This window comes from Muscardinus avellanarius, assembly GCF_963383645.1.
Source record: "Muscardinus avellanarius genome assembly, chromosome: 5".
Taxonomy (NCBI): Eukaryota; Metazoa; Chordata; class Mammalia; order Rodentia; family Gliridae; genus Muscardinus; species Muscardinus avellanarius.
Window position 1 is genome coordinate 78,772,724 of NC_137790.1, and position 126,835 is coordinate 78,899,558.

The following is a 126,835-nucleotide window of genomic DNA, read 5'->3' on the forward strand; positions in this document are numbered from 1 at the left end:
AGGAACAGATAAAGGAAGTCAGAGGGTGAGGACCTTGTAGGCAGGCCATAGGTCAGACCTGGACTTTTACCCTGAGTGAGATGGTAGAGAAGGATTTTATCTTTATTTTTATTATACTTTTATGGATGCATTGTCATTATACATCATAGTGAGAGTCAATATGATAAAACATATGCACACAGCACTTGGTGTACTTCCGTCTCCATCTCATCCGCTCCCCCTCCTCCATCCCCATACATGTTAGTGAGATTGGCAGTGCTGCCTTCACATAGAGACATAACATTCTTGGGGCATTCTATCTCCAAGCTACACCTCCAGTCCCATTTTATTTTAAAATATTTTTGCAGTATGGGGGATTGAAGCCAGGGACAGTCTACCTATGAGCTACACTCCTACTCTACCTATGAGCTACACTCCTACCCTACATTTTTTTTTTTCAGGTCTAGGGATGGAACCTCCAGGGCGGGGGCCTGGGAATCTGTCCACAGCCCACAGGTGACCTCAGTAACGCCTAAGCATCCCCACAGGTAACCTAGGGAAGAGTGTAGGTGGAGGGTGGGAAACCCATCTTGGAAGTCAGTCTCAGCAGAATCAGAAATATGGGCAAAGGCTTGTATGCTCCAAAAGATGCATGATAACTGGGCATGGTGGCATATGCCTGAAATCCCAGTACTTGGGAGGCTGAGACAGGAGGATCATGCAGGTTCGAAGCCAGCTTCGGCTACTTTAGTGAGGCTCTCAGCAACTTAGTGAGACCCTGTTTCCAAATAAAGTATAAAATAGGTCTGGAAGTATAGCCTGGGGGTAGAAAAGTCCCTGGGTTCCACCCCCATTACCACAAAAATAGATAAAGAAATAATAAATAAATAAATAAATAAATAAATAAATAAAAAGGGCTGGAGATGTAGCGCAGAGGTAGAATATTTGTCTAGAGTGTTTGAAGCCCTGAGTTCAATCCATGGCATAACACACACACACACACACACACACACACACACACACACACACACCTCAATAAAAAAACATTCACAATGTGTGCCAGGCATGATGGCACACGCTTGTAATCCCAGCATTTGGGAGGATCGCGGTTCACAAACAGCCTCAGCTACTTAGTGATGCCCTTTGCAACTCAGTTAGACCCAGTTTCAAAATAAAAAGAATAAAAAATAGATCGGGGGGTATAGCTCAGAGATCGAATGTCCCTGGGTTCCATCCCCAGACCTGCAAATAAAATAAAATAAATCAAAATAAAGAATAAAAAATAGGGCTGGGCTTGTAGCTCAAAGGTAGAATGCCCCTGGGATCTATCCTCAGTACTGCAAAAAACAAAAACAAAACAAAACAAAATAAATGACATACACAATAATATAAAGGGCAATAAGAAATGGGATGAGCAAACTGGGCCATATCCACGTGACTAAAGTGATGTTGACAGCCAGTTTTTAGTAATTTGGAGGAACGCCTAGGATTCTATATTACCTAAGGGGGGGGAGTTGTTTTAGTACTTAGTAGGTACCCACTTAGGGACCTTTAGCAGTCTACCTTCAATGCAAATTAGAATTATGCAAAATGTTTGTAGTGTAGTGGCTATTACCAGTGTTTTTCTTCATTCTTGTTTCCAATTTCTGTCCCTCCGGTGTTTCCTATTGAAAATCTTCCTTTCTGTGTCCAGGAAGTGTCAATAAAATTGTGTTCTTATCTCCTTTGTTACATTTTTCCTTCCAAATTTCCTTTTCCTTCTTTCTTTCTCTCTCTCTTTCTTTCTTTCTTCTTTCTTTCTTTCCTTCCTTCCTTCCTTCCCTCCCTCCCTCCCTCCCTCCTTTCTTTCTTTCTTTCTTTCTCTCTTCTTTCTTTATTTCATGGTACTGGGGATTAAACCCAGGGGGGCATCCTACCTCCGAGCTACAGCACCACCATGTTTTATTATTTTATTTTTATTATGAAACAGAGTCTCACTAGGTTGATAAGCATCTCACTACTTCCTGAGGCTAACCCTAAACTTGCAATCTTCCTGTCTCAGTCTCCCAAATACTGGGATTACAGGTGTGTGCCACCAAGCCTGACTCAAATTTCTGTTTTTTAAATTTTGATTCTTTCTTAGACTAGACTCTAAAATCCTTAATACAAGCCGGACGTGGTCGCGCAAGCTTGTAATCCCCGCGCTTGGGAGGCTGAGACAGGGAATCACACAGGTTTAAAGCCAGCCTGAGCTACTTAGTGAGGCTCTCGGCAACTTAATGAGACCCTGTTTCTAAATAAAATACAAAAAAGTTCTGGGAGTATAGCCTGGAGGTAGAAAGCCTCTGGGTTCCACTCCCAGTAACACACACACACACACACACACACACACACACACACACACACACACACAAATAAATAAAATAAAATCCTTAATACAGGACCAGGGTTTTTCTACTGTTGTTTCTCCAGTGTGTGGCACATTGTAAGACAGATTATTCATAAGTAATTCTTCAAGTAATGATAGAAACAACAAACCATCCGGGCATGGTGGTGCACACTAATAATCCCAGTACTTGGGAGGCTAAGACTGGAGGATCTCTGGAGGTAGAAGACCCCTAAATTCCATCCCCAGTATCACTCACACACACACACACACACACACACACACACACACACAAACACACACACACATACATAGGACTGAGGTGTGGCTCAGAGATAGAATAGAATGGCCCTGGGTACAACCCTCAGATAAAACAAAAAACAAAGCCGAGCATGGTGGCACACGCTTGTAATCCCAGGATTCGGGAGGCTGAGACCAGAGGAAACTTACAGCAAGGCACTCTGCAGCTTAGTGAGGACTTGTTTCAAAATAAAAATATAAAAAAAGGAATGAGCCGGGCGTAGTGGTGCACGCTTGTAATCCCAGCATTCCAGAGGCTGAGACTGGAGGATCGCAGTTCTCAGACAGCTTCAGCTACTTAGTGAGGCCCTTTGCAACTCAGTGAGACCTGGTTTCAAAATAAAGAATAAAAAATAGGGCAGGGGGTGTAGCTTGGAGGTCAGATGCCCCTGGGTTCCATCCCCAGACCTGCAAAAAACAAACAAACAAAAACAGAAAGGCAACTCAAGCTAGGCAAGATGGTGCATGCCTACAATTGTAATCCCAGTTCTTGGGGGACAAAGACTGGAAGATCACAGCTTCAAAACCAGCACCAGCAACCTAGTGAAGCCCTCAGCATCTTAGGTGTAATGCCACTGGTTTCTAACACCAGTACCAAAGACAGACAGACAGACAGACAGACAGAAAGAAAACTTTCCTCAAACCTCCTTTCCTCGGGTTGGTGACAATCCAGCCACTGGTGAGCAGAAGCAAAGGTTCACTGGCATGAGTGAAGGTCATTGAAGGTCGGGCGGCCTTGCAATGGGATGGGATGGGCCCGGGGGAATTTTTTGGTTTGGGAAAACTTTGTCAAAGGTTCAGATGTGCAGCATGCTGAACATGGGAAAGGAAACCTACCACATTTTGTCAGAACTTTCAAGATCCATTGCCAGTCAGTCCACTTGTTAATGTGCAACTTCAGGTCACAGTGAGACAATATATGCATGCTTACGATGAAAACTCACAGCAAAATACAGTGTGCAGTTGTCACAGGTGAGCACTTTTTTCTTTCTGAAGGTTAACCTTGATTTCTGGTGATATTTAGCAGTGAAAACCCACACCCTTACCTGTAGGTGGGAATAGACCATTCCCATCATGACCAGGTCAGGGTCTCCTCAAGCTTGAAAGCTGCAGTGAACCAGGCATGGTAGCACATGCTTTTAATTCCAGTACTTGGGACGCTGAGATAGGAGGATCGCAAGTTGGAGGACAGCCTCAGCAAGTAGGACTCTCATCAACCTAGTGAGACCCTGTTTCAAAATAAAAATTTAAAACATAGGGCTGGGAGTGTAGCTCAGAGGTACACTCAGAGGTGTGTGTAGTTCAATCCCCTGTACCGCGTGCGCGCACACACACACACACACACACACACGTTGCAGTGATTGTTTGAGGTCCAACAATCATGGACCCCCACAGTGGGCTCACCTGAGCTTCAGTCATTCACACTCAGAACAAGGATCTCTGGGCCTGAAGCAAAGGTGGAGATCTTAGAAATACATAGCTGCAAGCTCTAGCTTGTGTGTAAATGTTCTTCTCACAGTGCACTCAGCTCTGAAAGCTTAGCTTTTGGGCTTTAAACTTGATCCCAACAAACCTGAATTGATGCTCTTAATTATGCCTGTGATGTAGTAAATCAACACCCAATTAGAAAGTCATTCAGGTCTTAAATATTTAGGAATTTATTGCAAAAGAATTGCAACATGTAAGCCCTCAGGTGAGGAGAGAGACTGGTAATCTGTTACGTGAACAAACTGTGCTAGTTGACACTGCAAAACCCGGCTGAGCTACTGGTCATATGCTTGTGCATGTAAGTCATCAAATCCAGAGTCTGAGCCTGCCTTAAAATATATGCTGGGCGCGGTGGCGCACGCTTGTAAACCCCGCACTTGGGAGGCGGAGACAGGAGGATCGCGCAGGTTCAAAGCCATCTGCGCTGGCTTAAGAGATCCTGTTTCCAAATAAAAATATAAAAAATAGGTGTCTGAGAGTGTAGCCCAAAGGTAGAAGGGTTTTTCAGGAGCCCCAGTACCACCACACACACACACACACACACACACACACACACACTATATATATATATATATATATATATATATATCTGTAAGCCAGGTGTGGTCAATACCTGTAATCCCATTGCTTGGGAGGCTGAGACAAAAGGACCACAGTTTTAAAGCTAGCCTCAGCAAGGCTCACATCAATTTAGGGAGACACTGTCCAAATTAAAAAAAAAAAAAAAATAGGGCCAGGGGTGTAGTTCAGAATGCTCTTGGGTTTAATCTACAGCACCATACACACACACACACACACACACACACACACACACACACACACGCACACACGTAACTGTAAAAACACTCTTCCCAACTTTCCTACCTATTTTGCCTCTTTTGGTCCCCTTTATCAAGATTTTTTTCTTTTTTCGGTAGTGGGGATGGAACCCAGAGACATTCTACCTCTGAGCTACACTCCCAGCCCTATTTTTTATTCTTTATTTTGAAACAGGGTCTCACTGAGTAACAAAGGGCCTCATTAATTAGCTGAGGCTCGCTGCGAACTCGGATCCTCCTGTCTTAGCCTCCCAAATGTTGGGATTATAAGTGTGTGCCACCATGCCCAGCTTTATCAATATTTAAATTGAAACTATGTCCCGATTTGCAAAGAGAACATTCATTCATTTAGTAAAAATTTTAAGTATTGAGGACCTTCTTTATCCCCTTGGGCTGTATCAGCAGATAAAACAGGGATCTCAGCCGGGTGGCATGGTGGCGCACGCTTGTAATCCCAGCACTTGGGAGGCTGAGACATGAGGATCGCATAAATTTGAAGCCAGCCCCAGCTACTTAGTGAGGCTCTCAGCGACTTAGTGAGACCCTGTTTCCAAATAAAGTATAAAAAAATAGGTCCGGGAGTATAGTCCAGAGGTAGAAAAGCCCCTGGGTTCCACCTCCAGCACCACACACACACACACACACAAATAAATAAAATAAAATAAAACAGAGATCTCTGACCTTGTGAAGTTTATATTCAAATGGAGAAAATTTTCAATAAGTGAAAAGCATGATAAAGAAGAATATTGCCGGGCATGGTGGCGCACACTTGTAATCCCAGTATTCGGGAGGCTGAGACTGGAGGATCGCCGTTCGTGGACAGCCTCAGCTCCTTAGTGAGGCCCTCCACAACTTAATGAAACCCTGTTTCAAAATAAAGAATAAACTGGGCGTGGTGGCGCACCCTTGTAATCCCTGTGCTTGGGAGGCAGAGACAGGAGGATCGCGCAGGTTCAAAGCCAGCCGCACAGGTTCGAAGCCAGCCGCGCGCCCTGGCTTAGGAGACCCTGTTTCCAAATAAAAATGTAAAAATAGGTCTGGTAGTGTAGCCCGGAGGTAGAAGGGCTTCCAGAAACCCCAGTACCACCAAAAAAGAAAGAAAGAAAGAAAGAAAGAAAGAAAGAAAGAAAGAAAGAAAGAAAGAATTGGGCAAGGGGTGTAGCTTGGTGGTCAAATGCCTCTGGGTTCCATCCCCAGACCCGAAAGAAAAAAAAAAATATTGTGTAGAATGAAGGGGATGAAATGGGAAAAATAAGCAATCAGACCAGGTGTTGTTGGGGTGTGGTGGAGGGAGTGACTGGACTAAGCAGGGTGTTTGCAGATTTGAACAAAGTGGGGTAGTAGTAGCCAAATATTTGGAGGAAGAGCCCAGCAAGGATAAGGACCAGCCAGAGCAAAAGCCCCACATAGTGCTGTTAGAACCCCAAGGAGACTGAGTGAGCCTGGTTGGGCCTCCCTAGGGGCTGTCAGAGAAGAACGGAGGAGCAGGGAGGGGAAACAGACTGGGTGGCACGTTTTTCTGTTTGTTGGCTTTTCTGATTTACACAGAAACTGGAAGAGGGCAAGTGACTGAACAGGCAAAGCTGGTTTTTTTTTTTTTTTTTTTTTTTTTTTTTTTTTTTTTCCTTTCATACTGGGGATGGAACCCAGGGGCATTCTACCTCCAAGCTACATTCCCAGCCCGATTTTTTTATTCTTTATTTTTGAAACAGGGTCTCACTAAGTTGCAGAGGGCCTCACTAAGTAGCTGACGCTGGCTGCGAACCCAGATCCTCCTGTCTCAGCCTCCCAAGTACTGGGATTACAAGCATGTGCAACAATGCCTGGAGTCTTTTGGTGTTTTTGTTTGTTGCTTTTGTGGTGCTGAGCACGGGACCCAGGACATCTGGCATGCTACACCCATGCTCTAGCCAGAGCTAGACCCCAGTCCTAAAGCTAATTCTTTAAGCAGAGTGGACACCTGGGAATCAGGAAACCTGGATTTTATTTCTTCTGTCACTAAATTAATTTTGACCTTGGACAAGGCCTATTTCAGAGGTTCTCTTCAGAATTGAAATAAATCATTCTTTAGGCTCCTTTCAGTTTTAAGATCCTGTGAGCTATGCCCAACATGTGATTTGAATAGCAGGAAATGTCCTTTAAAAAAATATATATATATATATATATATGTGTGTGTGTGTGTGTGTGTGTGTGTGTGTGTGTGTGTATGTATAGAATGTATGTATTGCAGCCCCAAAACCTTACCCAGCTCTTTCCAACAGACCTACAATACCTAGAAAGCACCACAGCCTCGCTCAGGCTTCCTGGAGTCTTGGGACCTCTTTGAAAAAAGCCTAAAGTGAGCACAGTGGCACATACCTGTAATCCCATTCCTTGGGAGGCTGAGACCAGAGGATCAAGGCCAGGCTCAGCAATTTAAGAGACTCTCAGCAACCTAGCAAGACCCTGTTTAAAAAAAAAATTTAAAAGGGGGCTGTATCTCAGAGGTTGAATGCCCCCTAGTAACACACACACACACACACACACACACACACACACACACTATATATATATATATATATATATATATCTTTTATTATGCTATGAAACTATTATCATATCTGAGCAAACTAAAGCAGGTTCTAGGTTCTATGATCTTACATTTAATCATACTCTAATTTCCTTTGTGTGTGTCTGTGTGTGTTTGTGGTATTGGGGTTTGAACCACCCAAGGGCTTTTTTTTTTTTTTTTTTTTGGTGGTACTGGGGTTCCTGGAAGCCCTTCTACCTCCGGGCTACACTCCCAGACCTATTTTTACATTTTAATTTGGAAACAGGGTCTCCTAAGCCAGCGCGCGCGGCTGGCTTCAAACCTGCGCGATCCTCCTGTCTTCGCCTCCCAAGCGCGGGGATTACAAGCGTGCGCCACCACGCCCGGCCACCCAAGGGCTTTTTATCTCTGAGCTATACTCCCAGTCCTTCTTAATATTTATTTATTTTATTTATTTATTTTTTGGTCCTAGAGGTTGAACACAGAGGCATTCTACCTCCGAGCTACACCTAAGCCTTCTGTTTTCTTTTTTTTTTTCCCCCTGTACTGGCAGTGAAACCCTTTCTACCTCCAAGCTACATCCCAACCCTATTTTTTAGTCTTTATTTTGAAACAAGTTCTCATTGAGTTGCAAAGGGCCTCACTAAGTAGTAGCTGAGGCTGTTTGTAAACCAGAATCCTCTAGTCTCAGTCTCCCAAATGCTGGGATTACAAGCGTGTGTCACCATGCCCGGCTTATTTTTTTATTTTAAAACAGAGTCTTACTAAATTGTGGAAGGCCTTATAAGTTTCTGAGGCTGGCTGTGAACCTGTGATCTTGTCTCAGCCTCCTAAGTACTAGGATTACAAGGGTGCGCCATGACACCCAGCTAATTCTTTTCATTCCTTTTTTACTTGTCACAGAATTGAGTCAAGGTTCATGTGTGTCTGTGTGTGTTACTGGGAAACTGAACCCAGGATCATTCTACCTCCAAGCTACACCCCTCACTCCAAGTCCTTTTTTTTTTGTCCAATACTGGGGATGGCACCTAGGGGCATTCTACCTCAGCTAAACCTCCAGCCTTGATATATTTTGAAACAGGGTCTCACTGAGTTGCAAAGGGCCTCACTAAGTAGCTGAGGTTGTCCTCAAACCATGATCCTCCTGTTTTAGCCTCCCAAATGCTGGGATTACAAGTGTGTGCCAGTGCCACCACGCCCTGCTCCCTCATTTCTTTCTTTTTTTTTTTTTTTTGAGGGTCTGGAGTGATAAGTAAAATAAAAAATTAATGCGAGTAAAATAAAAATAAGTGAGTACGGCAGAGTGTGAAAAACACGAGAGAGGTCCGGTACACGTGGCATGTAAAGTTTTAATGGCACGGCTCTCCCGGGGATCAGGGCGAGGCACCGTGGGGCCCGCGCCTGTCCGAAGCTTGAGGACGGGCTCTCCTTTTCAAGGTATGCGTCTCGAGAGATGGGGGTTTACTCGTGGGAACGCCCAATTCTCGAGGGGGTTTCAGCCCCTCCCTTGCCCTGCAGAGGTCATGTGACCCAAAGTCACACGAGTGCAGGACCCAACTTATCATGGAGGTGGAACCCAGGGCCATTCGACCTCCGAGCTACACCCCCTGCCCTATTTTTTATTCTTTATTTTGAAACCAGGTCTCACTGACTTGCAGAGGGCCTCATTAAGTAGCTGAGGCTGTCTGAGAACCACGATCCTCCAGTCTCAGCCTCCGGAATGCTGGGATTACAAGCGTGCGCCACCACACCCGGCTCATTCCTTTTTTTATATTTTTATTTTGAAACAAGTCCTCACTAAGCTGCAGAGTGCCTTGCTATAAGTTTCTGAGGCTGGGTCTGAACCTGTGATCCTCTGATCTCAGTCTCCCAAGTACTGGGATTACAAGTATGGGCTACCACGCCCAGTTTATTTTTGTTTTGAAACAGGGTCTTGCCAGATTGATGAGAGTTTCACTAAATTGCTGCAGCTGTCCTTGAACCTGCATTCCTATCTCAGCCTCCCAAGTACTTGTGTTACCACACCCAGCTCACATATACATTTGAATTTTATTTTGCTGGTCCATTTTATTCTGAAATGGCCCCTCCAGAGTTCAGACCAGTGGCCTTATAATATGTTCCCACTTCGGGATTTGGTTGAGTTTTCCCAAATGGTGCCCTTTTACTGATTCCTCCATCCCCTGTATCCCTTTTAAATGGGGTGTTAGATCTAAATGAAATGTGTTTTAGTTAAAGTCACTGGGAAGGGGTAATCCATTTTCTAGGCATTGACTGGATTAAAATCCCTTTAGCTAGTTGGCCCTTTAGAAAATTATCTTGTAGGACCCAACCCAGGGGAGAAGCTACTAGGGAGGGACACATAGTTATTTGTAGGGGCTGGGGCAGGCTTGTTCTAGCTGTAAGGGGAGTAACTCTGCGTCCACTTCCCGCCCCATCATTTTCACTCTTTCCTTAGTTTTCTCATGTAAAGATTTCAATATTAAGCATTTTCTTCATAGTGAATTGTTGGGCTGTGAACTACATGCGAGCAACTCTGCTGTAGGAACTGATGTGAGGGCAGACAAGCCCGTGGCTCCTCAGGTATGTGAGCAATCTGTCCTCTTCCTCTTGCTCCCTCTTTCATATATTGGGATGAATTCTTGGTACTTCTCAAGAATTACTGAAAAGCCGGGCATGGCACGCATATGTAGTCCCAGTACTTGGAAGACTGAGACAGGAAGATTGCAGGTTTGAGACCAGCCTCTGCAACTTAGCGAGACTCAGCAACTTGGTGAGACTATTTCTTTTTCTTTTTTTTGTGGTACTAGAGATGGAGCCCAGGGGAATTCTACCTCCAAACTACGTCCCCAGACCTATTTAGTTTCTTATTTGAAAATAAGGTCTGACTAGGTTGATGAGAGTCTCACTATTTGCTGAGGCTGTCCTCAAACATGCCTGTTTCAGCCTCCCAAGTACTTGGAGTATAAGCATGCACCACTACACCCATTTTAACCTGTTTCAAAGTAAAAAAAAAAAAAAAAAAAAAAAAAAAGAAGGGGTCTGGGGACATAGCTCAGAAGTAGAATGCCTCTGGATTTAATCCAGAAAAACAAAACAACAAAGAAAGTAGAAAAACAAAACAAAAAAATGGAAATACAAATGTGTTTCTCATCTCAGTTAGTATAATTTCTATGGTTTCAACTGAGCTTCCTCCAAAGCTGAAAAAATATAATCAACTATATTTTTTGTTATTAGAAAAGATAATTTCTAAGGAGCATTGTTTTTCCTAAAGTAAATCATAACAAAATTTTCATAAAGTATTTTATCTTATTTTCTGGTACTGGGGATAGAACTCGGGTATTCTATCTCTGAGCTACACCCCCAGCCTGGTTTTATTTACTTATTTTTGTTTTGTTTCGTGGTACTGGGGATTGAAAGCAAAGGCATTCTACCTTCCAGCTACACCCTCAGCTGAATTTATTTTTTCTTTGGAAACAAGGTTTCTCTAGGTTGATGAGAGTCTCACTACTTGCAGAGGCTGTCCTTGAACCTGTGATCTTCCTGTCTCAGCCTTCCAGCAATTGCTGGGATTACAAGTGCATACCACCATGCCCAGATCGCAAAGTATTTTATTTATTTACTTATTTACAGTACCGGGGATGGAACCCAGGGGCATTCTACCTCTGAGCTATACCCCCAGCCCTATTTTTTATTTTTTCTTGAAACAGCATCTCACTGAGTTGCAAAGGGATCTCACTAAGTAGATGAGGCTGGCCAGGTTGGTGGCACACACTTGTAATCCTATCACTTGGGAGGCCGAGACAGGAGGATCAGGGTTTGTAGACAGCTTCAGCTATTTAGTGAGACCTTTTGCAACTCAGTAAGACCCTGTTTCAAAATAAAGACTAAAAAATAGGGCTGAGGGTGTAGCTCAGAGGTGGAATGCCCCTGGGTTCCAACCTCTGTACTAAAAAAAAAAAAAAAAAAAAAAAAAAGACGAGGCTGTCTGCAAACTACAATCCTCCTGTCTCAGCCTCCCAAATGCTGGGATTACAAGAGTGCGCCATCACACCTGGCTATGAAATATTTTATAATATAGAAGGCAATGAATATGATGATGATATGGACAATGTTATCAATATTTTTAAGAAATACAGAAGTAAGTTCCACATGGCTAGTGTGTGGGGGAGGGCAAGTACTGGGACTGAACTTGGGTGTTCTACTACTGAGCTATACCTCCAGCCATTTAAAAATTTTTTTTGTGTGTGTGGTACTGAGGATGGAACCCAGGGGCCTTCTACCTCCAGGCTATACTCCCAGACCTATTTTATATTTTATTTGGAAACAGGGTCACTTAAGTCAACTGAGGCTGCCTTTGAACCTGTGCGATCCTCCTGTCTCAGTCTCCCAAGCACGGGTGATTACAAGCGTGTGCCACCACGCCTGTCTTAATTTTATTTTTTTATATTGAGGCAGGGTCTCAATGAGTGACCCAGAGATGGGCTCAAATCTGCGATATTCCTGATTCAGCTTCTTGAGTTGCTGGTATTACAGGCATGCACACCATGCCATACCCAGTTTTGCATATCTGTTTATCATAGTAACTTTGATAAAGGCTATAGGGAAAATATTAATATGAAACTGTGTAAAGATGATTTGGTGAGGCACTATATTGGTATGACTTCAGATGGAGACTTTCAAGGGTCTAACTTGAGTGAAGAATTGTGTTACTCAGGGGAATATAAGATCTAAATAAATGAACGACAACTGAATCATGGCCTAGAGGCTTTCATGTTATTTTTAAACTCTTTGTAAATAAACTAATTTTACAACAAATGATAGCGTTATTGAGATATTCTCATACCATAATAATTTCTCTTTCAGAGTATACAGGTCAGTGATTTATAGATTACTCAGAGTTGTTCAACCATCACCACAATCTAATTTCAGAATATTTTCATCACCCTAAAAAGAAAGCCTGAACTCATCAGCAGTCACTTCCTGGCAACCACTAATCTACTTTCTGTCTCTATGGATTTACCTATTCTGGCCATTTTACATAAGTGGAATCATACAACATATGGCCTTTGTTGGACTAACTTATTTCACTTGGCATGTTCTCAAGGTTTATCTATGTTGTAACATGTATCAGAACCTCATTCTTTTTCTTGCCAAGTAATTTTTTTTTCATATCTGGGGATTGGACCCAGGAGCATTCTACCTCTGAGCTTCCCCAGCCCGATATTTTATTCTTTCTTTCTTTCTTTCTTTCTTTCTTTCTTTTTTTATTCTTTATTTTGAAACAGGTTTTCACTAAGTTGTGAAGGACCTCACTAAGTAGCTGAGGCTGGCCGCGAACCTGTGATCTTTCTGTCTTGGCTTCCCAAGTACGGGGATTACAAGCGTGCACCACCTGTGTACATATACCACGTTTTATTTATTCATCAGCTAATGGGCATTTGATTTTTTCCACTTATTGGTCACTATAAATAATGCTGCCATAATCATTGGTGTACAGGTTTTTGTGTGAACATGTTTACAATTTTCATGAATATATATGCCTTGAAATGGAATTACTGGATGGTAGGGTACTCTGTTTAACATTTTGGGGGAACTGTCAGGCTTTTCCAAAGTGGATGCACAGTTTTGCAATTCCACCAGCAATGTGCAAGGATTCTGATTCTTTCACGTTCTTGTGCACCTGTCATTCCTTCATTTTCTTTTCTTTCTCAGTGCTGGGGATCAAACTCCGGGCCTTGAGCATGTCAGGCTCTACCACTGAGCTATGGCTTGGTCCACTGTCTTTTTTCTTTCAGCCATGCTAGTGGGTATGAAGTAGTATATCATTGTAGCTTTGATGTGAACATCTCCTGTGCTTTTTTCCCACTAATATATTTTCTCTGGATAAATATTTATTCAGATACTCCATCCATTTTTTTTTTGGTGGTACTGGGGATTAGATCCAGGGGCATTCTATCTCTGAGTTATACCTTTAACCCTATTTTTTAAATTTTGAAACAGGGTCTGGCTAGGTTGGTGAGAGTCTCACTTCTTATTGAGGCTGTCCTCAAACCTGCGATCCTCCCAAATATTGGTATTACAAGCATGTCCTAACATGCCTGGCTCAATATTCATTTTTATTATTTATTTTTGAGGTATTAGGGATTGAAGTTAGGGCACTATGCACGTTGGGAAAGTGCTTTACCACTAAGCGACAACCATCCCTACCCTGTCCACTATGGATTTGCCTATTCTGTTGGATAAGTTCCTTTTATTGTCAAGCTGTAAGAGTTCTTTATATTTTCTAGATATAAGTCTCTTATCTGATGTGATTTGCAAATATTTTTCCTATTCAGTGGGATATGTTCACATTTTTTATTTCTAGTACTGGGGATTGAACTCAGGGGCATTCTACCTCCGAGCTACACCCCCAACACCATTTTTTTAATTCTTTATTTTGAAGCAGGGTCTCATTAAGTTGCAGAGGAACTCACTAAGTAGCTGAGGCTGGCCTTGAACCTGCATCCTCCTGTCTCAGCCTCCCAAGTCCTGGGATTTTAAACGTGAGTCACCATGCCTGGATTATGTTCATGTGTTTTTTTGTTTTGTTTTTTGGTACTGGGGATAGAACTCAGGGGCATCGTACCTCCGAGCTACCCCCCAGCCCTATTTTGTAGTCTTTTTAATTTATTTTTAATTTTTTAATTTTTTAATTTTTTGGTGGTCCTGGGGGTGGAAGCCAGAGGCTTTCTACCTCTGGGCTATACTCCCAGACCTTTTTTATATTTTATTTGAAAACAGGGTCTCACTAAGCTGCTGAGAACCTCACTAAGTAGCTGAGGCTGGCTTCGAACCTGTGCGATCCTCCTGTCTCAGCCTCCCAAGTGCGGGGATTACAAGCATGCACCACCACGCCCAGCTCAAATTAAAATTTTTAAAAAATAGAGCCAGGCATGGTGGCGCATGCTTGTAATCCCCTTGCCTGGGAGGCTGAGACAGGAGGATCGCACAGGTTCGAAGCCAGCTGCGTGCATTGGCTTAAGAGACCCTGTTTCCAAATAAAAAAGTATAAAAATAGGTCTGGGAGTGTAGCCCAGAAGTAGAAGGGTTTCCAGGAACCCCAGTACCACCAAAAAAAAAAAAAAATTTTTTTTTTAATTTGAAAACAGTCTTACTAGATTGATAAAAGTCTCACTTAAGTAGCTGAGACTGTCCTTGAACCTGCGATCCTTTTGTCTCAGACCCCCAAGCACTGGGATTGCAGGCAGGTGCCACCATGCCCAGATTTAGACAAAACTTTTACTAAATTGCTCAGACTGGCCTTAGACTTCTCATTTTCCTGCCTTAGCCTCTGTGGAGCTGGGATTACTGGCATGCACCACCATGCCTCGATAAAATGGTCTTTTTTTTTTTTTAATGTCAACTTGGCTAGGCTAATCAGGCAAGTACTAATCAAGCACCCAGTTATTCAATCAAGCACTAATGTAGACTTGCTGTATTTTATAGAAGCGATTAAATTCATAATTAACTTTAAGTCAGGTGGGGTTGATTCAATCATTTGAAAGGGTTTAAGAGCAGAGCTGAGGATTATTTGAAGAAGAAACTGCAGTCTGATGACCTGCCTGCAGATTTCTTTTTCTTTTTTTGGTACTAGGGATGGAACTGAAGGGCATTCTACCTCTGAGCTACACCCTTTTTATGTTTTTTTTTTTTTTAACATGGATTTGCCATGTTGTTGAGGCTGGCCTCAAACCTGCGAATCTATCTCAGCCTCCCAAATACTGGGATCATAGGCATGTGCCCCGTGCCCAGCTTGCCTTCGGTTTTCAGATTTGTCAAGCCAGCCCCCCATCCCATCATGTGGGCCACTTCCTTGGCATAAATCTCTCTCTCTTTATTTGTGGTACTAGGGGATTGAACCCAGAGGCATTCTACATTTGAACTACACCCCCAATCCTCTTTTATTTTTTATTTTGAAACAGAGTCTTAACAAGTTGCTAAAGGTCTCACTAAATTGCTGAGATTGGCCTCAAATCTTCAATCTTCCTGTCTCAGCTTCTCAAGTTCTAGGATTATAGGTGTGCACAGCCACACTTGGCTGAATCTTTTAATATCTAGCCCACACTTCTCTGGTTGAACCCTAGTTCTCACAAGGAGAGTCAAATTAACTAGAAAAGTTAGGAATTTAAAGTCTTTTCTTAAATTTATTTAGTCTATGGGCTAACTTAATTTTTTTTTTTCAATACTGGGGATGGAACCCAGGGACATTCTACCTCTGAGTGGCACCCCCAGCCGTATTTTTTATTCTTTATTTTGAAATCAGTCTCATTGAGTTGCCAGGGGCCTAAGTAGCTGAGGCTGGCCATGACCCATGATCCTTCTGTCTCAGCCTTCCAAATGTTGGGATTACAAGTGTGTACCACCACGCTGGCTACTCAAACTTTTTTTTTGTGTGTGTGTGTGATTGGAACCCAGGGGATGGAAGTGGGGATGGAAGCCAGGGGCATTCTACCTCCGAGATACACCCCTGGCTCTATTTTTTTTTTTTTTTTGGTGGTACTGGGGTTCCTGGAAGCCCTTCTACCTTAGGGCTACACTCCCAGACCTATTTTATACTTTTATATTTGGAAACAGGGTCTCTTAGGCCAGCGCGGCTGGCTTCGAACCTGCACGATCCTCCTGTCTCCGCCTCCCAAGCGCAGGGATTACAAGCGTGTGCCACCACGCCCGGCGCCTAACTCTATTTTTTATTCTTTACTTTTGAAACAGGGTCTCACTGAGTTGCAGCAGGCCCCACTAAGTAGCTGAGGTAGGCTGTGAACTGTAATCCTCCTATCTTAGCCTCCCAAATGCTGGGATTACAAGCATGTGCCACCAGGCCTGGCTCTTAAGATAGTTTTAACAAGATTTTTCGACCATATAATGATACAAAAGCAATATACATTCAAAAGGAATGATAACTTTTTTTTTTTTTTTTTTTTTTTGCAGTACCAGGGATGGAACCCAGGGGCATTATACCTCCTAGCTACAATCCCAGCCCTAGTTTTTAGTCTATTTATTTATTTATTTATTTATTTATTTATTTATGGTGGTATTGAGGGTGGAACCTAGGGACTTTTCTACCTCTGGGCTATACTCCCAGATCTATTTTTATACTTTATTTGAAAACAGGGTCTCACTAAGTTGCTGAGAGCCTCACTAAGTAGCTGAGGCTGGCTTCGAACCGTGTGATCCTCCTGTCTCAGCCTCTACAAGCGTGTGCCACCACGCCGGGCTTAGTCTTTTTATTTTTGAAACAGGGTCTGAGTTGCAAAGGGCATTGCTAAGTGGCTGAGGCTGTCTGTGAACTGCAATCCTCCAGTCTCCCGAATGCTGGGATTATAAGCAGGCGCCACCACGCCCAGCGGAACTGTACTTTGGATTTTGAATTTTGATCTTTTCCTGGGCTGGCAGTGTGCAGTACGATACTCTCCTGTGATGCCTAGCAGCAGCAGCAAACCACAGCTCCCAGTCAGTCCCACAATCACAATGGAAGCCACGTGGCTGTACTGTGCACCGCTGTGTTGCTAAGCTATGATGTTCTGAAAGTTAGGTGCCTTCAATGCATTTTCAGGACATTACTCCATCTTAAGAAGTGAGTGTACTTAAAAACTGTAACTGGGGTTATAATTTTATTTAAAGGTGCTCTTAAGAAATCACATTTGTTTAAATTATAAAAGGAATTTCAGTAAAGTCCCAAGGGGTTTCACTTGGGATGTCGTTCCTCGTGCTATGAGCTATGTGTCTATCAGGAGTGTCCTGACACGGAGCACATGCAGATAGCAAGGTGTGTTTGGTATTCTCCGCCCCAAAGCCCTGTTCACTTTCATTTTGTGGCAGCAGCTGTTGAGCAGCTTGCAGAACCCCGAGCTGTTTGGATTCTGCTTCCTAGAGTGGATTAGATTACAGGTAAAACCTTGGTGGTGGTGTGTTTTGGTCTGGCTCACTTTTGAAATACCCATGAAAGAAATTCTTTGGCAGCAGGGCTCCCACACTGCAGGTGGCCGTCAGTATTGCCTTCATTTACCAATTCTGGAGAGGCAACTTTGCTTTGGGGGTGCGGGGAGAAGAGCAAACGGGCTCTTTGTTTTCATTATTCTAAGGGAGCAACTGTCTTCAGCAAACCGAAGATTACAGCCTTCTGGCCATCTTGAGATACTTACTTGTGGTTTCTAGCACTGTGCGTGCTCACCTTCCCACCTGAGTGTGGCAGTAGCACCAGTCTGACCCACCATCCTTTTTCTGAGCATTTCTGTTTTGGTGGCAGCGGCCCAAAGGACACTCAGTCGACCACCTGTAGGCCGGGCTTGTTCTGCACTTGCTCGAGAAGCCAGAGCTGCCAGCTCTTGAAATAGGTCACAAGTGGCTGGCAGTCCCCGAGAGGCTCACAGGAAGTAGCTACAAAGGTCAGGGGAAGTTTTTAACGACTCTACAGGAGGCCAGTGAATGACAGGCTCTGAGCTGCTCCTCTGTTTGGCATCTGAAACGTACTTGGAGAAGCTGCCTCAGAGACAGAAGGACAGGTGTGGCGCTATGAGCCTGATGTCTCAGCCCAGGAAACAGCTGCCTTTGCTCCCCTGTGCAAAAAGCCCATCTCCGTATAGTAGAATCTTCTTGCAGGAATTACAGCATTGACTAGAAACCCAGTGCAGAGTTCCCAAGAGGAGAGTCAGGGCTGGGATGAACCATCTCTGAATTAATCTCAACCAGGAAATGAAGTCAGACATATGCTTTTATTAATGTACATTTTTATGGATCATTTGTTACCAAAGTTCACACCTTATGCTTCAGAATGCAATTTCACTGACACAATTGATAGAGTGCAAATCTTAGAGGACAGCGACAGTCTGGACATGTTTTTTACTTATTGGCTGGCAACACAATTCCGGAGCCAGCTGGACCCTAGGGACTATGAGGCTCTAAATAATAATTCATGCCTCACCACATACAAGCAGGCAGGATACCATACAACAGAGGCAAACAAAAATTCTCTGTAAAGGACCAGATAGTAAACTCTTTTGGCTTCGTGGGCCATCTGTTCAGTCACAACTCCTCTACTCTGCCACTGTAACACAAAAGCAGCTGTAGACAATATGGAAATGGGCGAGGCCGACTGTATTCCAGCAGAATTAGCTCTATTTAGGAAACTCATGAGTCGACCAGGGTGTGGCTCGAGTGGTATACCAGCCACTTGCTTTACATGCACAGGGCCTTGGGTTTAAAACCCTCCCCCAACAAACAAAAAGAAAAAAGCCAAGTAGGCAGCCAGCTTTGGCTTGGGGCCATAGAAGGTAAAAACAGGGGCTCTAGAGTGTGAAGCCTGGCTGTGCTGTTTACTAGCTCTGACTTTGAGTGGGTTATTTAACATATATTTCTCTTCTATAAAATGAGAGCTTAAGCTTTCTTCAGTTTCATACATGAACAGAGATAAAAATGGTATCTACTTCCTAGGTTTGTTGTAAATATTAAATGAAAGAATACAGAAAAATATTTAGTACCTTAGAAATAAAAACAATAGCCACAAGCTTGTATGGCGCATGCTTGTAATCCCAGCATTCGGGAGGCTGAGACAGGAGGACTGCAGGTTCCCTGCCAGCCTCAGCAATTTGTGAGGCCCTCTGCAACCTAGTGAGATCCTGTTAAAAAAAAAATAGGGCTGGGTATATAGTTTGGAGGTAAAATGCTTCTGGGTTCAACCCCCAGTACCTTAAAAATAAGAAAATGGTATGTGTTTAGGAGTACTGGGTGATAATTCAATACATCTATACTATGTATAATGATCAAATGAGAGTAGTTAGCATTTTTGTCTCTAAATATTTATCATGTCTGTGTTGGCAAACTTTGGACTCATAGTTATTTTGAAATATATCTTAAATTGTTGTAGGCGATAGTCATCCTGTGCCATACAGCATTGGAACTAAGTCTCCCACTTATTTTAGTGTTCCTTATCTAACTCTTCTCCCCCCTTCTGTTCCTGGTCTCTAGTGACCACCCTTCTACTCTCTTTGAAATTGACTTTTTTAGTTCCCATAAATGAAAATATGCAGGTATGTCTTTCTATTCCTGGCTTATTTCTTTTAATACGATGTCTTCCAGTCCCATCTGTGTTGCTTCAAGTGACAGGATTTTATTGTTCTTTTATGGCTGTGTGTGTATACTACTATCCATTGTATGTATAGGGGGGCTACTGGGGATGGAAAGAAAAATAATGAATGGGTGGCTTAGCAAGGCTTGTTTCAGAAACTGATGAGTGTACTGAAGCCAATACACTGATTCTGCACCTCTGATTCTACACCCCCAGCCTTTTATTTTGAAACAGACTCTTGCTAAGTTATTGAGGGTCTTGCTAGGTTGCTGAGACCTGGAATCTTTTCTCAGCCTCCCAAGTACTCCCAAGTACTAGAATTATAGGCATGCACCACGATGCCCAGCTTTTTGTCCATTTCTCTGTCAGTAGACACCTCAGTTGATTCTATATCTTGGCTCCTGTGAATACTGCCACAATACCTTTCACCCTTCTCCCTTCCGATGCATTCTCAGAAGCCAGAGAATTACCGTGACTTGGAGCATAGCTGCCAAGGGTAGCTTTCAGTTCCTTCCCCTCCCACTTAGAATAAAATGTGAACTTCTTTGGCCTACCAGGGCCAGTTAGGATGTGGGACCCACCTCTGCCTTTTGCTGGTCACCCCCAGCCTCACCCCGCCCCCTCCCCACCTTACCTCACGCCAACCATAGGCTTGCTTTCAGTTCCTCAAACACATCAAGCTCTTTCCTGCCTTAGAGTCTCTGCACAACCTGTTCTTTCTCCTCCTTCCCTTTTCTCCTCACCCAGCTAACTTGTACAAACTCAGTTCTTGGCTTCACTACACTCATCAGTTCTTGAGACAAGCCTTGCCAAGCCAGCCTGCCTTTCTTTTCTCTTTCTTTCTTTCTTTCTTTCTTTCTTTCTTTCTTTCTTTCTTTCTTTCTTTCTTTCTTTCTTTCTTTCTTTTCTTAGTACTGGAGATTAAAACCAAAGATGCTTTAAAACTGAACTACATCCCCAGCCCTATTTGTATTTTGATATAGGTTCTAAATTACTAAGGCTGACCTCAAACTTGAGATCTTCCTGCCTCAGTGTCCCAAATTGGTAAAATTATAGGTGTGCACCACCATGTCCATCCCTTTTTCTTATCATTTCCTTTTTTTGTTCTTTATAACTACTCTCACAATTTTAATTACCTCTGAGCTTGCTTGCTTGCTTATTTATTTATTTATTTCAAACTTAGGGCATAGCCGGACATGGTGGTGTACTCTTGTAATCCCCGCGCTTGGGAGGCTGAGACAGGAGGATCGCACAGGTTCGAAGCCAGCCTCAGCTACTTAGTGAGGCTCTCAGCAACTTAGTGAGACCCTGTTTCCAAATAAAATATAACATAGGTCTAGGAGTATAGCTTGGAGGTAGAAAGCCTCTGGGCTCCACCCCCAGTACCTCCAAAAAATAAAAAATAAAAATAAAAATAAAAAATAAAACCCAGGGCATTCTATCTTCAAGTTATAAACCCAGCCCTTTTTATTTTGAAACAGGACCTCACTAAGTTGCTGAGGCTGATCTTGAACTTGCAATCCTGTCTCAGCAGTACTCAAATTATAGGTGTGGACCCAGCTTCTATGTATTTATTTTATTTATTTAATTATTTTTTGCGGTCTGGGGATGGAACCCAGTGGCATTCGACCTTTGAGCTACACCCTCTGCCCTATTTTTTATTCTTAATTTGAAACAGGGTCTCACTAAGTTGCGGAGGGCTTTCCTAAGTAGCTGAGGCTGTCTGCGAACCGCGATCCTCCTGTCTCAGCCTCCAGAATGCTGGGATTACAAGCGTGCGCCACCACACCTGGCTCTCTATGTATTTATTTTAGGTCTGTCTCTCTCACCAAAATGAATTCAGTGAGAATGGGGTCAGTTTTCATTTTAGTAGTGAAAATGGGACTTGTCTTAGAGCTGTGTTTTCACAATACTTCATGTAATATTTAAAAAATATCAGTTCTCATGCCTGTAATCCCAGCTACTCAAGAGGCTGAGGCAGGAGGATTGTAAGTCTGAGGCCAGCCTGGCCAATTTAGTAAGCTCCTATCTCAGAAATAAAAAAGGCTAAGAATGTAGTTGATGGCAGAGTACTTGCCTCAAACCTGAGAAGTCCTGGGTTCAATTCCTAGTCATAAGAGAAGAAAAAAGTTTTGTGTATGTTTATGCAGGAAGAACTTGTAGAATTATGATAAGGAGGAACATAAGAAATCTCCCTCTCTCCAGGCATGGTGGGCACTCTTGTAATCCCAGCATTTGGAAGTCTGAGACCGGAGGATCACGGTTCGCGGACAGCCTCAGCTATTTAGTGAGGCCCTCCGCAACTCAGTGAGACCCGGTTTCAAAATAAAGAATAAAAAAACAGGGCAGGGGGTGTAGCTCGGAGGTCGAATGCCCCTGGGTTCCACCCCCAGACCCGCAAAAAGCAAGCAAGCAAGCAAGCAAGAAATCTCCCTCTCCAGATCATCTTTTGGTGCTATGACAGGCAGACAGGATCGCAGAGCATGGCTTATTACTAAACATCCAGCACTAGATGCTGTGTTTGTTGTCTGATGAATGAACTAGTTAATGAACACATGAATTAGTTTATAATCTCAAAGTCTCCGGCAAATGCCTTTCCTGACTCCTGGCTAAAAAATTCCTCCTTTTTTTTTTTTTGGTGGTACTGGGGCTGGTACCCAGGGGTATTCTACCCCTGAGCTACACCCCTAGCCCTATTTTATAGCATTTATTTATTTATTTATTTTTGGTGGTACTGGGGTTCCTGGAAACCCTTCTACCTCTGGGCTATACTCCAGATCTATTTTTTTTTAATATTTTTATTTGCAAACAGAGTCTCTTAAGCCAGTGAGGCTGGCTTCAAACTTGCACGATCCTCTTGTTTCCACCTCCCAAGCATGGGGATTACAAGGGTGCACCACCACACCTGGCTTAGTCTTTATTTTTGTAATCCCAGCATTCGGGAGGCTGAGACCTGAGGATCGCGGTTTGGGACAGCCTCAGCTACTTACTGAGGCCCTCTGCAACTCAGTGAGACCCGGTTTCAAAATAAAGAATAAGAAAAAATAGGGCAGGAGGTATAGCTCGGAGGCCGAATGCCCCTGGGTTCCACCCCCAGACCCGGAAAAAAAAAATTAAACAGGTTCTCACTGAGTTGCAAAGAGCCTCACTAAGTAGCTGAGGCTGTCCATGAACCAAGATAATCCTATCCTCAGCCTCCCAAGTACTGGGATTACAAGAGTGAACCACCAAAACTATCTAAGAATTCCTCTTCTGAGTATATACCTTTATCATTACATTTGCAACCTTAATTAAATATCTATTTAGTGTCTGTGGCTTCCATTAGTCTCCATCTTTTTGTTATTGTTCTTGATGTTCTGGGAATTGAGCCCAGGGGCATTCTACCTCTGAGCTATATTCTCAGACCTATTTTATTTTTACTTTGAAACAGGGTCTCCCTAGGTTGATGAGTCTCACTACTTGATGAGGTTGTCCTTGAACCTGGAATCCTCCTGTCTCAGCCTCCCAAGTACTGGGATTATAGGTGTGTATCACTGTGTTTGGCTCCACTATTCTATTTTATTCGTGTGTGTGTGTGTGTGTGTGTGTGTGTGTTGCTTGAGATTGAACCCAGGGGCATTCTACCTCCAAGCTATATTCCCAGCCCTATTTTTATTTCTTTTTTTTCTTTTTTTGTGGTACTGGGGGTGGAACCCAGAGGCTTTCTACCTCTGGGCTATACTCCCAGACCTATTTTATATTTTATATGGAAACAGAGTCTCACTAAGTTGCTGAGAGCCTCACTAAGTAGCTGAGGCTGGCTTCAAACCCGAGCAATCATCCTGTCTCAGCCTCCCAAGCGCGGGGATTAAAAGCGTGGGCCACCACGCCTGGCCTTATTTTTATTTCTTTTGAAACAGGATCTCACTAGGTTGCAGAGGGCCTCACAAGTTGCTAAGGCTGGCCAGGAATCTGCGATCCTCTTGTTTCAGCCTCCTAAGTACTAGGATTACAAGTGTGTGCCACCACGCCCCGCTTGTACAAAATTTTTAAATGAAATAATCTTTAAAAGAGAGTTGAAGCTGGGCGTCCCTCTTTTCAGCTCCTCTTCCCTCGGCCTATAAACATGTTCAAGCCTTTCCTGGTGACTCAGCATGTCCTTCATAGTCACTGTCCAAATTCTCTTCTCTACATACCCAAAACATCTGTAGAAGGAAATTTTTTTTTTTTTTTTTTAATATTCATCTACTCTTTCTCTTACAGTTTCATTACCCAATTGTGAATTGCCTTACTCTGGAAAGTTTTACTGCATTTTTAAGTCTGGGATCTTTGTGGTCATGTGTGTATTTTTTTTCTTCTACTAGAGATTGAACCCATGTGATCTATCATTGCATACTTCATGCCTAGCCTTTTTCAATTTTACTTTGAGACAGGGTCTCGCTAAGTTGCCCAGGTAGGCCTTGAACTTGCCATCCTCCTGTCTCAGCTTGCAGAGGAGCTGGGATCACAGGCATATGACACTAAAAGCCTAAGAGCTTTGCCATTTTCGTGCTGGGTATGTTGGGGGTACACACTATAATCAGAAGCCTAGGGAAAACCCCAGGAGTTTAAATAGGTGTGCATTTTAGGTGGCTCACACTGGAGCCAGATGGAAAATGAGTTTTTCTGAAGGCTGAGACTGTTAGGAAGCTGCTGAAAAGGTTCAGCCCAGAAGGGGCAGGCGCCAGTGGGAAAGGAGGTAGGAATTTGAAGCTTATTAAGGAGGTGAAATAGATAGAACTTGGTGATTAATCAGGGTGACTCATGCATTCCTAACTTTCTAAGTCTGATGACTGTGTGATGATGGTGCCAACAGCTGAGGGGGAGGGGCAGCTATGAAGGCAGAGGATGAGTTCAGGTTTGGACACACCAAGTTTGGGCTGTCCCTCTGAGCTCTAGGTAGAGATGCCTGGCAGGCAGTTGGATATTTGGTTAGAAATTTCATGGAAGAGGTCTGGATTGGAGATCGCTGATTTGGGCATTGGAAGCTTGCAGATGGAGGCGATCCCCTGACTAGTAGAGTAAGAAGAGCTCCAGGTTTACACCTGCATTTATGGTGAAAATTCGCAATTGGTGGCACCTAAGGATGCCACTGAGGGTGAAGGAGGCCTTGGTTATTGAGATGTGACAATTGGGAGAGTGCAATTTCTGGAAAGAAACCAAGGTAGTAGAGATTACAGAAGGTGAGAGCATCCAAGGTGTCACATGTAGCAGAGATGCAGAGAGAGAGGAGGGAGGGAGGGAGCGCAAGCTAGCGCGCGCACACAGGAGAGCACGAGCCTGAGAAATGCTTGCCAAGTTTGGGAACATGAAGGTTCGTCTGGGCAGTGTGAAGGTGTGAATTAGGGAGAAGCTAAATTGCCAAGTGCTGAGAAACGAGGCAGTGGAGGCAGCCGGGAAGCCCAGGTTTAAGAGGTCTACATGAGGGAGGACAGCTGAGGGGGAGGAGCAGAAGGGAGAGAAGCACTTGGCAGCTAATTGGAGAGGGCACTTTGAGTGGAGGGTTTGGCTTAATAGCTTTGTTTTTAGGGTTTGGACAGACTTGAAGGGGAAACAACCAGGAGCTAAGTGAGCCAGAAAAGGAGGGAGAAGGGGGTATTAGGGCTCAGCCCCACCCAGACTGCTTCTTTGCGGTTTGCCCAACACTACCACACCCCTTATCTCATTTTATTCATTTCAACACGGAGAGGTTTGAAACAAACGGTCAGGTTTGAAAGAAAATGGTGAGCTCAGGGGTTGGGAATACACAGCTCCAGGTCACCTAGGCGCAGAGCGCTGTCCTCTCCAAACTGAGAAAATGCCAGGCCAACCAACCTAAGGAAACCAGCGGCACCGTGCTGCTTCTTCCCAGCCAGGTGATACCTGGGGCATCGCGTGCGGTGGACGAGGGGTGGTACCCTCGATTAGTGTCCGGGGTGAATGCTCTGTACCCCATGCGGGATGTCTCCTGGTGTGGAAGACTGGGGCTGACTGGGTGTTTTTCCATTCTCTAAGACGCTCTAGCGGCTGAGAGTTCTTTTAGGGGTCAGGTGGAATAACAATTAACGGTGATGGCAGGCATCAGGGTGCAAACCAAGTAAGCCAGGACTGGAAGGTGGCTGGAGCTGAGGCAGCAGGCAGCTCAGCGCGCTCCCGCCTCCCGCTCGCGTGGCTGAGGGGACGCAGCGAAAACCAAACCCACGATTTGAATATCCGGCCTGCACCGAGATAAATCTGCGAGGGAAGCACCTAATTTTCATTTAGCACTGTCGGGAGAAACTCCTTTCCCCCGAGGGCGGAGGCGGTCGGAGGCGTTTGGTGGGTTTCTCTTGGGTGCCGGTACTCCCAATCCTCTGCCCGTGGTCTGAGTGCAAAGCGGGTGGTCAAATCCAATTTATCGCATTTTGTTTGCTGGGGGAACGGGGCTAAAGGAAAGGGACTTGGTCTTGGAGCTAGGGACTTGGTTTCCTTCCCATTATTCTACAGCAAGCTCTCTCTCCGGAGCGTGGCAAGTCTGGACAGGTCACTGGGCCTCAGTTTCTCAGTTCATAAAATGGGGATTTGGACTATGTACTCGCCTATGCACGGCAAAGGGCGGCAAAATCCACCTCCTTCGGCCGGACGGAGCTGTCCTCGGTTAGCGTCCCCGGCCCGACACCCGAGGCTTTCCGACGGCCTCTCCCCAGCCTTGCGCGGTCTCGGGCTCCGAGGCTGCAGTCAGGAGTGGGCGTGGCCGACTCGTGGCCCCGCCCCGACGTCCCCTCCGCCCTCGGCGCGGGGATGAGGCAGCCACGTGACCTCACATCCGGCGCGGGATTCCCGAGCTCGCGGCGCGCGCTCCCCGCCTGCCCGCCGGCTCTCCCCGCAGCGTGACCGGGCGCCGCGGCCGAGGGGAGGGGGGTTCGCTCGGTCGCCGCGGCGGGTGGCGGTTTCAGGGCGCAGACCGCCCCCCTCCCCTGCCGGTCCCCGCCGCCCTCCTTGTTCTCGTCCTGCCGCGCTGCACGCCGCCGCCGCGGGCGCGGAGGAACGGAGCGCGGACGGCCCTGCGCCCGGCCCGGCCCGGCCCCGCCGCGGCGCCTCCCGCCCCCTGCCCGAGCCGCGGCGCGCGGAGACGGCGGCGGCGCCTCCCGCCCGAGCGACCTGCGGCCGCCGGCGCCGGCCGGGGGCGATGGGGCTGGGGTGAGGCGCGGCGGTGGAGGCGGCGACAGCGGCGGCCCGGCCCCCGCGGCCTCGGGGCTGCTCCGGCCGAGGCGGCGGCGTGGCCGGTGAGTGGCCCCGCGAGCGCGCGGCGGGTGGCGGGGTGGGGAAGGGCGCGGGCGATGGTGTTGTCGGGGCTGCGGCGCCAGGTGAGTTCGCGGGCCGCCGCCTCGGCCGGAATCGGGTGTCGCTCGTCGGGGGCCGGCGTGCGTGTGTGCCGGGGAGGGGGCAGCCGGGGTGGGGGAGAGGGGTCCACGTGGTGGGCGTGAAGGCCCGGTGTGGACGCGCTGCTGCGGGGAAGGCGGGTGCGTGAGGACGGCGGGGCGCGGGACCGTGGGCCGGGCCTCCTAGAAAGTCTGGGAGGTGGTGTGGTCGAAGGTAGGGTGTTGGCACGGCCCTTGATTTTTTTGTTTTTTTGCGGGTGCTGACAGCAGGAATCCGATTTCTTCCTCAGCTACAGAGTAGAAAGCTCCTTGCCACTCACCGCATTTTACAGACACACTGAGGCCCAGAGAGGAAAAGCGACTTTTGATTTGTTTAAAGACCTCTCGCTCTCGCATTCTGTGTGTGAGGACTAGAACCCAGAGCCCTTTCCTATAGTACTTTCCCGACAATTCTGTGGCCTTTCTTTCTCGTTCTTTTCACACAAAAGGCAGATTCTAGTGGAAGTATGACCTTTTTGCGTTATATATTTGAGTGATGGAGTGAGTTGAGAGTGAGAGGGTAGGGTTGGGGATTGACAGTAACTCAGGGGCTTCCCAATTTGAAAAGCTTTTGTGACAGGTGTTTATTGTCTCCTCTTCTTATAGATCTGAGAGAACCATCCTAGGATCTTGGTGTCTGGACATAGGAGGTATGAATCACTCAACATAACTAACTAATCATCAGTGTCTTAGAGCTATATTTAGTGGTTATATTAATCCAAAATGAATGGATATGGAGTCGTAAAGCTAGAAACAGAAACCTCTGTTCCTCTACACATGACTGAACTAAATGAGTAGAACATGAGTGTGTAATGGCTATTTTAGATCTGTGAGGCAGGAAGTTAGAATTTGAGAAGTCTAAGAAATGCAGGGACTTTAAACATGAGCATTGTCTTCTAAAGGGTCTTGCTAAAATGAAGGTGCTCTGATGCGATTGAAGTGCCAGTACATAATTAAAAGTGGTTTCTCTTTGGTTAGAACTCAAGTCTCTTTTTTAAGGAATATACATTAATTTTTAGTGGAATATATGTGGCGTTTTTTGTCTCTTGAGGATTGTTGCTTTGTGAATAGGATACAGTTGCCAAAATAAAATGTGTGTGGGTATCCCATCTTAGTTAATCCCCCTCCCTTTTCAATTGGGAATTGAACCCAGGGCCATGCTAGCCAAGTGCTCTATTTACTGAACTACATTCCTGGCCATTAAAAAATTTTTTAGATGATGTCTTGCAAAATGGCCCAGGCTGGCCTCAAAGTTGAATCTTCTTTACTCAGTCTCTAACTGGAATTACAGGGGTGGTCTAAGGCACCAGCCTTTAAGAACCCCCCCCCCCTCCTTTTTTTTAAGGCTCATGGGTTCCTGGAAGTTATTTAAAATAGTAAACCTATTATTAGTGATTATTTTATTTTATTTTTATTTTTTTTTTTTTGTGGTACTGGGGGTGGATCCCAGAGGCTTTCTACCTCCGGGCAATACTCCCAGACCTTTTTTTAAATATATTTTTTGGAAACAGGGTCTCAGTTGCTGAAAGCCTCACTAAGTAGCTGAGGCTGGCTTAGAACCTGTGTAATCCTCCTGTCTCAGCCTCCCAAGCGCGGGGGATTACAAGTGTGCACCACCATGCTCGGCTTATTAGTGATTATTTTAGAAATAATTATTTTGCATTGCTCACCATTAGGTCAGGCCAAGGTGTGAAATAGTTAAGTGAGATTTTTTTGTTTATTTTGGCACTGGAGATTGAACCCAGGGGCATTCTATCTCTTAAGTCACACCTGCAGCTTTTTTTTAATTTTTATTTTGAAATGGTCTTGATAAATTGCTGATGTGGGCCTCAAAACTGGGAACCTCCTTCAACCTATCGAGTACTGGGGTTAGTCAACTTAAATGTCATTTTCAGATGAGGAAACTGAGGCTTGGTAGTGTTAAACCCAGTCTTATATAGCTAAGTCTTATATATTTTGTAAAACTAGAAAGATAAACTTTTTAGGTCACAGTAATATAGAGCTTGAATTCTGCCTGTCTTCAAAGTCTCTTATACTGTAAGTTGCTTAACTGCTCTGATTTTTTTTTCAATTAGTAAAAAAAAACTAATAGCTTAGAACACAGGTAAAGAAAGGAGTACTATTGTTAGCATATTGTAAGTAGTTCCTTTACCCTTTCCATTCTATATACTGAGCCAAACTATGGTTCTGTAGCAAGTTTTGTGATTACTGTGGATATGTTTAAAAAATATGAATGTTTTCTTTCTTTTTTTTCCCTTCTTTTTTGTGGGTCTGGGGATAGAACCCAAGGGCATTTGACCTCCGAGCTACACCCCCTGCCCTATTTTTTATTCTTTATTTTGAAACAGTGTCTTACTAAGTTGCAGAGGGCCTCACTAAGTAGCTGAGGCTGTCTGCAAACTTCTATCCTCTGGTCTCAGCCTCCAGAAGCTCGGATTACAAGCATGCACCACCATACCCAGTTTTTAATGTTTTGTTTCTAAAATAAATGTTAATCTTAGGTGATATTCCCTGGATCAAATTATGTTGATGCATAACTACTCAGTGGCCAAACTCAGAACCATCAGTGATATAAAAACACCATGTGGAACCTTGTTCGTTCTTTTTTTTTAATATGGTATTGGGATTCAACCCAGTGGCATCCTACCTCTGAGCTATACCGCCTCCAGCCTTATTTTTTATTTGGAAACAGGGCTTTGCTAAGTTGCAGAGACTGCTTCGAACCTGCAATCCTCCAGTCTCAGCCTCCCAAGTCTTGATTTTAATCTGTATTTTTTTCTCAGTGCTCTTAGTGATAGTGAAATAAGAACTTTATACTTGTGAATGATGACAAATTGATTGTAGTTTCTAAAACTGTAGAAGACAGAGTTTCAAAATAGTCTTGATAGTGTATACCTAAAATGGGTTCTGTTGATATATATATGTGACCTAAACTAACTATAAATAGTGTGAAACCTTGTATGTGAATGGACAATAAATTGAACTGGAGTTAGCAGCTTATCACTCATTAAAGAGAACACTCTTGAAGTTTTTTGTTTTGTTTTTGGTGGTGCTAGGGATTGAATCCAAGGGTGTACTACCTCTGAGCTATACCCCCAGCCTTTTTTATTTTGAAACAGGTCTTACTAAGTGCTTGCTGGCTTTGAATCTGTGTTGCTCCTATCTCAGCCTTCCAAACTTGGATTATACTATACCTTGCAACCAGCTTGAAATTCTTGAGTGTACAGTGGTATGCTAAAAGAAGTTAATCTAGTGACTGATTCTGTTAAAGTGACAAGCCTTATGTATGCATCACCAGCAGGATTCTGGTGATGGAATATATTCTATGTTCAAATCTCCCTTTATCTGAGGTTTTACTTTCTTCAGTTTTAGTTAACCTTCAGTATACTGATTTGAAAATATAAATGGTTGAAAAATATTAAATGGAAAATTCCAGAAATAAACAATTCAGAAGTTTTAAGTTTCCTGCTGTCCTGAGTAATGTGATGAAGTCTTGTGCTGTCCCACTCCTCTGGCCTGGAACGTAAATCATGTCTTTGTCCAGCATATCCTCCACACTGTGCATGCTACTCACCCATCAGTTGCTTAGTGTAGCTATGAGTTAACAGATTGACTATCATTGTATTTTAGTACTTGTGGTCAAGTGAACCTTATTTTACTTAATAATGGCCCTACAATACAAGAGTAGTAATCCTGGCTGTGTGTGTGTGTGTGTGTGTGTGTGTTGCTGAGGATGGAACCCAGGGTCCTTCACCTCTGGGCTACACTCCCAGACCTATTTTATATTTTATTTGGAAACAGGGTCTCACTAAGTTGCTGAGAACCTCACTAAGTAGCTGAGGCTGGCTTTGAACCTGCGCAATTCTCCTGTCTCAGCCTCCCAAGTACTGGGATTAGAAGGTGCAGCACCATGCCTGACTGATGCTGGCAATTTGTGCTTTTTTTTTTTTTTGGTGGCACTGGGGGTGGAACCCAGGGGGTCCCAGACCTACTTTAGACTTTATTTGGAAATACAGTCTCACTAAGTAGCTGAGGCTGGCCTGGAACCTGTGTGATCCTCCTGTCTCAGCCTCCCAAGTGCTGGCATTATTACAAGTGTGTGCCACCACACCCGGCTAATCCTGGCAATTTGGATATGCCTAAAAGTAGTTAGAAAATGCTTTTTTAAAGTGAAATTTGAAAGTACAGTAATTATTTTGAGAGAGGGAGAAATGAATGGAGAAACCATATCCATTTAATAATGTATTACAGTACATTGTTATAATTGTTCTATTATTGTTGCTATTCTTATACTGTGCCTAATTTATAGATTAAACTATCATAGAAATGTGTGTATATATAGCAATAAGAGTATAGGGCTTGGTACTGTTCACTGCTTCGGGTATTCACTGGGAATCTTGGAATGCATTCTCTGTGGTTAAATAGATGAATAGATGAAGTAGATGACAGGGTTTAGCTTTTTTTTCTTTTTTTTTTTTTTTTCCGGGTCTGGGGATGGAACCCAGGGGCATTCGACCTCTGAGCTACACCCCCTGCCCTATTTTTTATTCTTTATTTCGAAACCGGGTCTCATTGAGTTGCAGAGGGCCTCACTAAATATCTGAGGCTGTCCGTGAACTGGGATCCTCCGGTCTCAAGGGTTTAGCTTTTGGTTTTGGAACTTTGTATGAAGTAAAGCAAACTGGCATATGTTTATAGAAGGAGTTAATCTATAGTCCCAAGTCCAAATAACATTAAAAAAGCGACAAGATAGCTTTTAGATATTTAAATTGATCTTCGATTATGAAAATGGAAAAATAAGTTTCAGAACTAGCACATTTTAGTTAAGATTAAGTAAAAAAAATTAAGAATTCTGGGCTTTTTAAATCTTTTTTTTTTTTTTTTTTCTTGCGGGTCTAGGGATGGAACCCAGGGGCATTCTACCTCCAAGCTACAGCCCCTGCCCTATTCTTTATTCTGAAACTGGGTCTCACTGAGTTGCAGAGGGCCTCATTAAGTAGCTGAGGCTGTCTGCAAACCACGATCCTCCGGTCTTAGCCTCCTGAATGCTGGGATTACAAGCGTGCGCTACGATGCCTGGCTTGGGCTTTTTAAATCTTAAGTAGGCATTTCTAAGGTAGAATGTCCTAAAGTTAATGATAGCTGCTGGTGGTGAGGTAAATACATTTAGCCAGTAGGGCATGATGGTACGCATCTGTAATTCCAGTATTTGGGAGGCTAACACAGGAGGATCACAGATTTGAAGCTAGTCAGCTTCAGCAATTTAGTGAGACTCTCAGCAATTTAGACCCTGTTTTAAAAAAATAAAAATGAAAAAATAGAGCTGGGATTGTGGCTCAGAGGTAGAGTGCCCTTAGATTCAATCCTCAGTACCAAACAAATGTTAAGCCAGGTATGGTGGTACATGGTTATAATCCCAGGGTTTTGGAGGCTGAGGCAGGAGAATTGAAGGTGTTATGCTAACCTCAGCAACTTAGACCTTGTTTCAAAATAAAAATAAAAAAGAGTTGAGAGTGTAGTTAGGAGGCAAAAGCCCTTATGTTCAATTTCCAGGGCATCCCTTCTTGCCAAAAAAAACCCCTCCTGCTTTAATAAGATTAAAAATAGAGATATGTTGCCGAGCTCAGTGTTGTGTGTCCATAGTACCCAGTTACGGAGGCTGAGGCAGGAGGATCACTTGAGCCCAGGAGTTCAAGTCCAACTTGGGTATTAATAGCAAGACCTCCTTTTCAAACAAAACAAAATAGAAAACAAGCTTGGTGCATGCCTATAATCCCTAATACTTTGTAGGCTGAGGTGACTGAGGCAGGAGGATTGAAAGTTTAAGGCCAATCTTAGCAGTTTATCAAGAACCTATCTCAAAAAATGAAAAGGACTACGGGTATAGCAAAGTGGGTAGGGTACTCCCGGGTCACTTCCCACTTCTTTGGGTTGGGGGAGGAAGAAAGAAAAAAGAACCCAAAATAGAGATACACAAAATGCCATGGAGCTGGGTGTGGTGGCACACACTTGAAATCCCAGTACTTGGGAGGCTGAGACAGGAGGATCAGGGTTTGTAGCTAACCTCAGCTACTCAGTGAAGCCCTCCACAACTGAGACTGTTTCCAAATAAAGAATAAATAATAGGAGGGGGGGGGAGGTTGGCTTAGAGGTAGAATGCCCCTGGGTTCATTTCCCATCACCACCAAAAACAAAACAAAAAGTCATATAAAATGTCATGAATAAATGGTAGTTGGCAAAAAAAGTCACTATTAGCAGAGTTAATTAAAAAAAATTTTATTGGTGCATTGTAGTCATACATCTTAATGGGGTACAAGATGGTAGAGTAATGCATATACACATCACTCATTTAGCCCTTCCCCATTTCCCACCCCATTCCCTTCCCCCATTAGAGTTTAAAAATGATTTTTAATTTTTTTTGTGGCCTGGGGATGGAACCTAGGGGCCTTCTACCTCAGGGCTACACCCCAAGCTTATTTTATATTTTCATTTGGAAACAGGGTCTCACTAAGTAGCTGAGGCTGGCTTTGAACCTGCGGTATCCTCCTGTCTCAGCCTTCCAAGTACTGGGATTATAAGTATGTGCCACCATGCCCAGCTATTAATTATTTTTGTTGTTAATAAGAAGGGGAAAAGGTAGAATGAAGGGAAGAATTGTTCAAATAATCATATGTCTGAGATGGAGGAAAGTTAGAGGATGGGGATTGCTAGATAGTTCTGTAGAACAATTCTCCAGAGAAAAATACTCCAGCACTGTATCTGTAAATATATTAGATTCACAGGTCACATTGGGACCTTTTTTAGAATTGGAGATGGTAAAACATTAACTCAAGTAGCAAACTTTAAGACTGCCAAATTACTCTGTTAATCAGAAATTTGTCTCTTACACTCTGTGGGATTTGCATTGAAATGATCAGGTGGTCACTTAGAGAATACTTAGGAAGAAAATTAAGTTCCCAGAAAAAGTGAGTTGGCTATGTAAAGTAGAATTTTCTGATTACATAGTATGGAATTAGTTGATGTCTATAAAATCTCAAATTTCAAATAAAAGTACTTTTAACCGTTGGTAGTAAGGTGAAAGACAGTTTTGCCTTAGGTTTTTTTTTTTGTTGTTGTTGTTGTTGTTGTTGCACTGAGAATTGAAGCCAGGGGCATTCTACCTCAAGCTACATGCCCAGCCCAATTTTTTATTCTTTATTTGGAAACAGGGTTGCACTGTGTTGCAGAGGGCCTTACTAAGTACCTGAGACTGGCCATGAATCTGTCTCAGCCTCCAAAGTACTGGGATAACAAGCATGTGTCACGACACCAGGATGGAATTGGGGCCTGTGTGTGTGTGGAGTGGGGGGATACTGGGGGTGGAACCCAGGGGCTTTTTACCTCTGGGCTATGCTCCCAGACCTATTTTATACTTTATTAGGAAACAGGGTCTTACTAAATTGCTGAGAGCCTCACGAAGTAGCTAAGGCTGGCTTTGAACCTCTGTGATCCTTCTGTCTCAGCCTCCCAAGTGCTGGTGTTACAAGCATGCACCACCACACCCGGCTTGAAATTGGGGCCTTTTAAAATGACTTTTTCGAGGGTAATTTTCTTTCTTTTGCTATACTGGGATGGAACCCAGGGGCATTCTAACTCCAAGCTGCACCCCCATCCCTATTTTTCTTATTCTTTATTTTGAAACAGGGTCTCACTGAGTTGTAAAGTGCCTTACTAAGTAGCTGAGGCTGGCCACAAACCACGATCCTGATCCTCCTGTCTCAGCCACCACATTCTGGTATTATAAGCATGTGTTACCACTCTCTGCTTCTTTTTTTTTTTTTTTTTTTTGGTGGTACTGGGGTTCCTGGAAGCCCTTCTACCTCTGGGCTACACTCCCAGACCTATTTTATATTTTTGAAACAGGGTCTCTTATGCCAGCGCGGCTGGCTTCGAACCTGCGCGATCCTCCTGTTTCCGCCTCCCAAGCGCGGGGATTACAAGCGTGCGCCACCACGCCCTGCTGTCCACTCTCTGCTTCTTTAGCGTAATTTTCAATACATGGAGTTTTTATCTTTGTGAGAATGTAGGGCCAAAAGCCACATGTAAAACTTGACTTTACTGTTTCAATCAGAAAGGAAGAACTGGAATATTTGTCTTATATCAAAATAAGTTAGGTATTTTTCATTTATTTCACAAATGAGAAAAAATAGAGCATCTGAGGTGCTGTAAAACCACCTTACACACATATGTGGGAGCAATTCAATAACTCATTTTAAACTATAGTTTAGGAAGTCTGTCAAGCAATCAAAGGCAATTCTTAAAAGTTGGATCTTTATAGAAAAATACAATGAATTTTTAGATGTGCCATTACTACAGAGTACATAATAATGGCACAGATAAACTGGGTGGGGTGGTGCCCCATTTGTAATCCCAGTATTTGGGAGGCTGAGACAGGAAGATCACAGATTCGAACCCAGCTTAGGCCCATTTTTCAAAAAGAAATAAAATTGGGCTGGGGGTGTTGCCCAGAGGTAGCCTGTCCCAGGTTTTAGTTCAGTGCCCTCCTTTCCCCAAAAGGCAACAGCCGTGCATGGTGGCACCCTTGTAATCCCAGCTTTTGGGAGGCTAAGGCAGGAGGGTTGTGGTTCAAGGACACAGCCTAGGCTACTTACTGTGACCCTTTGAAACTCAGGCTTTGTTTCAAAATAGGGTGTGGTGGCGCACCATTGTAATCCCAGCATTTGGGAGACTGAGACTGGAGGATTGCTGTTCATGCCAGAGGATTGCTGTTCATGGCCAGCCTCAGCTACTTAGTGAGGCCCTTTGCAACTCAGTGAGACCCTGTTTCAAAAGTAAAGAATACAAATAGGGCTGGGAGTGTAGCTCGGAGGTAGAATGCCCCTGGGTTCTATCTCCAATATTGCAAAAAATAAAAAAATAAAAAAATAGGGCTAGGGTAGAATGCCCTTGGGTTTCATTCCCAATACTAGGGGGAAAAAAAGACACCAGTTTGAAAACCTATTGGAAATTAATGAACTGCATTTAAGTTCTAGCAACAAGTTTTCCTTCTGGAAAGCTTAAGAACAGGTTACTTTTTTGGTGAGATGGAATCCTAATCAGCTGTGTGTTTTGACAGGTAAATGGAACTTTAGGTTGATGAATAGCACACTTATATTGTCCATTTCATGTTCACTCTGGGATAGGGCTGTAAAGGCAGGCATCCTTTCACCGTTTAAATGATTTTTTCTTTCTATTCTCTCTTGTCTTTCTCTGCCCTCATAGATAACGGAATTGGTTTAATTAGATGTGTTATATAACTTCACAATATGGAATAATGGAGAAATAGGCATTTATGAAAGTATCTAAGAATCTAGCATAAATAAAAGGCCAAGTAATAAAGTTGAATAATGGGAGACTGTTCTAACTTGCTGTTGCTGGACTTGAACCTGCAATCCTCCTGTCTTAGCCTCCCAAATACTAAGATTACAGATATGCATCACCGTGCCTGTATGCATTAAAAAAAAAACTATGTAAACTGTTAATGCTTTCCATGAAATTTGAAAGTGTCTGAATGTAAACATTACTTTGTGGACAGCACAATAAGAACATCAAGTCGGGTGTGGTGGTGCACACTTGTAATCATAGTACTTGGGAGGCTGAGACAGGAGGGTCTCGCAGGTTTGAAGTCAGCCTCAGCTACTTAAACTCTCAGTAGTTTTGTGAGACCCTGTTTCCAAATAAAATGTAAAATAGGTCTGGGAGTATATCTTAGAGGTAAAAACTCCCTGGGTTCCATCCCCAGTACCACAAAAAACATCAGTCTTAGAAGAAGAAATTATGGTGGCTAAGATTTAAATCATGCTTTGGAAAAGAACATAGTTTATTGAATAAAAATGTGGGCTTCTAGCCAGGCATGGTGGTGCATGCTTGTAATCCCCGTGTTTGGGAGTCTGAGACAGGGGGAATCCCACAGGTTCGAAACCAGCCTTCTCTACTTAGGCTCTCAGCAACTTAGTGAGACCCTGTTTCCAAATAAAGTATAAAATACGTCTGGGAGTATAGCCCGGAGGTAGAAAGCCTCTTGGTTCCACCCCCAGTACTACCAACAAAAAAAAAAAAAATAAATAAATGTGGGCTTTTGAATCACATACAAATGATTTTAAAATTACAGCCCATCTGGGTTAAATCAACCTTTCTTAGTTTCATTTGCCAAATAGAGGTGAGTCTGAATAAATGGCAAAATTTATTTACTAGTATTTTAATTTACTAGTTTTTTTTTTTTTTTTTTTTTTTTTTTTGCCGGTTTAGGGATGGAACCCAGGGGCATTTGACCTTTGAGCTACACCCCCTGCCCTATTTTTTATTCTTTATTTTGAAACAGGGTCTCACTAAGTTACAGAGGGCCTCACTAAGTAGATGAGGCTGTCTGGTCTCAGCCTCCCAAATGCTGGGATTACAAGTGTGCGCCACCATGCCTGGCTTAATTTGTTAGTGTAATAACATTTAATGTAATTCAGAACAAGCTTAGGTGAGTCCAGTGGTGCACATCTGTATCCCAGTACTTGGGAGGCTGAGACAGGAGGATCACAGGTTTGAAGCCAGCCTCAGCAACACAGTAGAAACCTTTAACATTTTAGCAAGACCCTGTTTTAAAATAAAAAATGAAAAGAGAGCTAAGGGTGTACCTAGATTCAATTCTTAGAATTGAAACGAAACAAAATACCCCAAGCTGTGATTGTGTGTATATGGGGAATGGATAGTAAAGATTACTGTTTGTGTGTGTGTGTGTGTGTGTGTGTGTGTGTGTGTGTGTAACGTAGAGAGTACGGATTAGTAGGCAATAATGTTTTATTCAGACTTTTCATGGAGAGAACATGGTTTTGAATCCATAGTAGTAATTAAATTTAAAGCTCAAGATAATAACTTTGTGCATCTCTTAGTCTTATCTCTGCTTCTGGTTTATTTTTTTATTTTTTTGTGGGTCTGGGGATGGAACCCAGGGGCATTTGACCTCCAAGCCACACTCCCTGCCCTATTTTTTATTAGTTAGTTTGAAACAGGGTCTTACTAAGTTACAGAGGGCCTCACTAAGTAGCTGAGGCTGTCTGCAAACCGCAATCCTCTGACGGCTGGGATTACAAGCTTGTGCCACCATGCCTGGCTCTGCTTTTTTTTTTTTTTTTTTTTACAGTCTTTTCTCTCCCATCCTCTGTTTGTTGCTGACCACATATAATTTTAAATTATCTCATTAATAGGATTTTGGTGGCACATGCTTGTAATCCCAATACCTGGAAGGCTGAGACAGGAGGTTCATAGGTTCACCGTGGCAGCCTGAGCTACTTAGGCCTTCTGCAACTTAAGTGAGACCCTGTTTTAAAATAAAGGATAAAAAAGTAGGCTGGGAGGTAGAATGCTCCTAGGTTCCATCCCTGGTACCACACACACACACACACACACACACACACACACACACAGGAGTTTGTGTGCCTTTTACTTTAAAATAGTTGTTAGTGGCCAGGGCTATATCCTAGAGACAGAGTGCATGCACAGGCTCTGGATTCCATCCTCAGAACAAAAAATACAGGCTAATTAGTGAGATGTCATAAAAAAATTTTTCATCCATCTCTACATCAACATACCTTAGCTTCTTTGGATTTTCTTAATATATGTTTTTTAGTTGATACAAATGATACATATATATAGGGTGATACATGATGTTTCAGTACTTATATACATTGTGTAATGTTCAAATCAGGGTAAAGATGCCTGTGTTCTCACACATTTATTATTTCTTTGGTGAAAACAGTCAAAATCCATTCTTCTAGCTTTTTTTGAAATATACAGCATATCATCATTATCAAATAGCATAACACAACTTATTTCTCTTAAACATATATAACTTAGGATCACCTTTGTTTTTTGGCAGTACTGGGGATTGAACCCAGGGGTATTCTACCTCTCAGCCCCACCCTCAGCCCTATTTTTTATTTATTTTGAAAGGGAGGATCTCACTAAGTTGTGGTAAATTAAGTAGCTGAGGCTGGCCACGAACCTGTGATCCTCCTGTCTTAGCCTGACAAGTACTGGGATTACAAATGTGTGCCATCACACCTTGCTTAGGATCACCTTTTCCCCAGTCTTCCTTCCCTCCCTACTATTCTCCCCAGCCCCTAGTAACCACCCTTCTGCTCTCAACTTGGATGAACTTGACTTTTCTTAGATTTCAGCATGTGAGATCATACAGTATTTGTCTTTCTGTGCCTGGTTTATTTTACTTGACATAATGACCTGCAGTTCCAACCATTTTTGTTGTAAATGACAGGATTTTATGCAAATATGTCTTTGTCATGCTGTCTGTTATACCCAGTAGCTGGGTTATATAGTAGTTCTAGTTTTCTTTTTTTTATTTTTTATTTATCTATTTCTTTTATTGAGGACCCTCTGTATTGTTTCTATAGTGGCTGTACTAATTCATTGCATTTCTACCTACAGGGTATAAGGGTTCTAGTTTCTCCACATCCTTGCTATTTACTCTTTTTTTTTTTTTTTTTTTGTCTTTATAATACGTGCTGTAACTGAATTGAAGGGCTAGATGCTGGGTATACACTGATGAATGAATTTTACTCTTTTATAAACAGTCCAGTGGCAGGTGAACTCAGTGCTACTGCAATGCCCAAGTCCAAAGGATCCCCCCCCCCCAATACCTCCAGTATGGGGGATTGGATTGAATCCAGGGGTGGTCTACCACTAAGCTTAAATCATGGTCCATTCAGAAAAAGATTGCCAGACTCTAGGCACCAGCCTTTCCGAATGGCAAAAATGCAGTGTCTACTCTTAGTTTCATTTGCCAATAAATGTGTGAGAACACAGGCATCTTTACCCTGATTTGAACATTACACAATGTATATAAGTATTGAAACATCATGTATCACCCTATATATATGTACCATTTGTATCAACTAAAAAATATATATTAAGAAAATCCAAAGAAGCTAAGGTATGTTGATGTAGAGATGGATGAAAAATTTTTTTATGACATCTCACTAATTAGCCTGTATTATGAGAGATTCATTTTAGGTCTTGTCAGCTTTGAGAAGCTGTCACTGATAAAATGGCTGGGTGTGGTGACGGATACTTATAATTCCGGCATTTAGTAGGTTGAGTCAGGAGGATCGCAGTTCTCAGACAGCAGACAGTCTCCACTACTTAGTGAGGCTGGGGGTGTATCTTGGAGGTATTCCATCCCAAGTATTGCCAACAAAAAGAGAGAGAGAGAAAGGGGGGGGGAGGAAATAGTTAATTTGAAGAACACAATGCTGTAATGGAGTTGTACAGGGTTATATGAGGTCACTAAGGGATCTGGCAAGACAGTTGGGAAAGGGGTATAGAGGTGGAATGTGGGAGCATGTCAAAGACGAAAACTATTTTTTTTAAATCTGCCCAGAAAAAGAGGAAGGATTCTTGCCTTGTCTCATTCATTCAGCTATACTACTGGGTGCTGGCCTGGTTTTTAACCTTAAGGCTTTAAATCTTAAGTTCAGTATCATTGGACAAAAGCTCTGACATGTGCAAAAGTGGAACATGTGTAAGAGGAGTCTCCTTGGAGGTAGAAGGGACAATCAAAGCTTAATAGCTTGAGCTAGCTCGGGAAGGATGAGTAGGATCTCCTAAGCTAGTCTGGTAGGGAAGTAGATACTTGGCAGAGAGAAAATGTATATAAAGGAATGGAGTCAGAAAATGGTAGGGCTGTTTTGAGAAACTACAAATTGTATCCAATATAAATGGGATGCAAGATTTGTAAAAGGGGTGAATGATAACAATTGGTAAATGGCAGGTAATGTTGATATCTAGGAAGGGCAGATTCTGCTGTATCTTAAATGTCTCACAGTTTTGACTTTGTCCTTGTAGCTCAGTTGGATCTCCTTTCCATTGCAGTGGTAGGGAAATAAGTAGAGTGAATTGCGACCCTTTAGAATCTGTTAGAGAGATTTCTTAATTATATTTAGCCCGGTATTTATTTCATTTATATAAGCAGGGGATATCTTTGGAAGATTTTTTTTTTGGCTGTGTGTGTGTGTGTGTGTGTGTGTGTGTGTTACTGGGGATTTAACCCAGGGGCATTCTTACCTCTGAACTATACACCCACTGTAAATCGCCTACACCCCCAGTTCCAAAGTTGCCCTTTGGAACTTAACTTTTTTTGTTGTTTGCTGAACTGGGGATGGAACCCATGGGCTTCTACCTCTGAGCTACAACCTCAGCCCTATTTTTTATTCTTTATTTTGAAACGGAGTCTCGCTAAGTTGCAGAGCGCCTCAGTAAGTAGCTGAGTTTGGCCGCGGACCTGTGATCCTCCTGTTTCAGCCTGCCAAGTACTGGGATTACAAGTGTGCACCACCATGCTTGGCATTGGAACTCAACTTTTAAAAAAAATTATTTTGGATTTTGTGTGGTGGTGCATACCTGTAGTACCAGTAGTTGAGAGGCTGATACAGTTGCAGGTTCAAGGACAGCCTCAGCAAGTAGTGAGACTGTCATCTATCTGACAAGACCCTTTTTATTTCAAAAAATAAAAACAGTAGAGCTAGAAGTATATCTCGGAGTTTAAAATTCCCCAGGGTTCAATCCCCAGTCATACACACACACACACACACACACACACACACACACACACACACACACACACATATTATTTTGTAGTTACTCATACCACTTTGGGAAATGCTGCAGACAGTGGGAAGATAATGAAATTATTAGCAGGGAGCAAAATGATCACACTTGGTTTGTCTATAAATTTGAATGAGGAAGACTAGAGAAAAGGTTCTGATTTGAGGCAGTGCCAGTGGAGATTAGGACATGGTGAAGTAGATTTGAGAAGGGTAGAAATGATATGACTAAGTGCCCAGTTGGACTCAGTGAGACCTTGTTTCAAAATAAAATAAAATTGCATTGGGGATTGTTAGAAAAGAGCTTGGGGTTTATTACTAATTAGTGGTCATTGTAAGTAGTGGCTTGTTAATGTGACTACTTGACATAGCCTAGGCCAGCACAACATGAACTGCAGTTTAGTAGAACTGTAGGAGGTAGAACTTTTGTGGGCGATCTTGAGAACATATTCACTATTTTCCTTATTAAAAATGCACTTCAGCTACATTTGGAGAAACCTCTGGCTTTCAATTGAGTTTTTAGGAAATAGCCCCTTGAAAGCCAGACCTGGTGGCAGAGGTTTGTAATCCCAGTACTTGGGAGGCTGAGACAGAAGGAGCACAGTTTTGCCCTCAGCCTCAAGCCTCACCAATTTAGTGAGGCCCTCCCTCTGTCTGCAACTTTGTGAGTCTATAGGATAGGTCTCAAATTGAGAAAACAAGTAAAGCAGCGAGGCATGGTGGCCCATGCCTGTAATCTTAAATACTTGGGATGCTGAGACAGGAGGATTGCAGGTTTAAGGCCGGCCTCAGCAAATAGTGCAACACTCATTAACCTAGTGAGACCGTGTTTCAAAATAAAAATAAAATTGCATTGGGGATGTAGCTCAGAGGTAGAATGCTCCGGGATTCAATCCCCAGTGCCATGTACCAAAAAAAAAAAAAAAAAAAAAAAAGAAAAAAGAAAAAAGAAAGAAAAGAAAAGAAAATAAAAAAGGAGTAAAGTATAAAACCACAACATTCATGGAACTTTAACTTTTTTTTTTTTTGGTGGTACTGGTGATGAAACCCAGGGGCATTCTACCTCTGAGCTACACCCCCAGCCCTATTTTTTTATTCTTTATTTTGAAACAAGGTCTCACGGAGTTGCAAAGGGCCTCACTAAGTAGTAGCTGAGACTGTTTGGGAACTGCAGTCCTGTCTCAGCTTTCCAAATGCTGGGATTACAAATGTGCGCCACCACATCAGGCTTCATGAAATGTTAATAAATTGACCTATGTGTTACTAGCTACGTTGTAAATTTGTAGGATTGTGATTCTTGTACAGATTAGTTTCCTAGTGATTTTGTGCTTTATGGTTTAACCTTTCATGTCTGGAAGAGTGATAAAGGAACCACACTGTAGTATATTTATTGTGAATAAAGCAATAGAATAATCCTGAAGTGAAGCCTGCTTCATTAGTGAAAAAACACTTTAGCTTTTCTAGAAAAATGAACACATTTGGAGTTTATATGTATTTCTATAATCTATTGGAGACTTAGAAATATAATCCTCTGGAAAGTTTTTTTCTGTCTTTGTTTTCTTCTCTTCCTATTCCTGTACCCCACCTTCAGTGCACACTGTTACTTTTTGTGTCAGGATACAACTGTAGTATAATAGTTTTTTTTTTTTTGGTGTGTGTGTGTGTGTGTGTGTGTGTGTGTGTGTGTGTAGTACTGGGGTTCCTGGAATCCCTTCTACCTCTGGGTTACACTCCCAGACCAATTTTTTATATTTTTTTTTATCTGGAAACAGGGTCTCTTAAGCCAGCGCCTCTGGCTTCGAACCTGCCGGATCCTCCTGTCTCTGCCTCCCAAGCGTGGGGATTACAAGGGTGCACCACCACGTCCGGCTAGTATAATAGTTTTTAATACTTTAGTCAACAATTTAAACTGAACATTGTACTACCAACAGTACACATTGCAGTAATATGAAGGGTGAGATCAATTTTGAGCATGTATGTGTAGGGACCCCTGTATTACATCACAAGCAGTCATTTGACAGCAACAGTAAGGTTTCTACTAAGCTGCATCCTAGTTTTAGCTCTGGTAAAATGTGAAAAATAGGAGTCTGAGATTAATGAATGTTTATATATTTTCTTCTGGTACTGGGATTGAACCTGGGAACATTCTACCTCCGAGATATACCTTCAGCCCTATTTTATTTTGTTTTAAAATAGGGTCTCACTGCCGGGCGTGGTGGCACATGCTTGTAATCCTAGCATTCGGGAAGCTGAGACCGGAGGATCGCGGTTCGCGGACAGCCTCAGCTACTTAAACCCTCTGCAACTCAGTGAGACCTGGTTTCAAAATAAAGAATAAAAAAAATAGGGCAGGGGGTGTGGCGGAGGTCAAATGCCCCTGGGTTCCATCCCCAGACCCGCAAATAAAAATAAAAATAGAGTCTCACTAAGTTGTTAAGGCCTCACTAAATAGCTAAGGCTGGTTATGAACCTGTGACCCTCCTGTCTCAGACTTTCAAGTTACTGGGATTACTACTGTGTGCCACCACGCCTAGCTTGAATGTTTAGATTTTAAAGATTCTCTTTAAATTGTAGATAGAAATGTCAAGCAAATTACTAGGTATTTTAGCATTTCAGTTTTAAATAGGAACTAATTTGCATTAAAATGGAAGAAACATTCATTTACATATTAAAAACCTTTATCATATTTCTCAACTTAAAGTATTAAGTTTTTAGTTTGGGGGACTTAGGCACATTTATCAGTAGCAGCTAGTATTCACAAGCTGTTATTGGTCTCTTGGTTTATCAGTCCCTATTATATTAAATGCCCATGCCACACAATTTCATTTTTGCTTATTTAAAAATACTCTTGCTGGGAGTGGTGGTGTGCACCTGTAATCCTAGTACTTGGGAGGCTGAGACAGGAAGATGGAAAGTTTGAGACTAGCCTCAGAATCTTAGACTCTGAGCAACCTTAGGGAGAGCCTCTTTCAAAATAACGTCTAAAAAGAACTGAGGGTGTAGCTAGCTCAGAGAAAGAATGCCACTGTGTGCAATCTCCAATAAAAACACAAATATACACCTCTACATTTAGCTCTTCCATTTACATGTTTTTACTTCCAAAAGGAAAAAGCATAAAATGTTTATAGGTATAGCAATGCAGAGGATTTTGAAATCTCGGTTGCTGGTAATTTCTATCCTGTAATACATACAGCTTTCAAGATGATGTGAACAGTTTGATGTATATCTTATCTTCTCCTTTGCTCCTTTGTTTTGGAGGGGATACTGGGAATTGAACCCAGAGCCATTCTACCTCTGAGCTACACCCACAGACCTATTTTACCCTGTTATTTTGAAACTGGGTCACACTAAGTTGTGGAGGGCCTCACTTAGTTCCTGAGGTTTGTCATGAACCTGTGATCCTCCTGTTGCAATCTCCCAAGTACTCGGGTTATAAGTTTGCGCCACTATGCCCAGCTCACATTCTTAATTTCATAAGTTACTCATTTTGTTTATGAATTTTTGGGTAGGTTTTAGGTTTTTGTTTTCTTAATACAAACAATACAGCAGGATATATGCTTTGTGCATATGTAGTAGTTATATGTAGGTGCCCTCTCATGGATTTTTAACAGAATTAGTGGATCAAAGTATGTGCACATTTTAAATTTAAATGTACCTTCCATTAGTTTTCCCCAAAGATAGTATAGATTCATTCTTAGCAATGTATAAGGTGTTTCTTTTGTTGTTGCCAGTTTGATGGGTATTGTTAAATATACCATCCTGTCTTTTAGTAGGCTCATGTGGTCTTTAGTTCTGTTTTCCCCTTTCATACCTCACAACATAGATACCTGAATTAATAGTTTGACACAGTTATGGATTTGGGAGTAATCTATATAAAGGGAACAATAATATACCTGCCTTTCTTCTCCTTATTATCATGTTTAGTGTTTATTACATATTTTGTTGTTGAGACAATTCCAGTACTTGAAGGAGGCTGAGTGAGCCAGGAGGATTGCAGGTTTATGGCAGCCTCAGCTACTTAGGCCTTCTTCAATTTAGTGAGACCTTGTTTCAAAATAAAGAATGAAACGGGGTCTACAACTATGGGGTTATAGCTCAGAGGTAGAATGTTCCGGGGTTCAATCCCTAGTTGTGCAAAAAAAAAAAAAAAAGAAAGAAAGAATGAAAGAAAAAGGCATCTTTCTTTTTTTTTTTTATTTTGAAATAGGCTCACTGAGTTGCAAAGGGCCTCACTAAGTAGGAGCTGAGGCTGTCTGGAGGGATTACAAGTGTGCACCACCACATCTGGCTAGGCATCTCTTTATTAGGATCTCCAGTGGAAGTAAAACATCCAATATACAATTTTCTGTCTTTAATCACTCTTGGTCACTTTGGATAAACTACTTGTTCTTTAGGCTTGTTAAAAACTCAGACCTGTTTTACTTGCTAATGTTGGATTGCCACCTAGCGGTGAAAGAGTGCACCAGCACTCCATATACAAAGGTAGTGCATACGCAGGTTAAATTTTCATGGTTCAAATCTGTCATAGACAGTATTCCACTTGCCTCGTGGTAGTTGAGGAGTAGAGACGAAGACAGGTAAAGTAACTTGCATAATAGTTAATGTTGAATTAATTGCCATTTATGAGCAAGTTAAAACTGACGTGATACACACTTGTAATCCCCGCGCTTGGGAGGCGGAGACAGGAGGATCGCGCAAGTTCGAAGCCAGCCATGCTGGCTTAAGAGACCCTGTTTCCAAAAAATATATAAAAATAGGTCTGGGAGTGTAGCCCAGAGGTAGAGGGGTTTCCAGGAACCCCAGCACCACCAAAGAACAAAACAAAACAAAAAACCCCAAATTGACAGGAGTTTGGTACTCTTTTTAAGTGTTTGTTTTGGAGTGAGAGGAAGTTATATATTCTTCTGTTCCTAATATAGTAATAAACCTGACATATATGCCCACTTAATCTGTATAGATGGAACTATACAGTTCCATCTATAAATAATAATTTAATAAAATAAAATAATTTCTTGCTACACATATGCTGTGTTATGAGATGAAACTTTCTTTCAGCTGGACTAAAATGTAGTGAAGATATAAATAAAGTAGACTGGAGCTCAGAAGAAATGTATGTGTTAAGGAAGCCTTCATTATGACTAGTTCTCCTGCTTGATATAAAATGACTAGAGTGAGAACCAGGGCAAAGAGAGTAGTGATAGAACACCATGAAGTGTTTTGAAGGTCCCTGCAACTTCAGCCCAGGGTCTGCCAAGCATTATAGAAATTCAAATTTAGCTGGGCATGGTGGCACACGCTTGTAATCCCAGTATTTGGGAGGCTGAGACTGGAGGATTGCGGTTCACAGACAGCCTCAGCTACTAGGCCCTTTGCAACTCAGTGAGACCCTGTTTCAAAATAAAGAATAAAAAATGGGGCTGGGAGTGTAGGTCGGAGGTAGAATGCCCCTGGGTTCCATCTCCAGTACTGCAAAAAAAAAAAAAAAAAAGTTTATGTATACCCTTCATTATTTATCTTTCTTCTGGTAAAAACATTCAGAAAACTTTAAAGTTTCTCCTTTGCTCCCATTCCAACCCACATGTAGCTGTTGTCACCAACTTACTGATGTCTTTTGATTATTTTAGGGTAGGTGGCAGTTTTCTTTCTAGGCCAGTTTGGTTCTGCCACTTTTAACTCTTCAATATATAGGTTGAGTCTATTTCAGATCTGTTAAAACAATTTGATAACTTTTTTTTGTACTGAGAATTGAACCTAGGAATATTCTACCTCCATGCTGCACCCTTTTTGTTTTGAAACAGATCTTGCCATGTTGCTGAGGGTCTCCCTAAGTTGTGGAGGCTGGCCCTGAACCTGTAATCCTTCTGTCTTAGCCTCTCAGGCCCTGAGATTATAGGCATGCACTACCATGCCCAGCTGTAGGTTCATTGCTCTTTTTGCGGTACTGGGGATGGAACCCAGGAGCATTCTACCCCCAAGCTACACCCTCAGTCCTATTTTTTATTCTTTCTTTTGAAACAGGGTTTCACTGAGTTGCAGAGGCCTCACTAAGTAGCTGAGGCTGTCCACGAACTGCTGTCCTCCTGTCTCATCCTCCCAAATGCTGGGATTATAATGCATGTGCTACCACGCCTGGCTTCATAGCTCTTAACCTTGAGTGTGGAGTTTTGAAAAAAAAACTATACATGAAAAAGAGTTAATGGAAAGTATGAAAGTTTCAGGACCAAAGTAGCTTAAGTAATTGAAATAGAAAATCCTTTATTCACATAATTAGGCATTTTTAAAATGCCAAACTATTTTATTATAGATGATTTTTATGTTCTTTTTTTTTAAAAAAAGGAAGTAAAATGTAGATACATCTGTTACTCCTCTTCTCCCATGGACTGTACCGTTGGACAAAAGCTATTTTGTTTTATGATAGTCTTACTGCATTGGGTGTCCTTGAAGAGTTAATTTTTTTTAAATGGTGTATATAAAAAAGATAAGATGTATGTAAGAATGGGATAGTGCAGGTTAAATTCATTCTTCATACATCCCAGAACAGGGAGTTATATTATCCTTCCTAATTATAGCTTATTTTGTTACAGCTATCACATTGTTTTGTAACATACAAAAAAGTATAATTATACAAAGCCTTCACTCTACAAATGTAAATAAAGTCTTGGTTTAGTGTATGTTAGATACAATGGTCTTCCTTAAGCCTAAACACAGAAACAAAAGCATGTATTATAAGAGAAAGGCCAAGATGGGAAATGATAAAATGGGTATTGAGTAGAGCTTTGTTAAAATTTAGCTGGTATCCTTGTAAAATTTCCATGTATTCATTAAATTACATTATGTCATTCTTATTGTTAGGAGTTTTTGAAGTGTTAAGTTTTGCCCTCATAAAGCCTTGCAATCTGGTTACTATAGTTGAAAGATTCGGATTTTCTTTCATTTAAAAATATGAATATTCATATATTTTAAAATTGATATAATTTAGTGAGTAGAGTTAGCATCTTGATGTATTAGGGCATGTTATTTTTCTGTGTGTGTGGTACTGGGAATTAAACACAGGGGTTTTCTACCTCTAGCGCCCCAACCCTAAGCCCTGTTGTGTTTTTATTTTGAACCAGAGTCTCACTAGGTTGATTAGTCTTACTACTTGCTAAGGCTGGCCGTGAACCTGAGATCCTCCTGTCTCAGCCTCCCAAGTATTGGGCTTACAGGTGTGTGCCACCATGCCTGGCACAAGGGCATGTTTTATTTTAGCTGGAAACTGTAGAACCACTTTTGATTTAAAGGTGGTTTTACTTGCTGTGAATGCTACAAAATAATGTTAAGAATGTTTGCTATGCTGTTTATAATTCAGAGCCTTTGAAGCACCCTTTGGTTGTGTGGTCCTTAAAGATGAGTTTATCTGGTCTTTAATATCAGTAAGGGGAATGGTTAATTCTTTTTTTTTTTTTTTTTTTTTTGGTGGTACTGGGGGTGGAACCCAGAGGCTTTCTACCTCCGAGCTATACTCCCATACCTTTTTTATATTTTATTTGGAAACAGGGTCTCACTAAGTTGCTGAAAGCCTCACTAAGTAGCTGAGGCTGGCTTCGAACCCTTGCGATCCTCCTGTCTCAGCCTCCCAAGCGCGGGGATTACAAGCGTGTGCCACCACGCCCGGCTGGGAATGGTTAATTCTGAACAAAAAAATCTAAAACTACCGGAAAACATACAGTGATTCCTCTCTTGACAGTATCAGATGTCCTAAGAAGCTTTATTGAAGTTTTGATTTTGATATACATTTGAACTTCTGCAAATGTATATCACAAAAGCACCATTAGAAAGTTCAGTTGTTTAATTTTTGTGTGTGTGTGGTACTGGGGATGGAACTCCGGAGCAGTCTGTCTCCGAGCTACACCCCATCCCTATTTTTAGTCTTTATTTTGAAACGGTCTCACTGAGTTGCAAAGGGCCTCACTAAGTAGCTGAGGCTGTCAGTGAACCACAATCCTCCAGTCTCAGCCTCCCAAATGCTGGAATTTCAGGCGTGTGCTACCATGCTCGGCTTCAGTTTAAATTTTTTCAACACTATATTTAGTTATGTGAGTTTATGTTTGTCTTGTTTGGTACTAGGGATTGAACCCAGGGACATATCCTGCCTTTGAGCTATACCCCCAGCCCTATTTTATTTTATTTTATTTTTATTTATTTATTTTTTTAAAGACTTTATTATTTTTTTTTTATTTATTTTTTTTTTTTGGTGGTACTGGGGTTCCTGGAAGCCCTTCTACCTCCGGGCTACACTCCCAGACCTCTTTTTACATTTTTATTTGGAAACAGGGTCTCCTAAGCCAGCACTCGCGGCTGGCTTTGAACCTGCGCGATCCTCCTGTCTCTGCCTCCCAAGCGCGGGGATTACAAGCGTGCGCCACCATGCCCGGCTATTTTATTTTATTTTATTTTATGGTTCTAGGGATTGAACTCAGGGGCTTTCTACCTCCAAGCTACATCCTCAGCCCTAGTTTTTATTTTTTCTTTCATTTATGTGGTACTGGGGATGAACCCAGTGGCATTCTACCTCCGAGCTTCATCCCCAGTTCTATTTTTCATTTTGTATTTTGAAACGGACTCACTAGTTGCAGAGGGCCTCACTAAGTAGATGAGGCTGGCAATCAACCTATGATTTTCCTGTCTCAGCCTTCCAAGTACTGGGATTACAAATGTGTGCCACCACGCCCAATTCTTATCTTTTATATTGAAACAGGGTCTCACTAAGTTGCTGAGGCTGGTCTTGAACCTGTGATCCTCTAGGCTCAGCCATCTAAGTACTGGTATTATAGGCTTGCACCACCATGGACCTGTCTTGAATTTGATTAATATGCTTTTAACTTTAGTTCTTACTTTAGTCCTTCTGAAGATGGCAAAAAAAAAAAATTTAAAAAATGTATTACTTCAAATTGTTTGCTTCAAGTTTCTACTTGAGTTACAGATCATTCTCTAAATCCCTTTGTAAAATTGCTTACTTTGCAGCCAGGCATGGTGGCGCACACTTGTAATCTCAGCATTTGGGAGGCTGAGACAAGAGGATTGTGGTTCTAGGACAACCTCAGCTACTTAGTGAGGCCCTTTGCAACTCAGTGAGACCCTGTTTCAAAGTAGAGAATAAGAAATAGGGCATAGGGCATAGCTCAGAGGTCGAATGCCCCTGGGTTCCATCCCCAGACCCGCCCCTCCCCTCAAAAAAAAAGAAAAAGAAATTCCTACTTTGCAGTTCTAGACACATGTAGATTATCCTTTAAAAAGAAATCCCAGTTAACTATTAGAATATTGCTGTGGTAAATTTGGAGAGTTCTCTGCCTGTTGAAGACAGTTTATCTAGTTTTAAGATACGGGATCTAACTCTTAGACTCTGCTTTGAGCTGGGTCTGGTGGCACAGTCCTGTAACCTCAATTCTGAAGACTAAGGAAGGAGGATTCCAAGTTTGGTGCCAGCCTCGAAACTTAGACTTCATTTCAAAATAAAAATAAAAAGGACTGAGGATGTAGAGTACCCCCTGGGTTCCATCCCTGGTAATTCCCTTCCTCCCCAATGATTAGGCTTTGAATGGTCTTTGGTAGTTAGATAATGTGACAAAATAAGTGAACTTTAAAAAATAAGTATTATCTTAGCCGGGTGTGGTAGTACCCACTTATAATCCTTGTACTTGGGAGGCTGAGACAGGAGGATCACAGGTTTGCGGCCAGCCTCAGGTTATTATAGAGGCCCTCTGCAACTTAGTGAGACCCTCTTTCAAAAATAGAGAGTAAAATAGGTCTGGGATGTAGCTCAGAGATAGAATGCCCTTGGGTTCAGTCCCAGGTGCCCCCCCCCAAACATTTTATTAAATTTAGTCAAATTTACTTTTTTTTTTTTTTTTGGTGTTACTGGGGGTGGAACCCAGAAGCTTTCTACCTCCGGGCTATACTTCCAGACCTTTTTTTTTTTAAATATTTTATTTGGAAACGGGGTCTCACTAAGTTGCTGAAAGCCTCACTAAGTAGCTGAGGCTGGATTCGAACCCGTGTGATCCTCCTGTCTCAGCCTCCCAAATGCTGGGATTACAAGCATGTGCCACCACGCCCAGCTTTTATTCTTTCTTTCTTTATTTATTTGTTTTTGTTTTTGGTGGTACTACCTCCGGGCTATACTCCCAGACCTTTTTTTTTATATTTTATTTGGAAACAGGGTCTCACTAAGTTGCTGAGAGCCTCACTAAGCAGCTGAGGCTGGCTTCAAACCCGTGCGATCCTCCTGTCTCAGCCTCCCAAGCGCAGGGATTACAACCGTGCGCCACCACGCCCGGCTCTCAGATTTACTTCTGATAGCTTTACTTTGTACTGCTTTAAAAAAATAACCTCACTCAGCAAATCAGGTTCATTATAAATTCAAGGAAGGGTTTGGTTAAGCACAATAGCCTATAAGTTCCTTGCTATTTAGATAACATCAAGACTTTGGCATATAATATGAAATTGGAACTTCAGTAAGCTAGCAAGATAGGATTTTGTCAGATAATAGGAGCTCTACCAGTGACAGATGGCTTGAGGTTATATCTTCTGAAAACCCATTTAAAATTGAATTAAATCTTAAATTTTAATGTCTTAATCATTTTGAAAGCTTTTTTTGGGGGGGTGTGGTACTGGGGATGGGACTCAGGGGCTTTCTACCTCTGGACTATACTCCCAGACCTAGACCTATTTTATATTTTATTTGGAAACAAGGTCTTACTAAGTTGCTGAGAGCCTCACTAAGAAGCTGAGGCTGGCTTCAAACCTACATGATCCTCCTGTCTTTGCCTCTCAAGTTGTGGGATTGAAAGCAGTTTTAAGGCAAATAAAAAAATATTTGTTATAAAGTTCTCATATTTGAATGGGTTTATATGCTTATTTCTATTATTATAAGCTAGCTTTTGAAAGTTTTAATATCAACAATTCAAGGGTATGGTGATAGGGTGCTATTGGTAAGAAAAAAATTTTGTTATTCTCTGTGATTTAGGAATTGAATTGATTAAAAATTCCAGCAAACCACTACAGTTGCACTTTGTATAGTATTTTAGAAGTTTGCTGTTCTTTAAATGTTAATTTGATTTATGACAGAATAGTACTTAGTATGCATCTTGATAACCAGTATCTTTTAAGATACTTATTTATTATGCTTATAGAGTTAATGTAATAATAAAGTCTTTCTATTTATGTATATATTTTAAAATTTAAATATTCATTTTCAATATGTATGTATTTTAAATGTAAGCACTACTGCAGTTTTCTCATTGGAGTTTTCTAAAAGTTTATGTGAAAGGTGAGCTCTTGGTAATTTCCTATGAGGTATATAATATGTTTTTAAATTATTTATTTATTTATTTATTGCGGGTTTGGGGATGGAACCCAGGGGTATTTGACCTCTGAGCTATACCCCCTGCCCTGTTTTTTATTCTTTATTTTGAAACCAGTCTCACTAAGTTGCAGAGGGCCTAAGTAGCTGAGGCTGTCTGGGAACCACGATCCTCTGGTCTCAGCCTCCCAAATGCTGGAATTACAAGCGTGTGCCACCATGCCCGGCTTTATAATGTGTTTTAAAGTGAGTACTAATTGGTAGGTTTTACAGTGACTTTCTTTAAATTATTTTTAGCGTTTTAACTGGTAAAATTTGTAAAGACTTAAGAATTGTGTATTAAAGAGCATCTGAATTCTAGAGAAAAATAACTTGTAAAAAGATAATGATATATGGCCAGTGGTCACATTTAGTAAAAGCATGAAAAAAAAGTTGTTATAGGCAGTGAATTATCTATGACAGATCATTTAAAATTTTTAAAATAATTGGAATATTTCTTGCTATGATTTTTAACTATAAAAGATGAAACTCTAGTCATGTTGGACTAAAGTGAACTCAAGGGATTTGGAGAAAAGTTTTTAAAAATTGTTACAAATAAGACTGGGCATGGTGGCGCATGTTTGTAATCCCAGCATTCGGGAGGCTGAGACCGTAGGATCGCGCGGTTTGTGGACAGCCTCAGCTACTTAGTAAGGCCCTCTGCAACTCAGTGAGACCTGGTTTCAAAATAAAGAATAAAAATTAGGGCAGTGGGTGTAGCTTGGAGGTTGAATGCCCCTGGGTCCCATCCCCAGACCCCCCCACACACACACACATGGGCTTCATGAAAACATTGAATTTTAAAAAGTAACTTTTTTGTGGTACTGTGGATTGAATTTTTGGGCATTCTACCTCCTAGCTACACTTCAGCTCTACTTTTATGTTTTATGTTGTAAGAGGGTCTCACTTGGTTTCAGAGAGCCTCACAAAGTTGTTGATGTTGTTTACCTGTGATCCTCCTGTCTCAGCTTCCCCAAGTACTGGGCTTACAAATGTGCACCACTGTACCTGGCTTACAACATTGAATTTTAATGGACATTCTCTCTAAAATTATAAAATCCATGTTTTTAAAATTTAATAATTTAGTCTAAATAGATTACAAACGTGAGAAATAGATGTATATTTCTAGACAATGGGTAAACCACAAGAATGAAGAAGCATAAGATTGGAAAATGCATAGCAAAAGCTAGGTGAATTTAAGGATAAGTTTAAGGATAATAGTTTGTTGAGTAGTGAATTTGGGATTCTTTAAGAAGCAATAGTTTCACATTTATGTGCCATTGTGCTAGGAATGTGGGTATCTTTTCTTTTTCTAAATCTAAAATCTTGAGATTGATGGCTGTTTTTTTTTTTTTTTTAACAAAACCTTCCCCCTTCCCCCCCTTGAACTGAGGATGGAACCCAGTGGCATTCCACCTTTGAGCTATACCCCCAGCCTCCCAAGTACTGGGATTACACATGTCTGCTACCATACCGGGTTTGCTTTATGTATTTTAAAGATTTTAAGATTGTTAACTTTTATCTTTATGACTTTTACTTTTTGTCATGTCAAAAACATTATAATCACTCCAACTTAATTTGTCATTTTCCTTCTCATTTTTGGCGTGGAGAATTATTGGGGCATTCTACCAGAGGCATTCTACCTCCAGGCTACAGCTTCAGTTCTTTTTATATTTTATTTTGAAACAGGGTCTTGCTGTTTTGCTGAAGCTGGCCTCAAACCATAGATTTTCCAGTCTCAGTCTCCCAAATACTGAGATTACAGGCTTGTACCACTGTGCGTGGCATTCTGGCTTTATTTTGAATAATTCTGGCATGATCCATCTTCCTTTATTTTACTTTTAATGTTCTTGTGCCTTTATACTTAAAATGTATTTCTTATAGGCAGCGAGTAGGTGATGCTTTTTTAAAGATACAATCACAATCTAACATTTAAACTTACTGTTACGTTCAATTTATTTATTTGCGGTATTGGGGATGAAACCTGGGGGCATTCTATCACCGAACTATACCCCCAGCCCTATTTTTTATTTTTATATTTTGAAACAGGGTCTCACTAAGTTGCATAGGGCCTCACTAAGTAGCTGAGGCTGTCCACGAACTGTGATCATCCTGTCTTAGCCTCCCAAATGCTGGGATTACAAGCATGCACCACCATGCCCAACTTCATGTAGTATTAATATTACTAGGTTTAAATAAATTGCTTTGCAGTTTGTTTTCTGATGGTCTCATCTCAGCTTTGCTTTCTTTCTCCTGTTTTGCCTGTAAGATCAGTTGATTAATTCCTAAAGGTTCCATTTGACTGTTTTTGTTTTTTAGTTGTATGTTTGATTTGAGTGCCCACCTAGAGTTTGCAGCATCCCTCTTTACATTGCCCATCTGCTCTCAGATGGTAATAACATCTGTGGGCTCTGTGAGAATATTAGACTGCTCTCGTTTTTCATCTTTGCTACTGTTCCTTTGTGTCTTGACTTACATAGCTACCTTTTCTGATGCTCATTTCTTTATGGAGTCAATATTTCCATTTGTCAATTCTTCTCTGCTTAAGGGATTTCCTTTAGCTTTTTTTTTTTTTTTTTGTAGCTTAGGCCTGCTACTTATGATTTCTCGCTTCGGGCTTTGTATCTGAAAAGCCTTTATTTTATTTCACCTTTAGTTTTGGAAGATTTTTTTTTTGCTGGGTATAAAATTCAGTAGTTTCAGTAATGAAAGATGTTGTTTCCTTGTCTTTATATCTGTATTGTTTTTGGCAAGAAGGCTGATGTTATTCTCATGTCTTTCTTTTCCTTCCTTCCTTCCTTCCTTCCTTCCTTCCTTCCTTCCTTTCTCTTTTTCCTTTTTTTTTTTTTTTTGCGATACTGGGGATGGAACCCAGGGGCATTGTACCTCCAAGCTACACCCCCAGCCCTATTTTCTTTATTTTGAAACAGGGTCTCACTGAGTTGCAAAAGGCCTCACTAAGTAGCCAAGGCTGTCCATGAACCACAATCCTCCTGTCTCAGCCTCCCAAATGCTGGGATTATAAGCATAGGCCACCATGCCCAGCTCCTCTTTTTTTTTGGGGTGGGGGTGGTGGTACTGGGGATGGAACCCAGGGGCATTCTATCTCAAACTATACCCCCAGTCCTATTTTTTAGTCTTTATTATTATTTTTTTTTAAAACAGGGTCTCACTGAGTTTCGAAGGGCCTTGTTAAGTAGCTGAGGCTGTGCTTGATCCATGATACTCTGGTCTCTGCCTCCCGAATGCTGGGATTAGAGGCAAATGCTGGGATTAAAAGCGTGCTCGCCCAGCTCTTCCTTTGTTTTTAATATGTCTTTTTTCTTTAGTTGCTTTTAGAAATTTTTTTCATCACTTTTTTGGAGAAGTTTGGCATTCCTTGGTATAACTGTGTGTGTGTGTGTGTGTGTGTGTGTGTGTGTGTGTGTGTGTGTGCGCGTGATAGTAAACTATGTAAGTTCAAGAACTAGCATATTGAAACTGTCATTGGAACCAGCTAGCACTTTTTTTTTTTTTTTTTTTTTTGGTGGTACTGGGGATGGAACCCAGGAGCATTCTCCAAGCTACACCCCAGCCCTAGTTTTTAGTCTTTTTTTTTTTTTTTTTTTTTTGTGGTACTGGGGTTCCTGGAAGCCCTTCTACCTCCGGGCTATACTCCCAGACCTATTTTATACTTTTTTTTTTTTTTTTTTTAATTTGGAAACAGGGTCTCTTAAACCAGCGCGGCTGGCTTCGAACCTGCGCGATCCTCCTGTCTCCACCTCCCAAGCGTGGTGATTACAAGTGTGCTCCACCACGCCCGGCTTTTTTTTTTTAATTTTTGAAACAGTCTCTCTGAGTTGCAAAGGGCCTCACAAAGTAGCTGAGGCTGTCCTCGAACCATGATCCTCTGGTCTCTGCCTCCTGAATACTGGGATTAAAAGCATGCACCACCATGCCCGGCTAGCTGGCACTTTTTTTTTTTTTTTTTTTGTGGTACTGGGGTTCCTGGAAGCCCTTCTACCTCCGGGCTGTACTCCCAGACCTATGTTATATTTTATATTTTTTATTTGGATACAGGGTCTCTTAAGCCAGCGTAGCTGGCTTTGAACCTGCACGATCCTCCTGTCTCCACCTCCCAAGTGGAGGGATTACAAAAGCATGTGCCGCCTAGCTGGCACTTTTTAATGACTTTAAACTAACAATTCAAGCCGGGCATGGTGGCACATGCTTGTAATCCCCGCGCTTGGGAGGTGGAGACAGGAGGATCGTGCAGGTTTGAAGCCAGCCGCGCTGGTGTAAGAGACCCTGTTTCAAAAATATAAAATAGGTCTGGGAGTGTAGCCCAGAGGTAGAAGGGCTTCCAGGAACTCCAGTACCACCAAAAAAAAAAAAAAAAAAAAAACCAAAACAACAACAACAACAAAAAAAAAAAACCTAACAATTCAGCTTTGATAAATAAATGTATCATAAGAAATTTCCCATCTGCAAGTACTTATCACTGCTTTAGAAGAATTCATATTTAAGCTGGGCGTGGTGGTACATGCTGTAATCCCAGCATTTGGGAGGCTGAGACAAGAGGATAGTGGTTTGTGGACAGCCTCAGCTACTTATTGAGGCCGTTTGTAATTTACTGAGACCCTGTTTCAAAAAATAAAGAATAAAATAGGACTGGGGTTATAGCTTGGCGGTAGAATGACTCTGGGTTCTATACCCAGTACCGCAAAAAAAAAAAAAAAAAAATTCAGTGCCCTCCCAACATGCTTCTACCACACTCCTATTTACTCCCCCTTAATTGCACATGAAGCTCTTATTTCCTCCCATTGTTCTATCACACTCACACCCCCTTACCTTGCAGTTTCTCTGACTTTGGCAGTCTGTTTTAGAAGAATCCCTTGATGGTATAATAAACAGAATGAGGTTAAATATTCTAAGAGTAAAAATAATTTACCAACATTTGTTTCTTTCCCTCAGTTATTTAACTATTGTGAAGCACAAGATATTTCAGACCATTGTAGATATGGATAAAGAAGAAAGGAAGACTATCAACCAGGGTCAAGAAGATGAAATGGTAACCACCTTTCATAATTTATTAGATAAAGTATGAAAAATTAATCTTTGCAATTTATTTAGGGAATACAAAAGTATAGTTAAGTATAAATCAGTGAGTCTTCATATGATTCTTCATTATGATTCTTCTGAGACAGGCACTGGGTACTCAATCTGGGATGTTCTACCTCTGTGGTAAACTCCCAGTTCTTTTTATTTATTTTATTTATTTTTTTGCGGGTTTGGGGATGGAACCCAGGGATATCCGACCTCCGAGCTACACCCCCTGCCCTATTTTTTTTTTTTTTTAATTCTTTATTTTGAAACCGGGTCTCACTAAGTTGAAGAAGGCCTCACTAAGTAGCTGAAGCTGTCCTCGAACCGCAATCCTCTGGTCTCAGCCTCCTGAATGCTGGGATTACAAGCTTGTGCCACCACACCTGGCCAGTTCTTTTTATTTTGAAACAGGGTCTGCTGAGTTGCTAAGGCTGGCCCCAAACCTGTGACCCTTACCCTTAGTCTCCCAAGTAATGGGATTACAGATGTGCGCACCTGGCTCTGACTCTCTATTGGGATTATGCAATATCTGAATTTGTTGGTTTTGGTAGAATTCCTTTTTAATTAGTGAACTGTTCAAACTCAGGGGAAAGAAGTGCTTTTGTATTTGGTGATTTAATACATTTGCTAATATTTAAATATAACCCCAAACAAATATGTCTAATTTTGAATTTAAAAAAAAAGTTTAAAACTGAGTGAAGAGGACTTGAAGGTTTACCTGTCATGGCTGCTGATCTGTGTGGTTGGAGTGCCAGGCCTGCAGCTATGGCTTACTGGTGGCAGGAAGGGAAGGATCGAGTCATATTTGTGGCCAAAGAAGACCACAAAACTCGAAACAATGCAGACTTGGTGGCTCTCGACCCCAGAGATGCATATGAAGAGCACGATGCCTTCATTACAGACGTTGCAGGTACACTGTGAGATGGGCAAGGTTCTTCTCATTAGAAGAAAAGGAACCAAAGTCTTTTGCTCCAGGTGTGGGCACAAATGAAGAGAGCCAGAGATTGGACTGTCTTAGTCCCTGGATCAGTCCATCTATAGCATGTGATCTTGTGATTGTAAAGCACAGTTCCTTGTAAAGAGAGATCATTCTGAAGAAATGGCCAAACTGTGGAGCTGCTTAAGGTCAGAGAGAACATGACCCACCCACACCCCTGTCCTTGCTGTCCAGGACAAATAGGTGCTGATGACACGATTGTATAGTTAGAAGATCAAGAAACTCAGCCCGAGGACTTCTTAGAGCAAAGTAGCCAGATAAAAAAATCAACCTAGGAAAATCACTAGCTTTTTTATACATCAACCTCTAATCTACTGAAAAGTCTGGAAAACAATTCCATCACAATAGCTTTAAATCTGTCCATGGGGGTTGGTAGTGCACAGTTCAAATCCCAGTACTTGTGAATCTGAGACAGGAGGATCAGAGGTTTGTGTCTATGAGACCCTGTTTCAAAATAATAAAATAGAACTGGAAATGTAGCTTGAGAGTAAAATGCCCCTGGGATCAATCCCCTGCCCCCACCCCCAAATAATAAAAAAAATTTAAAAATCAAACAGGGGTTATTATAGTTCAGTGGTAGAGTACTTGCTGAGCATGTGGAAGGTCCCAGGCTTGATCCCCAGTACATAATACCCAAAGGGGGGGGAGGGAGGACTTAACCAACCAAGAAGGTGACAGACCTTTCCAAGAAAACTATAGAACACTAAAGAAAAAATTGAAGAGGACCCTAGAAGATGGAAAGACCTACGTTCTTGGGTAGGCAGAATAAGTACTGTCAAAAAGGAGACACCATCAAAGATCATCTACAGAGTCACTGCAATTCTTATCATGGAGCTAGAAAAATATTCCTAAAATTCATATGGAAGAGCAAAAGACTTGGAATAGCCAAAGCAACTCTGAGCAACAAGAATCATGCTGGAAGAATCACAGTAGCTATTCTTTTTGTACTGGGGATTGAACCCAGGGGCATTCTACCTCCAAGCTCTCACCCCAGTCCTTCTTATTTTTTATTTTGAAACAGTCGCAATATGTTGTGGAGGCTATCCTGAACCTGCAATTCTCTTGTCTTAGCCTCCCAAGTATTGGCATTACAGGTGTGTGCCACCATTCCTAGCTTACAATACCTGATTTTGAATTACACAACAGAGCTATTGTTTAATCCCCAGCAACAACAACAAAAAAGTTTATTTGGAAAAAAAGTCTTATAACATTCTGGAAGAATTTAAAAAGGTATATAAAAATGAAATTATAAAAATTAGAAAATATACTTAAAAGAAGCTATAATGGGAAAGAACTTATTAAACATATTAAATATAAAACTATAAGGTGTAAATTAACTATTTAAAAGTATAATTTTATGCATGTGTTTGGATTTATGGCAGGCCTGTTTCCCTGGGCCTCTCATAGTGTCCTATGCTAGAGCAAACTGGTCCTGAACCATTGCCCAGCCCCTGCCTGTGGGCTGCTGGCACTGAAGCAGGTTGCATAGTGAGAAAAAACAAAAAAATATAATTTTGACCCTTAACTTGTTGGAAACAAAATTGGAAAGCAAATTATAGAGAAAATATTTATAGTGTATATGACAAGATAGTGGCTTCCCACTTGGAAATAAAAGTTTAAATTTATTTTTCATATCATTTAATTACTTGTGTGATCACTGTCCATGCAGGAGATTTATGGTTATAATCTGAGTCGCTGGAAGCTTGCCATCGTTTCTTTTGGCGTGGTTTGCACTGGCGGGTTTCTCCTCCTCCTCCTCTATTGGATGCCTGAGTGGCGGGTGAAAGCAACCTGTATCAGAGCTGCAGTCAAAGACTGTGAAGTGGTGCTGCTGAGGACTACTGTAAGTTCTCCTGTTTACTGGTTGCTGATTATTCGAGGAATAAAATAATGTTTTGTATATGTTTTGCTCAAACAATATATGTGTGAATTAGCACTGCCAGGATATAATGAAGAATGCTAAGTTTAGTATTTCTAAAGTATATGTGTTTAAAGTGAATGTTACTGTTGTGATTAGAATGTAAAGGAATCTTAGGTGATCAGACTTTTTTTTTTTTTTTTTTTAATGGTACTGAGGATGGAACCCAGGGGCCTTCTAACTCTGAGCTACACTCTCAGCCCAATTTTTCATTCTTTATTTTGAAACAGGGTCTCACAAAGTTGTAGAAGGCTTTACTAAGTAGCTGAGGCTATCCTCAAACTATGATCCTTCTTTAGCCTCCCAAGGACTGGGATTACAAGCATGTGCCACCATGCCTGGCTGACTCTTTTTATAGCTTTGATGCACTGAGAGTTTATCTTAAGCCTTATCTTTTTTAAAAAATATTTTTATTGGTACATTATAGGCTTACATCATAATATAGATAATGTTGACAATAGCATATATTTTTTTCTTTTAAATTTTTTTATTGGTGCATTATATTCAAACATCATATTGGGGTCAATAGCATATATTCACATAGTACATGGTGGCCTCCCCTCCCCATTTTCCTCTTCCAATATTGAGGGTTCAGGTTAACAATGTTAAATTTACATATATACACATAATAAAAAGTAGGATTTCCATTAATGAACCTCAGCCTTCTTCCTCCCCTACCCTTCCTCCCTGGCTCCACTGAGGATCTCCTCCATTATCTGGAGTTCCTCTGCTATCCCAAATATTCCCTAGCTTGAGTGTATTAGGGAACATATGTCTCTTCTCTTTCTATGCTTGGCTAATCTCACTTAACATAATGATCTGTCCATCTTTTTATGAATGACATAATTTTGTTCTTTTTTTATTGCTGAGTAGAATTCCATTGTGTGTATTTCCAATACTTTTGTAATCCATTCATCTGTTGATATGCACCTAGGTTGGTTCCACAGTTGGGCTGTTGTGATTTGTGCTGCTATGAACATGGGTATGCAGAAGAGATACATATGGCCAATAGATAACATGAAAAAATGTTCAACATCACTAGCAATCAGGGAAATGCAAATCAAAAACCTTCACAGAGATAACCCTAATCAGAGTTGACAAGCATAAAGAAGTCAAATAACCACAAATGTTAGCGAGGATGTGGGGAAATAGGGACTCTTCTACACTTTTGGTCGGATTGCAAACTAGTTCAGCCGCCATGGAGATCAGTGAGGAGATTCCTTAGAAAACTGGGAAATGGGTCCACCACGAGGTCTGGCTATACTACTACTGGGAATCTTTCCAAGGGGTTGAAATTAATTAAGCCTTGTCTTTTAAGGTACTGGTCCCTTAGAACTCTTGTCCAGATTGCTCATTGAGTACATCAGCTTCTCAACTACTGTGTGGTGCCACCACATCTCAGCATATCTTTTAGTCCTAATTTAGTTCTAATTTGAAGCATTTTACAACAGGCTTTAATATCTAGTGTTAGTTTATTGATTGTAAATTAAGGAGTTATTTGGAATAGTTTATGGAATATATTGATGCTTGTACTAGAGACATGTCGTAAAATTTGTGAGCAATGGAATATACTTTGTTTTGATTTACTCGTTTTGTTGAAATTATTTTAACATTCAGTGAGAGCAAATGATGCTTTTTGCTGAGTACTGTGGCACATGCCTCTAATCCTAGCTGTTTTTTTTCTTTTTTCTTTTTGTGGTACTAGGGATGGAACCCAGGAGCATTCTGCCTCCGAGCTACACTCCTAGCCCTGTTTTTTATTGTTATTTTGAAACAAGGTCTCACTGAAATTACAAAGGGCCTCACTAAGTAGTGGAGGCTGTCTACTGTCCGAGAACTCTGATCCTACTGTTTCAGCCTCCCAAATGCTGGGATTACAAGTGTTCCCCACTATGTCCGGCACTAAGCCTAGCTTCTTGAGAGAATGAAGGCTTGCAAGGCCAGTATGAGAAACTTAGTGAGACCCTGTCTCCAAAGGGGTTGAGGATGTAGCTCCCTGACAAAACCACCCCTGGCTTCAATCGTGTGGGTGTGTGTTGGAGGTGATAGTGGAAATAATTTTTTCTTAATTTGGGATGAGTAGATATGTGAAAAATGGAGATTAAAATAAAATTTGAGGTATTTATGTAATATATGTAATTGACCCTTTCTCTTTTCTAAGGATGAATTCAAAATGTGGTTTTGTGCAAAAATTCGTTTTCTTTCATTGGAAAGTCATCCATATTCAAATTCAAAATCTACAGTTGATAAGGTTTCAAATGGCCATGCAGTTCATTTAATTGAGAATCCAGCTGAAGAGAATAGGCATGAGGCGAGTAAATACCCACAGCCTTCGTCACAGCAGGTATTGTGAGCTAGCATCCATGCTTCTTTAAAAGCCAGAATTGCTAACACTTTATATTACACATCATTATAATTTTGGGTTTGCAGTTATTGCTTGAGATAAACTCAAATGTATATGTAAAATATCACTAAATATGACAGTTTAGGTGTTAAGAAATCATGTTTTACAATAAGTTATGATAAAGCTCTTGGTATAACATTTATGTATGTTCTACAGATTCGTTATTTCACGCACCATAGTGTAAAATATTTCTGGAATGATACCATTCACAATTTTGATTTCTTAAAGTAAGTATGTTTCTTTTGTTTCGATTATATTATGAATATCTTAAATGTTCTAAGAAAAATTTATTTTAGTGCTATATAAAATTAAAGGCTTTATTTCGTAACTTTTATTTATTTGTTAACAGCTTCCCAGTGTTACTTGAGGACTTAAGTATTTTAAATAAGTCTCAATTGTAACTTGTACTTTGGTAAACTCTATGTAAGTTAGAAGCAGTAAGATGTCAAAACCTCCTGAGTCTGACTTTTCATTTCCCTAAACTGAATTTTTAGTGCACCTCTTAGCCAGGGTTTCAACTTAAATATTTGTGTTTGGGTTTCAAATGTGCTAAGTAAGCACTCTACCACCAAGCTATATCTCTAGCCCCTGTATTACTTTCTAATTTGTTAATAGTCCCATTTAATTGTACTTGAGGCATCAAGTAATAGAAAAATAGAAACTTGTATTACTATTTAGATAAAGAATGAGACACTGTCAAAAGTGTCATCTTTAGGTAGGACAAATTAGAGTAATCCCTTGAAATTTATTTTTTTGTGGAGAGTTCAAGAAGTTTTAAGTTTGAACTGGAATTACTTAGGAGAGATGAGGTCTTTATTTTGTCTGGGACTAGAGTTACTGTCATCCTCTTAGCCTACTGAGAATGATATGTGTATTATCTATGTCTTAATGTCAAGATGATTATATAAACATTTGTTAAGTATCATTGCTTTAGAGTGCCTAAGGAATTCCTTTTCTTTCTTTTTTCTTTTTTTTTTTTGAGGTACTGGGGATGGGACCCAGGGGCATTGTGTCGCCAAGCTACACCCCCAGCCCTATTTTTTTAGTCTTTTTATTTTTGAAACAGGGTCTCACTGAGTTGTGGAGGGCCTCATTAATAGCTGAGGCTGTCTGCAACTGTGATTCTCCGGTCTCCGCCTCCCAAATGCTGGGATTACAAGCGTGCGCCACCATGTCCAGCTAGGAATTCTTAATTCATTAGTAAAAACAATGAGCTTGAATGTTTAAAATGTTTATCTTTGGATTTTTTCTCAGACACAAAGGAATTGGAATATTCTGGAATGGGCATGGGCATCCTTACGTGCCTAGTCCTAAATTCCCTTCTTGATAAAGAAACACCACTTTAAAAAACATTGATATAACATTTATGTATGTTCTACAGATTTGGAGTAGTGGCACACACTTGTAATCTTAGTCCCTGGGAGGCTGAGATAGGAGTATCACAGGTTCAAGGACAACCTTAGCACATAGTGAGACTAATCAACCTAGTGAGACCCTGTTTCCAAATAAAATAGGTCTGGATGTATACCTCAGAGGCAGAATGTCTATGGGTTCAATCCCCAGTGCACCCCCAAAAAAAACAGCTGTAAAATTCAGTGCTGATCCTTGCTACTTTATGGGGAAGTCCTCAAACTTACTGAGAAAAAATATTGAACATATATGCTGTTTAGTCTCTTTCAGTCACAGCAACTTGTAAAAATGACAGTAATGAATGATAAAGCTTATTTTTTTTTTTTTTTTTTTTTTTGGTTGTACTTGGGGTGGAACCCAGGTGCATTCGACCTCCAAGCTACACCCCTACCCCTACTTTTTATTCTTTATTTTGAAACAGGATCTCACTGAGTTGCAAAGGACCTCACTAAGTAATTGAGGCTGTCTGCGAATCACGATCCTCCTGTCTCGGCCTCCCAAATGCTGGGATTACAAGCTTGCGCCACCATGCCGGGCTTGAAGCTTAGCTTTTTTTATCTGAAAAAAAGTAGAGAGGCTGCAGATATAGGTCAGTAATAGAGCACTTGGCTGGTATGGGCAAGGTCCCAGATATTGTCATCAGCATACAGGAATAAAGAAACCAAAAAGAAAAGGAGTGGAAAAGGATTAGAATTTAATATGTACGATCCTCTTTGCTTTAGAGTACTATGATTATGTGGTTGTTAAACTGAAAACATTTTGGGGGGAAAATATGCTAGTTGGATCCCAGCTAGTATTGTTACAGATATAGACATTATCTGTGACTCATAAATTCTGTGTGTTTAACGTGGGTATGTACTAATCAAATCAGGGAAGGATTTGGCAAGTGCTTTTGTGGAAATGGAAGAAAATTAATGGAACTTTTAAATTTGATACCAAAATCATAAAAAAGGAAATTATACAGATAAAAAGTAAAGTTTATCTTAGTTTGAAATTTTCAAATTGGTATGGTTTACCTTATATTTTATTAGTTTAATTACTAGCTTTTAGAGCTGTGGCACAGACTTGAAGGATAAGTTATCATGTTACTGATATACTGGAGAACTTAGTTGTGTTTGAGACCTAGACTTATATACGTTATTATTTAAGAATTTGAGATTTAAATTTTCTATTATGTTAGTTTTTACCGAGTATTTCTAAGAAGTTTGTAAGGAAGTTAACACTTTTAAAATCAGTCATGTAGAAAAATGAGGATATTTTAAGCTTTGTTTAAAGTAAAAACTTTGGATTCATTTAGGGGACTGGATGAAGGTGTTTCTTGTACGTCAATTTATGAAAAGCATAGTGCAGGACTGACAAAGGGGATGCATGCCTACAGGTAATTTTTATCCAACTAAAGTTAGAGCTATTATCAGAATTCCTAAATTTAGCAGTTTGTATAGTCAATTCTTTATCATAGAACATCCTAATGGGTTTTTAAATATTATAGACTGGTGGTTGAGTACTTACTGATGTTTTGATTAAAGACTTATCTCAGTTTAGGAATTATAAATATGTTGAATTGGATGTTGAAATCTATCGATGAAGTTATATGATTTTTCATCAATTCTAAGGTGTAAATTCCCCTCGTTTTAATATCTCTGAAGTTGAGATATGTCATATAGTTAGTAAAATGTCATGTTTTACTTGATAGAAGTTTTATATTTTTTGATCATAAATGAAGTAATGGGATGCCTTATAAATTGATAATATCTTCGATTTTATTAGATAAATAATTGGGAATTATAAGCATGAGTTCAAATTTACCACAATGAAAATTGGGAGTCATGCTTTTTGCATAATGATCTTTGTTAAAGCATAAAAATATGCCAGCATGTTGCATATTTTAAAGATGCCATTTTTAGATTAAATTAGATCTTTTTTTGTACTCTATCATATTTCTGCAATGGGTTGTAGCCAAAAAAATGCATTCAGACTTAGTTTATAAAGGCAAAATTACCATATCATATATAAAGTACTATTTAATTGGAAGGATTTAAGCAGCTTTTTTTTTTTTTTTTTTTTTTTTTGGTGGTACTGGGGTTCCTGGAAGCCCTTCTACCTCCGGGCTACACTCCCAGACCTATTTTTTTATATTTTTATTTGGAAACAGGGTCTCCTAAGCCAGCGCGCGCGGCTGGCTTCGAACCTGCGCGATCCTCCTGTCTCCGCCTCCCAAGCGCGGGGATTACAAGCGTGCGCCACCACGCCCGGCTTAAGCAGCTTTTTAAAGTAAGGATTTAAGTTAGGGTTTTCTTTTCTTTTTTTTTTTTCTTTCCTTTCCTTTTCTTTTTTGCGGGTCTGGGGATGGAACCCAGGGACATTTGACCTCCAAGCTATATCCCCTGCCCTAGTTTTTTATTCTTGAAACAGGGTCTCACTAAGTAAGTAAATTTCCCTTAAAAGTCAAATGTACAGTGTTAAACACTTGAGAACAATATTCTTACTTGAAAAGAAATAACATCTCAAATTTTATTAAGACCTACTGTGTTCAAGAATAGAAGAAGAGAGCCTTTTGCTCACATGGTCATTATTAACTAATGTAAGACACTTGTTGCACATAAAGATAGAGTGAAAATACTGATGTTTAGTTATCCAGGGTTGGCTTTTTTAATTTAAATACTGTAGCTAGAAAATTTTAATTAGAAAACATAACTTTTTAGAAATTTAGGAATTTAAAAGCACTCTTAAGTTTTATCTAATACATTTTAAAAATTATATTATTATATTACCTAACATAATGTCATACTATTAATGGTATTTTCCTGTTATAGGAGATTACTTTATGGAGTAAATGAAATTACTGTGAAAGTGCCTTCTGTTTTAAAGCTTCTAATTAAAGAGGTAAGATCATAACTAATTTTTTTATACTTTTTTTTTTTTTTTTTTGAGGTACTGGGGATAGAACCCAGGGGCATTCTACCTCCGAGCTACATCCACAGCCCACTTTTTTCTTTGTTCTGAAACAGGGTCTCAAATTGCAAAGGGCCTCACTAAGTATCTGAGGTTGTCTGCGAACCAAGATCCTCCTATCTCAGCCTTGCAAATGCTGGAATTACAAGCCTGCACCACCATGCCCAGCTCTCCTTTATACTTTTATTGGTACATTATTTTGCACCAATATAATGCATTTCATATAATGGCTACATACATGCACATAGCATTTAGTAGTATTCCCTCACATTCCTTCCATCCTTCCCTTTATCCATAGAGAATATTGAGATTGGCATTGATATTCTCACATATGAACATAATGTCAATGGAAATGATTCCTTCATTGATCCTCCCTCTACCTGCAGCCCTCCCCTAGCCCACCTCCCTGGCTCCATTGAAGTTTCTCCTCCGTAATCTAAAGTCCTTCTGATTGCCCGAGATTATTTCCTAGCTTCCATATTTAAGGGATAACACATGACCTTTCACCTTCTGTGACTGGCTAATCTCACTTAGCATAATGTTCTCTGTGTCCATTTTCCTGCAAATGAAATAATTTGGTTCTCCCTTATTGCTGAATAGAATTACATTGTGTATATTTATCTTCTCTTTGTACTCTGATGACCTTTTGACATAAAAGCAAATTTTCACTTTGATTTCATGAGTAAACATGTGTTTCTTTTGATTAAAACTGTTATATCTTTTATCAGCCTAGAAGACTAATTATTGGAAATAAATGTATTTTTTTACTAAAGCAGATGTAAGAGCAGCTAAATTCACATACCTTATCTTTTCCTAGCTGCATCTATATTTGGGGTTGATATGAATCTGGATGCAAATATTTTAATTCTAGTTTCATGGTAAATAATAATATACTAACATATTGATCTATTCTTTAGAGTAACACATACTGTTCTAGGATACTATAGAGTTTATCTTGTCAATATATGCTTCTCAAATGAAAAGGCAGAAAATATGCATGGTTATAAGTATCTCTTTTAGTTTGACTTTAAAAAAATTTTGTTTTTTAGGTCCTCAACCCATTTTACATTTTCCAGCTGTTCAGTGTTATACTGTGGAGCACTGATGAGTACTATTACTATGCCCTCGCCATTGTGGTTATGTCCATAGTATCAATTGTAAGCTCACTGTATTCCATTAGGAAGGTAAATACAAAGATTTAAATGGGTTTCAGAATTGTATTTGTATTTTGCAATGTAAGGGTATAGAATAATACTCAGTACAGAGTAAATACACAGTTATTTTAGTTGCATGAATTTATGAATTTATATTCCCTTCTCCTTTTCCTTTTGTCTTTTTTTTTGAGATTCGGGGAAGATTCTCTCCATCTATGGTTGTTATCACAGCCTGGAGAACTAAAAGACTGGCACCACTGTTTTCAAGGCTGTTTCAAAGTACTTTTCTTATGAGCTAAAATAGTAAATAACCCCTGAATCACTGATTCTTGATACTTTATAAAGGCAGAATACATATACATTTATTATATTTTCATGCCTTATTCTTTAGCATTTTTGCTATTTAGTGTCTTCTAGAGTGCACCTATGTTGGCTAGTTTAATTCTTTTTTCCTTATTACAGCAATATGTTATGTTGCATGACATGGTGGCAGCTCATAGCACTGTGAGAGTTTCAGTTTGTAGAGTAAATGAAGGTAAGAACTTCAGGTGACTGTTGAAAGAACAAGAAAAAAAAATAAGCCTATTAATTGCTAATGTTTGAAGTAAGCACAAATCATTATACATTCTTTAAGAATTAAAAATACATGTAGTCCGGGTGTGGTGGCGCATGCTTGTAATCCCTGCGTTTGGGAGGCGGAGACAGGAGGATCACGCAGGTTCGAAGCCAATTGCGCTGGCTTTAAGAGACCCTCTTTCCAAATAAAAAGTATAAAATAGGTCTGGGAATGTAGCCCGGAGGTAGAAGGACTTCAGGAACCCCAGTACCACCAAAAATAAAAAAATAAAAAAAAATAAAAATACATGTAGGATCCTCTTTTTTACAGTGTGATAGGCTCTGAGAAGTTAGTCTTATTGGAAAGACAGAAGGTAAACATTAACTGTGATAACTCCTGGTGTGACGGTGCACAGCAGTGGACCTAATTGATTGGAAGGTTGAGATGTTTGGATTACAAATAAGAGGCCAGCCTGATCGACTTAGTGAAACCCTGTCTCAAATAAATTTAAAAGGTTAGGGGTGTTGCTTGGTAGTAGAGCTCTTGCCTAGCATATGAATGCACTTAGGTTTGTTCTGTAGTATCTTTTAAAAAAAAAAGTGATAAATGCTATGAGAGACAGAAGTCATTTACTTTAGGTATTAGGGATGGCCTCTTTGTTGGTAGTCGGGTAATTTTAAGTGGTGACTTTTTGTGTGTGTGTGGTAGGGTTGAACCCAGGTGCATTCTACCTCTGAGCTGTATTCCAGCCTTAATTTTTATTCCTTTTTTTTTTTTTTGGTGTTTGTACTGGGGATGGAACCCTTCTACCTCTGGGCTACACTCCCAGACCTATTTTTTATATTTTATTTGGAAACAGGGTCTCTTAAGCCAGTGAGGCTGGCTTCAAACCTGCGCTATCCTCCTATCTCCGCCTCCCAAGTGCGGGGATTACAAGCGTGCACCACCATGCCCGGCTAATTTTTATTCTTTATTTTGAAACAGGTCTCACTAAGTTGCAGAAGGCCTCACTAAGTAGATGAGACTGGCCATAAACCCATGACCCTCCTGTCTTAGCCTCCTAAGTACTAGAATTACAAGTGTGCACCACCACTCCTGGCTTGTAAGTGGTGACTGTTTTTATTAGCCAGATGAAAGGTAGACATGAAGTTAGCCTAGTGAAGGTGAGTGAGGAAGAGAAGAGGGTTCTAAGTATGAAAAGCCTTGAAATTAGAGAGTGTGGTCTTTGTAAGAGCTGAGAGAAATTTTGTGTGGCACATAACGCAAGTGGGAGATATATGAGGCATGTTAAGGAACAAAGACACAATCCAAAAAGGCAGTGGAAATAGAAGGACTTTAAGCAGGGGAATGATGGAATCATAGTTGTCTTTTGTAAAAAAAAAATTGTTCTGGCTTTCATATTTAGATTGGTTTAACAGGCTCTGATGTTGAAGGACAGACTTAGATTAAGAAAGGTGTGCAGATAAAAGAAGTTAGATGGGTGTGAAAGATAAAATACAGATATAGAGCAGTATTCTCTCTGAAGTCTAAAGAGATTTCAGGCTGGATGGATGAATGTTGGTACTATTTAGTTAAGTAGGGAACGCTGGAAGAGAAAGCAGATTGTGGGGAGGTTAGAATTTTGGATGTTTAAGTTTACCTGCTAGATAGGATGTTGAGGCAAAGGAGATAAAGGACAGGCAGTACATTATTATGGGCCTTAGAGGCAGCAGGTACTTGAATCTCTCCAGAATACCAAATCAGTCCCCATTCTCTTGGCTGTAGATGGATCTGAGTGATAGTTTTCTTCTCTGGGCTTCCTAGTTGCTTACTACTCTTGTTGGGTTGGTTCTGCCTTGACTAGTTACAGTTCTAGATGTGTAGTTTATTGGTTTACCTCTTTTTGTTCTGTTGCTAAAGATACTAGGGTTGCTATAACAGACATAACCTTCAACATGGGCCTTACTTCCTTTGTGTCATCTTAAATATCATTGATATATGGTTTTCTGGTACTCAAAAAGAGAATTTTACTTGGTGCTATAGCTTTAGGAAAAGTTAAGGATTTAAACTAAGGGTTCTTTTAAAATGGAAGGTATGTTTACTGTACCATTCTTTTGAAGTTGTTTCATCCTAAGTTGGTGAATTTATCCTTTTTTTTTTAAAGGGAAATATTTGCTTTGTAGACTAGAACAATACTATTAAAATGGTGTTGAGAAGAATTGTGTGCCATGTGTGGTGGTGCATGCTTTTGTAATCACAGTACTTGGGAGGCTTAGAGAAGAAGGATCACAGGTTCATTGCCAGCCTCAGCTTCTTAGTGAAGCCCCCTGCAACTTTGTGAGACCGTTTCAAAATAAAGAATAAAAAAGTAGGGTTGGGGGGTATAGCTTAGAGGTAGAATACCCCTGGGTACAAATCTCTAGTACCTCCAAAGGAAAAAAAGTTCTTCAGTGTTTTTTTCTGTTTTATGAAATTATAGAAATCTTACCTATTTGAACAGGTTCTATTTTGTGAACTCATTAGGTTGATTTTCTAAGATGGAGGGTATCAAAGCTGATCATTGTAAGTTATCTTGAGTGTTGAAGTGTACCCCAAAGGGGGACTTTGTATCACTTTTGACCATTTGGCTGTCAGTAGACAAACTAGCTGATGTCCCCATACTTGGTAGGTCTAATAATAAATTTGCTAAAATACTCCACTTAGTGGAATTATTGTAGTAATTTCACTGTATTAAGTTACTGATCAGGAGACCTTTGGCTAGATCATGTATTTGTTTCCTGTCTTTTTATCTCAAGTTAAAGAATATTCTTTTAAGATTTTTCTTTCTTCAAATTTAGAAATAGAAGAGATATTTTCTACAGACCTTGTGCCGGGAGATGTCATGGTCATTCCACTGAATGGGACAGTCATGCCTTGTGATGCAGTACTTATTAATGGTACTTGCATTGTAAATGAAAGCATGTTAACAGGTAAATTAAACTAGAAAATACCTCATTTGTTTATGATGGTATTAATATTGAGTAGTTACTGTTTACAATTTCCTCCAAATTGTCATTTGTGTATTTTACTCATGAATGTGATAGTATGATGGATATTGAAGATTTTTCTTTTTGAGTAAATGAATTTTGCAGTATACTTAGCTATTATGCTGAATCGCCGCACTGGTATTGATTACATGTCTGGCCTACCTATGGCTGGTTTTTATTAAGATTTTTAAATTAGTGCATTATAATTAAACATAATGGGATTTGTGGTTACATAATTGTACATGCACATAATTTGGTCAGTTTCATTCCCTATTACCTCCCTTATTCTCTCCTTGCTCTCTAACTTCCTTTCAGTTTTTCTCTCTTGCTTCCTCATATAAGAGAAAACTTATAACCCTTGACTTTCTGAATCTGGCTGATGGCCACTCTTTTTTTTTTTGGTGGAACTGGGGTTCCTGGAAGCCCTTCTACCTCCGGGCTACATTCCCAGACCTACTTTTTACTACTTTTTATATTTTTATTTGGAAACAGGGTTTCTTAAGCCAGCCGAACCTGTGTGATCCTCCTGTCCCCGCCTCCCTAGTGCAAGAATTACAAGCGCCTGGTTGATGGCCACTCTTAACATGAGGAGGTGTGGTTACTATAGTAAGGGAAGAAGAAAAAAGTTTTTTTTTCTATAGAGAATACAGCATATTTGCTTCCCAATTTGTTGTGTAAAATGTATGAATAGAGATTTATATTTTTCTAGACAGGCGTGGTGGCTCATGCTTGTAATCCCAGTACTTGGGAGATGGAGACAGGAGGATCACTGGTTCATGGCTAGTCTCAGCTACTTAGTGATGCTCTCTGCAACTTAGTGAAACCTTGTTTCACTTTAAAGTATACGAAATTGGGCTGAGGGTGTAACTGGGAGGTAGAATGCCCCTGGGTTCAGTTATGGTGGCACACACATACCTTTAATCCCAGTACAGGAGGCTGAGACAGGAGGATTCCAAGTTCTAGGTCAGCCTCAACAACTTAGCTAGACTCTTCAAAATAAAAAGGGGTGGGAGTATAGCTTAGAAGTAAAATATCTGAGTTTAATTCCTAATACCACCAGCCCCCCCCAAATTCATATTTTTCTTAAAATGGAGAGACAAATTTTGCAGTGAATTCTCTGAAAATTTATAATCTGGTGGTAGATATTTTTTTGTTTGTTTGTTTGTTTGTTTGTTTGTTTATTTATTTATTTATTTATTTATTTATTTATTTATTTATTTATGGTACTGGGGCTGGAACTCAGGGGCATTCTACTTCCAAGCTACACCCTCAGCCCTATTTTTTATTCTTTATTTTGAAACAGGTTTCACTAAGTAGCTGAGGCTCTCCTCAAACCATGACCCTCCTAATTAGTGATTGCTTGAGATAACCCCACACTAGTTCTTTTCTTGCTCAGATATTTTTCTTTCTCGCGTGTGTGTGTGTGTGTGTGCGCGTGTGTGTGTGTGCGCGTGCGTGCGTGCGTGCGTGTGTGTGTGTTTGTGCACGTGCATGGGTAATTGTTGTTAAGAGTAGGTCTTCACATTGCTGAGTAGTTGATATAATAGTGCCTTCCTATTCAGTTCTTTAGGGATATAAGAACAGTGCTGGGGCTATTGTAACTACCTTGTATTTCTTTGAAATTATTTGAGGCTAACTAGCACAATCATTTCTAAATATAGACAAGAGTGGTCAGAAATCATTCTCTGGAATTTTTATGGGAGACGAAACTTGGTATTTTTGGGTGAGCCATTCAGTAGACAAAAAAGCTAATTGATTCAGCTATATTGTCCACACATAGAACTCTTAATTGTAAATACTATAATATTTAGAGTTTTTATGTTAAGTTTTTTTGTGTTTGATAATGATTTCTATGCTGTAGTTAACGTATTATTTTTTAAATAGGAGAAAGTGTTCCAGTGACAAAGACTAATTTGCCAAATCCTTCAGTAGATGTGAAAGGAACAGGAGAGGAATTATATAGTCCAGAAACACATAAACGACATACATTGTTTTGTGGGACAACTGTTATTCAGACTCGTTTCTATACTGGAGAGCTCGTCAAAGCCATAGTCGTTAGAACAGGTAGAAAACATTTATTCTTTTGCAATGTTTTAGCATGTTTGATACCTCCTGGGTTTTTAAAAAGATGCTGTTATTTTCCTTATCAGATTATAAGTCATTTTCTTCTTGAATTTTTTGAAAGGATTTAGTACTTCCAAAGGACAGCTTGTTCGGTCCATATTGTATCCCAAACCAACTGATTTTAAACTGTACAGAGATGCATATTTGTTTCTACTATGTCTTGTGGCAGTTGCTGGCATTGGGTTCATCTACACTATTATCAATAGCATTTTAAATGAGGTATGTATGAGATATTCTTAGAATTTGATCTTTATTACATGTGGCTATTGATAGTGAAATGGAGCTTGTTAGACTGAGGAACTAAAGTTTTAAGCTTTTTTAATTTTTATTTATTTGTTTTTTTGTGTGGTACTTGGGGTGGAACCCAGGGGATTTTCTACCTCCGGGCTAAACTCCCAGACCTATTTTTATATTTCATTTGGAAACATGGTCTCACTAAGTAGCTGAGGCTGGCTTTGAGCCTGTGCAATCCTCCTGTCTCAGCCTCCCAAGCTCTGGGATTACAAGTTAGCACCACTACACCCGGCTAAGCTCTTTTAATTTTAAAGAAGTCATATGAAAGTAGTAACTATTGTATTAGAAAGTACAAATAGAGAACATTTCTATTACAGCAAAGTTTTTTGGATGGGTGTGGTTTAGACACTCTTTTACTTGCCTTCTTTGTGACTTAAAAAATGAAAAAAAAATCACATAGGCAGTAAACTTTTTTTTTTTTTTTTTAACTCCTGTGAATACTTAATTGGGGCACTTCTGAAGCTCCTTGTCAGATTTCTCTCTTCTATGCCCTGTAGAGACTGGCACAGTATGTTTGTAGGAATTGGATGAATGTCTTAGAGATTTGTCATAGGTTAAAAATATATGGCTACTAAAATGGGAGAGGTTTTCCTTTAACTGTCAGAAGTTTAGAAATCGAGTTGGGCGTGGTGGCGCACGCTTGTAATCCCAGCATTGGGGAGGCTGAGACCGGATGATCGTGGTTCACGGACAGCCTCAGCTACTACTTAGTGAGTTCCTCTGCAACTTAATGAGACCCTATTTCAAAATAAAGAGGGTGTAGCTTGGAGGTCATATGCCCCTGGGTTCCATTTCCAAACCCGCCAAAAAAAAAAAAGTTTAGAAATCATTAGTAGATAATGTATATATTCACACTTCAATATAAAATTAAAGTGTTTACTACAGATTTTTACTAAAGAAATAAATTAGTAAATAATGGGGATTTGGCTTTTTTTTTCCCTATCAATTGTAGGTAGATGTTGGGGTAATAATTATTGAGTCTCTTGATATCATTACAATTACTGTGCCACCTGCACTTCCTGCTGCAATGACTGCTGGTATTGTGTATGCTCAGAGAAGACTGAAAAAAGTTGGCATTTTCTGTATCAGTCCTCAAAGGATAAACATCTGTGGACAGCTGAATCTTGTTTGTTTTGACAAGGTTAGTTCAATCTTAAAATTTTCAAAGATTATTGTATAGCTTGTCAACTAATTTGCACCAATTTTTTAAAATGACCCCATAATTTTCTTCCTAGTTTATTTAGCATATGCATCTATTTAATCCTCCCTGCTTTTCCCCCTTTTCCCTTCTTCCTCTCCCATCATACTGGAAATTGAACCCAGGGATGTTTCAACTCTGAACTGCACCACCAGCCCCACTTTATTTTATTTTTTCGTACTGGGTACTGAACCAAAGGTATTCTGCCTCTGAACCTCACCCATAGCCCTACTTTATTTTGAAACAAGAGCTCATTAAGTTATAGAGGGCCTTCTTAAGTTGCTGAGGCTGGCTGCAAACCTGTGATCCTCCTGTATCAGCCTCCCGAGTAATGTTATTACAAGCATGTGCCATCATTCCTGCTTTTTTATTTTGAGAAAGGGTCTCAACTAAGTTACTGAGACTGGCCTCAAACCTATAGTCCTCCTTTCTAAGCCTCCCAAGTACTGTGGGATTATAGGTGTGTTTTACCGTGCCTGGCTTGGTTTAAGTATTTATTTCTTCCATTTAAAAAACTTTAGATGTTTATAACCAGAATTGTATCAACAATTATCCATAATTATATCCAAAATTATGCCCTTAGTAGTAATAGATAATCTAAACATTGTGTCTTGTACCTCTAGTCTCAGCATGTGGGAGGCTAAGGCAGGTGGATCTACAAGTTCAAGGCTGGCCTGGGCAACATAGTGAGACCCTGTCTCAAAACAACAATTAAAAAGTTTAACATATTGCCGGGTGTGGTGGCACACGCTTGTAATCCCTGCGTTTTGGAGGCGGAGACAGGAAGATTGCGGAGGTTCAAAGCCAGACTTGCTGGTTTAAGAGACCCTGTTTTCCAAATAATATATAAAATAGGTCTGGGAGTGTAGCCCAGAGGTAGAAGGGTTCCACCCTCAGTACCACCCAAAAAAAAACAAAAAACAATAGTTTAACATGTAGTAGTAGTAGTAAGTAGAAAAAAAATTTTGTGGACTTTTGTGTTTTTAGGTTTTCATAATTTAACAGAATGGGCTTCTTTATTTACTGTGATTTTTATCACTCATAAGTGTATGGTTTAATTTGTGCTTAGGGATTTTATTTGGTACATGTTCTAAATTATGAAAGTTTGCAGTTTTATGTGAAAATGACAAATTGTGTGTAATCTTGAGGTGAAGTTAGGTTTTCCTGAAAGTTCCTTAACCAAAACACTTTTCATTAAACCTTTTTCTTCCCCCCAGTACTGGGGAGGGAACCCAGGTACATTCTACCTCTGAACTACACCGCTAGCTCTTTTTTTAAGTTCTTATTTTGAAGCAGGATCTCACTGAGTTGCAGAGGGCCTCACTAAGTAGCTGAGGCTGTCCGCGAACTGTGAGCTCCTGTCTCAGCCTCCCAAATGCTGGGATAACAAGCTTGTGCCAACATGCTGAGCTTCATTAAATTTTTCTAGGTAACTGGTATAACAGTTTTGTTGTAGAGCATTTTATTATTCAAGAAAAATATGAAAAAATTTTGTTTTGAAAAAAATTAAAAGGTTGTATACTCTCATCACTGTTTGATGTGTCAAGAAAATTAAAATAAAATTTCACTTTGCTTATCTTTTTAAAAAGCTTTTTTTTTTTTTTTTAAGAGGGAGGTGGTGATAGAGATTAAACCTAGGGTCTCATTCTAAAGTACATGCTCTACTATTGAGTTATACCCCAGCCGCCCCTGAGTTCAGTCCCCTAGTACCATACATATAAAACAAAATAAAATGGTTTGAACAGACAAAATTGGAGAACACAAGTATAATCAGCTCTTAGTTACTCATTAATAGTTACCAACATTTTACCTCATCTGTCCTCTCATTTTGAAGGAGGTAGCATGGGACACATTATACCCATAACTACCTAGCTACATGTCTCTTGAAGATAAGATGCTTAAAAATACATAGCCACAGTTTCTCTTTCAGACTTAACAAAGTTAACACTCTCTTAGTTTTTTCTAAATTATAGTTATTCAGATTTCACTGCTTATTTCAAAATTTTTACAGTGTTTTTCAGTCAGAATTTTAATAGGATTGCATTGGTTACAGTTAATCTTTAGCAGTTACCTTTAGTGCTTCTCAACCCCTATCATTCTGTTGAAACCAGGTCATTTATATTCTGGGCTTTACTGATTGCTTCCTTGTGGTACGATTTAACTTATGATTCATAATTTTTGGCTCCTTATATCCTAATTCCTCTCACTGTATTAGGCATTACTTATTAATTGATAGATAGGTTGATTGGTGCATTCTTTTTATAATATGAGCACAGAAACACAGTTACGCAGATAGGCCTTTTCTGTGCCTACATGAGTGAGCCATGACCCGAATACTGTTTTACACTGTTTCCCACTTCAATCAATGTCCTAGATGTAATTCTATGTACTGTTCCTTTCCTTTCTTTCTCTCAGACTCTTAAGTATTCTGTTGTATATATGTAGCATAGTTCTTAATTTTACATATCTTTGAGTTTTTTCTTTTTTTGAGGCATTTTTCTTATGCTGTGTATGTGTGGTTTTTTCCCCCCCATTTTAGACTGGAACTCTTACTGAAGATGGTTTAGATCTATGGGGGATTCAACGAGTAGAAAATACCAGGTAAATAGTAGCTAAATTTGATAGTTTATTGATTTTAATATTTTAGCATGTTTAGCCTTCAGATGTATAACAAGTTATATAACCATTGTGTATTTTCTTCAGATCTCTCTCTCTCTCTCTCTCCCTCCCTCCCCCCCTCCTCTTTTTTTTTTTTGTGTGTGTGTGGTACTGGGGGTGGAACCCAGAGACTTTTCTACCTCTGGATCTATACTCCCAGACCTATTTTATACTTTATTTGGGAACAGGGTCTCACTAAGTTGCTGAGAGCTCACTAAGTAGCTAAGGCTGGCTTTGAACCTATGTGATCCTCCTGTCTCAGCCTCCCAAGTGCTGGGATTACAAGTGTGCACCACCACGCCCAGCTCAGATCTCTTTTAAGACTAAAATTTTATAGAAATTACTTAATTGCTTAAGTCTCACTCTGTTCCTTTCCCTTTTTCTTTTTCTCCCCCCCCCCACCCCCCAGGTCTGGGGATGGAATCCAGGGGCATTTGACCTCCGAGACACACCCCCTGCCCCATTTTTATTCTTTATTTTGAAGCAGGGTCTCACTAAGTTGTGGAGGGCCTCACTAAGTAAATGAAGCTGTCCGCAAACCGCGATCCTCTGGTCTCAGCCTGCTGAATGCTGGTATTACAAGCATGAGCCACCAGGCCCGGCTTCCTTTCCCTATTTTTAATACCATTCTGAAGTTTTATTTTTGCATCTTTTTGTTTTTCATTAAATATGTAATCTATAAATATACATTAGTAATATGTGGAACTTTTGGGGGGGTCTGGGGGTGGAACCCAGGAGCATTCAACCTCTGAGCTACACCCCTTCCCTGATCTTTTATTCTTTATTTTGAACCAGGGTCTCACTAATCATGATCTTCCAGTCTCCGCCTCTGGAATGCTGGGATTACAAGTGTGCGCCACCACACCCAGCTTGAACATGTGTTTTAGCTGCTTTTTCCCCTTTAAAAATGTTTTCAGTTTTGTATTGGCATGTTCGTATCTAATTTAATAATAGCATTGTTATTTAATTAAACCTTAATTTCTAGTCATCAACACTTTTTTCTCCCTTTCCCCTGCACTTTAACAAATAGTGCTGCTGTTGAAATCCTCACCCACAGTAAGCCCGTGACAGAGCAGCTAAGCCAGGTTCTTGTGTGTGGACTGCTCTTGGATAGCCCGGGCATGGCATTAGCTTTATTTGTAGGTTTTGCCTAATCTGTTTAATGGTATGCTTTATTTGTACTCTCTCCCTCAGTTAATAAAGATCTCTGTTGCTCTACATCCTTGCCAAACTTAGTATTATAGGCTTACAATTTTTGATGAATGAATATGAAATGGTTATGTTGTTATAGATTTATTTACATTCTCATTACTTACAAAGTTGAGATTCTTTTCACATTTTGAAAGGAGTGTCATTTGGCAATCTTTATATATTGTCTTTATATCCCCTTTCTTTGGGTAGTTTTTGTCTTTTTTTTTAGAAGTCCTTTTTATTTCTGGGAAGTAATCTTTTTCAATACTATGTATTGCAAATACATTCCACTAGTCTTGGGCATATCTTTTTACTTTTTTTTTGGTGGTACTGGGGTTCGTGGAAACCCTTCTACCTCTGAGTTACACTTCCAGACCTATTTTATATTTTTTATTTGGAAACAGGGTCTCTTAAGCCAGCAAAGCTGGCTTCAAACCAGTGCGATCCCCCTGTCTCCGCCTCTCAGGCGCAGGGATTACAAGTGTGTGCCACCACGCCTGGCTCTTTTTTCTTTTTCTTTTTACGTTTTACTTCTTTATTTTTTGGTACTGGGGATTGAACCCAGGAGCATTGTACTTCTGAGCTACACCCCAGCCACTTATATTTTTTTTATTTTGTAACAGTGTCCCCCTACATTGCTGAGGCTAGCCTCAAACCTGCAGTCTACCAAATACTGTGACTACAGGTGTGTACCATCATATCTGACTTTGTTGTTTTTGTATCCCCTCAGACATCTGACAGATTTGGGTTTATATATATTGAGAGACTTATTTGGTTACGGAATTTCAAGAGTTAAATCTTCTTGCTTATTTATCTCCAGTAACACATGCTGTTTTATATTCTGTTTAAAATTATTTGCTATACACCAATGTTTTTGCTTAATATTTGCTTAATCTATCTTTTGCCACCTTTTGCTCTTTTGGTCTTCCTATGCCATTATGTTGAATATATTTATTGTATATTCATATATAAATATGTTCAGATATATCTCATTATTACTACCATCCCCCACCCCAAATAATGGACAGATTTTCTCACCCATCCTTCTCTACCCCATCTCTCTCTCAGAATTTATGCATCCTAATCTTTTTTGCTGTACTTGGGATTGAACAGGGGCATTCTGCATCTGAGCTATACCCTCAGCCCTAATTTTGATTTTTTTATTTTATAACAGGGTCTCATTAAGTAGCTGAGGCCGGCCAATTGGGAACTTGCAATCCTGTCTCAGTCTCCCAAGAACTGGGATTACAAGCGTGTTACAGCACACCTGGCTCTCCTAATCTTTTTTGTGTGTAGTGTTGGAGATGAGGTCAGGGCAATCTACCCCTGAGTTACACCCCCAGCCTTTTTTCTTTTATATTTTGAAACAGTGTTTTGCTAGGTTTTTGAACATCTTATTGTCCTGAAGCTGGTCTGAAACCTGCAATCCTCCTGTCTCAGCCTCCCAAATTACTGGGATTACAAGCATGCACCACTACTGTTCTTAGTACAGTGGCTGGTAAATGGTAAACGTTGTGCAGATCTTAGCTCTTTTCTTGAACTTTAGAGGAAGAGGCACACCTATCCATGAGTAAAATTTTTCTAGTCTACCCCTTTTCCAAGGGTGTTTAGCTCCTCAAAAGGACATGCTTTCCTGAATGAGACAAACCCTCTTACTGCTAGCTCCTTGTTGCATATATAATCAGGATTTTTAGCCAGGCGTGGTGACGCACACTTGTAATCCCAGAATTTGGGAGGCTGAGACAAGAGGATCACAGTTTAAAGCCAGCCTCAGCTACTTAGTGAGGCCCTCTGCAACTTAGTGAGACCCTGTTTCAAAATAAAGAATAAAAAATAGGGCTGGAGGTGTCACTCGGAGGTAGAATGTCCCTGGTTTCCATCCCCCCCCCCAAAAAAAAAAAATCAGGATTTTCTCCCTCCCTCCCTCCCTTTCTTCCTTCCTCTCTCTCTGGTTGTAGGGATCGAATGCAGGGCATTCTACTTCTGACATATACACTCAGCCTTATTTTGGTTTTTGGTACTGGGAATTGAACCCAGGGACATTCTAACTTCAAGCTATACCCCCAGCTTTGTTTTTTTTATTCTTTATTTTGAAACAGGGTCTCATTAAGTTGCTAAGACTGGCTTTGAACCTATGATTCTTCTATCTCGGTCTCAAGTACTGTGATTACAAGTGAACTCCATCTTGCCTGGCTAATTTTTATTTTAAAACAGGGTCTCACTAAATTGCTTACAGCCTTACTAAGTTGCTAAGACTGGCCTTGAACCTGAGATCCTCTGGTCTTAGCCTTCTGGTAGCTGGGGTACAAGCATGTGCTACCTTAACCTGGCTTAAAATTATTATCAGTGATGTAAATGCCTATTAGAATATACTCTTGAGGCTAGGGATTTATGAATCCAATTTGGTGTGTTTTCTAATTAGGTTTCTTTTACCAGAAGAAAATGTTTGCAATGAGATGTTGGTTAAATCTCAGTTTGTTGCCTGTATGGCTACTTGTCATTCACTTACAAAAATTGAAGGAGTACTTTCTGGTGATCCACTTGATTTGAAAATGTTTGAAGCCATTGGATGGGTAAGTTCGTATTTTAAGGTAAAAATATAACTTTAGGGGAAAATATAGTAAAAATTAACTCACTGAAGGATTATATCTGCTAGCTTTTTTTTTTTTCTTTTTCTTTTTTTGGGTGCGGGGATGGGGGGGACCTGGAGATTGAACCCAGAGGCATTCTACCTCTGAGCTATACTCCCAGTCCTATTTTTTATTCTTTATTTTGAAACAGTGTCTCACTAAGTAGCTGGGCTGGCGGCAAACCTGGATCGCCTGTCTCAGCCTCCTAAGTACTGGGATTACAAGTGTGCACAACCTTGTCCGGCACTGCTAGCTTGTTTGATGGCTATTTTGTAACCATAAAAGAGTTAACTATGAAAACTGAGGATGCATCACTGGAGAAGTATTTATAATTAAAAGTATTTGTTTCTGTTAAAGTAACTAATTTGCCTATCTTTAATAGAAGCTGACTAGCTATGCACTCTGCTTTATAAAATAAACCAGGTATCTGGCTGGGCATGGTGGCCCTTGCTTGTAATCCCAGCATTTGAGTGGCTGAGACTGGAGGATTGCGGTTTGCAGACAGTCTCAGTTACTTAGCAAGGCCCTTGCAACTCAGTGAGAACCTCTTTCAAAAATAAAAAAAGACTAAAAATTAGGGCTAGTGGTGTAGCTCGGAGATACAATGTCCCTAAGTTCTATCCCCAGTACCAAACAAAAAACAAACAAACAAAAAAAAACAGGTACCTGCAACTTGAAGCAGTAGGCTAGAAGTCAGTAGGGTGACCTTAAGTAACATAATTTTTTGACACTGACAAAAGAAAATATAAAGTAACTATGTGTCTTTAATGTTCCTTCTACTCATCTTTACATATGCAAGCATAATATTTTTATTTATTTACAATTTTGATTTTTGCCTTTGGTAATTTTGTGAGTACTTATGTTCTCTGGTTTAAGCTCTGGATTTTCAATCATTTATTTTTTCTCAGGACAGTTTTGGATGTGTGTCTGTATGTTTTTCCTTTTCTCCCTCTCTTGTGCTTTTGGTTTTCATTATACAACTGGTTAGTCCTTTCCTATTTATGTGTGTATTTATCTGATTTGATAATTTTGATTAGCTTCAGTGAGATTATTATTCTTGCCCAAATATATATGTTAGTCTATTTTTCCGAGGAGTGTCTTCCCACTTGGGAAATCTGACTTGGGGGCTTGCTGTGTTGAGGGTAGGGTCCCATCAACAGGCTTTTATCAGTTTCAGAGGAACAGTTGTAGAGTAATACTTGTGATTTACTCACGCTCTCTTACTACATTTGCTCAAGTATAGGTTTTTGCTTTGAAATGCTAATAACCCTCAAAGTAGCCCCTCCTCTCCTGAGATAAGTTCTTATCTCTAGAAAAGAGTCCTGATTTTTCATTTTGTTTAGCACAGCTATTCTGTCTGATAAAAAGTCATTCCCTACCTTTCGTGATAAACTCTTGTGATTTTTCTGGGCCACTTTTCCCTTTATTATTAATCAATATGTTTCAGTTTGCCCTTTGTCTCTGTATTTGAAATCTGTTCCAGTACCTGCTTTGCTATCTGTTTGCTATTGTTAACATTTTAAAAGGGAGAGGCATTATAAATACCTGACATCTTTTGAAATCTAATAATAAGTAATCTTGAAATTTAATTCCTGAAAGGAAGCCTCACTTCATTTACAGAGACAAAAGCAAAATAGGCTGATTTATCTTTTGATTGTTTCTAATGTGTTTTTCCCCCCCAGTGGAATAGCTTATTAGTAGATTAATGTTTGGTGTTTAGGTTCAGTGTTTGGTGTTTTTTTTTTAAGTTGGATAGCTTGATCTTAAAGATCTTAGATCTCAATGGAATGTTTTCTTATAATCAGACATGACTGTTACTTGTATTCATGTTATATAAGATGCTTCCTAATTTCAGAAATGTTAAAATGTATGTAGGAGAGAGAAGATATGTTGTAGAATTGTATAAAATTGATTAATCATGGATTTCCTGCCATAATTTTTAATTGATTTATTACTCATAGAATTAAATTAGTTTGTTTCTCTCATATGAGTGTGTAATATAGGGTTTTGTTTGAATTTTATTTATTTTGTACTAGGGCATAGTCTCAGAGCCTTGTAGGCATGTACTCTACCACCCAGCTATACCCTTTATCTCGTTTGAATTTTTTTCACCAGAACAATTTTTTTAAAGTAAATTTTAGGAGATTTAAGGTAGTAGTGGCTTAAATAGAAGTTTATGCTGAAACTCTAAACTCACATCTTCCTACCTCAACTTATTTTCAAGCCTACTGGTTCTACTAACATAGCTGAATTCCATATACTTTATTTTTGCCATGCTGGAGATTGAACCTAGGGGGAGTCAATCTCCAAGCTCTACCCCTAGCCCTATTTTTCATTCTTTATTTTGAAACAGGTTCTCACTAAATTGGGGAGGGCCTCACTAAATAGGGAACCAGTGATCCTCCTATCTCAGCTTCTCAAATACTGAAGTTAGAAGTATTTGCCACCATGCCCGGCTTTTCATATACTTTTGAATTTTCTCCTGTTATCAAAAAGGAGCATGAATGATGGACTAAAAATTTTGGAACTAACTGTAAGAACCATCTGTGTTTCACAGATCCCTACCTTGAATGGAATGAGATGGTTTTTTTTTTTTTTTTTTTTTTTTGTCTTCTATATCTCTTTTCCTGTGGATTGCTAGGTATCCAGGTGTGTGTGTGTGTGTGTGTGTGTGTGTGTGTGTGTGTGTGTGTGTGTGTGTGTGTGTTAACTTATGTTAGGGATCTAATAGTGCTCATTTGTTTCTTGGGCAGCAAATTTTCTTTAAATCACTGAATGAATGTTCTATTTGAAAATAGAACCAGTGAGCCAAGTGTGGTGGTGAACACCTGTAATCCTAGTACTTAGGCTAGAGTCTGAGATAGGAGGAATACAGGTTTGTGGCCAGCCTCAACAACTTAGTGATGCCCTCTTCAACTTAATGCCACCCTATTGAAAATTAAAAAATAATAGTGCTAGGGCTAAAGCTCAGAGATCGACTGTCCCTGGGTTCAATCTCCAGTACCACACACACAGAAAAAAATGCAATCAATGAATTAAATTTTATGAGATAATAAAGTGAATATATTCCTTTTAGGTTCTGGAAGAAGCAACTGAAGAAGAAACCGCACTTCATAATCGAATTATGCCCACTGTGGTTCGTCCTCCCAAACAACTGCTTCCTGAATCTACACCTGCAGAAAACGAGGAAATGGTGGGAAATCACTTAATGCTGGATAATGTTGACAGTGCTTATTTACCTTTAATTCTCATTTTCAAATGTCAGAAGAGAATCTCAAAGGGCCTTTAGCTCTTATGCGAATAGGGATATTTTAACTATCTGAAACTATATGTGTTAGAGGTATTCTTTATAAAATGTTCAGATTTAATCCTTAGTGCAATCGATATTTTTCCTGTTTACTGAATAGTCTTATGTCTTAAATACATGACAGTTCATCCTTTTAAATTGCATGTATATTCTTAGAATTGCATAAAAAGAATATAATAAGACTTTAATAAGATAGGCTTTCTATGTTTTTGGTACTGGGAATTGAACCCAGGGACATTATATCACTGAGCTACACACCCATACCCCATTGCTTTTTTGTTTTTAGTACTCAGGTTTGAACCCAGGGGTGTTCCCTTTTTGAGCTACAGCCCTAGCCCTTTTTTATTTTGAAACAGGTTCTCGCAGAGTTGTTGATCATAAACATGTGATCCTTCTCTCTTAGTGTCCCAAGTACTAGGATTACAGGTGTGCCTCAGGGTGTGTGATACTTATAGGGGGAGGAACTTAGGACCTTCTACGTTTGGGCTATACCTAGCCCTATTTTTTTTATTTAGAAAGAAGGTCTTACTAAGTTGCTGACAGCCTTTACCATGTTACTGAGGCTGTCTTTGAACCTATGATCTTCCTGTCTCAGCCTCCACTTAAGTGCAGTTTTTAATGCTCTCCTAGTTTATTTTAGTGTTTAATATATTAATATTTTTAGAATACTAGGCTATTTGAAAATGTTTAAGAACATCTCTTTAATAGTAAAAAAAAAAAAAAAGGAATCTTGAATCCTGGCTTCAAAATAATAAAAGTTCCCCACTATTTTCCAAATGTTTTGCAAATAAGTTGTTTTAATCTTGAATATGTTAATAGACTTACTCTGTACTCTCTTTATTTTGTTTGTAGGAGCTGTTTGAACTTCCAGTAAGTGAAGAATATTTACTTGTTACCATAGCACATTTGTTTTTACTTAAGGAATAATAAATGCTTTTTGCATCTTTTGAAATTATCTTTTGAAATTACATAGGCTATTTATGAGATAGGAATTGTTCGCCAGTTCCCATTTTCTTCTGCTTTGCAACGTATGAGTGTGGTTGCAAGGGTTCTAGGGGATAAGAAAATGGATGCCTACATGAAAGGAGCCCCTGAAGTAATTGCCAATCTTTGTAAACCTGAAACAGGTAAGGTAATAATTAGGCTTTGGATAAAACTTTGGTATTTCTGTAAGCTTACATTAGCAATTTTAAAGGTCAAATTTGTGTTTTGTTTTGTTTTTTTTTTTTTCAAAGTTCCTGTTGATTTTGAGGAAGTTTTAGAAGATTATACTAAACAGGGCTTCCGGGTGATTGCTCTTGCACACAGAAAATTGGAGTCAAAATTGACATGGCATAAAGTGCAGAATATAAGTAGGTAAGGTTGAAAATCCTTTACATGGTTTTTTCAGTGATATATTATGTATGTTTGTATGTCATGCCCAATAATTTGCATGAAGTTGGATATTTTAATTTTTATTGAATATATAAAATAGGTGTGTGTGTGTGTGTGTGTGTGTGTGTGTGTGTGTGTATGTGTATGTATATATATAAAAAATATGTTGTTTTAGGTGACTGAGTTAAAAGTACACTTTTACCCATTATATAATTTCTTTTATTCTACATTGACTTCTTTCTATGTTTGCTTATGTTACTATAACATGGTAGGTTTTTCCTTACACTCTTTGGGACGACTTCTAATTTCTTAAGTGTTTTATCAGGTACTTACCATGTGTCAGGCATATTCTAGGAATTCTGGCTATTCTGTAGAAGTTTATTCTCCCCAGTGATCTTTCTTTTGCCCAGAGTTTGGGTCTAAATACTGATTTGGTCAGAGTATCATAAGTCACAATACCCAGTACTCTTCTTCCCGCCCGTCTTACCTCCACTCCTAGTCAAATGACATTACCAGTATCACATTTCCTTCCATGTATAGATATGGGTTTCACATGCAAGGATTGTTATTTTCATTGTAGCTTCTTGAGACCCTTTGAGGATAGTGTTTTTGTTTAGGAATATTTCATGGAATATCTGTTTTGTAAGCAGAAGGAATACCTTTGTGTATACTGCCAATTCTGCCTTTTTAGGGTGGAGGTGGACTAAACAAGTACAGTTTTTTTTTTTTTTTGGTACAGGGGTTTGAATCAGGGGCATTCTTCCTCTGAGTTACATCCCCAGCCCCATTTTTATTTTTATTTTGAAACAGGGTATTGCTAGGTTGATGAGAATCTCACTACTTGCTAAGGTTATCCCAAAACCTACAATCCTCCTATCTCAGCCTTCTAAGTACTGGGATTACAGGTGTATAAAAAACAACAGAACCCCTCTACCCAGTCATCTGATATATACATATGATTGGGAAGCAGAGATTTATAATGTATCCTAATTCCTGTTTTGGGCACAATAATCCTTTTCTTCATAGCTTTGCCTTTTGACATTTCCCTTTTAAAGAATAACTGGTGCATTGCCTGTAAATCATGAGCCTGTCACATTTAGGCATCCTGACATGCCACTGGATAGGCCATTTCTTCTGCCCAGAACACCCTGTACCTCACTCTCAGTTGACTCTCTGATACCTGTCTTCCTCATCCTTTTGTTTCCATTCTGCTTTGTAGGATTAGGTTTAAATTAAACATTTCTCTTATAACTTAACATTTATATATTAATTATTATACAATTAGTTAATTAGAAGGCACGATTTCTGTGATATATATTGTTCTTGGAGAGTTAGGAAACCAGCTGTGACAGAAACTAGAGTTTTGTATGAAAATGGCCCATTGTTTTTGACCCAGTAGTTTCATACTGATTTTAGGTTTCAAGGTGTTTTCTCCTTTTTCTTCATCAGTGTGTTAGATTCCCCCCCAATATATTCCTTAATCTCTTTATTACCCCTTTTTATAAATCCTATATTTCAAAGTTGTTTAGGCTTTTATGAATATTTAAGTACCCTTATTGTTAATTTTTTATGTAGAAAAATCACTTGGTTATTGCAAGTCTGAAATTTTAGTTCCTACCCTCTGGGCCCTTTTCCTTATTGAAAAAATTTTTTTTCTATTTTATAATGTTGGTAGCTTGAGTTTTCCTAAGAATGTGACTGTTACTGATCAGACTTCATCTGTGTTAGAGGCTTGAAATCAGCTTATGTTTTTGAATACATCTTTCTGGTTCTGTGTCTTTTGCCCCACAAAGTGTCTTGAAAGTAGAGAATCCTGTCTTTTTGTCTTTGACCTCCCAGTGTCTAGGGTAGTACTGGTGTATATTTGAAGAATACTGTCTTGATAATTGTATTGATTATTGATATTCTAAAAGACTCATCTCTGGGTCTTGAATAGATCTCACTGCTAATGGTTCTTATATCACACTTCCAGGATCAAGAATTAAATTGTAGAAGATATGATAGTAAATATAATGAGTAGCAAATGTGATTATGGTACATCCCCCTTTTTTTTCCCTTAGGGTACTTTTTGTGAGGAACCTTATAAGAATAAATTTATGATTTTGCATTTTGGGGTAGGATATAAGATGAATATTCTTTAGTTCTATAAGTATTAGTGTTTTACAAAGATACATATTTCCATGTGATTCTTATATTTTTTGTTTCAAAGGATAAAAATTTTATTTCAGTATATGAAAAATATACTTGGAAATTATTCTTCCATATTTTAAATTTCTTGAAAATTTGGACTCAGAAATCCACACATAATTTATTCAGCCTATAAAGTGTTTTACTTTATAACTTACAGGTATTTTAAATTGCTTTGTCAGCATAGAGAGAACAGTACTTGTTCTCTTGACTAAATCATCATGTATTAAAACTTCTGTTTCTGCAGAGATACCATTGAAAACAACATGGATTTTATGGGATTAATTATAATGCAGAACAAATTAAAGCAAGAAACCCCTGCAGTACTTGAAGATTTGCATAAAGCCAACATTCGCACTGTCATGGTCACAGGTTAGATTTTATAAAAGAACACAGAAAAATTGAGCAAGGCTAATAGAGTCTAGGTTATATAATATTGAATGATGAGTTTGTTATAAAAGCATGTAGTGACTCCATCCAACTTTGTCCTGTTTTAGCTCTGAATATTTTCCCAAGGTATAAGATAACCTTGAAGTACCCTTTTTGAAGTCTAGCAAACTGTTTATGGACAGTATGATAAAATAGTAAAGGGCATGCTATGAAAGTTGAAATTTTCCCTTTTGGTCTCTTTAATCCTATATTTCTTACAGTACTAACTACCTTGCTGTGTATTTGTTGTAAGTATTTTCTTTGCTGGATGATAAAATTCTTGAGGATCAGGTGCATGTTTTATTTGTTTTGAGATCCTTTACAGTTATCAGAACTTTCAAATGCATAGAAAATGATTAGTAGATATTTGTTAGAATAAGATTTTTACATATTAGTTAATATATTATCCTGACTTGACTTCATAATTAGTGGAAATAGCCTTTTGGAGGGTTTATTTTTCAACTACTACATCTGAATGATTCTCTTTTATGTTTTCATACTATTGACATTATTAGATCATTTCTATTCCTTAGCTTTGTAAAATTGTGGCAGTCCTTCCTCCCCAAACCCCCACACAAATAGTTCAGGCTTAAATTACTCACTTTTGGTGGCATTTATGTATTCAGGAAGAAAAAACTTGTATTTTTTTTTTGGTCTTTGCCCTGAGATCCATCTCATAGCATACTTACTATATATAGCTCAAGGTAATCTGTTAGCATTTCAGAAATTCTTAGTTCTAACATCTCCTCTTTCAGGATACAATCCATCTTTTCTCTTCCTCTTTCTTTACCACAACAATAAATGGCTTTGTTTCTCAAGAGGGTTATAGGAAGATGCTCTTGGATGTAATGTGTGGGAATTAGAAACTGACTATCTTGCTTTTTATTCTGGTAGCAGTTGGATCCCCAGTCTTTGCCTACATGTGTCTGTGCTTCTCTTCAGTTCTTTTGTTCTTGTGACTGAGAAGTTCTCTTTTACTTCTCAGTATATCCATTCTTCTATTACCTTTGTTAACTTTGTTTTATGTTACCTTGCTTTTAAAATTTATCCTTTTCTATGATACTGCATTAGTGCTTTTACACAAACCACCATTTCATTCACTCCTAGGTTATTTTAGCAAGTGTTCATCGAGCACCTGCTCTGTATGTCACACTGTGACATTTGTTGTGGGTCACAAATAATGCATGACTAGAAAGGATTGTATTTCAAAGTTGTGAGAATATTCTGAATGTTTAGCATATGTATGCTTGCATTGTTTGAAGCTTCCTTTAATAAGTCTGTTGTAATTGGCTTTCTTATTTTAAAACTCCCAAGTACAAGGACTCCCTTATTCTGCCCACCTAGTCATAGGGACTATAGTAGATTTTCAGTAAATACTTGTCTGATATATACTCATGCTTCCATTTTAACATAAAATATTTTGAAAAATAGGTGACAACATGTTGACTGCTGTCTCTGTGGCCAGAGACTGTGGAATGATTCTACCTCAGGATAAAGTTATTATTGCTGAAGCTTTACCTCCAAAGGATGGGAAAGTTGCCAAGATAAATTGGCATTATGCAGATTCGCTAACGCAATGCAGTAATTCATCAGCAATTGAATCGGAGGTAATGGCAAGATTAGTTTTCTCTTTTAAAGCTTGCTTTTTAAAATTTAATTTGAAAACGCCTGCAGAGTGGTACATTAAAGCACAATGAAATGAGAACTAAATGAAAATAGAAACCTGGGTTATCTCTGCAGAGATTCTGATTCATTAGGGCTTTGGTAGACTCCAAAATCCCAAATGTTTAAATTTTGATATTTAGCCAAAATTGAGAACCATAGTTTCAGAGTATAAGAATCTCAGATATTTACTTGTTTTAAAAGTAAATAGTGATAAATGAAATGATACACGTGTGGTCCACAATATCCAGTTCGTGGATTGTTTCGAATTAAACAAACATAGGTAATCTTAAAATTGATTTTTTTCTTTTCTCTTATATAAATATCAAATGAAGTGATTGAGTTTTCAGTAAATTAATTTAGGAATGTGTTATGTGGTTTGGCTGCCTAAATATTCTGATTATCTCATACTTAGGCTCTTCCAATTAAATTGGTCCATGATAGCCTAGAGGATCTTCAGTTTGCTCGTTATCATTTTGCGATGAACGGAAAGTCATTTTCAGTGATACTAGAGCATTTTCAAGACCTTGTTCCGAAGGTAAGTGATATTGACTTTAAGAGTATGTTCATGAAGATGTTGAACAGTATTTTTAAGAAATCTTATATTTTTTTCCAGTTAATGTTGCATGGCACTGTGTTTGCTCGTATGGCACCTGATCAGAAGACACAATTGGTAGAAGCACTGCAAAATGTAGAGTAAGTATTTGCATGTTTTATGGTTTTGGTTTTCTGGCAGTTGATTTGCAAACTCGGAATAGTAACTGATACTTTTTACATACAAGTTGAACACCATTAATCAAAAAATCATAAATCTGAAGTGCTTCATAATTAAAAAACCATTTGAGTGTAACAAAATTTGGAGCATTCCAGGTTTTGGATGAGGGATATTCAACTGTTTAAGTCTAAGCATATATTCTAAAATATGACAAACCTTAACCTGAAATATTTCTGGGTCCAAGTATTTCAGATGAGTACTCTGTGTGTGTGTGTGTGTGTGTGTGTGTGTGTGTGTGTGTGTGTGTGTGTGTGATAACCTTAATAGTAAGTATGCTGAGGAATGTGCAAGTATAAACCATTTTGCTCTACAGATTTAGAAATTGAAGTGCCAAAATGGTTTGCCCCTTTTGTGACGGAGAGTAGAGCAATCCAGGTCACTTCATTCACAGGCCAGTTCTATTAGCAAAGCATCATGCCTGTGTTCATTGTACTGAAAAGATCCATTGAATCAGTCTGTTAGCTCTTCATAATTCTGTAGTGGAGCCAGGTGTGTTGGCTCATACTTGAAATTCCAGTATTTGGGAGTCTGCGATAGGAGGATCGCAGATTTGAAGATAATCGTAGCAACTAGTGAGATTCATCAACCTAGTGAGACTATATTTCAAAATAAAAATAAAAATAGGGCTGGGTGTGTAGCTCAGAGGTAGAATGCCCGGGTTCAATCCCCAGTGACTCTCTCTCACACACACACACACACACACACACACACACACACACACACACACACCACACATGTCTGTAGTGGAGAAATTATATTAAGTTAAATACTGTGTATTTCAAGAAATTAAAATCTTAAATTTTTATTTTTTTAGTTACTTTGTTGGGATGTGCGGTGATGGTGCAAATGATTGTGGTGTAAGTATGATTTTAGTAATTTACTTTTGTAGTTCTTATTCTCTTCTAAACCATATTCACAATACTGAACTGGCTTTCTTGAAACCATTAGGCTTTGAAGAGGGCACATGGAGGCATTTCCTTATCAGAGCTCGAGGCTTCGGTGGCATCTCCCTTTACCTCTAAAACTCCTAGTATTTCCTGTGTGCCAAACCTTATCAGGTAGTACAGGTTGACTTTTTTTTTTCATTATTTCTTAATGTAAATTTGTCTTTATGGTTGGTAGCACATTTAAGTTGTAATTTACTAGTAGATTGCTACTCTTTAGTTATTTGGTTTAGTTCTTTTGATAGACAAACAGCACTTCATTGAAGCTGTCTGGTATGATTGTTTTTTGTTAAGATATAATTCTGTTTTGAAGGAGCTTAACATGCTTTTATCCTTATTCCAACGTTTCTTTTTACAGGGAAGGCCGTGCTGCTTTAATGACTTCTTTCTGTGTCTTTAAATTTATGGCATTGTACAGCATCATACAATACTTCAGTGTTACTCTTCTGTATTCGGTGAGTACTAATAGTGCTAGAGATGGCATTTAATGTTAAGATGGCACTGCTCTCATACTCTCGAGATGGACTGCAGTCTTGAATGTATATTGTCAGTTTCTTAAATAAGCCTCTGTATATGTCTCTGGAAAAGAAGAGAAAGAATATTAAGACATTGAGATCAACTGAGCTGGATATGGTGGTTCACACCTATAATCCCAGTACTTAGAAGGCTGAGACAGGAGGATAGCAGGTTCAAAGCCATCCTTGGCAACATGGGCTCTCAGCAAGCTAGAGAGACCTTGTTTCCAAATAAGAAATAAAATTGGGCTGGGGATGTAGCTTGGAGGTAGAATGCCTCTGGCTTCAATCCCCAGTAGTATAAAAAGAAAAAAGAAAAAATTAAAATACTGAGCACATGTGATTTTGAAGATAAGTATTAATAATGAAATTTATGTAAATAATGTATGTAAATTTACTTTCAGTTTACTGTAGTTTGAGTAAAAAATTGAAAAAGTATCATTAATCTTGAAAGGATTTTTCTTAAGGCTAGCAACAGTAATTAGTTTCGTAGAGAGAAGAGGGACTATTTAGCCTTTTTTAGTATAGGCTGTACATTTTTTACTCTTTATAATGTCATTTTGTGGCATTATTCACAGTTATAGTTAACTTTGCTGTATATTAACAGGAAAGGCCTGAATGAACCTGTGCCTATATGTTGGAGTGTGGGGCCTATCTATGCCCTCTGGTAGTTTCAATGTCTCTGTTCTAATTTCTAGGTCTTTGATCTATCATTAATTGAATTGACTCTTGTGCAGGGTGAGAGGTAGGGATTTAATTTCATTTTTCTACAAATGGATAACCATTTTTTCAAACACTATTTGCTGAAAAGGTTACTTTTCTCCAACATGTTTTTGGCACCTTAGCAGAAAATGAATTGGCTATAAGTATGTGGATTTGTTTCTGTATCTTCTATTCTATTCCATTGGTCTGTCTGTTTTTGTGCCAGTACTATGGTGTTTTCATTACTATTTCTCTCTGTATTATACTTTGAAGTCTGGTATTATGATTCCTCCTGAATGGTTCTTATGGCTGATAATTGCTTTGGTTATTCTGGGTCTTTTGTTTTTCTATATAAACTTAGGACTTTTTTTTTTTAAGCTCTGAGAAGAATAGCATTGGTATTGATAGAGATTGCATTGACTCTGTATATCACTTTTCATGGAATGACCATTTTAATATTTATTTTACCTATCCAGAAGCATGGGAGATCTCTCCAACTTCTAAGATCTTTAGTTTCTTTCTTTAGTGTTCTTAATATTCATTGTAGAAGTCTTTTACCTCTTTGGTTAGATTTATTCCTAAGTATTTTATTGGTTTTGAGGTTTTGTGAATGAAATTGTTTTCAGGATTTCTTGTTCAGTGGATTCATGGTTGGCATATACAAGCTGTCCTGTATTGTTTTGTTTTTAGGTTGGTTTTTTTTTTTTTTTTTTTAATCATGCTGCTTTTCTGAACTTGTTCATCAGCTGTAGAAGTCTTTTGAGTTTTGGGGGTCTTCTAAGTATAGAATCATGCTATCTAAAAATAGATAATTTTAAGCTGAGTGTGGTGGCACACGCTTGTAATCCCAGCACTTGGGAGGCTGAGACAGGAGGATCACGCAAGTTCAAAGCCAGCCTCAACTACTTAGGCTCTTAGCAACTTAAGTGAGACCCTGTTTCCAAATAAAATCTAAAATAGATCTGGGGGTACAGTTCGGAGGTAGAAAGCCCCTGGGTTCCATCCCCAGTACAAAAAAAAAAAGGTAATTTCAATTATTCTCTTCCTATTTGTATTCCTTTGATTCCCCCCCCCCCTTTGCACTCTTCTACACTTTTGTTGGTGGGACTGCAAATTAGTGCAGCTGCTGTGGAGATTAGTGTGGAGAATCCTCTAAAAACTGGAAATGTATCCACCATATACCACTCCTGGGTATCTTTCCAAATGGACTGATATCACTATATTATAGTGATATATGCATATCAACATGTATATTAGCACAATTAATGGTAGCAAAATGTCCATCAACAGATGAATGGATTACAAATGATGGGATATAATACAATGAAATTCTCAGCAATAAAGACCTAAGTTATGTAATTTTAGGAAAATGTATGGAACTGGTGAACATTAAGTGTTATTAGCCAGTCAAAAAATGAAGAGTTGAATGCCGGACGTGGTGGCGCACGCTTGGGAGGCAGAGACAGGAGGATCGTGCAGGTTTGAAGCCAGCTGCACTGGCTTAAGAGACCCTGTTTCCAAATAAAAAAGTATAAAAATAGGTCTGGGAGTGTAGCCCAGAGGTAGAAGGGCTTCCAGGAACCCCAGTACCACCAAGGAAAAAAAAAGAAGAGTTGTATGTTTTCTTTCATATGCAGAAATTTAGGGATCAATTGGAATATAAGAAGGACTTTAGATAATGGAGGAGGAATTCCAATAGAGCCAGTAATGATTTGGGTTTTTTTGTTGTTGTTGTGTTGCTGCTGTTTTGGGTGGGAAGGGCAAATCAAAACACCATGATATTATGTACACATGTTGGGATACCAGTGCCTGTCTCAATATCTTGTGTGGGGAAAGAGTTGGGAAAACTCACCAAGGACCATGTGCATGTATGCCACTATCACTATGAACTACATATGATGTGAGACTAATGCAGCAATAAAAGTATAAAAAATATTTTTCTTTTCTTTTTGCAGACACTTTATTGGTTCTGGGGATGGAACCTAGGGTCATTCTCCCTCTAAGCCACCCCCACCCCCCCACACACACACTACAGCCCTCACCCCCTGAGCCCTGATTTATTCATTGTTTTGAAACAGGGTCTCACTAAGTTGCTGAGGCTGGCCCTGAACCTGCAATCCTCCTGTCTCAGCTTCCAAAAAGATGCCCCTTTTACTAATACAGTAAATCAAATGTTTCTAAATATATGTTATATTTAATTTTGAAGGCAGATTCATATGAATTTTTAAGCCAATCCAGATTATCATTTTGAAGCCGTCATAATTGGAGAAACAACAAGCTATATTGGGACAATGCTTAAAAAATAGTTCCTGAAGCAAGGCATGATGGTGCACCCCTGAAATTTCAGTATTTGAGAGGCTGAGACAAAAATTTTTGGTTTGAGGACAGTCTCAGAAACTTAAGAGAGACACTGTTTCAAAATTTAATAAGAAGATAGAGGGGTATAGTTTAGAAGTAGAATGGCCCTGAGTTTAGTTCCCAGAATCCTCACAAATATGTTACTGAAAATTAACTATGTTTTTAAAATTCTTTCTCTAGATCTTAAGCAACCTAGGAGACTTCCAGTTTCTTTTCATTGATCTGGCAATCATTTTGGTAGTAGTATTTACAAGTGAGTATTTTGAAGCTCTATGAAATTCTTATGTGACTTATTTAAGCTTATTTCTAACCTTTATAACATAATCCCTGTATACCCATTTGGTTTTTTGTTCTCTTTCCATTTTCTTCCTGGTATATTGAAAAGTAAGTTTTGAGTCTTATTTCCCTTTTGCTACAGAATATTTTAGTATATATTTCCAAAAAGCAGGTATAGTAAGTAAATATTGGGAAATTTAACATTTATTATTTAGTCCTAAAGTCCACATTCACATTTTGTCACCTACCCCCAAAATATCCTTTGCCTATTTTCTCAACTAGATTAGAACCAGGAGATGTGATCTAGGCCTACAACTTTAATCTAGTTATCACTATTCTTTAGTCTTCAATCCAGAATAGTCTCTCTGCCTTTTTTGGACATTTATGAATATATGTTTTTCTGATTTGTGCTCAAGATTCAGGCTATGAATTTTTTGGAGGAATCATCACAGAAGTAATACTTTCTAGATGCTTCATATAAGGGCTACAAGATATTGGTTTGTTCCAGTATTAGTGATACTAATAATCAAAATCGTGGTGGTGGTAATGTGGTAATGGGTTCTCGCGTGATGAACCAAATAAAAATTTAGTCTATTCATATTATTCATATTGGGAAATATTTTTTTTAAAACAAGGGAAAGCTCTTGGTTGTTTTTTTTTTTTTTTTTTAGCTACTTTATAGAGGGAACATTTATTAAACTTAAGATCCTGGAGAGACTCTGCTGTTAGTTGACATTTCAGGCAGATAATTTATTAAGGAAAGCCATTTTGTTTATCTCAGGCCCCTACTGGATGCCAGTAACACTCGTAAAGTTGTGACCATTGAAAATATCTTCAGACACTTCCAAATGTTCCCTGGAGTGCAGTCACTTCTTATTGAGACCATTGAGTTAGACATAAGTCTTTTGTAGGTAATAAAACTAGTGATAGAAAATTAAAGGAGCAGGATTTTGAAAGTCTCAGTTTAACTTCTCAAAAAGTTACTGATTTCAGAAAGAAACATTACTGTGAAAAGCTGGGTAGATACCACCTCTTATAGGTGATTAAAAGCCTCTTTAAATATACTTCTTATGTTTATACTGATTTTAAGTATTCAGAAAATAATGGACTTAAGTATAAGTAAAAGAGTGGTGTTTAATTATTTTCTGTTAAAGAATTGTTAGACAAAAGTAAATTTTAAAAGTTTCCAAATGAATTTTATTATGTCTTTTATATGTGACTAATTTAGATATAAACCATTTCTCTTTTTTTTCCCCTCCCCCAATATAGTGAGTTTAAATCCTGCCTGGAAGGAACTTGTGGCACAAAGACCACCTTCCGGACTTATATCTGGGGCCCTACTCTTTTCTGTTTTGTCTCAGATTATCATCTGCATTGGATTTCAGTCTCTGGGGTTTTTTTGGGTCAAACGGCAGCCTTGGTATGAAGTATGGCATCCATATTCAGAGTAAGTTGTCAGTCCATGTAAAAATTGGGTAAAGTGTGCACAACATATATGCATATCAAAATTAGTCTAGAGCCGGGCATGGTGATGCACTCTTATAATCCCCACAGCTGGGAGACGGAGACAGGAGGATCACGCAGGTTCGAAGCCAGCCTCGCTGGCTTAGGAGACCCTGTTTTAAAAAAAATAGGTCTGGGAGTGTAGCCCGGAGGTAGAAGGGTTTCCAGGAATCCCAGTACCACCCCTCCCCCCAAAAAAGTCTAAACGTATGTATAAGTTGCATGCAGCTTGATTTTAATACATAAATAATTTGGCCTGTGTTTGCCTTTGTATCACAGTATAAACAAGATATATGTCTCTTTTGTTTTGCTAATACCACAGTACTACACACAAGTTATGAAGAAAAGAGGCGTATTTTGGCTTACTGTTCTACCCCAGGTTGAGGGGTTACCTCTCAATATAAGCACTGGTTATGGTCTTGATGGCAGCATCCCTACACAGTGTCAAAACATCACACGTTGAGAGACAGTTCAAAGAGAGAAACCTAGCCAGAGTGACTTATGTGATAGACCCAGTCTTAAGACAATCCATTAATTGCATGTGTGGATTAATCTATTAACATGGGCAGAGCCCAGATCATGCCAACCTAAGTCCCTCCTTTTAATATTTCATAATGAGAATTAAATTTCAGTATGAGTTTTAAGGGGAGAAGCCATATTCAAACCATAGTAGAGAGTGTTCAGAGTCCTAATAATTACTACCAGAATGGGGGCCTTAGACCGAGATAGAAGGATCACATGTTTGAAGCCAGCCTCAGCAACTTGGTGAGACCCTATTTGAAAACAAAATTGAAATAGGGCTGGGAGTGTAGCTCAGAAGTAGAATGCCTCTGGGCTCAATCTCCAGTTCCCCTCCCCCCAGATTGTTGTTTTTTTTGTTCCTTTTTTTTTTTTTTTTTGCTACTAAACTTTGCTTTTCTTAATCTATAAAGGGAGAAAGTTGAAATCAGTCTCTAGGGTATCTTCTAAACCAAGAATGTTTATGCTTCCAACTTTTATACCCTCAGTTTAGGAAATGGTATTCAAAGAAATTTATAGATTATTATAAATCATTAAATATTAATTCTGTTGAATTAACTTTTCAGATATAAATATAGTTTGCTTAAATGAGGGAGATTGCCTTTAAAATTTAGAAAAATATCACATTGTTTTATGTTTGGTACAGACACTGCCCATTGTCAGATTGTTTTTAGAATCTTTCCAGAGTTTATTTGTAGCTGAGTTTTTGTTACCACTTACCTGCCTTCATGTTAATATTTTAGAAACAGTAGAGTAGAGGGGACTTATACTTACTTACATATGCCTGACGATACTGCCCACCTGGATATATAAATGAAAGTGAATATCAGTTAGATAATATTGAATATTGAAGGGCATTGTAGTGCCAGTGCTTTGCTAGCGATTTACAAAAGTTTTCTTCCTTGGACCTCTCCTCTCTAATGGAACAGATGGTACCCACAGGTGAGGAAACTGGCTCAGAAATTAAATAATATGTGTCAGTTACTGCTAAAAAGTGCAACAGCTAAAGTCAAACCAATGGTCTGTTTACCTTTGTTATGCTAAAATTGCTCCTAAACTTAAAAATGGGGGGGAGATCTTATTAAATATTTTTATTTGATTGTAATAACTGGCTAAAGAGAATATTGTTTTTTATATATGTTCTGTATGCATTACATTCATATGATTGTAATTTATTACTATAAGTAACACCTTCTTTGTATTATGGTGGTGATTTAAGGGCAGCTAAGACAAAATTGATTTCTTTTGGGAAATGGATAATGTGTTTACTAATGAAAAATTTGTTTTGTGATTTAGTGCTTGCAATATATCAAGAAACCTACATTGGAATTCTTCATACTTGTACAATGAAACTGAACAGGATGCACGCAATATACAAAATTATGAAAATACCACGGTGTTCTTTATCTCCAGTTTTCAGTACCTCATAGTGGCAATTGCCTTTTCAAAAGGAAAACCCTTCAGGCAGCCTTGCTACAAGAATTGTAAGTTTTTCATTGATTTCTACCTTGCAGTTTTCCCAAAGCAAAATAGAACTTCACAGAGATAGAATCTAGTGATTTATATGTTTACTGTCTTTGTTTTACTTTCATGAGAGTTACCACCCTAAATATAAAATTAAAACCACCAGTGTTAAACATTCCTGCTTTTCTTGTTTTTGCAGTACTAAGGATGGAACTTAAAGGCATTCTATCTCCTAGCTACACTCCCAGCGCTTTTTTTCTTTATTTTGAAACAAGGTCTCAATAAGTTGTAGAAGGCCTCACTAAGTAGCTGATGCTGGCTGCGAACCTGGAATCCTCCTGTCTCAGTCTCCCAAGTACTGGGATTACAAGTGTGTGTCACCACACCCAGCTCAACATTCCTGGTTTTCACATCCAGTTGTGATTTAGCTCTTTTATTTTTGCAACCTATTATAAAAAGAGTTATAAATGAAAGCAGAAACAGAGTTTGCAGGGGAGACTATGGGCATTCTCTTTCCTTCTGGTAGTTAATAGAGCACCAGCTACCATCTAGTTTAGTTCTCTCACCCACCCCCATTTCTATCACCTTTGCATACCACTGCAGAAGGGGTCAATAGAATGGAGGTGTGTGCCTATATGGACCTGTGTGCTTATGGGAATAGCCCATAGCCATTTTTCTTTTCATTTATTTTATTTTATTTTATTTGTACTCAAGATTGAACCCAGGAGCATTCTATGTCAGGGCTACATCCCCAGCCCTATTTAATTTTTATTTTGAAACAGGGTTTCACTAGGTTAATGAGCGTTTAACTACTTGATGAGGCTGTCCTCGAACCTGTGATCCTTCTGTCTTAGCCTCCCAAGTATGGGTTTATAGGCATGGGCCATCATGCCCTGTTAGCATTTTAAATTACCAGATTTAGTGATTATGGACAGAAATCATTATGTATAAATGAGCAGTTTTTAAAAATTGAGAACATACTAATTAGTATATTGAACAGTGCTTTTGGGTGAGTAGCAGTTACTCTTGTATTTGTAAAGAAATGGTCAGTTTTCTGCTTGGCAAAATGCAAGTTGACAGATTTTGGTATTTCATGAAAGTAAAAATTCAGAATCTCTATCTAAGGGTCAAGGTATTTTTATATACAATATCTTATTTCTATTTTAATTTTATCCTGTGTGGTTTATAGGGCAAGTTTTACTGTTTTATATTTTGGACCGGTAAGAGTAGAATTTGTTTTTACTGCTAATTTCTCCTTTTGGAAATGATGCTTCTTATTTAACAAATAATTATTACTTATATATTGTTATATAACTAAGAATTTTACTGTGGGATAGAAAGCCTATAGAAGATCTATATTTCTAAGAGGATTTTGTAACTTAATTCATATTATAAGGTAAATGTAATAATTTCAGTTGATAAACATTTTATTTTTAGGGTTTTTTGTGGTTGTTTTTTTGGTGGTACTGGGAGTGGAACCCAGAGGTTTACTACCTCCGGGCTATACTCCCAGACCTATTTTATATTTTATTTGGAAACAGGGTCTCACTAAGTTGCTGAGAGCCTCACTAAGTAGCTGAGGCTGGCTTCAAACCTGTGCGATCCTCCTGTCTCAGCCTCCCAAGCGTGGGGATTACAAGTGTGCACCATCACACCTGGCTAGAAAACTACATGTTTAAGAAAGTTTATATTCCCATTTAACTTCTAAGTGACTTGAATAAATGATAATCACTTTTATTATTGGGCACTGGACTTTTTAAAAGTATATTAAAATATTTTAACAGAAATATCACAAAGCCACCGGTCCTACTGTAAGCAGCTTGTGCACTTCACATAGTAGATAAGCAGAAATACATTGTGTTATAAAATGTGCTATCTGGAAAATGCAATGGGAACCATACTCTTGGCCATATACATTTTGCTGGTTTTCATCTCTTGTCTCTTTGTCATTGAAGTGCATTGTTAGTGGAATTCATGAGAACAGTTCTTTCCGGAGATCTGCCAGTTTTTGTTCTCTATATCCAAACAGTATAATACATTAAATTTGTTTTGAGATTATTATTACTTTTAAAATTAATCTCTGCCTTAGATGTTTAAGGCATTCTTGGCAGAAGGTTTTTTCCCCCTTCTCCTTCTCTTTAGTTCAATCAACTTAAACATAGAATAGTTATATTTTACATTATATTTTAATTAGCTTTCATTTCAAAGGCTGTGGTGATACTTAATTCTTACACTATCATCAGTTAACTAAATGTTGTTTCTTAGGATTTAGCTAGTTTCTTGTTTGATCCTTACAGTTTACTGCTTGTCAAAACCATTCCCTTTCTCTATGTAGACAAAGCTGCGAATATCTCTTCCTGTTCAGAGTTTGTGTTACCTGTTGTGCCTTATTTACTGTGCCTTAATTGGTTGGAGCAGTTCTCATACTTCTATGGCCTATAGAATAAGGTAGTCTTTCAAAGACAAGTAGCTAAGTAAGGGAATGGGGCTAGCAATAAAAGGACTTGATGTGTGTGTGTGTGTGTGTGTGTGTGTGTGTGTGTGTGTGTGTGTGTGTGTGTGTGGATCTGGGGATGGAACCCTGGGGCATTTGACCTCCAAGCTACAACCCCTGCCCTATTTTTTTTATTCTTTATTTTGAAACAGGGTCTCACTAAGTTGCAGAGGGCCTCACTAAGTAGCTGAGGCTGTCTGCGAACTGCAATCCTCCAGTCTCAGCCTCCCAAATGCTGGGACTACAAGCGTGTATCACCATGCCTCGCAAGACTTGATTTATGTGGCTCTAGATTAGGAGGTTCCAATTATTGTTTGAAGAAAAACTGGGAAGGAATTATAGAGGTAGAGAGGTATATATTTATTTAATGCAAAGTTTTATTTTGTGTCACCAAGGGGAATACGAAGAAATTCCTTCATAATGCCTTCATTTTTATGGCATATTCTGCCAAAAGATTGTTTGAGCTAACTAGCTAGCTAGCTTTCTTTCTTTCTTTTACTCTTTCTTTCTCGGTACTAGGGATTGAATCTCGGGGCATTCTACCTCTGAGCTGTACTGGCAGCCCTATTTTTAAGTGTGTGTGTGTGTGTGTGCGCGCGCGCGCGCGTTTTGGTACTGGGGTTCCTGGAAACACTCCCAGGATGTAGCCCTGATGTAGAATGCTCCCCCTATTTTTAAGTGTGTGTGTGTGTGTGTGTGTGTGTGTGTGTGTGTGTGTGTGTGTGTGTGTGTGTGTTGGTACTGGGGTTCCTGGAAACACTCCCAGGATGTAGCCCTGATGTAGAATGCTCCCGGGTTCAATCTTGAGTACCAAGAAAAGAAAGGAAACAGGTTCTCTTAAGCTAGCGAGGCTGGCTTCGAACCTGCGCAATCCTCCTGTCTCCGCTTTCCAAGGGCTGGGATTACAAGCGTGCACCACCACACTCAGCCTATTTTTTATTCTTTATTTGGAAACAGGATCTCACTAAGTTGCAGTGGACCTCACTAAATAGCTGAGGCTGGCCATCAATCTGCAATCCTCTTGTCCCAGCCTCCCAAGTACTGGGATTACAAGTGTGCAACACTTGTCCAGCTAAGGTCTGGTATCTTTTAACACCACACTTGTGTTGTCATAAACTGGGACATATTTAATAACTTGAATTTACATATTAGCACATTTGAGTACGTAAAACTTTTTTTTTTTTTTTTTTGTGGTATCATGGGTGGAACCCAGAGGCTTTCTACTCCGGGCTATACTCCCAGACCTATTTTATATTTTATTTGGAAACAAGGTCTCACTAAGTTACTGAGAGCCTCACTAAGTAGCTAGCTGATGCTGGCTTTGAACCTGTGCAATCCTCCTGACTCAGCCTCCCAAGCGCGGGGATTACAAGCATGCGTCACCATGCCCAGCCTAAAACCTACTATTTTTTATAGGATCCTTATAATTTGAATGACTTATTTATATGTTCTTGTAGCTTTGTCTGTAAATCAGTGTTAAATCTAAATCTTTAACTGAAGGCTCCTTCTCCCTCAGCCTACAATCACTTCAATCCAGAATTCACTAGCTATCTCCTGGTGAAGGGAATTTGCACTTTAACAGGATCACTCAGTAATCCCTGACAGTGCCAGGAGAACCAGAGATAAGAGCAGTCTACCAACAGCCATACCTCTCCAACCCGAATACTTGGTTTTCTATCTTGATTGAAGTCTTTATTGACACTTTAAATTTTGTATAGTTATATAAATCTGCCAGCCATCCCCTCTTGAGTCACTTAGTTTCTTTTTGAATGGTGCCTTTCTTTCTAGGCTAAACAAAGATAAATTATTTGTTTTCTCCTTAACATGGAAATCTTGGCCAGATTTTGTGAGGTCAAGGGTAAGAGAAAATTTGAAAAATACTAGGTATAAATGTTGAGTTTTTTTGTTTTTGTTTTTTTGAGACTAATTTCCTTTCTGTTGAGAGGCAGGTCTTAAGAGTCAAATCTAGTTTCACTATCATTGTCAAAATGCAATACAATTTGAAAAATACTCAGAATGGGTTATTTTCTGGTTGAAACTTTCCATTTCCAAGTCTTTCTGGTGTTTGTTTTCTGACCTTTTAGTTCTTATTTTATCTTTTCTAATTTGTATACTTCCAAACCAGCACTTTTTAATCACTTTATTTGAAATACAATTTTTAAATGGCTGACATACATTACTCTTTTTTGGGCACTAGAGTTTGGACCCTGGGACATTCTACCTCCAAGCTTCACTCCCATCCCTTTTAATTTTAAATTTTGAAACAAGGTCTTGCTAAGTTGCTGTGGCTATACCAGATCACAAGTGTGCACTGTTGTGTCCAACTCATATATACTCATATTACTTTCTTTTTGGTAGGTTTTTTTTTTTTTTTTTGGCGGATCTGGGGATGGAACCCAGAGGCATTTGACCTCCGAGCTACAACCCCTGCCCAATTTTTTATTCTTTATTTTGAAACAGGGTCTCACTGAGTTGCGGAGGGCCTCACTAAGTAGCTGAGGCTGTCTGCGAACCGCGATCCTCTGGTCTCAGCCTCCCAAATGCTGGGATTACAAGCGTGTGCCATCACACCCAGCTTTTTTGTTAGGATTTAAAAAAAATAAACTCAAAAAAATGCTTTATTCCATCACAATTTTTTTTTTTTTTTTTGTTAGTGGCTCATGGTAAAATAGTTTTCTCCACTTCTGGCATGAATGTTAGTGTAACTTTTAGTCTCAGGTGCTAGAACTATATTTTAGTTTATATTTTATATTGTCTATATATTTATATAAGCTACATATAGACTCTATATACAATAAAATGTCTATAGAACAGTAAGAATTGGCTTCTAGTTTTAAATTGCCATATTAACAGGGTTTATTACAAATGACTCCTACATTTAAAAGTAACATTGAGATCTTTGATTTATATTCAGTAATAAAAAAATTAGCTTTGTTCTGTCTGAAGGAGCTCATGATAAGGTTTTGGTTATATGTGTCTTAACAGTAAAGTTTGAATTTGAAGCTAAATTCAGATATTAATTTGTAAACCAATACACAGATCAAAGAAAAATGTTTGGAGCTGTCAAAATTGGGAAATTTCTGAGGCTCCCATGATTTATAGTACACGTGAATGCTTGTATAATGCATATACCTATAAGTATGTGCATGTTTAACAAATGAGTTTTAGTTTTTAGTTAGGAAAGTGGTAGAAAGTATTTGCAAGGTGTATTTGCAATTCCGAGCTTCCACTGCAAGTTAAAAAGTTAGTCTACATTTAAAATACAAGATCAGGAGCCAGGTGTGGTGGCACATGCTCGTAATCCCAGTACTTGGGAGGCTGAGTCAGGAGGAACACAGGTTCATGGTCAGCCTCAACTGGTTAGGCCCTCGGCAACCTAGTGAGACCCTGTTTCAAAATAAGGAATAAAAATAGGTAGGACTTGGAAGTAGAATGCCCCTGGGTTCCATCCTCAGTACCGTGTGTGTGTTGGGGGGGGGGATCAGTTGGTCATGGTGGTGTGTACCTGTAATCCCAGTACTTGGGAGGCTGAGACGGAAGGATTTCAGGTTCAAGGACAGCCTCAGCTATTTAGACCCTTAACAACTATTTTCAAAATAAAGAATAAAAAGTAGGGCTGGGGGGGGGGTGGCTTGGAGGTGGAATGTCCCTGGGTTTAATCCCCAGTACCATTAAACAATAAAAAGTAAAATATCTGAATTTTATTTTTTTAAAGTGCTGATGAGTTCCTGAAATATTTTTAAATTTGAAGCTAATGGACTTTAAGTATCTATATCACTTTGTGTGACACGAGTCTTCTGGGGGCCCAAAACTAATGGCTCAGCTCATACTATAGGAGAATCAGCAGAATGGTGAATGCTTTATATATTTTGTCAACTTAAGTAATATTCAGATTTAGAAATCACAGTATGCCACTTGTTTCACTTTTTATTAAAGAACTTCCTAATTTCATTCTTTTATTTCTTTTTCAGATTTTTTTGTTCTATCTGTGATTATTTTGTATGTTTTCATATTATTCATCATGTTGCATCCAGTTGCCTCTATTGACCAGGTTCTTCAGGTAAGGCTTAAGCACATTATTTGCTACTTGTCTCGTAGTTGGTAATAACTAAAATAACAGTAGTAACACAGTAACAGAAAGCAGCACTTCACTATTACATGGAATTTAAACAGCTAGATGAGACTTTTGGGTGTCCGATACAGAGGCTGAGGATCATCTCCCTTTTATGCTCTTCTTATGTAATTGAGAGAGATTAAATTGCCTTAATTTCTTTTTTTCTGGGCTCTCGTCATTCTCTTTTTTCTTAGATGCAGTTAGATTAACCTAAAGATACTCTTAAGACAAATAAAGAACATCATCAAAATAGTAGGTTTTACTGGCTTTCTCTTAAGTTTCTCCTTTGATTCTATTTTCTGTTGTCATCAAATTAAATGTTCCCTGATCTTTAAAGACAAAAAAGTCTTGACCCCAGTATCTTGTTATTTTTCTGTCCTTTATGCTGTTCTTGTGTGATCTGTATGTGCTCTCTCTTTGCTGGTCATTTATTTGTATTTAAAAAAAACCAAAAACACTATGAATGGTAAGTACTTATTTTTTATTGTGGTGCCAGGGGTCAAACTCTAGGTCTTACACATGGTAGGCATGTACTTCACTGCTGAGCTACACCAGCCTGAACTATCTCTTGGTGGAAAAAAAATTACATGTACTTAAGCATAATAAAATAAAACCTTTAGTCCGTCATCCAACCTAAAAATAGGTTATATCACCAATCAAAGGTGTATGCACCTTTCTCTAAAGACCCAGAGGGAACGCCTATTCTAATTTTTTCCCCTTGTTCTGTGTGTGTGTGTGTGTGTGTGTGTGTGTGTGTGTGTGTGTGTGTGTGGTCAAAAAGACTTCTAGCTTCATAAAGGTATTTTGTTATTTTTCTGTGATTTTTTTCTCATCAATATTGTTTTTAAGATTATGATAGTGATGCTATATTTCAATTTTATTATAGGATAATATTATTAATATTATTCATTTTCCCATTCTTTGTTAGCAATAGTTTTTTTGTTGTTATTTTGTTTTTGTTTTTTTTTTCAGTACTGGGGATGAAACTCACAGGAACTTTTTCATAACCAATTAGTTGTTAGATTTTTTGCTTTCTTCTGAATTTTTTTTCATAACCAATTATACTTTTTTCATAACCAATTAGTTGTTAGATTTTTTGCTTTCTTCTGAATTTTTTTTTATCCCAATCCCATTTGCCAGGAGCACTCTAGTTTGGGCTTTTATCATCTTTTGCCTGGACTATTATAATAGTCTCCTCACTTCAGACTCTTATTTAATAGAGCAATAGGTTTCTTCTAAAGTATATTAGATCTTACCACACCTTGTCATCTGGCACAGTGTCTTAAGTGCTCAATAATAAATGTTGATTATAAGGATGAATGCATTAATGAAAAAGGATTGGAGGTTTTAGCTCAGAGGTAGAATGCCTCTGGGTTCCATTCCCAGTACCACCAAAAAAGGGGGGGGGGGACAATTGTGATTTTTCAGTTATGGGCTTCATAATTGTAGACTTTTGCATTAAAAGTAAGGTAATTTGTGGGAAAATATGTATGTTCTAGTGATAATAGTTCTAGACTTAGAATTTATTAAAAGTAAATTATTAGAACTTAAAAATCAGATTTTCGTTGAGTACAGTGATCTACAGATTACTGTTATGAATTTCTTTACAATAATGTGGGATTTGACCAGTCTCATTATTAGATTATCATCTGCCTCAGTGTTAAAAGACAAATTTTTATTTTTAAAACAAGGACTTGCTGGGCGTGGTGGCACACACTTGTAATCCCCATGCTTGGGAGGCGGAGACAGGAGGATCGCGCAGGTTCAAAGCCAGCCACGCTGGCTTAAGAGACCCTGTTTCTAAATAAAAATATAACATAGGTCTAGGAGTGTAGCCTGGAGGTAGAAGGGTTTCCAGGAACCCCAGTACCACCAATATGAATGAATGAATGAATGAATGAATGAATGAATGAATGAATGACTTGTGCTGGGTGTGGTGGCACACACTTGTAATCCCAGCGCTTGGGAGGCTGAGACAGGAGGATTGCATAGGTTTGAAGCCAGCCTCAGCTACTTAATGAGACCTTGTTTCCAAATAAAGTATAAAATAGGTCTGGGAGTATAGCCCAGAGGTAGAAAAGCCCCTGGGTTCCACCCTTAGTACCACACATACACAAAAAAAGGACTTGTTAGACATTTTATTTAGTAGGGCATGGGCTTTTAAGTGTGAGTGAATAGGCTTTGATTTGATGGTAAGTTTAGCTACTTAATTTTTTTTTTTTTTTAATCTTTGAGTTACTTAAACTTTTAAGTTTCATCATCTGAAAAGATTAATATAGCATTCTTGAGCCTTAAGCAGATAATGTGTATACAGGTATTTGATGCAAAACTTAAGGCTATAATGCTGCAACATCAACTACATGTAACAACTTTAAATTTTTTTGTCTTACAGATAGTATGTGTACCATATCAGTGGCGTATAACTATGCTCATTATTGTTCTTGTCAATGCCCTTGTGTCTATCATGATGGAGGTAAGCACTTCAGATAATCAAATGTGACTATCTCATTGCTCTGGGATTCTTGGGTGATAAGTGGGGGAAAAGTACAGGTAACATTATAGAAGCCCACAGTCTGTTTCATTTTAGGCCTTCTCTTCTAGCTCTTTTCGTGTCATATTAAGATATTTGACTTTGCTGTGCTTACACAGATAGGAGAAACTGAACAGTGAGATAGCAAGCCTGAGTTAGAAAGGAGAGAAGACTTGATGACCAAGTAGCCCAGGACTACGTAATGGCCATGAAATCAAAGTGGGCATGTGCCATCTGTGTTCTGTGTTATAAAGTAGACTGTCCCATTTAAGGATGAAATTTGAGAGTGAAAAGGTTCTCCAGGAAATGTAGCCATGATGAGTTATAAACTCTGTAGCCAGATGTGATGGATCATGCATGTAGCCCTGGTACTTAGGAAGCTGAGACAGGAGGATCACAGGTTCGCAGCCAGTCTCAGCTACTTAGTGAGGCCCTTGGCAGCTTAGTGAGACCCTGTTTCAAAATAAAGAATTAAAAAATAGGGCCGGGGATGTAGCTTGGAGGTAGAATGCCCCTGGGTTCAGAACCCCAGTACTGAAAAAAATTAACTTTGTTCTGCTTTTAAAGCTGCTTTCAGAATTTATTCCCACCATGGCAATATAAGAAACAGAAGGAGGAGCTGGGCATGGTGGCACACGTTTGTAATCCCAGCATTTGGGAGGCTGAGACAGAAGGATCGCAGTTTGCTGCCAGCCTCAGCTACTTAGTGAGGCCCTTTGCGAGTCAGTGAGACCCTGTTTTAAAATAAAGAATAAGCCAGGTGTGGTGGAACATGCTTGTAATCCCAGCATTCAGGAGGCTGAGAAAGGAGGGTCATGGTTCGCAGACAGCCTCAGCTACTTAGGTCCTCTGCAACTTAGTGAGAACCTGTTTCAAAATAAAGAATTTTTTAAAAATTCTGAGGAGTGTAGCTCGGAGGTTGAATGTCCCTGGGTTCCATTCCCAGACCCACCCCAAAAAAAAAAAAAAAAAAATATATATATATATATATATATATATATATATATATATTTATATATATATTTTAATATATAAAAATATATTTATATATATTATATATATTTATATAAAAATATATATTTTAAATAAAGAATAGCCAGGCGTGGTGGTGCATGCTTGTAATCCCGGTGCTTGGGAGGCAGAGACAGGAGGATCGTGCAGGTTCGAAGCCAGCCACACTGGCTTAAGAGACCCTTTTTACCAAAAATAAAAACGTATAAAATAAGTCTGGGAGTGTAGCCCGGAGGTATAAGGGCTTCCAGGAACCCCGGTACCACCAAAATAATCATCATCATCATCATAATAGTAATAATAAAGAATAAAAAATAGGGCTGAGGGTATAGCCCAGAGGTAGAATGCCTTCTCTGGGTTCCATCCCCTGTACCACCAAAAAAACACAAAACAGAAGTGGGAGAGACAGTTGTGATTTTTCAGCTATGGGTTTCATAATGTAGATTTGCATTAAAATAAAGGTAATTTGTGGGGAAATATGTATGTTCTAGTGATAATAGTTCTAAACTTAGAACTTAGGCCTAATTTCAATTTGTTCCACCAAAAGATGACTTGGTATTTAGATTTGAAATATGGAGGATAATATGGATATTCTGGTAAATCTTCTTAAGTTGACCAATGAAGTATATTTCTTCTATTTTATGGATGTTGAAAAGCACATCTAAGCTACTGTATTCTAAGTTCATGCTTTCACTCAAGTATTATTTATCATTGGTATTATCTAAAGAAATGTATTGGGTGCTGATGAAATAGATATGTTATAGATACAGACTTATTAGATAATTCAGGGAAATAACTGTTAAGCAAAATACTTCAGATTAGTAAGTTGTTTTAATACAGAAAACACTTGTATAACACTAGTGTACTTAGTCCCATTTTATCAAGAATTTTATGATTTACAAAAGTTGTATTTATCCTTTTGCATTATTAACTGAAGTTTTCTATATGAAAACCAAATTATGGGTTTTTTTTTTTTTTTTTAACTAATGCAGCATGTGTGAATGTTTTAAAATGTACATATTAAAAACAAATGACTTAGTCATTTTTAATTCTTAACTCACTGGACTATCTCTCAGAGCTTCTTCCTTGACATGGTCCTTTGGAAAGTTGTGTTCAATCGAGACAGACAAGGAGAGTATCGCTTCACCACCACACAGCCACCACAGGTTGGAAATCAGCAGTTACTATCAATTCTTCATGTGTATCTTGGCTCTTCTGGTCGGTTCTGTACTCTGTTCCCTAGGGCATTCTGTGTCTGTTGCTTCAGCCTTTTCCCCTGTGCTTGGCATTTCATTTCTTTTTTTATTATTGCACTTTAATTATACAGAATAATGGGTTTTGTCATGGCATATCTACATGTAGATAATATGCTTTGATCATGTACTTCTCCCATAACCCTCCTTAACCCACCCTTCCCCCTCTCTTCCTCTCTATAGTCTCCCTGCAACTTTCATGTCATTTTTCTACCTCCATTCCCTTCCCACATATGAGGGAAAACCTGATGCAGTTTTTTTTTTTTCTCTGTCAGGTTTATTTCCCTTGACATTATGATCTCTTTTCTATCCATTTTCATTTCATTATTTTTTTTATGACCGAATAATACTACATTGTGCATGCAGACCACATCTTCCTTATCCATTCATCTGTTGATGAACACCTAGATTGATTCCCATAACTTGGTTATTGTTGTAAATTGCTGGGCATTTATTTACTTTCTTATAAGAAGTATAATGACAAACATTTATTATAGGCTTTTCACGAGTTCAGAAACTTTGTTTCTTTTCCAGTCGTAGTCCTCTTCGTGTATGAAGGTATTGTCTGCAGGAGTGAGTTTGTTCTTTCATTTCTGTCTGCCTTATGTTTTATGTTTTTGGTTTTCATAAGTCCCAGTAGAAGCTAAAAGAGATTTATGTAAGTGCCCAGTTTTAAGATCTAAGTTGTTTCTTCTTAGGTCATATTTCAAAGGCCAGAATTTTGAGGACTTATATCAGGTTTCTTGTGAATCACTGTACCTTAATTTGGGGTGACTTTCTGGCTTTCTTCAACATGTCTCTCATTCATAAAATTATTTTTTTTTATGCCATCCCTGATTGGGACTTTGGGGGTTAATGAAACAGCTTATAGTTTAAAAGCAAGCTCTGTGATGAAAAGAGAAACAGAAGAATAAAATTTTGTTTTCTAGTATCAGGATGTTAAAGTGTACCTCTTGATAGAAAATACAGATTAGACATATTTGTCCACTGCTATAATTGAATCAAAGCTCTGTGAGCCAACTTATTTTTAGCATAGTGAATTTGACAGTATATAAGCCCTCCTTTCTTTATTATCTCACCCACTGCTCTTGGTAGGTGAGTGATGAGGTTTTTTTTTGTTTTTGTTTTTGGTACTCAGAATTCAACTCTGGAACATTCTACCTCTGAGCTACACCCTCAGCCCTATTTTATTATTTTGAAACAGAATCTCACCAAGATTGTCCTTGAACCTTTGATCTTCCTATCTCAGCCTCCCAAATAGTGGGATTACAGGAATGTGCCACCATTCCCAGCCCACTTTTGTTTTCTAATGCTGTATGGTGAATAATAATGGTTCTGAAATGAATTGGATGAGTTTAAAGTCAGCTTCGGTTTCTTTTTCTCAAACATAGTACCCCTTGTCCCCAGTATTGTGTATGATCATAGTAACTAAATTTCTGCTTGTATTTTTTTCCTTTTGCTGCCCTTGCTGTATTTGGAGGGTAACTTTGGTTCATATCCAGTCCTTATGTGAAATATTTGGCAAAATGCAAGCCTAGGTAAACATTTGAATTTAGTCTTTAGTTTCTCCAGAGATACCCTATTTTGATCTAGGTAGGAAATACATGTTCTGAAGAGGATTGCTATATTCTTAGTCAGAAGATGGTATTAGAAGACCCCTGTAATATATTTGAATTGGAAATCCTTCCTGGTTTTCAGCCAAAATTAAGTGAGAGAAAGTTCTGTTCTTTCCTAAGTCTCTGCTTTCTAAGTATCTGCCCTCCTTATGTTTTGGAGTTGGTGTCTCAAGTGAAGCTTCACTTCTATGTTCAAGGTAGAGAGTAGAGATATTTCCAAAGCAATAGGCTCCATTGTGTCCTGTGTTCTCAGACTGAGTCTTAGAATTAATAAGTAGACAAGAATTTTAGCCTTCTGGTTCTATGGTTATGATAAAGAAAGTGCTTTTAAATTGTTGGCTTTAGAAAAAATAATTCTTATAACATCTACCATGGAATGATACACTTCCATCTTCAGATACTTCCTTGTGTAATGTGGTTTCAGTGGTTGTATTTCTGATCCTTTGAGATCTAATCAGTCACATTACTGTAGTTCTCCATCAGGGCTGATTACACCCCCTAACTCTCATGGAAGATTTGACAGTACCAGTGAAGGAGTGGTTGCCACAATTGAAGGAAGGAGATTTGGGTTGGTATATAGAGTTAGGAAAGGAGAAGCAAAGATGCTGCTAAGTAAATAAACTAGTGTACAAGACAGTTCTTCATAACAGAATTGTCTTGTTCAATGTGTCAGTAGTGCTGAGGTTGAAAAACTTTGACATTGCATGAAAAGGAAAGTAAAGATGAGAGTGACTAGCTACTCAAGATTTCTATGACACTATAATTCTTCATTGTCTATCCATATCTGCCTGTCCTGTACTCTTCTACAAAGAAGTCTATGCAGTCTTCTTTGATTGTACCTCCCAATATTCGTTACTAGTGTAAAGGTTTTCCTTTTCTCCCTTAAATAGATGGGACCATTGAGTTGGGTTGAAAGTTTCAAAGTTTGAGACTAAACTATGCTTCAGGCCTCAGGTGGTTGAATCGAGAAGTAAAGAATCTCACCTGGAAATCTTTAATAACTGGGTCTGAAATATCTGTTGATCTACAAGGCATTATATAATACCTCCAAGATCTTGCCAAATTTAAGATATTCTGACTGCATACATACATAATGGAACCATGTTTGGTCAACTTGCCAAGGTTGTGCACTGAAAGAATGGCAGAGTTAGGAATTGAAGCCACAGAATGTATGATCATACAACCCTGAGGAGCCTGATCTCACCCAAACCAGAGCTTCTGATTTTAAGAGGAGTATTTTGTGGGTTTTTTTTTTTTTTCCAGTTCTTTGCCATATTCACTCATGTGGTTTATGAGATGATAGAGAAACAAACTAATAAAATGATTGAATGGCAAAAATAGAGGCAATCAGTAGCTACTGTTACAGGTGTACTTACTTTATGGTAGACACCACATGCAGCATTCTGTACAGTCTAATTGTCACAGCAGCCTTAAGAAAGGAATATCTAGTCTCTGTAGTCAATCTTCAGAGATACGGTAATAGTGTTAGAACTGAAATCAGATTTATCTGGACCCAGGACCGTCATTTCTGTACCACAAAGCACCCATCTGTTCTTTAAAGACCAAATAAACTTTTAGGTGTCAGTTTACTAAACACTAGACATGTTCTGCCTGGCCTGCTGAACATTCATGCAGCTAACATAATTTAGTTGTAAGGAGCAAGAATTTTACATTGACATTTATTTCCTATAGTGGTAATTGTTGGTCAGTGGCTTTGGTAGTATGTTGAATAAATTGAAAACAAGTTAAGCCATTTGTAAGTAACTAAATCTAAAGCTATGTGTGTTCATATATTTTTCCTATAATGTTATTTAGCATGTTCATACTTTCTGACAGAAAAAGATTCTTGATCTAGTAATAATTTTTCAAGTGATGATATTCATCAGTAATGTCTTTTTTGTTTTGGTGGTACTGGGGTTCCTGGAAGCCCTTCTACCTCCGGGCTACACTCCCAGCCCTATTTTTTAGTCTCTTTAATTTATTTATTTATTTATTTATTTATTTATTTATTTATTTATTTTGGTGGTACTGGAGTTCCTGGAAGCCCTTCTACCTCCGGGCTACACTCCCAGACCTATTTTTACATTTTTATTTGGAAACAGGGTCTCCTAAGCCAGCACGCGCGGCTGGCTTCGAACCTGCGCGATCCTCCTGTCTCTGCCTCCCAAGTGCGGGGATTACAAGCGTGTGCCACCACACCCGGCATCAGTAATGTCTTGTATGCTGCCCTTGACTTTTGTGTGTGTGTGGGGAGGCTACTGGGAACTGAACCCAGGGTCAGTCTACCTCCAAGCTACATCCCCAGCCCAATTTTTTATTTTGAAACAGGGTCTCACTAAGTTGCAGAGGGCCTCACTAAGTAGCTGAGGCTGTCCACAAACCCAGATCCTCCTGTCTCAGCCTCCCAAGTACTGTGCACCACCACTCCCGGCTTTGCCCTGGACTTTCTGAATGAGTATCTTCAGTGGAGATCTTCTTCATATGTGGTGTACTATAAAGTTTTACTCCTCTTTGAGAAGATCTGTGCTGTCTTTTTAGAGTTATGTGAGCCCATTTGTGTCTAGTAAACTGAGGCCATTTTATAGTAGATATAGAACTAGAACCATACTATCAAGTAATTTGGTACTGCTGAGACTATGTTTCTGACTTCCAGGATTTTTGTTTTTGGTGAAAAATCCCAAGTGTTAATTGTAGTTTTTATTCCACTTAGAATATTATTTGAGCTTACTTAGAATACCATTTCTGATTATCTGTATTTGTTTTATATTGAGGATTTGCAAGGAAGAAGACTTTTGTAAACCACAGTACCATGATAATGTTTTTCCTTTAAGTGTGGCTTTATATTTTGTGTGCTATTCATAAAAACATGAATAGCACTATGCCAAGATTAAACTGGCAGTTCTAGAATGAACAGCTTGGATGGAATAGTCTAAAAAGCAGAAGAATTGTAGCTACACATCTTCTTGAAAGGTCTTTATGGTTTCTCTGCTGAACTGTGGTGCCCTCTTCCCTTCTCTAGGAGGAATAGATTTGGTCACTTAAGCAACCATTGCTTTCAGAAGTAAATGTAGTTGATTGCTTTGGCTCCTGTGTTCTCTTGCTTTGGAGACTTGGCCCTGGGTATCTGGGGAGACAGATCCCAGGGTTCATTCTAAGCTCTTGTGGCCTCTGCCTCATCACCTTCCTGAGGCACAGTGCTTGCCTTTCTCTGCTTGGCATCATCATCCTCTTTCCTGGTGGACTTCACATCCTGCATGCTTGTAGCACTTTTGATTTTTCTCTTCTAGTTAAGTACATTGTGCTTGAGGATGTATGTGGTGTGTGTTTGTAAACTAACGGAACTATGCTAGCATATACTGTGTTTTTTGCATGTGATTTTGGGGGGGCACATGTACATATAGCAAAAATAAATTTCTAATTATGGTGGGGAGTGAGCCTTTTTATTATAAATATACCTTGTTTTTACTAGGGATGTGAAAAAAAATTTTAAATATACCCTTTTAATGTACAAAGAATACTATTTAGTTGTGATTTTGTTTGCAATTAAATTGGTTTTAATTTTACTGCTTGCCTCACTTTCCACAGGTAGGGAACAGTGAACTTAGGGGTGGGTGGATGTGTAGGGATAGATGGGTGTGTCTTAAATTTGGTTACTTAAAAATCTTACATTTCCTTCATTGTGTCTGCTGTGCATTCCCCTTCAACTCAAAAGCCAAATCTGGATGGACAGAGTCTGCTGTATTTCTTCCTCTTGTCTCTCTCTGTGTCTGTTTGTGTGTCTGTCTGTGTCTGTCTGTCTGTCTGTCTGTGTCTGTGTCTCTCTCTCTCTCTCTCTCTCTCTCTCTCTCTCTCTCTCTCTCTCTCTCTCTCTCTCTCTCGTCAGCAGTCACCATGAGCCTTCTGATCCTTTAGCAGTGCTACTTGCCCTAAAATAAAAAACGACAGCTTTCATATTGATTTAGGAACAGTGATGTTTTCCTCAATAGGACTGAAGAATTTAAATACCTTAAAGGAGTAAAATCCAAGTAGTGAACCATTATTTAAATCTCAGATTAAATACTAAGTTTGTTGTATATGTGCCTACACCAGAAAGGATTGGGATCTGTTACTTGGATCATCGTAAGAATCCAATGCTTAGTGACTTTTGTATCCTAATGCTAAGTATTTTCTTGTAGATTTCTTTTAAAGGGATAGTAATATAATTCGTTAGATAAGTATTCTAGATGAAAAAAATTTTATAGAATGTAATATAACACCCATGAGTAGATTTTGTCTTTAAATCATTGGTAACAGTGTAGTTTAAAGTATTTTTTCTATTCTCTGTTGGCCAATTTATAAGTGTATTTTAAATATACATTATAGATTTGACTTTTTTAATTTCAAAGTACTCTAAATGTTCACATTAGAATATATATATATAATACACACACACACACATACACTTCAGTTATGTTTCATTTTGTGATATTCAATTTGATTAGACCCTAGTATAGGCTGGTTGGTTATATATTGATTGTCAAGGATTGTTTATCTTCGGTCAAATTCATTAATAATATGTTTCATTTTGTGGGATTACTTCAAATAGGCTGGATTGGTTATATATTGGCAAGGATTGGTTACCTTAGATCAGATTCATTAATAACATCAATACCAATTAGATTTCAGTGGGCCAGGCATGATGGTGCACTCCTGTAATCATAGTACTTGAGAAAATAAGACCAGAGGATGACAGGTTCAGGGACAGCTTCAGAAATTAATGAGGCTCTCAGCAACCTAGCAAGACCCTGCTTCAAAACAAAAAAATAAAATAGGGCTGGAGGTGTAGTTCAGAGATAGAATGCCTCTTCAATCCCCAGAGCCAAATTAAAAAAAAGGAAAAGGACTTCAATAATGGGAGAACTGTTTATAATGAGATGATACTAAAAAAATAGTACCTACTTTTATACTTTTCTATGTATCTCCTTCCAGTTGTGAAGCACCTAGGGGGAGCTATATAATAACACTATTTTTGTATTAGTGAGAATGTAATTTTTAAAAATGCAATTAACATCCAAATTAAAAAATGTAAAATAGGTCTGGGAGTGTAGCCCAGAGGTAGAAGGGCTTCCAGGAACCCCAGTACCACCACCAAAAAAAAAGCAATTGACCTTAAACATGATCCATATCTAATTTTGACCTCTTTATTTCAAGCTTTATGTTTTGAAAGGTGATAACGGTAACAGTACTTTTCACTGCCTTCTTTCAAGTATAATCAGGTGGCTACATTGCTGGGAGCAGTAATACCAATTAAAAATATTTCCAGCCAGGTGTGGTGGTGCACGCTTGTAATCCCCGCACTTGGGAGGCTGAGACAGAAGGATCGCACAGGTTCGAAGCCAGCCTCAGCTACTTAGTGAGGCTCTTGGCAACTTAGTGAGACCCTGTTTCCAAGTAAAATATAAAAAAGGTCTGGGAGTATAGCTTGGAGGTAGAAAGCCTCTGGGTTCCATCCCCAGTACCACCACCACCACCACCACCACTACTACTACTACTACTACTACTACTACTACTACTACTAATAATAATAATAATAATAATAATAAATTAAAATTAAAAAAATAAAAGGACCACATACCTGTAATCTCAGTATTTGGGAGGCTAAAACAGGAGGATCACAGGTTCAAGGACAACCTCAGCAAGTAGTGAGACTCTCATCAACCTAGGGAGATCCTGTTTCAAAATATATGACTGGAAGTGTAGCTCTGGTACATTGCCCTTGGGTTCAATCCCTAGTTCTTTCTGAATAGTTTCAGGTTATTCTTATTTTATTAGATATTTTATGTTACGTAGAATTGAAATCTATCAGTACACAAGAGGGATAGGTATATGAAGCTAAATAAAGTAATTACACTGATAGCCCCCCCCAAAAAAAATCTACTCATATATGTCCCTAAGCTGTACATGGTGGTATATGCCTCCTGAGACAGGAGGGCTGATGATTGAAGGCCAGCACTATAAACAAAACCCTGTTTCAAAATTAAAAAAAAAAAAATAGAGATAGAAATGTAGCTCAGAGAGAATACCCCTGGCTTCAATCCCTAGCACCACATGCACACACAAAGTTCCTAAATAATTGAAAGCTGACTTTTTTTTAGCATGGATTTTTTTCATTTGTATGTTGTACTCCAAAGTCATTTTCTTTAATTTTTCTGTGCCAGTATGTTCTAAGAAGCCTTTTAAAGCACTTAATCAACTAGGATATTCTTTTTTTCTTGCTTTCCTCTAGGAGTCAGTGGACCGGTGGGGGAAATGCTGCTTGTCCTGGGCCCTGGGCTGTGGGAAGAAGATGCCAAAGGCAAAGTACATGTATCTGGCACAGGAACTTCTTGTTGACCCAGAGTGGCCACCAAAACCTCAGACAACAACAGAAGCTAAAGCTTTAGGAAAAGAGAATGGGTCCTGTCAGATCATTACTCTCACATAGCCAGGACTCAGTCTCAGTGGTATCTCATAGCAGTATTCAGGAGTATGTGCTTTTACTATTTTTTGGTCCTGTGTGTCAGAATGGCACTATTTCATTTTATGTCACTTCTAATAATACAGTAGCTGATTTGAGAGCTTTCTTAAAAAAAGAAAAGAAAACGGGTACTGGCCCACACAGTTAACTATCAATCTGGCTGTATCTTCATTCAGTAACCTAAATATTATATACATTTCCAGAATTTTGTTACCCCTAGTGATATTTTTTATATTGGGTGGGAGAGAAGTTTGGAGTTTGGCAAGTTTTTAGACATTGTTTGTTTGAGACTAGCTTGCCTCTTTAAATTTATTTTCACAACACATTTATTAAAGTTCATGTTTACAGGCCTTAATTTGTGATTGCTAAAAATAAAATGGATCTTAATTAGCTTCCACTGAAAACAGGATTAAAGCTTGTTTTCATTTGATTCCAATATTTCTTCCAAAGTGTTCTGTTGTAAACATACCAGGCCCCTTCGATAGCCTAAAGTTAGGAGTGAGTTTGTACGGTGTTGCGAATAGAACAACTCAGGTAATTTCCATTTATGGTTTTATATTTTTGTACAAACTGCCTGGGTTTTATTTTTCTAATCAGCAAGGTGCTTCACTTTCTTCTTGAGATGTCCCTCAGAGGTGTTTAATGAATCTTGTGCTATGTCTGGTGCCAGTAGTCTAGTTTGCTACAGTTAAATGTTGTAGAATTTTTAAAAAAAAATCTTTTAGTGGTAAATGTTAGGTTTACCACTCTGGCACCACATATCTACTTTTCTGTAGGATTTGTATTATTTACATGTCTTTATTTTCTCCATTTTAATGACCCAAAGTCATAGGATTATAATGTTTCGTTTTTTTTTTTTTTTTTTTTTTTTTTTTGAGTTAGAATTCTACCTTGAAAAAAGTTCTTTTTAAAGATTTGGTGTCTTCTATTGGTAAAGAGGCTAAAAAATAAGAGTATTGGATTTGAATGACTATTTTTTCAACGCAATGTTAATTTAGCGAAAGCTTTTTGTCTGCCATTAGGTGGCACCAGAGGTCAGAGCAAACCTAATAGCATATTTGGTGTAGAAGTTTTGGGAGAAAAATAAAGATATGACAAATAAACATTCCTTGAGCCAAAAGAAATGTAGAAAATATTTTTCACCTTTCTGTTTTGCTTGATGTTTAAATCCTACAGGAACTTAAAGTAATTTTTAAAATGCATTTATAGGTGGGATTCAGCAGTTTGGCAATGCCCACAGTTAAGATAGACACAGGAAACTGATTTTGTTGTAAAATGCACCCTGAACTATTAAAACAATATAACATTGTTCTAACATTAGTCACATACTTGTGCTTTCTACTTCTATCTGATCATTGTTTTCCCAATACTTATTTACCAAATGTTACCCAGAATTGCAGAACCAAATGGTTCTCGTTCTTATTGCTGCAAAGACCTGGATGATGTTTGGTAACTGTAGAAAAAATGTAAGTTACACTCAGGATCACTGTTACTGCTATCGCCACTGATGATTCTTACAAAAACTCTAATTGAAGTTTTCCATCAAAATGTATAATATGATATTAATACACATTAGATCAGAACAATTTTTCCATGAATGATTCTATGAAGCTATGCATCTTAGACCTCTTAAGCTGTGAATTAGCACTGTTTTCTATAGTTACTTATTCTCAATTGTTTTTTTATAGCTTCCATATTCATTTTAAATATACTCTAGTATATTTAGTGATTTCTAGAATTGTAAATTTTAGCTTTTGTTTTAAATACTACAGCATATAATTAAAATAATTGCTAAGTACCAGCTTTAAAAAGTCCAGTTATCAGATTGTATCTAACATCTTTAAAAGCATGACCATAAAGAGCTATATCTATATTCTCATTCATTCTCTCTCTCTCTCTCTCTCTCTCTCTCTCTCTCTCTCTCTCTCTCTCACACACACACACACACACACACACACACACACACACACACCTTTTAACATTTAGAGTTAATAAGGGTTTTATATCTCATCTTTCCATACTCTTCAAAGGAATGAGGTTTTGAGTAGGTGGAAAAGAAAGTGTTTTTAGGAAGTTAGATTTGAACATAGGGTAGGGTTATTCAAGTTGAGAAAGTTTTTGAAGAATGTTTGTGGATCCAGGGGTAGGTCCTACTCAGTGCCATAGATAGTCTTCCCTGTAGGCCACCATTACATAGTAATTTTGGTTCTGAATTTTACATTAAATTATTTGAGTGTTATACAGACCTAAAATTTAAAATCTGTATATATATTATTTTGATGTATTAAGATTGATAAATATTACTGATTTAAATTTTATTTATGCACATACTTAAAGGACAGAAATGTCCAGGAAAGTAATTGTTAAATAATGATATGTAACTTTTTAACTTTTTAAATAAATAACAAGATTTTTAATGTGTGTCTCCCTCAGGGTTGTTTAAGGGTTTTTTTTTTTTTTTTTCTTTCTCCCTCAAATATAAATAGTGGTAACGCTGTTTCCTATCTTATAGCACCAACTGCTGTAAAGCAATGCTGCAAGTGATGCTTGAATAAAAGTGGCTAAGCCAACAACAAAATATAAATACTTTTTAATAGTAGTTTTATAATCCTTAAAATTTGAAAGCTTTCCAAATTACGCTTGCATTCAGACAAAACTATTGTACTTTTTACTCTATTTTGTTTCCCATGTTGTTGAAAGTACTGCACAATTTCAAAGGCATGGTAAATAATATATTAATGTTTATGTAGTCTGTTCCAAAAGCAGCGGTAGACAACAACATCCAGTGAAGAGCAAAATTCACGCTTTAGAAAACATTCTGTTTCATGCATGTAATTTTGACATACCTGAAAATTGTTTTTTGTATATTTATGGGGGGAGGTGGTTGGGAACTTTCAAGAGTGGGATGTTCATTTTTGTACAGTCTGTGGGCATTTACACATATTTTTAATGTATTAAGATTTGGTAATTATGTGCACATGAAATTAATAAAAGTTACTCCCTGTTATGGTTTGTGAATTCCCTAAGGCCTTGTTGGATTTTTTAAGTAACTTTATATCAGAAATGATACTGCATCTTTATATTTTTAAAATTGTATTGCTGCTCAAGAATGGTACCCTGTTGTCAAAAAAGGCATACATTCGTAATTGTATATTCAGCTTTGTAAATAACCTTATGAAATCTTTTTGATTGAATCTATTCAGAATAAAACTTTTAATGGATGACATACTGTTTCCATAATTTTTTGCATCTTTATACATTTGTGTGCTTTTTAGTAAATAAATACAGCCCAATCTGAACTTATTTTCCTGCTTTATACCACCCCATTTTCTTTTTTCCTTTTTTTCTCTCTATTGAATTTTTTTTCTTTTGCTTTACTTTGGATTTCTTAACAAAAATCCAACCTCCTGCACACACACACACACACACACACACACACACACACACACACACACACAGATGTCTGTTTCATCATTTCCCACTAAATGGTGCATATATCATTCCAGAAAAAAGTATGCATGTATTTTCATAATTATCTTACATGCTCCTATCTCAAAGTTATGCCAGTGCTTAGCACACAACTTGTTTTTAAAGTGTGCAAGGCATGTACTATCATTTAAATAACTGATTCTCTTTTGATAGTCATTTTAGGTGTTCTTCCCTATTGAAATCATGTAATAAACATTTATGTACATATACTAATGGAAATGTTTATGAGATATACTTTTATCAGTGAAACTGCTGGGTAAAATGTATATTTTATATTTGGTAGATGGACTAAGTCATCTTCCAAAAATTAGCACTAATTTGTATATCCACCAATGTAATATAAGAATATTTATGTATAGTTCACAAACCACTGAATTTTTTAGTCTTTAAACACTAAAAGGTGTCTGGGCTGTTGAGATTTTTTTAAAGAATCCAGAAACAACTACACATTCATGAGATGCTGATTTATGACAGTACTACCATTGCAACTCCAGAGGAAGGATTTCCATGTGTATATAAATCTTGGCAGAGGGGATATGTAGTTAGGCTGGCTATACATTTTCTTATGCAGAAGATAATGCTCTCTGCTCACCTCATTTACAAAAATGAATCCTAGGTGGATTAGAGACCTAAATGCTAAGAATAAAACCTAAAGGATATATGTTAATGTTTTCTGACAGGAATATTTAATTGACAGCACAAATCATAAAAGATTAATAACATTGCCTATATTATCTTCTACCAGAAGATGCCATAAATGTGGAATGACAAACCCCAAATTAGTTGAAGATGTGTAATGATTTAAAAAGGATTAGCAACCAGAATATATAAAGAATGGCCACAGTATAGTTGCATATAGAAGAATGGCAAAAGAAACCTCAAAATTTTCAAAAGATGAAGTGGCCCTTAATTATGTGAAAAGTCCAAATTCATCCTAATGGCTTTTAAGTGAAAAGTTGTCAAGTTCATCATTAATGAAATGCAAAATCAAAACCATGCTGATATAAATTACTTCATATGACAAGGTGGTTGTTTTGTTTTACTGTACATTAGAATGAATTCTGACCTGGCAGATGACATTTCCTATCAGTACAACCACTTTTGGAAGTACTGACATTTTAACCCAAATTAAATTTTGTTTGGGGGTACTGGAGATTGAACCCAGGGACATTCTATCTACGAGCTATATCCTCAACCCTTTTTATTTTTTATTTTAAAACAGGGTCTCACTAAGCTACAGAGGGTCTCACTAAGTTGTGGAGGCTGGTGAACTTGTGATCCTCTAGTTTCAGCCTTCCAAGTTCTGGAATTATAGGAGTGTACTACCACAACTGGCTCTAACATACATTTTACAAGCACTATATCCCTCTATTACTTGAGTCATCTAAAATTGGAACTGTGTTTATCCCTGTTTTGCATATTAGAAGTTAACTCAGTTTAACGAGTTAAATTGAACATGTGAACACCCTTCTTTTTTTGAGAGGGAGGTGATACTGGGGAGTGAACCTTTGAGCTACACCCCTAGCCCAATCTTATTCTTACTTGGGAACAGGGTTGCTGAGGCTTGTCCTTAAGCCTAAAATCCTTATGTCTCAGCCTCCGAAGTACTGGGATTACAGGCTACTCCACCATGCTGGGTTGTGTACACCCTTCAAACCAATTAAATGTTTGACAATATTTTTAGCCTTATCCTCTAAGAGGGAAAAAATGGAACCTCTAAATTGGTGCAGTGTGGCATGCAAAGAATTATGGCCCATGTAGGAGGGTGGCTGCCACAATGATCCAACTAAGCTGTTCTAACATGATGGTCATATTGTGCCATTTATGGAAACATTCTACCCCCCGGCTATCACTCAACTTTAATAGAACTTGTTATAGATGGACTTACTTGGTTTAAGATATTTGTCATCACAAAACAAAATATGCCCTCTAAGATAGGGTTCTTTTCCTGCTGCTATTCTGGTAAAGTCTTTATCCTCAGGATGCAAGGATACTCCCTCTTCCTCTGGAAAGTACAGAATCATATGCACAGCTCTAAGACTTCCAGTTGCTTTGGGTTGCGGAGCCATTTCAGGTAAGGCCAAATATTTTTAAAATTAGTATAGAGAAGTAGAGTGCTCTGTGTATGTGTACCTGAGAAGTGAAATTTGGTAGAAGAAACAATGTGTAAAATTTCACTTGGGGAACATTGTTTTGGCAAATTGGTATTAACTGTGTGTTTCACAAGATAATTTGGTGCCCTGTGTATTAATATTAAGCATTGCAGACATAACATCTCCCTGTTTATGGCTAAATCAAATACTATCATCCAAGTCTAAGGATGGTCTAAGTTACTTAACCTTTCTGTGCCTTAGTGTTCTCATCCTTGAGAATAATACTTGCCTGCTGTGGTTACTGTAAGCGTAAAATGCTGAGAACTGTGTATGGCATTAAGTATTGTGTTTTACTCTCCATTCTTAGCTTGGCTGTTAACTAACAGAAGGTGTTTGCGCTATATGGGGCAGTCATTGTTTTTAGTGAAGTAAGTTGGTACTTTGGGAACTAGCATGACAAAATAAGAATCATGTGGTTAAGTGCAGACCTTTCTTCCTCCTGACGGATGGCTATGAGTTAAGTACTGGGGATGGAACCCAGAGGTATTCTACCTCTGAGCTACACCCCCAGCCCTATTTTTTATTCTTTATTTTGAAACAGGGTCTCACTGAGTTGCAAAGGGCCTCACTAAGTAGCTGAGGCTGTCGGTGAACTACGATCCTCCTGTTTCAACCTTCCAAATGTTGGGATTAAAATAGCGCGTGCCACCATGCCCGGCAATGCTAGTTAAATTTTAAAGTCAAGAGCACAGTCCTTTCACAGTGGATTTTCCTTTGTGATGTCTTTGAACTTGGATGAGAAAATAATTATTTTCATAAGTTCTGTGTAAGGATTTTCAAACACTGGCTGTTCTATAGCTTGAAAATGCTTTAATTTCAGTGCCTTAAGGTCAATAAAAGAACCAGACCAGGTGGTGTAGAATGAGTATCTTTCACTAGTGTAGGGCACCTGAATTCATAACCAAAGAGGATGACCTAGTTGTATCTGGGCAACATTCTGAGACAGAACCCTGGGGAAAGGGTCGCACCTATGCAACAGTGCAAACGCCGTGATGTGTTGGCTTTTCAGACATGCTGAGGAGCGCCTTGCTGTGCGTGGTGCTCGGGCTCCTGCGCGCCCAGCCCTTCCCCTGCCCCCAAGCC

General features: G+C 39.0%; 1 protein-coding gene across 3 annotated transcripts; it reads left to right on the top strand.

Annotated features, from left to right (window-relative positions):
• Positions 1-57,980: 57,980 nt before the first annotated feature.
• On the top strand, positions 57,981-120,077 carry ATP13A3 (ATPase 13A3; the record flags this gene model as incomplete). 3 transcript variants are annotated; one of them, XM_080696874.1, is made up of 32 exons in its annotated part: positions 57,981-58,055; positions 60,757-60,930; positions 63,167-63,349; positions 63,566-63,636; positions 66,117-66,197; positions 67,633-67,702; positions 68,821-68,955; positions 69,388-69,460; positions 72,298-72,429; positions 74,371-74,550; positions 74,672-74,829; positions 75,857-76,045; positions 78,642-78,703; positions 82,374-82,524; positions 85,658-85,774; positions 86,741-86,758; positions 86,862-87,015; positions 87,124-87,244; positions 89,697-89,821; positions 91,310-91,485; positions 91,956-92,078; positions 92,157-92,236; positions 93,130-93,172; positions 93,264-93,373; positions 93,618-93,714; positions 97,015-97,087; positions 98,380-98,557; positions 100,429-100,616; positions 107,062-107,150; positions 109,597-109,677; positions 111,822-111,911; positions 119,880-120,077. In XM_080696874.1, 32 exons carry the CDS (start codon positions 58,005-58,007, stop codon positions 120,075-120,077), a joined length of 3,771 nt encoding a protein of 1,256 aa, XP_080553000.1. The 3 variants fall into 3 exon arrangements, with proteins under 3 accessions (XP_080553000.1, XP_080552999.1, XP_080552998.1); XM_080696873.1 differs by lacking the exon at positions 111,822-111,911 and having other exon boundaries at positions 58,005-58,055; XM_080696872.1 differs by lacking the exon at positions 66,117-66,197 and having other exon boundaries at positions 58,005-58,055.
• Positions 120,078-126,835: the final 6,758 nt, after the last annotated feature.